The 144,179-nt window shown below is 38.2% G+C and overlaps 1 protein-coding gene and 1 long non-coding RNA gene across 5 annotated transcripts; one reads left to right on the top strand and one right to left on the bottom strand.

Moving 5' to 3' along the window:
• Positions 1-5,681: 5,681 nt before the first annotated feature.
• On the bottom strand, positions 5,682-121,190 carry LOC110345744 (uncharacterized). 4 transcript variants are annotated; one of them, XR_015447998.1, is made up of 6 exons: positions 120,615-121,190; positions 97,486-97,620; positions 95,745-95,935; positions 16,532-17,503; positions 6,978-7,069; positions 5,682-6,344 (listed from the first exon to the last, which is right to left on the bottom strand). It is a non-coding gene; the product is annotated as an uncharacterized LOC110345744 (long non-coding RNA). The 4 variants fall into 4 exon arrangements; XR_015447995.1 differs by lacking the exons at positions 5,682-6,344; positions 6,978-7,069; positions 16,532-17,503 and adding exons at positions 80,275-89,394; positions 92,223-92,277; XR_015447997.1 differs by lacking the exons at positions 5,682-6,344; positions 6,978-7,069; positions 16,532-17,503 and adding exons at positions 80,275-89,394; positions 92,223-92,277 and having other exon boundaries at positions 97,486-98,279.
• On the top strand, positions 46,029-49,369 carry LOC101710902 (UDP-N-acetylglucosamine--peptide N-acetylglucosaminyltransferase 110 kDa subunit). The gene has a single exon (XM_004864860.4). It carries the CDS (start codon positions 46,164-46,166, stop codon positions 49,302-49,304), a length of 3,141 nt encoding a protein of 1,046 aa, XP_004864917.1. The 5' UTR covers positions 46,029-46,163; the 3' UTR covers positions 49,305-49,369.
• Positions 121,191-144,179: the final 22,989 nt, after the last annotated feature.

Below are 144,179 nucleotides of genomic sequence, written 5' to 3' on the forward strand. Positions count from 1 at the left end.
GCAAAGCCAGACACAAGATTTGAGCAGGCTGCTTGTGTAGAGAAGGTCTCTAGAAAGTGAGAGATGAAAAGGGAAGCCCTTTTCTTCCCCATGAGATCCGCTGTGGAAGCTGGAGCTCAGGCTTGCTTGAGACTCTGAGAGACATGTAGGGTTTACCTCAGGTTCATCTCTTCTAAAGACAGGAGGTGGAAATGTTAGCCATCATTCCCCATCACTTCTTGGCTGAAGTTACTGCCTAGGGAAATCACCCCCTCCACAATTCCACACTGTGAGAGTGGGAGAGCTCTTATGGCACTGAGTGAATCTTGAGGTGAAGACAGGTTCTTAGAAGGAATGCTAGTGGTGTGCATGGAAGCTGCCCATGCTAGGGGCACACTGGATTCTCAGACCCTTGGCCATAGATGTCTTGACAGCAGCCATGCCCACCAGGGACTACCTTCCCTGTCCCATATCTTCTCACACTCCTACTGCATGTATTCTCTGGTTCTCACACCTTTCCCAAGACCAGGAAGTGTAAATGGTATGAGAACAAGTAGCTATGATGCCCAGATCACCAACAATGTGAGAAAGTCATTGCTTACCTTAGTGGCGAGGCATCCTGGCTCCAGAGACCTAGCCTGCCCCAGAGCAGAGGTTTGCACTAAAGCAATTGAACATTCTGATTTCTCCCCTATAGAAGCCTTAAAGGTGAACCTTAGTAAATGACAGGAGTCTGGGTCTACATCTCCATGAGCCAAAGCTTTGGGAAGAGAACTGGCCCTTTTATTTGCAAACAGTTAAAGACCATATAATATAACTATTTCTCCTATTACAAGTTCTCAACTTATTCATTTGAAGTTTTCACATTTAAGGGAAATTTTCAAATGAATGGCAATTCAAATTCACATGTAAATACAATAGGCTAATGCTATCATAGCAGGTATGTTACTCCAGCCATTACTGAACCCTCTACCAGAGTCTTCATGTGTGTTATCTCAAAACTTTATAATGAAGGTAAAACTGTAGAGACCGTAGAACAATCTGTGGTTACCATGGATTGAGGTTACCATGGATTGAGTGGAGGATGAACAGGTGAAGCCTGAGGTAGGTTTAGGGCAGTGAAACTCTCCTGTACAATACTATACTGGTAGATAAATGATACTATAGATTTGTCCAGATCTATAGAACTGTAAAACACAAAAGCGAACCCTTAATATAAACTTCAATTTTCAACTGGTTTTCAGTCAATAACAATGATCAATACAGGTCCATCTATTGCAATAATTGTGCCACATTCGTGGGAAATGTTAACAATAGAGAAAGCCGTGGGGCGGGGTGGGGGGAGAAGGCTGTACAGGAGCTGCACTTTCTGTTGAATTTTTTCTATAAACCTAAACCTGCTCTTAAAAGTAAACTCTTTAATTAAAAAAATCTTTGTAACAAATGTTTGCAGGTGGTCGAAATGGCTTCTTTGTTGCAGATGAGGAAAGAAAGAGTCTGACAGGCTATGAAGTTCCCGAGACCCACAGGCTTCTAACAGCTGGCAGAGAAGGAGTCCTGGCTTGTGCGGTTGTGAAGCTCATATGCCCCACATTATGTCCTCACTTCCTTCTTCACCATCTCCTGCCTCCCGCCCAGCCCACTGCTTCCCTCCTCAGTGGCAAGTTTCCCTCGCTCTTCATGTTCTCTGCAACTTTGATGTGGCCTGTCCCCTTGGGTCACCCTGCCAGCACTCCGGAGGCTTTCTCACGACCCTGTGAGGTGTCATCAATCCCCAGCCCCTGTTCCACCGAGGAATCTCAGGACTGTGATGTATGGATCAATCTAACTGCTCCTGCTCTTTGAAAAGCCAAGTCCAGTGGCAGCCCTGGGAATCTGGCTCATTCACTTGCCCTTTTGCTAATTTACAATTTAGCTGACACAACTCTGCTCCTGTTTTGTTTGTCTCCAATGAATGTCAATTGATACAGAGGACAAGGCATTTGGGAGCCAAATTAACTAAATCATTGTATGAATTAGTTAGACTGCACTGAAAAACAGCGACCCTTCCTTTTTCCTTAAAAACATTCCACCAACTGTCCACCCCTCCCACTCCTATCCCAGCACCCCTCCCATCTTGTGTGTCTTCTCTCCATCCTATACCTCACAATAATTTACTCTGGATGGAGTAACAGAGGTAGAAGGATAATGCTCTAAATATATAAATAATAATGAGAACCTTTAATAAAATCAGACATAAGTTATGCATGCAGACATAAGTTACAATGGATTTTAAAGGTTTTGATCTAGAACCCGGGTGGTGTTACATTTAGACTAATAACTGTAACCATGATTTATGTGTTTGCAACCAAAATGGTTTCAGTGCCTCGATATATGTCCAAAGTAAAATTTATAGTCTGCTACAGAATGTATAAATAATGAACGGCCGTATGTCATCACATATTTTAAAATGTGACCCCATTTGCAGCAGCAATGGGGGAAAATGAATTAAAATCTTTAGTTCATTGGGAATCAACTTATTTGAGAGCACTTTAAGGAATGTGCACAAATGCAAACACTGATTTAATATATTTTTCCCCAAGTGAAAGAAAAATGACTATTGTAAAAATGATGAACATTCTGAGGGTACCTCAGGAGTCCTCAAATTAAACAGTGGCAGCAGGGAGAAAAGAAGAATTGGCTGAGATGAGAAAGGAAATATCCCCGGCAGTTATTTTTCTGGCTCTTTTGTGACCTCAAATTATTACGAGGACTTGTAATGGAATCAAAATAAGTAAAATGGGTTGATGATGGCTTTCCACCTTACAACTTCCCATCCAGGTCAGAAAAGGAGGTGGAGGTTGTGCTGCTGATAGAAGTTGAAACCTACTCACTAATTCTGAGTCCCCAGCAAGTTTGTCACCACCCTAAGGTTTAGCTTCTTCCTCGGAAAATGAGATGACTAAAGTCCACTAGACAGGGTAGATGAAGGGGATTCATAAAACAGTAATAATGTGAATGAAAACAGCTAGTATGTGCCTGGTCCAAGAAGATGATGCTTACTAAATGCTAGTTTTAGTCTCTTCTTTGTAGATCCCCCAGTGGATTTTTAAAAATTTATTTTTATTTTTTATTAGTACATGTTTGGAGTAGTACAAAATGATTACATTCATTGGGGAGTTGGTACATGCACAGGACACATTTAATTCTTTTGTCCACTTTACCCTCTTCCTGTCCCTCCCTCCATCCCCTAGTGGATTTTAAGAAAGTACAAACCATATCTTATTCATATTTCTGGGGATGACACCTCGAGAAGGAATTCAGTCCATCTTCATTGAGTTAATTAATGAATAAATGAATGTGATTCCATGACCCTAATAGCTATTAGGAAGACTGAATGTTGAAAACTTTACAAGTCAAGAATGTGTTGTGTGGTTAAGATTGCTGGGAGAATAAAACAGTCCTTCATTAATGAATTTGCAGAAAATTGTTGACTCTGAGAGACTTTGGCTTGACTCTAAGACAATGTAGACAATGTTAGCCTTTCATCCAGGACAACTAAAATCATTTTAAAAAGTTACTCTCCACCTCTACGGACTGTCAAATAATATACTAATAAGAATGTAATCTTTCTTCCTAATTCAAAGTTATGAAGAATACATGTAGTTAATGTGATATAATTCAGTATTGTTTGTTGTGAAGAGTCTAGAGCTGGGTTTGATGTTTTTATTTCTTCTCTTGATTTTAATGGTTTCTGCTACTTCCCCAAATTTAACTTCTACTTTCTGCTGCTGTCAGATATTACCTTTAATTAGTCTTCCAAACTGCTTGAAGAACTGGACATCTGGTACCCTAGTACTTTAGGTATCTATCACTGCACAGGAAAACTCTTTCAAATTCATTGTTTCAAAATAATTTGCTAATATCTCTCCTGATTCTACACATTGTCTAGGAGAGATAGCTCTCACTTGGAATGTTTCCTATAGTTCTAATCGTGTGGGAGCTAGGGCCAGAGTTATTGGAAGGCTCAGCTGGGCTAAACATTGATAATAGCACATCACCTGGCTGTCATCTGTTGCTTCCTGTCAACTGGGTGGTCAGCTGGGGCTATGGACAGGAGCTCCGACACACGGCTTCTGTGTGCCTGAGGCATCTCACAGCTGGGTTCTGAGGAAGACAAGGCCAATGGGAAGCATCTCCAAAGACACAGGTAGAATATCTATCATCACATATGCCCTGCTTTACTGTTCAAAACATGGAAGGGTCAACACAAAGTTGAAGTAACAAGGGACATGGCTCATTGGGGAGCCATCTATGGAGCCTAACTCCCACAGGGGTTGTTAAAATTGGGTCTAGAATATTGAATAGGAATTTATTAAGATCACCAGGAAGAAAAATTTCTGATTTTCAATACTTAGATTTAGGGATTGTCTTTTACCACCACCACCACCACTAGATTCTTTTCTTCCACTACTTACCTGCTAACTATTTTACTATAAGGTTTCCATTAACATGATGTTTCAGTAAGTGGGGCTAGGAAGTATTTTGAAATGAATTGACTCAGCTAAATAAATCTTATGAAGCCCCAGTCTTAAGGCTGTTTTTACTGCATCAGTGTGGCTATATATCTCATGTGCTGGTTATTCCTTTAGTTTCTTTCCATGATAGGAATTAAATTTTTCTGACTCACAGCATGCCTTTTGCTATCAAGTTTGGGATAGAGATTGTGTCTATTTTACAGTCAAGGATTTCAAGCAGATAAATAAGTCCTTCTTTTAGGAACTTTTTAAAGTGTTATCCCTATTGGAACAAATATCAATTCAGTGTAGTAAAATATACTCTATGTCTTATTCTGTAGGTCAAGAATGAATGAAAAGAACCCAGTGTGTTAGTTACTTTTCTCTCATGGCTGAGACCAAATACCCAACACCTGGTCCTGGAATGTTGCTCAGCTGCACAGTGCCTAACTAACAAGCACAAGGTCCTGAGTTCAATCCTTTGGTGCAAAAAACAAAAACAAAGACAAAAAAACCAACACCCAAATTTAGGGGTTTATTTGGCTTACAATGTGTAGAAGTTTCAGTCCATAATTAGCTGGCTCCAAGATAGGGATGGCAAACAGGAATTGCAGAGGAGAAATAACATAGGGCACACAAGGTAGCAAAGGCAACAAGGGACCTTAACAGTGTCTTTCTGCTTCTTTTATCTTATTCAGACTACCAGGGATTAGGGTGACGCTAAACCACTAACTCACATGTAATGGTTTAGTAATCACACACCCTTAATCCTAGCATCACACATTCCAGGTTTAGCTACCTTCCAAAAAGACTGCATGAGGGGTTTGGAGGGCATCTAAAGGCAAGCCACAACACCGAAACATCATCTGTGCCCCTCAAATGTATGTCCTATAGTTTATTTAACTCCCTATTTTTAAATCATTGATTACTCCTACTCTTGTATATTTACACCTTCTTGTCCATCCAAAATCACTTCTTCAGCATGGATTTATCTTATGCATTTCCATCTTTGCTTTATCCACATAACAGTCAACAACCACGGAAGTTTACTTTGCTTTGCCTTTTTCTGTATACATTTTCCATACATAATGAATAAATTCATAGTGGGAAATTAGTACATATACATATTGAATCCTTTTTATATCCCTTCTCTTCCCTCCCTCCCATCTTCCCCTATCCCCAAATAACCCTTCCCATATCCACAAAATCTACTTCTCTGTTTCCTATGTCTATCTTTTATTTTGCTCTTTATATTATTTATACTTTGGGGTTTGCATATAAGAGAAACCACCTGATATTTAACCTTCTCTGTATGATTGATTTCACTTAGCATTACAGTCCCAGAGTGAATTCATTTTCCTACAAAAGAATACTACTCAGTCACAAAGAAGGATAAAGCATGGAGTTTGACACTTCTGTTTCCTTCACCAAATAGGTTGTAGTTTTGTTTTTGTTTTTTAGTACCAGGGACCAAACTCAGAACCTTGTGCTAGCAAGACAGGCAGTGGAACCACTGAGCTAAATCCCTGGCCCCATCAAATGGGTTTTTATCTTGCTTTAGTATCATGCAACCTGGTCCATATACTCTGACTCTTCCACTTGATTGACACAATTTGTCCGGAGGCAGGACTCCCTCTAGCTTCTTGACTCCCTCCCTTTAGCATTGTCTTTAGTGGAAGTCAGATTGTGTTAGCTTTCCATCACCATAGCAAAATACCTGAGATCATTAACTTACAATGATAAAAGGTTTATTTGAGATCCTAGTTTCAGAGGTTCCAGTTCATGATAAGGCAGGCCCATGAGTTTAGGCTTCTGCTGCACATGTCAGGTGGCTGCGTCAGGAAGTGCATGGCTGAACAAATGGTTCACCTCATGGTTGGGAAGCGAAAAACAGAGAGGTAAGAAATGAAACCCACAACCCTCTCCATGGCCATGCCCCCAGTGACTTAAGACCTTCCTACTAGGCCCCATGTAAAGTTTCCACTACCTCCCAGCAGCCTCAACCTGGGAGCCAAGTATTCAACACAGGGGCCTTTTGGGGATGTTCAACATCTAAACTGTCACACAGGTTTACATAGACTTGAGTCCTCCCCAAACATCAACACAGAGCTGAACTGACTGATGCAGTGAAGAAAACTTATGCTTTGTTGTATTAGGCAAGATTCTCCCATTCTCTGAGCTTTCACTTCTTATTTCACGAAATGAGAAGAATAAATCTTCTCTCAAAAAGTCATAAGGAGGCAAAAAAATGCACACCCAGCTCTAAATTCAGTGACCAAAATATTATAAGTGTCTGATACTCCTCCCTTCCACAAAAAAATCAATCTATTATATAGAACACTGTAGGTGCCTCCAGTCTGCTTGACCAGGTGGGCACCGGTACTAGTCCAAGTCTAGGTAGGGATGTTTCCTCAGTCTGAGTGATCAGAAGGGAGGTTATAAAAAGGAGATAGTTACAAGTCAGGGTCATTTAAGGCAAAGCTACAAAGGACAGTGCATTACCACTGAAGTAGGATCCAGGAAGAGTAGAAAGGCAAGGAACGCCTGGTGATATCTCTGGCCTTCAGCAAAGAGTCACAGCCAGTCTTGGTTACCTGCGGGGGAGGGAACCAGAACATCAGCTACACTGCTATACTCTTCCCACTCTGTCAGTTAGGTTGATACTTCCTATCAGATGAACCCAATCAGAAGACCAAAGGCCAGGGGAACCTGTGGTCCACACAGGTCATCCTTCCAGCCCACTGAACAGGAGAAAGAAGGTAGCAAATGGATGTTGACATGTGAACGAAAGATATCAAGCAAAGCTCTGTTTTTCTTAAAAGCCAGTTGCTTCAATTGCCTTGAACTCACCCAATCACCAGGCATGGATCATATGAAGTTTGAAACTTTGAGCCCATAAAGATGGTAGGCTTCTTTCCTGTTTGTTCTCAAACTGAAGTCCACAGTGTCTTGAGAATTTGAGAATATGTTGTTGAGATCTCAGAATTCTACATAATTTTACAAAATTGTACAAAACATTCTACAAAATTCTAAAAAAGGTGCTTCTCATTTCTAAGGAAATAAATCAAAAACATACAGTGATTCACTTTATTACAAAGTACTGGCACACAATTTCTGGGCCTCTTTATTTGTGTGTGTGTGCATGTGCGAGTGTGTGTGTGTGTGTGTGTGTGTGTTTCTACTTGAGATTGATCCAAATTATATTTCCATATATTGTAGGGAAGAAGGTTTTGTAGTGAATGGAAAGAAGTGAGTGTGGTCCTAGCAAATTCAGAGTAAGGACAAGGTACAAATGCCCTGCACCAGAATTTTCAACATCATAGTCTCTTATGAGTGGATGTGTTTCATCAGTAATGTCTGTTTCTGCTATCTTTGCAATGGTTAGCAAGCAATGTTTAGAAGTTTCCTTTCATTGATTCCAGCAATAATAGAACTATATGTCTATTTAACTTAGATTTCAAAAAGCCAGAGTGTTAACCTCATCATCAAGTGCACAAGTCAGCTTTATGGAAAACCAAGTAGACCCTTATAAGTTGGTCTCACTTGATGGCTGAATTTTAGTTATATATTAAAGGCTCATGACCCAGTCAGTCTACATGGGGAATTAAAGACTTGGGTGATGTTAATGTTGATCTCTGCTATATAATTACCAAGGAGTAGGAATTTTCTCCATTATCACCATTGAAGACAAAACATGAAGAGAGATTAAATGTAGAGCTACGCCTGAGGCTACAGTTTTCCACTATTAAAGCTCATAATAGCAATTTATTTTTCAAGTATCTCACTTCAAATTAATGTAGCTAATTTGGATTTTGTTGATATCAGAGCTTCTGTGATTCAATTTGTGAAATTGCCTTGATTTTTTTTCAGTTGTGTAAGATCAACAAGCATGAGAGTTTATGCCCACGTTAGTGGTCACATACATTTATCTGGAGTTATAAAAATAGTGAGCCAATACTAAGGCTTTCTTTCACTCATTGCCTTGCCTCTTAAAAAAAAAAAAGGTACCTGCAAAATAGTTGGAGGAACTGCTGTCAGTTCATTCTTTCTCTTTGGGGCTGGTTTTGGCAATGATCTTCAAAAGTATCACCATGCTATCAGGTTCCTGCTGCCAGGAAGACAGAATCAATCATTGACAGGGCCCCTAGATATGAAAAAGGGAAAAATAGCCCCAGCTCTACCACCCCCTGCTTTCAGTTCCAGAGTCCCCTTCACAGTGACAAAAGTTCACTTTCATCCTTTCAGAAGGTGACAGGCTGCACTGCTTCCCACCTGGGGAGATGTAAAAATAAAGAAAACTCAGCTTGTTCTGGAGAAGAGCTGTCAGCCATAGGGACCCCTTTCCTTTAGCAAGCTGCCCAGCATCATTGGGAAGTTAGCTCAAGTGTCAGAGAAAACACTATAGATTTTTTAGTCTGTTTTGTAAACTAGTCAATAAGCCTTGCTTTTCCTAGCTTTTTTTCTTCTAGCTCATTTCTCTGCAGCTCCTCCCATCTTCCTTCTCTCACTTCTTGTTTCTGTGTATCTTTCCCTCCTTCTCTCTTGCGCCTTCTCTCCCTTCTCTGTCTCTGTTGTCTCTGTCTCTCTCTCTCATCTTTTTTTCTCTTTATTCTTTCTCCATTGGCATGCAGTTACAGTAACTTCTCCTTAATTAAACTGAACTAATGTCAGAACCATAATAATTTATACATAATTCTTTTTTAAGATAAATCATGATGGGTTTCCATTTAACAACATTAGCTTTGCACCCATGTTTATAGCAGCACAGTTTGTAATAGCTAAAGCTTGGAAACAGCCCAAGTGCCTCTCAACTGGAAACTGGATAAAGAAGATGTGGTGTTTTTATAAAATGAAGTACTACTCAGCCGTAAAGAATGAGAAACTACAGACATTTATAGCTGAATGGATGCATATTGAGGCCATACTCTTAAGTGAAATAAATAGGACACACATGTGTAAATACCTAATAGTTTCTCTAGTGTGAGAAACTGAAAGTGTAAATAAGAATTAAAATGATTAAAATGAATAAGTGATAACTTGAAATAGGAAGAAAAGGCCCAAAGAGGTAGGGGTGGTGGGAGGGGAAGGGGAAAGGAAAGAAGGGAAAGGAAAATTATGAGAAAAGGAAAAAATGGAAATAGTCTATGTAAATAGGGAAGGGTAGAGGGGGTGAAGGGCACAGAGAGAATGGGGAAAAAATGAGAACCAAGATACATCATGTACAGGTGCAAGCACCCAGTGATAAATGCATATTATATATCTAAAATGTACCAATAAAATAATTTAAGGGAAAAAAAGTGGAAAAGATGTTGAAGTGTTAGAATATACTCCTTGCTAGTCATGCCTGTGGGCTTCCTGGTTGCTTTTGATACAGGAGAACTTTGCAGTCTCTTCTTGTTTAAATGAGTGCAAAAAGAAGCCATTAGCAGATCTCACCACCATGTGTAGAGCAACCTCGTCAAACCTGAGTTGTGAATTATACTTAAGTAGAGCTCAATTTTGGCCAGATGCTGTTCTGAGTGCTTCTCATACAGTCATTCCCTGAATTCCCACAGTAACTTTAATGAAGTAGATTGTCTTACTAGCGCCATTTTCTAGATGGGGAAATTGAGGCGCTGAGAAATAACACTTCCGCCACTCTGCTCTCGGGGAAGGCCTGTGCTAGATCATCGCAAATACTTGACCATCAGCTTCTTAACTTCCTCCAGAAGTAATTCCACCGGCCGGAAACCATGTCACAAAGATGATGACTGGGTGTGGCAGCCACATACCCAGCGGGCCTGGTCTGTGCTCTCTCTGCGAGTAGAGAACACTGCCCTTGCTTTCTCCCAAGAACAAACTAGCCAAGAACACCACTTCATCTTACAGACTTGCTCAACGTTTCGATTATTAGATTTTTCTTTCTACTTTTTCCCTCAAGCCCTTATCCCCCAATGGATTACCATGTAGCTGTTGGTATGGATTAAATTTTACCACAGAAACAGCAAAACAACCTGTGTGGTTTAAAATAACCACACATCCATGTCAGATGTCCATCAAGATCACTGGGGAGTCTGCTCTTCCCAGGGATTCAGGGACCCACCCTAGGGAATGGAGGCTCCACCTCAACACATCCTCCTGCAATTGCTGTGGTAGGGAGAAAGAGGCACAGAATGGTCTCCTCCTCCTCCTCCTACTTCTCCTCCTCCTCCTCTTCCTCCTCCTCTTCTTTTTCATCTTATTCATTTTAAATGTTTAATTCAGTGGTATAAATCTATTTACATTATTTTGCAACTAGCTGTGTGATTCTTAAAGACTAAAAGTATTGCTAATAATTTCTCTTTCCCACGTTTCAGGTTCAAAGGAAATAATCTGAGTTGAAAATATGTAACTTTCACAAGCTAAAGATTCAGAAAAAAGTGTCAAGGTCTTATAGCTCTGTGCATTTCTTCTTTGATCATCTAATGCAGTTTACCATCAGTGACTTGTGAACAAAGAAAAGCTAAGTGTGAATCATTCTATTCACATTTACTTTTTAGTATGTATTTATGTTAATTGACAATATGTATATAACAGGAAAATCGCTACTTAGAATTTCAACTACTTTCTAAAGAGAAAAGTTGATCAGGAAAGGAAAACTCCTTTTAATCCAAGATGCCTCAATCCAATTTGGTATTAAGATTTGCAGCAAAGAAGCAATGTGCTGAATTCATTTCCTCCTTCTCTCACACCCTCATTCCCTTCTTCCCATCCTGTCTTCTGCATTCACTCTGCCTTCCTTCCTTTCCAATCACAAATATGGGTTGAGCTTTTAGTGTGTTAGAATATTAGTTCTTAGATGTGCTGGTAATAAAATGATGAGGCAGACCAACAAGAGTCTCAGAAAAGAATCTCCATTATTTCTGGGGGATGGAAACTAAATTAATAAGTTAAAGCAGAGAAATCTCTGATTGAAGGGAGAGAATAAAATAAGACAGTGTGACAGAGTGACCAACATCTGCACTGGATTCAGTGCCAAAAGTGTTTTCTTGAGAATGTTTCATTTGTGCAGAGAATTTGATGAAAAAAGAACCCACCAAGAGGAGCATCTTAACCAATGGCTGGTAAAGTGGCACCGGTGAGGTTGTCTTTAACACACAACACAAAACAACAGAAAGACCTGACTATCTGGAGAGAGGAAAATGAGGCAAGATGTTGGTGTACCAAGGAAATCTTTACTCTTACATTTTGAAAATACTATTTACTGTAAGAGCTGAAGCTGAGTACACTGGAATCCCTCTCTGAAGTTCTCTGGAGTCAACAATATACCCCTGAGAAGATTAGAATAATTTTGAAAGATTTCCTATTTTCTTTAGTGGACTTTGTCACTAAATAAAGGATGACAGTTGGTGTATCCTATGCACTGCAGACCAGAGGTTGTTGTGTTGCAGGATAAGTCTGGAGGAAGTTAATCTTGGTCTAATAATTGCTGTGAGCTTTGTGGTATGAGTCCAAATTGGAGCCTCAATTCAGCAAATGCAGCTTACTTACTTGGAGTGACAGCGCCCTGGAATAGACAGACACTATCATGCAGTTTTACTGTAAGCCATCATTGTGTTTAAAAATGTGTCCCTGTTAAAATGTCTTTTAAAGTTAAATTTTACTACAATATTTTCCTACTATTACAAAAGATATATTTTACATATCTCAAAGCAGAAAATAATAAGTTCAACATGTCCCATCCATTCAGAGATAAACAGAGTCAATCTATTTGCACATATTTTCTCCAATATATTCTGTGTGACTTTCTTCCTCAAAATTAGACTCTACAGTACTTTATTAATTCATTCTTATAATCACTCAACAAATATTTACCAGGCTCCTATTGTGAGTCATATGCCTGGGAAACAGGCTTGAACAAAACAGATATCCTTGAGGCCATGACAGAAATTTAGTAAGGGAGACATATTTTTTAAAAATCCAGAAGACTTCCAGTTTTAAATTAGCAAAAATATCTGCCTCATTTTCTTTCAGGTATCATTCTGAAACAGCACAAAGAGGAATTTAAATGCATACTCCATTTATGAAGAAACTAGCAAAAATCTATACCTCATAGCGCTTACACACACACACAGAGGCATGTGGATCATATTGTAAGAAGCTATCTGTAAATGAGGGAGGTGGGGAGCAGTAATTCTGTAGTCAATGATCTTTGTTCTGTGATTTTTTTTTTAAATGAAGCAATTAGCAAAGCTGATTCTGGAGTGAAATAAAGTCTAAGCAAACTAACTACTAACTACCAGTAATTGTTGTCCCAGGGTATGAAGCAAACAAACCAAAACCTCTCCAGAAAAGTGCTAGACTCAGATGATTTTAATGCAGTGTTTGACCAAATGTAAAAGGACTAGATAGCTCCTGTAGTATTTAACCTCAGCTAGAGCTTAGGGGAAATGAAAAAAAAAATGCTTTAAAATTCTTGCTAAAAACTGACCATGACATTGATAGCAGATCCTCCCAAAGACAGCAAAGGCTCAGCTCATTTGGATCAAATATAATCCAGAAATCACTTGTAAATTCCAATACCATTATTTTGGCAAGTTTTAACTTATTTTATTCCTTCATCTCATCTGAATGGCACTTCCAAAGGAAGACCCAACATATAAAGGTAGTGAATGTACCTGCTTATTCAGTATACCATAGCATAGCATAGTGTTTTGAATAAAACACTTACAATATTATAATTACATGCAAACAGTAACAATAATCCCCAACATCATTTGATGTCCAGGCAATGTTCAAATTTCCTTAATCATGCTATGAATGGGTTTTGTAGTATATTTTCTGACTATATATATATATATATATATATATATATATATATACACAAAGATATAAACAATTTAAAGAGCAAAATAAAAATGAGATGATAGAGAACAGGGACGAAGATTTTATGGAGATGGGAAGGGAATCTAAGGGTGACGTAAGATGGGAGGGATAGGAAGGAAAAAGAAGTAAAAGGACCAAGATATAATATGTATATGTACCAATACCCCATGATGAATGTTTATTATGTATTAGAAATATGTACTGTAATAATAAAAATTTTGAAATAGAATAAATCTGCTTTAAAAATCTAATAATCATTAAATTTTAATATCATGAATGTATTTCCATATCAATAATTATTAGTAATCACCATTCTAATGAGAGATAGCATTTGATGCATAATGAAACATAAAGGATGTCAATAGTTGTCACTTTTTACTTCAAAGAGAATCAAACTGAGCTGTTTAGTAGTAAATGATTTTACACCTTGAATCGTTAGGTCCTGTTTGTAAAAGTGTGAATGATAGACTAAAGTGTGTGCATATGCTAAAAGTACATTTTGCCAAACTCTCATCTCTGAATTTTTAAAATCAACTTTCTCCTAAGGCAGCTGTGCACAGAAGTATCCATTTGCCTGAAGGAGCTGGAATTTCTATCAGTGTTTTAAAAATCTACTCGAAGAGTAAAATAGTACATTTCACTTTTGCTTAACGAGACTGACTTCTCTAATATGTGCCTATTGTCCATGTGCATTTCTTCTTTTCTTTACTAATTTGTTTTTCCCTACCAGTGTTTTATTCTTAGAATTGCCATTTTGGATGCTACATTGATTATAAGTAATCTAGTTGGGAAATAAAATCAAGATACTCAAATTGAAGAAGAATGTGCTTAGAAGAGTGAGCCTTTTGTGGACAGATAAGTGAAGATTTTAGAGAAATTAGTTCCCTCTCACAACAAGTATTCAAGGAGAGACCTCAGTCCTTTGGTGGAGCTGCATAGGACAGATTCCAGACAAAATGTGAGGCCTGACATGACGGTGCATGCCTGATAATCCCAGAACTTGGGAGACTAAGGCAGGAGGATTTCTGTGAGTTTAAGGCCAGCCTGGACTGCACAGTGGATTCAAGGCCAGCCTGAATGAAAATGAGACCATGTCTCAAAAAATCACAGAGAGAAAAAGTGTGTGTGTGAGAGAGAGAGAGAGAGAAGAGAGAGAGAGAATGAACAACATGTGAGAATGTGGAATGAGTCTATGTTAAGGCTTCCTGAAACCTTGAGACTTTCTGATTAAAGTAAAGAAAGAAGGCTCTTAAGAGATCAAATATACAATTTCTCAAAACTCTGAAAGTTATAGAAAAATTTTTGTTCTACAAAGGATAGTTTCTTACTGTTTCTGGGTAAAGTCTTACCTGGGTTTCAAACTAATGAGATGGTTAAAAATCAGGTTTCTCATGAAAAAGTAATTTATTTTGTTAACAACGAAGATTATTAAATGTAAGAGAAGTGAGTGAGAGACAAAGGGTAAAGTGAGAGAAATATGTGTACAGAGAGACCAGAAGAGGGAAAAACAAAGAGACAGAGAAGAGAAAGATGGTTCATCAGCTTAAGTATTAGATTGAGCCTCTGCATATGAAGTTGAATTTAATGTTTTTTGGTTAAACTTCATTTTACCTTTCCATTATTTTTTCCAGTGTAGTATTTCCTTGATTCTAAAGATGATTTGCATGCTGTGAGTGTCAGGAATTTTTCTTGTCAGCTGAGAACCATTGTTAAAGTCCATGGTAGGATATCAAATGAGAATGACATCATAGACTTGAACTAAAAATTTCTCAGGGTTCACTTTGTGTAGAATTCAGAAAGTCAACCAGAGAATTGCAGACATTCAGCTTTTCCTCACAAGCAGTCCCTTTACCAAACAGAACATCTTTCCTGTCTAACTTGTTGAGACCAGAATCCATCACCCTGTTTCTCAATGTTGTCGCTGAATTTGTGATTGAAACATTTTTCAATGTTGAATTAAAATAAAAGTAAAGATACCTTGAACATGTAAGACTGCACTGCTCTAAACTGCTCACATGTGGTGTGTGAGTGAGAAGGTTTCTATTCTGGAATCTAGATTTCCAGTGGCTACATTCCCAGGCCTTAATCCCACTTCACAGAGTACCCGATGTATGTGACCAGTTGGAGTCATCATTTCCAGTCTACTAGTCTGAGGAAGGATTTGGGTAATTCCTTCAAATGTGCATGCTACAAATCTAATAAAAATTGACCATATTCCTGCTGAAGAAAAACAACCAATTATAATGTACAGTTCAGCTAACCGTAAAGGCAAAAGGGATTCACAAAGATAAATATGCCATATTTGGGATAGCTCCTATTCTAGGACAATAGATTAAAAATATTTTATAGGTTGTATATTGTATAAGATGCTTCTAAACAAAGTCATATGAAGATTTTATTCCCCAAGAACCATCAAAATGCTATTCTTAGGCAAAAAAACAATCCTCAAGTGAACTTTTAAAAAATTATATAATGAAGCCTCTATTGGTATTCATACGAGCACGTATTTGACATTGTCACAGATCAGTCCCTTTCTAAATTCCCATATAGAAATAAAGGTCACCAAAAGAATAATAAGGAGACAGGTTTCCAAATCCACTCCTCTTCCAGCTAGCTGCCTAGGAACTGTTCTACTGGGTGATAAAATTCAGAGTTTTATCCTTGTCTAGGACCTCCTCTTCTATTCGAAAGAAACTTCAGCTGAACCACTCAGTGCTTTCCCATGCATGCAGAAATTCAATTCCAGGTTTGTATTTGAGTAAGGAAGATGAAGTGGCAATTGTGAACTTTTCTAGCATGCATGAGTAATAGATGGGACTACAGATTGTGAGGTAGGTAGAAGTATCTCAATTTGCAATATCCAAAAAGCAGACCCTAAAAATAAAATCTAAATGCAGGGAGTTTAGTTAGGAGTTAAAGAAAATACCTGGCATTGAGTGGAGAATTAAGGCATGCAAATGAAGTGAGGCAAAAACGTGCGTGTGGCCAAGTCAGTTATCCTGATGGGCTGCCATCAGTTGATTAATTTTCCAGGAGCTGTTGTGGCAGCCAGTGTTGGACAAACACTTCCAGGATACCAAACGTGGGGGACGAGGTGGTGTGTATTCAAATACCAACTTCCTTCCACTATTGTTTGAAGGATCCCTGGGAGGAATCTTAATTCCCCAGGTCTTCCAGCCCCCCCCCACAGCGGTAAAAGAAGACATTGGCACCTGCACAGAGCTGCTTGGGTCCTGAAGTGTGTGTGGGGCTGGCATTTAGACCCCTGCTCAGATTTCACCGCAACAGAGATGAGGGGACCGGCAGAGCATCCACCATGTCAGTTCAGAAAGTCAGTGTTCACCTTTCCCCCTAAGAGAAAACTTAACTTGCAGTTTGACTTTCATTATTATTTCACCTCCTGGACCTCAGTTTGCTCATTCTGAATGGGTCTGTGAGAGCTGGATGAAGAGGTATTGAAACAAAGCCATGCAAGTTCTCAGGTTCGTGCACACCAAACATTTGTTTCTTGAGGCTCATGTGTAGTTCTGCATCCCACATCCAGCAATTTTTTCAGTAACTCACATCTTCAACTAATGAAAAACTTTGAAGATTCTTTTTCAAATTCTTGATTGGGCTCTGGAGACTCGTCGACATCTCTCCTTGGATTAACACTTCTGATGCATTCTGCGGCCTTGTGAAATTGCTACTGAAAGCATAAAGATGAACATCAAACTATTTTTCCACATAGCCTGATGTTTTTAGATACAATCACCATATTAATCATGTTTCCATTTGTAAAGGAAGAACTTTTGGTGTGAGAAGATAAACTCGAAATGGAAATATATTATCTCAAAGCTTGGCTGTCTTGCACTTTGTTATTATAATGTTACCATTTGCTAGAATGGTTATCTGTCTTACAACTCATCTGCAAAAGTGGTGACAAACAAAGTTGAAACATCAGAATAAGTGGAACATGGGGCTGACAAATCTACTTTGCACTTGAGATAGCCCCAGCCAGGGATGACAACTGAATCTTTGACAATGCGGCATGTCGACTGATCCATTTTCACTGTGTCCTGTGAGTGCTCCAGCTACTATTTGCACCAGTTGAGCAGGATCTTGACTGTATTCATAACCTGGCTTTTATCAGACTAAGTTAAATCTTTCAGAATTACTTGTTCTTCGGGTAACCTCTTACATGTCTACCAAAGGAAAAAGAAAAAAAAATGTGACTTATTTTCAAAACAGATACTTGTACCATGTGTGTTACTATTAGCCCAATGGGTATCTGTTATAACAGACATAGTATATATTCATCAACACAGGTGGATCTTAGCTTCTATAACATTGAGACTGACACATACTGAATTATATTCTTTTGCCATTTGCTACATGGGTGATGTCAACCTCAGTGTCTTATCCCCTGGTATGTGGCTGAGAAAGGGAGTATAGAATCTGATGTTTTGACAGTGAGTCGACATTCATTGCTGTATCTATAATTGTGGCAACATAAATGTTCACTTAGTTTGGGCAATTTGTCACTTTTTCTTATCTGTAAATCTATCACTTAAAGTGGTCCCTAGAAATTGGTCAATCCAAGCATGTGAGAGAATGATTGATGGGAAAGAGCAGAGGTCATTGTGGGTGGACATTAATCAGAAAGGGAAGCTTGGAGTTGATGGCCACCACTTGAACACTGGACACCACCAAATAGCAAGAGAAGCAAGAGACTTATATGACTACATAGGGTATGTGTTTGCAAAAACAGGCTTTCCTTCTTTTGTCTAATTCATTCTTCAGTGCCTTTAAAACTGATAACCAGGTATATTTTCTTGATTACAAATGTAGAACAAAAGTGTCATCCTCATTAGCAACAATACCAAATGAGAGCTTGTGTGTGCAACCTTTAAAATGCTGAGGCAGGGGAGCCAGTAAAGACTGAAAGGAGTGACAGCTGAGTCCCTTGGAGGTTCTGTAGGTGGAGACCAGCTCCAGGCAGAAGGGATGGCTCCTTCCATTGCAACAGGAGAAAAGGAGGAAAGGGTGAATAAAGTTTAAGTCTCGACACTCTGTTTTCTCTGTGAAATAGGATTGGAAGGAACATTCCATTGCCTCTCCTTAGAGTTTTCACAAAGGAGGAGACTTCTATGATGTCCCCATTCTATTGCATGGAAGAAGAGGCCTAACAGATCAATGAAAGATGACATCCCCATAACCACTGAATGCTTCTTGATTGGGTGGAGCAAAAATATTTAACACCTGAGCATAGGTGGCCTCTGACTCCCCACTCTCTCTCCTATTTCCCAATATAACTTTCCTAGAAATGTATCTAATAACTCTTTCCAAATTTGATTGTTCTTTTCTCTAAATTGAGAATGGACAAAAATTAAAAAAGAAGTAATAAATGTTTGCCTTCAAAATGTACCAAAGGAGTCAAAGTCTTCTTCTGAAAGTCCAGGGCAAGGCCAACGGCCAAGTATTTGAGGAAAGGGAAGCACTTTTAAACTGCACTGCAGAGAGTGGAAAAGAGAAATGTGGTGATAGTTTCCAAAGACCCCTGCCCAGCTTGGGACCTGGACTATGTTGTTGCCTCTATTTGAGTTCCTGTCCTCTCCTGGCCTTGTTCTTAGCCCTGGAAATACAGTGATGCATAAACAGTCTCTGACCTCAAGGAGTTTAATACTTAATAGGTGTGTAAGCTGGAAAGTGGAAATCTATGTATACTTTAACTCCTGCTAAGAAGGAACAGGCAGTCAGCATTGTGCGATAAGTCCCAGGAGACATGAGAGTAGGAGGAGAGAGATTCAATTCAGGTCAGAGAAGTCTTCCTATGGCAGGTGACATTTGAGCTGATAACAGCTGTCGGAAAGGGTACTGGGGAAGAAGATGCAGACAGAAGGGAACCAGAGTAGGAATCCCAGAGAAAGGAGAACATACGGCTGTCTTAGGAGGGAAAGGGCAGTTAGTGTCTCACTGTAGCTAAAACACCTTCCTTTTCCATTTTTTCAGATGAGACAACTAGAGCCAAGAAGTTCAAATGATTTACTCAGAGTCCCAGAGTTAATAACACATAGAACCTAAGCCTTAGAACTTCTTACAACTTGATGCTCTTTCCACAGCACCACCTACCTCCCTGCTTCCCCACAGAGTCCCATAAGATAAAGACCCATATGGTTGATCCTTGTTCAGCTATTCTTCCTGTCTCCTTCCAAAGATGAGTTTGAGGATGGAAGAAAAGAGAAATGAAGCCTCCCAACTTGGGGCAAAGGAGCCATATGTCTTCTAACTCCTGGCACAATGGGGAGTCTCTTTAATGACTTTCCTAATTCCACCCACCCCACCCCCCCGCCCTTGCATCACAATGTTGGCTGCACATATGGTGCCTCTCCCTTCCCGAGGAATTGCTTTTACTGATATCGTTTCCTGTCACAACCTTAATATTCTTTTAATGTACTGCTGTTGCTTGCTGCAGAGCTAATCTGTTATCCCTTGTTATAGAGGCCTCATTCCAAATGCCAGAGCAGAGAATCATCCTTCTGAGCTAGGAGCAACACTTTCTTTGCTTTTTAATTTTAATCTTTGTCTTTCAAAGGATACACATAGATTCTAGGATAAAAAATTTTGAGTTTGTGTAAGGTGTGACTATATTAGTTACTTTGTGCTGCTAGTAATAACTTACCATAGGTTTTAATGGCAAGAATCAATTATATTCTTTTTAAAAATAACTCCAAATAATGAAAAGTCAAATCAGATATTGAAATACCAGTAAACCTGGATCAAAACCTTGGCACTATCACCAAGGATAAATATTGGTTCCATCTCAATATTGTACCTTCCATAGTGTCTGTTCAGTTCTTACCTTGGGGCCATGTTGGTTATAAAATGGTTGTCAGCAGTAATCACAGTTATCAGTTTTCTAGTGTGATAAGCATGCAAGGAAGGAAACATCCCTACTCACAGTTCCCAGTAAATATCTTAGTCTCATTGGCTTTAAGTGTACTATGTGCCCATATATATCTCGTGACCATGGATAGAAGAGGGGCTGATTGACTTAATGCCAACCAATCTAAACCTCAGGCTCAAAACATTAGGCACCACAGCGGAAAAGGAGAAATGGCCAGTGAAAAGGCCCCCAGTGCATCAGAATGGGCTTTAGGGAGTTCTTATGATAAGGACTTAAAGACTCCCAACTGCCTGCATTTAACTACTAGTCCCATTGCTCAGTGAATGAATTACAGAACACTGCTCAACATTTGTTTCTGTGCATCATTTTCCTCATTTTAGAAAGGAGATAAGAACAAGATATTTCCCTACACTAAAGGGTGAATTCTTATCATGGTATTTACAGCCTTTACAAAGGGTAAGCCAAGTGCTAAGGGGCGTTTACTTCACCTAGGGCAGTGGTGGCAAACCTATGGCATGTGTGCTGCAGCGAGTTGTGCGTATCATTGAAAGCTCTAAAAGGTTCACCATCACTGATCTAAGGTGGCCATTTAACCTCAACTTTACAGTTATATGAAGCAGTGCATTCATTTAAACCCTTTGATCTTCCCTGTTTTAAGCCCTCCAATAACAACACAAGGCGGGTAGAGATGCAGTTCTCATATCCATTACCCATTTTACAAAAGAGAGAACCAAGGCTCAGGGTTGTTCAGTAACTCACTTGAGTGGACCATACAGATCAGTTGACTAAGTTGTTCTTCTGGGATACAGCCATTCCCAGTATGGCAAAGGCATAATGGAGTCCTGGAGATAGATAGATAGATAGATAGATAGATAGATAGATAGATAGATAGATATCACATGGGACCACTTAAATTTACATTGATTATAAAATTAGACCTTCAGTTTCTCACCCATACTATCCACATTTTAAGGACTCAAATGTGGTTAGGAGATACCATATCAATCAGTGAAGATATAAAATACCATTTCTACTGTCATCAAAACTTCTAGGAAGTAGCACTGCTCTCAACCAGCACATACATTAAATATCTGGTGTTATGGCAGCTCTTCACAGTTCAGAGGCAGGAAGTGATGAGGTTAAAGTTCTTTGCTTACTTTTCTTCACTGCCCTGACTAGGTTAAAATGCAGCTATATAAAAGTAGTCATAGTATTTCTTAAAACTGAGAGAGTGAACAACATATGTAGTGTGAGAATATATTTATAGTCATATATCTAATACAGGTTTAGTTTTAAAGATATATGTATGTAAGAAACCCAATTCAATAGCAAGGAAACAAATAGCTTGATTTTTTAAAATGGACCCAAATAGACATTTCTCAAAAGAAGATAAACACATAGCCAACAGATGTGTGGGACAATGTTCAACCCCAGTCAACATCAGGGAATTGAAAATTAAATCCACAATGAGATGTCCTACCCTACCTGTCAGAATAGCTATTATGAAAAATAGGAAAGATAAGAAGCACTGGTGAGGATGTGAAGAAAGGGAATCTTTGCACACTGTTGGTAGAAATGTAATTTAGTACAATTGTTAAGGAAAATACTATGGAATTTTATAAAAAAATAAAAATAGAACTACTATATGAGCCAACAACCCTGATGGATATATAACCAATGAAAATAAAATTAGTATGCCAAGAGATTCCTGCACTCTCATTATTCACAATAGCTGATATATGGAATTAACTCAAGTGTTTATTAAAGATGAATGGATGCAGTAAATGTGGTATATATACAAAAAGGAATGATATTCAACATTTAAAAAGAAGGAAATTTTGTCATTTACAACAACATGAATGAACCCAGAGGTCACTGTGTTAAGTGCAATAAACCAGGCACAGAAAGACAAATGTGACACAATTTCTCTTACATGTGGAATGTAAAAAGTTTGAAGCCATAGAATCATAGAGTATAACTGTGGTTAACTGAGAAGTAGAGAGAAGATTGGACAGATGTTGGTCAAAGTACACAAAAGTCTAGCTAGACAAGGGAAGTTCAGAAGATCAATTGTACAGCATAGGGTCTACAGTTAGTTACAATATATTATATGCTTGAAAATTACTAAGGGAATAGTATTTAAGTGCTCTTGCTACACTCATATACACACAGAGATAAATATATGATACTTACATTAAATAGTTACACATATATTTGTTTAGTGATTCCTCAATTGGCATTAAAACCCATTGTGTTGTGTACCATAAATACATGCAACTTTACTTGTCAATTAAAAATAAATTAGTAAATAAAAAACAAGAACAGAACCTGTGTTGTGGTGAGCCATATAGGATTGTAAATAGCAGTAGGACGCACATGAGAATACATCACAGAATAAAACTGCAGCATATGGCAACCAGAAAAATTTTGTTTTAATCAAAGATAAAAAACACTGCTGACTACCCAGAATTCTATGTATACCTATCAGATAGGTACCATTTTATTGAGTATTTAAATGAAATATTAAAAAATCAATCCACCAAATTCAGGGGCTCCACATCCAAGAATTCAACCAACCACAGGCTAAAAATACTTGGGAAAAAATTGCATATTTACTGAACATGAACAGACATTGTTGTTGTCATTATTCCATGGACAACACATTCACCAACTATATAGCATTTTATCATGTTAAACATTATAAATAATCTAGAGATGATTTAAGGTACAGAGGAGATTGTTCACAGATTACACTCAAATAATGCACCTTTTACTACAAGGGACCTGAGCGTCCTCACATATTGATACCCATGGAAGGTCCCAGAACCAATTCTCCTTGGATACTGAAGGACATCTGTAAATAAGGGAATTTAGCTGCTACAGTTTTCTTTAGGCCTCACTTTAGGAGCATTTTATATTCTTTCCCCTCTACCACCTCTATCTTCTTTTATAGTCTCTAAAAGATCACTCTTCTCTGAAGCAGAGAACATCCAGAGACGAGAAATGGGGAGCTAGAGAAGCTTGGCAATTTTAGCATACACACTGAAACCTACAAAGAACTTGGCATCCTACTTTGGAGAGACTTGGAACCTTCTCTCCATTTCCATGCCAGACCATGTTTTTATAATTAGCCTCTTCAAAAAGGACGCCATCCTCAAAGCATGTCATGATGTGGGGACACACTGCACACAAAGAGGCTCTGTGGCAAAGGAAATGTAATGGCACATCTCCTGTTTACTCTCCCTGTCCTTTCTCTTTGGCTTTGTCACAATGCTTCACAATGTTTTAGATGTGCTGTGTGTGTGTACGCTATTGTATGGGTAAGTGGAAGTGCCATTGAGCAAAAGAAACATTTCCTCATTTCAGTCTATTCTATGGTCAGCAAGACCATCACTAGATGACAGGTCCTCCACCTCCGTTTCCCCAAAGTGAGATCTGGCTTTCTCTCTGGTCATCGCTTGCCTGTGTGCAGCTGGTGGCTCTGGCTGAGGATGAGCTCTATGTTGCTCCCTCTCTGCAGGAGCTGTTTTTCTTAGCTGACCTTTGACCTCATCATTGGAAGTTCTCCTCCCCATTTGGAAGGATTTTCCTCCATCCATTTTTCATGAAGACTTTATGTGTCTCTGATCACCCTTTAGAAAAAGGAATGAGGCAAATGAATTCTTCATGTGCCTCTCCTCTGCCTGTGTGGGATATATTTTAGAGCATCTGGCGGGCATAGCAAGGCTTTAATGCCTTTCTACATCAGGAGAAAAAGATGTGTGGATCTGAAAGAAATGTCATGCCAATGGTGTGCTTCCTCCTGAGTATGTATGAAGGGTATTGCTCTTTACGTAACTCTTGTTTAAAAGAGAAAGTCTTCAGGGATAAAACAAAAGTAAAAGCAAAATAAACCTAACAAGCAAAAATAAGTCTTAAAATGTATACACAGTAGATAGATGGGTTTTTCTGACTCTTCAATTAGAATTAAGAAAAAACATTGTACAGAGCTAGATCCCAAGTATAAATGTGAGGTTACCTACCTCTACCCATAATTTAAAAGTGATTTTTGATATGGGTACTGAGAACACAGAATTAAGAAAGAACATAATCTTCAACAAATTATGTTAAGAAAATTAGATTGCTACATGCACAATCAGAACAGATGACTATAGAACAATAAATTGAACCTTTATCTCACACTCTACACACACAAACACACACACACTCAAATCAACACAAAAGACTTAACTGTAAAATCTGAAAGTGTAATGCTATTAGAAGAAAACATGGGGGAAACGCCATGATATTTGTCTGTGCAACTATTTCTTTGAATATGACTTAGAAGTACAGACAAAAAAAAATGCAAAGACAGACACTGGGATTGTATTTTAGTAAGTTCTAGAAGCTCTATGTCCAAAATGCCTCCAGTCTGGTGACTTACCTGAATGTCCCTCCCTACACTCTAGTCCAACCAATAACCCTCTCTCATTTAGACTATTGCCTATTCACCAATCCACCCCATCTCACTTCTACTATTGTTCTTGCTCTCTCATTTCCTTTGTCCTATGGCATCAAGAGCTTCCCTGAGCATTACCCTTCTGTTCAGATTAATCACTGTGTCCCTGGATCCAACCCTGATGTTTTGACCCCGTTTGCCTCTCAGACCTCATGTCAAATAGCTCTATCTAATTGCTCACTGTAATTCATTTACATCTGTCTTACATTTATCCACAAAGGCGGATTCTTTTCTTCTGCATAAAATGAATTTCCTCAGATCTTTCCATGCCTGGCATGGGGTCCTCCAGCTCTCAACCAAAACATGGCCATCTTAAAATTTTTTTCTCTTTTTCTGATCCCATGACGGAGATCTCTAGAGTCACACTCCACTTCTTCCAGCATTACCTTGCCTTATTTGTTTGCTACTGGAGACTCATCACAATTGGGGCTATTTTGTTTATTTATTGGCTTTATGGTTTTCTTCTGTCTCACCTCTCAGGACAGCAGCCCCATCACAATTGTAATCTAGTCTCCTTGTTACCTTTGTCTCCTGAGGGTCTTCCCAGGACCATGTATAGAAGGAGCTCAGCAAATGCTTTTTTTAATGAATAGATGAATGCATGAATGGTGTTTTAGCCTTTTTTTTTAAAGAATGCATTACATCAATCACTAACCCACAGGAAGGGAGACAATGCAGAAGGCTCTGAAGAAAGATCTTATTCCATTTTTGGACATCTTCAATGTGTATTAACAAACGAAGGGCACTGGGAAACACTAGCACAGAATTCTCAGATGTTGGCACAGCAGGCATTTGAGACCAGATTATTCTTTATTGTGAAGCTGTCCTGTGTATTGCAGAATGTCTAGAAATGTCCCTGGGCTCTACTTACTTTATGTCTATAGCAGTCTCCACAGTTGTGACAACTACAAATGTCTGTAGGTATCATCAGATGCTCCCTGGGTATGTGGAGGGGGACTTACTACCAGTTGAGAAACATAGCCTTAGGACTTCTGCCCTTTTGCCATGAACCCCTGAAATCTGCCATGTCACACAAACTCCTCCACATCTGACTCCCACTCCTCCCTAGCAGCCAATCCTTTATCTCTCTTTAAAGTTGGGGCAGGGGGCAAAGAGTGATTCTGCCACTAGCAGAGTAACTTTGAGATTCTCCTAAAAACCAGTCCTCATGTCTCTCTCATGTAGTTACACACCACACCCCCCATTCTACTTCACTGAGCACTTTTTCTCCACTCTCTTCTGGGCTGTAACTGATTCAGTATGCATTATTAACCACTCTAAAAATACTGATCTCATAATCTGGAAAACTCCCTTGATTAAAGGGTAATATTTTATATGATCTCCTTCCAAACACCATCTCAAAAGAGTAGGGACGTATTTCTTAGAGTAGATAAGGATTTTCTAGTTTTCTAAAATATTAAAAGAAACAGTCAACTTGTCAGCCCATTTTTGGATTACTGTATGCTAGTTATGATGTATTCACATAAAAACTCATTGGTATTTGGGATGGTGCATTAGTCTGAAAAGTTAGGGACCCAAAACACTAAAAATGGGAGGTTCTCACTCACTCACAGGCTCTTCACCACAGACCTCTGCTACTATTTGCCTAAGACCATTGGCAGAATGTGCAGCCAAAGAGTGTGTCCCTGTCATTGATGCAAATGTGCAGGAGGTGATTGAATCCCACTGAAGAAGGAACTCTGCTCCTCAGCCTGCTTATACAAGGCAAAATCCATAAGCAGCAGGCGAGAAACAACCTGCTCTGTCACTTCCAAGAACAAGTAGATTAGGTGCTGCTAAGGGAAGGGTAAGAGGAAACACTGCCTCATGGAGTTTTCATGGAAAACTGTCATAGATATTGCGCCTATGTGCATCATAAACAGAGGCCCACCTCTGGAAGGGAGTTAAGAAAATTCTGCGCAAGGGTGACCACAAATACATGGTTGAGTGGTTGCTCTATGATGGAGGGGAAGAACATTTGTAAACCTCAACAACTGAGTTCTAGATACACAGGCACTACTTAAGACTGAGTGAAATGTCTCCTGAGCACCCTTACCAAGAGCCTTGCACAGAATTAAACAACCATAGTCTATAGCTGGTAATGGAGCAAGAACACGTACTAAAACTAGACCCATGGCGAACAGGGACAGTTGAAAGTTAAATGTTGAGCGTGAACAGAAACAAAATGTCTGCAAGAATCTCCCCATCCTGTCTACCCTAAGCATAGGCAGTGGCAGCTGCTGATGGGAACTTTAAAGCTGTTGGTCCACTAAAGGAAATAGCATAAGCAACAAAAGTCCAACTTAAATTTAATTCCTGACTAGACTGGCTCAATCCTCCACCAATAGCCTGTGAAAGAATAGGGATAATGTATCTATTTCTACATGTAACTATAACTTACTTTAGTCTCTACTCTTCTATACACAATGTCTCGCACTTAATAAGAATTATGAAACTCAAAGAAAATGTGAAGAAACAATCTCTGGTCAAGAGTTAAAACCACCAATAGAATCAGATTCAGAGATGATTCAAATGTTGGTTCTCTAAAACAGAGATTTAAAAATAACTGAGTTTATTATATTAAGTTATTAAGTAGAAAATTTGGACAAAGAGCACAAGCAGCTGGACAGCACACCAGAAAGATAAAAATATAAGGAAGAATCAAAAAGAACATTAGAAATTGAAAAATCATCTTAGGGATAAAGAATTTCTTCCACATGCTCAGTGGTAGAATCAAGGGAGCTGATAAAATAACCTGAAGATAGACCAAAATAAATTACACAAACTCATACTGAGCATGAAGAAATAAAGAGCTGGAAACAAGTGAATGTTTGCAAGAGGTGTTGCATAGGAACCAAATATAATAACATTCGCACATGGAATCTGCACAAAAATTGAGCCATAATTAAAGGAAAGAGTAAGCAAAGTCATTAAAACAACTCAAAATACATTAAGGGTGATAAGTCTAAGCTTCTGTCTTTACTATACTTCTTACCAGAAATGTTAGATGTCCCTTGCACACGTGTATAACAGCAGAAAGTAGTTAATTAGACCGATAGTTGTAACCTGTCAGACAGACTTAGATCAAAGCTCAGATTCACCATTTACTGTACATCCATGGATAAGGAGCTTAATTCCACCTCTTATTTTTTTGAATCTACAAAATAGGGATAAAGAAAACCCTTTCCATATTGTCTGGCACATAATAAAAATCAAATAAATATTGGCTATTTTCATTTTTGTTACCAGAATTTTATTCTGTCATTTAAGCAAATATACAAGTGAATGATAACATTAGACTATACTATATGAAACAAAGAGAAAACATCTTGTGGTTGTTCAGAAAACATATTTTAGGGTCAGACTGTTTGCCTCAATTTTCTTTGTATGTAAAAATGACAATAATAATAGTATATACTTCTGTCAATATTCGCAACATACATAGAATAGAGTCAGGCACTATATTTTTAATTAATCAGTAAGCACTTGGACAATAAAATCTATGGAAGCTAAAATTCAATATTAAATTCAGGATACTAAGAAGGTGGTTTGTTTATTACATGTTTAATTCATGAAAAGAGCTAATAATTATTATAAACTACCTCAATAGAGTGACTGAAAACATCATAAAAATTTGTTGAGCTTTCCTCTCTTATTAGTCAGATTTTACTGTTCAAATGTTGAGATTAATGTGGTTAAAATTAATATTGAAGAAGACCTGGAATGAAGTAATAGAAGGATTATGAAAGTGATGATCTGCTTTTGCCCTAGTGCTTGACACCCCACATATATGTGGAAGATAACATAAGCCACATCTCTGACCACTAGTGTCAAAGAAAGTACAGAAAAATTACATTTTTTCAAGAGTATTCTTTTTTTTCCGAATCTGTCTTTTTTGCCTCAACTGGTGATGACTGTGAGTGTCATTACAGTATTGCATCTGGATGAAGAAGACATTCCCTTTACACTTTAATTATAGAGCTGCTGACAACCAGCGCCTCCCTCTTTTGCCATTGAATCTGTTACCCAGCTCTGCTTAGAATAAGGGAATTTCACAGTTTCAGGGAACAAATCTATTTATTTATAGCCGAGTGACCTTCTGCTCATCAGTGTTATGGACCCTTGATGCCTCCCAGGAATTTAAGGTTCTCTGAATGTCTGGCTAGCATTTACAATGGAATTTATAATCCTGGGAATTGGTGCGGTACTATAAGAGGGGGTCATATTTGAACATATTTTGTGCTGGGACCTAATTTTGCTCAGATACAGGCTATGTGCAGACAGCAGTCTCTGCCCAGTATTCCACTGTGTTCCCTCCTTCTAGCTCATTTCTCTCACATTGTTTGTTTCCTGTGAATACAATAGCTTGAAAGAAAGTCTGCTCTGGGTGCAGTGAAAGAGCTCAAGATGTGATAAAAAGCAAACCTAGGGTTGTACATTTTCTGTATCACAGCAGGTAACTGCCTTAACCTCTCTTCATCTTAGTTTCCTAAACTGACACATGCAGAGATTAATATTTGTCTAATGGGCATGGTTGCTGCAGGGAAAATCAAATATATAATACTAATCATTGAAATGAACCTGGTTTTCCTGATATGCTGGCAGCATTTGAAAACTTTGCCTTCTTTATTTTACTTAATCCTCACAACAATCTTTGGAGATATTTCCTGCTACTACTACTACTACTATTATTATTATTATTATTATTATTATTATTATGTATAACAGATAGAAAAGCAGACAACCAAAGTAGTTAAGTGACTCTCTGCTCACTGATGAATTCAAATACAAATAGTCTGATTGTGGATACTAGGCTCTGAAACACTCTTTACTGCCTCTCTTGCAATGGGCAAGCAGAAAATGTTAATCCATAAAATTTTCTAAAAATGAAATTACTGTCATTATTTCTATAGCTAGTTCTCTAGTGGATAATCCACATGGAAGTGCTCTGCATTCCTAAAATATACAACTCATAGGGAAATGACTTCAGAAATAATACCCCAGGGCTTAACATCACATATTTTTAACCATTAGCCTTGCTAAAAAGACACTGACCAATTCTGAAACAGCACAGTGAAAATAATAAATATTTTACAACAAAAATTGGGCCTGACAATGATCTGAATATAGGATCTAGGCTTGACTGGAGATTCATGGGATAGGGTTAGATGTCCTAACAAAATCAATTTCCTTAGAAACTCGTTCCTGAAATGCAACAAATTAAACAGATGGAGGGAAAGAGTGGAACTGTGTCCCTTTCTTCCTTGACACTATCTTTCTCTAGTTTCAAAACTGCTTTTAGGAGGCTTGTGAAAGGAGAGCAAGAAGATCCACTTTTGGATAGCTTAAAGGCCCTGCTTCTTTTCTATCAAAGAGACCATAAGAGAGAAAAGATTTCCCAGAGCCTCCATTGAACAGACTTTCTTCCTGCCCTCCAACCTGAAGTCCCCATATGCCTTATCAATAATAATGAATGTGTTCACAGAAATGAAATACAGGAGCAAAAACATACAAATAAAAATAGTATGTTGATGGAGATAATGAATTTAGCAAAGAGAATTATTTAATGCCAATGGTAGAAAGAATTTGGAGGTCATGTGAGTCAGCCTTCACAGAGAAGAAATTGGTTTGTTCTAGGACATACAGATACTTAGAGCCACAACTTCTTGTTCTTGAATACTAGGGGACAAGAAATTTCTCAGAGCTCGTTGACTGCCTCAGTGATTCAGTAGTACAGACTTCCAGCAAATCCCTAGTATGGTTCACATCCTGCTCTGGTGGCTGGCATTCCCATGATAAATCATATGTATGTCTTGTTCTTCAAAAACTCACTGTAGGGATAGGGAAAAGGGGATAAAAAATAAATAAATTGTCTATGATGAATATATTGTATCAGAAGTGGAGCAAAGGGTGGCAACCTCATGAGCTGTAGCTATGCTGGGTTGGATAGAAACCTTCAGACACACCCACAATCATACCTCCCTCTTCGACTCCCTATAGAGAGATGAGAGTACACGGGGCTATCCTTGAGGCTCTCATAAGTTAGCACGGAAGATGAGACACCATAGAGATCTGCAAGTGAGAAAAAGACACTTGCCAGCAGAAAGGTTCAAACAGGGAGCCAAACATTGTAGGGAGGCAGAATGCACCCAGCTGGAAACATCTGAAGGTCTGCCTGGAAGAGGTGGCATTTGATCTGGTTCTGAAAGGCTCTGCAGAACTTCTGAGCATGCACAGAGCCCTGGTGTGCCAGGCATGGGAAAATCCCACAGGAAGCACCCAGTAACACATTCAGTTTGATTTATCCCCGGCTCCTTGGTGCACATGGCATGATTAAGTTCCTAAGCATAAACATATTCCTTTTAAAATCCATCTTCAAAGTAGACCAGAGTTCTGGGCCAACGGGGACTTGACATATCAAAAGAAACTTGCTGACATAAACTGGAGTATGGAGCTTGATCTATTCTAATATATGATTTTAATGTTTCTCATTTTGCAGCCTTGCCAGCCTCCATCTATCATCCACCGTCACATTTAAGTTTCTTAAATTACTGCTTTTTAACTTTTGTCCCTCATTCGGCAAAAAGATATATTCTAAAGATTGGCCTAGACCCCCAGCCCATCCCTGTGATTATATCTTAACATTAATTGCAAGAGGTGGAAAATAGGAATCTTTGCTCCTTTCACCATAAGGTAAGTGTTTTTTTTATTAATTTCTTCTATTGGTACATTTTAGGTACACAACACAATTACATTTCTCATTGGGAATTGTACCTTTACTTAATACACCTTGGTTCTTATTTTTTCCCATTCCTAGCCCTCCCTTCACCCCCTCCACCCTTCCCTATTTACAAAGATTTTATTTCCATTTTTTCTATTTCTCAGCACTTTTCCTCTCCCTTTTTTCCTTTTCCCTGCCCCTCCCACTACCCCTACCCCTTTGGACCTTTTCTTCCTATTTTGCATTATCAATTATTCATTCTAATCATTGGTACATTTTAGGTATACAATAGAATGACATTCATCATTGGAAATTTGCACCTTTTCATAATCTCTCTTGGTTCTTATTTTTCACCCTTGCCCAGCCCTCCCTTCAACCCCTCCAGCCCTCCCTATTTACAAATATTTTGTTCCTATTTTTCCATTTTCTCATATTAATCCCATTCCCTTCTATCCTTTCCCCTAGCCCTCCCACTTCCTTCCCCTTTGCCCCTTTTCTTCCTATTTCACATTACCTGTTATACATTTTAGTCCTTATTTACACTTTCAGTTTCTCACACCAGAGAAACTATTTGTTATTTATACATGTGTGTCCTATTTATTTCACTTAAGAGTATCACCTCAATGTGCATCCACTTAGCTATAAATGTCTCTAATTTCTCACTTTTTATGGCTGAGTAGTACTCCATTTTATTAAAAAAACGCATTTTCTTTATGCAGTCTCCAGTTGATGGGCATTTGGGCTGTTTCCAAGTTTTAGCTATCACAAACTGTGCTGCTGTGAACATGGGTGCACATATATCACTGTGGTATGATTCTTTTAATTCTTTGGGGAAGATCCCCAGCAGTGGAATAGCGGGGTCAAATGGGACTTCCAGTCCCAGTTCTTTGAGGTATCTCCATACTGATTTCCACAGTGGTTGCACCAGTCTACACTTCCACCAGCAGTGGAGCAGGGTTCCTCTTTCCCCACAGCCCCACCAGCATTTGTGATTGGTTGATTTCATGATAGCAGCCATTCTTTCTGGAGTGAGGTGGAATCTCAGCTTTGTTTTCATTTGCATCTCTCGAATGACCAGTGATGTTGAACATTTTTTCATGTATTTATTCGCTATTTTCTACTTCTTTGTCTGAGAAATGTCTGTTCATTTCAGATGTCCATTTTTGGATTGGGTCTTTAAATTTGGGAGGTCTGATCTTTTTAAGTTCTTTATAGATTCGAGATAGTAGACCTTTGTCTGAGGAAGAACAGGTGAAGATTTTTTCCCACATTGTGTGTTGTCTCTTTACTCTGCTGGTGGTTCCTCTTGCTGTGCAGAAGCTTTTTAATAACAAGAGATCCCACTTGTTGATTGTTTGTGCTAGTTCATGGGCAACTGAGGTTTTGTTCATAAAATCTTTTCCTGATGTCTTCAAGAGTTCTACCTAACCTCTGTTCCAACTGGTTCAGAGTTTCTATTTTAATATTTAGATCTTTAATCCATTTTGATTTTAGTTTAGTGCATGGCGAGAGATATAGGTCTAGTTTTAATCTTTGGCAAGTTGAAGCCCAATTTTTCCAGCACCATTTATGAAAGAGGCTATCTTTCCTCCAGTGAGGGTGTTTGGCTCCTTTATCGAAGAAGAGATGGCTGAGTGTATCTGGCATTGTTTCTGCATCTTCTAATCTGTTCCACTGGTCCTCAGGTCTGTTTCCCAGTATCATGCTGTTTTTATTACAGTAGCTTTGTAGTAGAGTTGCAGGTTGGGGATTGTGATACCCCCTGCCATGTCTCTGTTACCTAGAAATGCTTTTGCTATTCTGGGTTTCTTCTTGTTCCAAATGAATTTTTGGATTGTTTTCTCAAGGTCTGTTAAGTATGCTGCTGGGATCTCAATTGGAATTGCATTAAATCTACATGGCAGTTTTGGAAGTATGGCCATTTTCACTATAGTAATCCTTCCTACCCAGGAGCAGGGGATGTCTGTCCATTTTCTGATATCATCTTCAATCTCTCTTTTCAGAGTGCCATAGTTTTCAGAGAAGAGATCTTTGATTTCTTTCCTTAGATTGATTCCTAGGTATTTCAGTTTTGGGGATGCTATTGTGAAAGGAATTATTTGCCCTAATTCTCTCTCAGTGAGTCTGTCATTCATGTAGTGGAAAGCTATTGATTTTTGTGTGTTGACCTTATAACCAGCTATTTGACTGAATTTGGTTATTAAGTCTAGAAGACTTTTGGTGGAGTTCTTGGGGTGTTCTATATAGAGTATCATGTCATCTGCAAATAATGACAATTTGACTTCTTCATTTCCTATCTATTATTCCTTTTATTTCTTTCTCTTGTCTAATTGCCATGGCTAATGTTTCCAGAACTATATTGAACAAGAGTGGTGATAGTGGACATCCTTGTCTTGTCCCTGATTTTAGTGTGAAGGATTTCAGTTTTTGAGAATTTAGTATGATATTGGCTGTTGGTTTTTCATAGATGGCTTCTATCAGTTTGAGGTAGAGACCATCTATTCCAATTTTTTGTAGGGTTTTTATCATAAATGCATGTTGGATTTTGTCAAATGCTTTTTCTGTGTCTATGGAGATAACCATATGGTTTTTGTCCTTGGCTCTATTGATACAGTGTATTACATTGATTGATTTGCATATGTTGAAGCATCCCTGCATCACTGGGATGAATCCCACTTGATCAGGGTGTATGATCTTCTTGATGATCTTCTGCATTCTGTTTGCCATTATCTTATTAAGGATTTTTGCATCTATGTTCATTAGTGAGATTGGCCTATAGTTCTCTTTTTCGGTTGGGTCTTTCTCTGCTTTGGGGATCAAGGTGATGCTTGCTTCCAAGAATGAATTTGGGAGTATTGCTTCCCTTTCAATTTCATTGAAGAGTTTAAGCAGTAGAGGCAGTAGTTCCTCTCTAAATGTCTTGTAGAATTCAGCAGTGAAGCCATCAGGGCCTGGGCTTTTCTTAGTTGATAAGTTTTTAATTACATTTTCAATTTCATTGGTTGATATTGGGTTGTTCAGAAATTTTAGGTCTTCTTCGTTCAACTTTGGTAATTCACATGTATCTAGGAATCTGTCCATTTCTTCTGTATTTTCCATCTTATTGGCGTATAGGTTCTGGAAATAGGTATTGAGGATCCTCTGAATTTCTGCTGTGTCTGTTGTAATCTCACACCTTTCATTCCTAATTTCATGGATTTGGGCCTTTTCTTTCCTTTTTCTGATAAGGTTGGCTAAGGGTTTGTAAATTTTGTTGATTCTTTCGAAGAACCAACTCTTGGCTTCATTGATTTTTTGTATCATTCTCTTAGTCTCCATTGCATTGATTTCTCCTCTGATCTTTATAATTTCCTCCCTTGTATGAGCTCTGGTCTTGTCCTGCTCTTCTTTTTCTAGAAGCTTGAGGTCCAGCTTCAGGTTGTTTAAGTGGCCTCATTCTGTTTTCCTAATATGCGTATTCACTGCTATGAATTTCCCTCGTAAGACCGCTTTCATTGTGGCCCATAGATTCTGATATGTTTACTGTCATTGTCATTTAACTGAAAGAACTGTCTGATTTCTTCTTTAATTTCCTCTGTGACCCATTGGTTATTCAGAAGTGTGTTGTTCAATTTCCACGTGTTTATGAAATTTTTCGAGTTTCTTTTGCTATGGATCTCCAATTTCATTGCACTATGGTCTGATAATATACAGGGGATAACTTCAATTCCTTTGCACTTTCTTAAACATGTTCTATGTGTGAGTATGTGGTCTATTTTGGAGAATGACCCATGTGCAGCTAAGAAGAATGTGTATTCTGATTTCTTGGGTGGAAGACTCTGTAAACATCTGTTAAGTTCATTTGTTCAAGAGTTCGATTGAGTTCTAGTATTTCATTGCTTATTTTTAGTCTAGTTGATCTATCTATTTGTGGCAGTGGGGTGTTGAGGTCCCCCACTACAATTGTATTAGTGCATATATGACTTTTCATGTCCGTTAGTATTTGTTTTATATAGTTGGGCACACTAGTGTTTGGTGCATAGATATTTATGATTGTCATCTCTTCCTCTTGGATTGTTCCCTTTACAAGGATGTAGTGTCCTTCTTTGTCTCTCTTAATCAGTGTTGGTTTGAAGTCTACTTGATCTGCCAAGAGGATAGCTACTCCTGCTTTTTTGGGGGTTCCTGTCGCATGGAGTATTGTTTTCCTCCCTTTAACTTTCAGTCTATGAGTTTCCTTTTGAATTAAGTGTGTTTCTTGTATGCAGCATATTGTTGGATTTTGCTTCTTGACCCATTCTGCCAGTCTATTTCTTTTGATTGGTGAATTGAGACCATTAACATTGATGCTTATAACTGAAACGTATTGACTCGTCATTGCCATGACTTTTTCTTTTTGTTGGGTTCTCGCCCTTTCCATTTAATTTCTTGTCATGCCAGATGGGTTCATTCTGCTTTGCTTCCTGGGGTTGTGATCCTCAATGTTTGTTCCTAGGATATTGTGTAAAATTCTTTGGAGTGCTGGTTTGGTATTCATGAAGTTCCTAAGGTGCTCTTTGTCATGAAAGTATCTTATTTCTCCATCCATTTTGAAAGATAGTTTTGCAGGGTACATCAATCTGGGTTGGAGGCTGTTTTCTTTTAGGGCTTGGAATATGTCATTCCAAGCTCTTCTTGCCTTGATGGTTTGTGTTGAGAAGTCTGCTGTGATTCTGATGGGCTTTCCTTTGTATGTGATCTGTTTCTTTTCTCTAACTGCTTATAGAACTTTGTTCTTCTGTTGAGTTTCTGGAATCTTAACAATTATATGCCTATGTGTAGATTTTTTTTGATCAAGGCTATTTGGAGTCCTATATGCCTCACTTATCTGTATGTCAAGCTCTTTTCCCCTGCTTGGGAAGTTTTCTGCCATTATTTCTGTGAAGAGTTTTTTTATGTCATCTGCACTCTCTCCTCTTTCTTCATTGACTCCAATCAGTCTTATGTTACTCTTCTTTGCATCATCTAGCAGCTACTGGATTGATTTCTCATGTTCCCTTATAATTTTGAAGCAATTTTTCTTTTCCTGGTCATTAATTGTAATCTTATCTTCTATATCTGAAATTCTGTCCTCACATTGGCTCATTCTGCTGTGAAGACTTTCAATGGAGTTTTTCATGTCCTGGAAATCTATTTGCATCTGTTTTATGGATTCCATTTGTTTCCTATGTTGGGATTCCATCATGTTCCTCAGCTCCTCTGTAGATTTATTAATCATGTCTTGCACTAGGACCATAATTTCTCCTGTTATCTGAGAAATTATTTCTGATTTCATTTTTTCCAGATCCCCTTTTGTTGCCAGTTCAGTGGGTCCAGGTGGTTGAGTATCAGAGTGTTCCATCTCATTTCCCTTTGGGGTTACTGTAGGTGATCTGGAAGTCTGGTTTTGAGACTTATTTACGTGTTTTCTCATTTCGACTGCGGGGGTGGGGGCTGTTGGTGCCTGCATGGATTACCTCCTCTGAGCTGGGAGTGGTGGGACTCAGTACCGTGGTCTGGTGGTCTGGTGTCCTCTGCGTCTTTGTAGTGTGGAACCAGGTGGCTGTACATAGGAGCAGGGGGGGTTGTCCAGTGGACGGTTGCAGGGGCGCGGGCTGATTTGGTGTGTTCTGCGGGACTCGTGACCTCTGTAGGTCATGCCCAATGCTTGTGATTTTGATCAGACAAATGCTTTACAAAATTTGAAGGTCATACAAATATAAATGAAATTAAAACTTTAACATTTTAAGTTTAGGTCAATAAACCCATCTTTTCAAACCCTGGTATTTTCAACTTAATGAATAGATAGATGAAGAAATGAATGAAAAGAAAAATAACTTGAAATGCAAGAATATAAATATTCATTTTGTTGGAACAAACTATTGAGGAATACTTGGATTTCCAGCTTCAGGAAAAGAGTCATGTATGTCATTGTTTAGCAACTTGATGGTACATTGGGCAGTTATTTGAAAAGAATATGCAATACCATACTTCTATGTTGTATATGTTGTATGTTGATTGAAACAAAAAATAGAAATTAAAATTGTATACAGTGGATGATTATGATCATCAGAAAATTAACAAAAATAAATTCATTGAACTGGTAACACAACCTGTGCTCAATAAGAGGTTCTTTTTTTAAAATTCTTACATATTTCCATTTTTTGATGATGATACTAATCTCACAATAAAACTGTTCACTGATGCATTTAAAAATCCTCATCTTCATATATAGGAAGGAAAATGAGAATGCTTACCTGATCCTAATGTAGATTATATAATAACCATGAAAAATACAAATCAAGAGATTTGTACCCTCTCATTTGTTCCTGAAATACTTTGCAGACCAGGAAGCAACATAACTCTCAGGATTGCATTGGTCAGTTTATTAATATATTATTTTGTTTCTGTATTTCTGAAACACCAGCTGCTGAGAGCTGAGGGCTATTTACCTATCAGTTCTGACTGGAGTGGAAAGCATCATTGTGCCACTTCCAATAAAGGCTCACTTATTGGAGAAGGCTAAGGAGCTGAAGAAATCATTTACTAGAAGAGCATAGGAAGTCAGAAGACTTCTGTCCACTATTGCTAGATCAGTTTCATTTAAAATCAGGAACACACATAAGCGCGCACGCACACACACACACACACACATAATCAAATGAAAAAAATAAGTAAATATGAAAACCTCCCATGGGGTCCCATTTTGCTTATATTATCACATATCTCCTCAATGAAGTCCAAATTCCTAAGCCTGGTCAAGGTCATTGTGAATGCAGATAAGAAGAGATGGGCCTTTGGAAATAGGATGACTGCACTCCAATCTCAGTTTGGTCAATAGCCAGCTGGTGGAATGTAGACCAGGTGCTTAATCCATCTGAATGAAAAATGCCCTATTTGGGAAATGAGAATACTACTTGGTAAAAAGGAAAATTTGTTTAGATATAGATACATGTTTAGATATAGGATTATCACTTCCCTCCAGTGTGGTTCCTCTCTTTTCCTGTATGTGTCACTCACAAGTGATTTCTGTACATTCTCCCAAAATTCCATAATCTTATGTTCTCATATGTGGTTAGGATTTTAAAGATTGTTGGCTGTGTTGGAAATGAGCCCAACTTTTCCTTCCACTGCCCTATGTTTTGTACACTCCATGTCGCCTTCACTTAGGTGAGACCTTCTGACTTACCTATCAACTTAACCTTTTCTGAGCTCCAGAGTGGATGAAATCTCCATCCCTGGCCATATGCACTCAAAACATGGTGCCATTACACCAGAGAATCTTTCACAGTTTACCATTTCCCATTTGTTGATCATCATTAGTATTTTTTCTTCCACTGGAATGCAAATTAGAAGAGGAAATGGGATGTTTGCTCCAAATTCATTTCATAGCATGTAGTACACTGCCTGGTACAATAGATTCTGAATACACATTTGTAAAATAAATGAAGAAAAATTACAGAATTGTCTGCCTTAATTCATTTGATTGTACTGTCTAGCCTAAGATGCAGGAAGGAATAGTGATCAAAGAAAATAGTGCTGCAATAGGACAGTACAAATGATATCCATCAGTAGAATTAAAAATGAACACAGTTGAATTAAAATACTTGACAAAAATACACTAAAAATTAGGAAGAAGTCAACCACTTAACAGTTTAACTGGAACTCCCCTTGGGCAGTGTGTTTGTTTATGCATTATCTCAAGCATTGCTCAGGCAGGTGTCATTTCAACCAGTTGATTCTCCTGTTGAATAAATTTGACAAAACTATTATTTTTTATATTTCTTGTTATATTATTATCTTATAAAATTAATGGAAAATATGAAATTTTTGACCATCCTGTGTTTAAATAATTGGACAGGTAAGTGGTTAAAGTACTCTAAGTTTTGTACAAGTAGACCCATGCCAGACAAGCGGCACCCATCTTACATGGGAGCAAGCAGACCTTTGCTGCACATGCGTTACCCCCAGACACAAGAATGCGACCTTCTACCAACTCCAAGCTGGGTGTTCATTCTACTTCCTCATGGCGTGGGGCAGTAGAGGTGAAGAATTATTAGCTGACCTAATTGTGGATGAGGACAATTAGCAGAGAAGGCAGCAACCAGATCCCACTACTGGAGACAGTGAGTCCCACAGTGCAACCCTTGCCCTGAAGCCTACTTCCTGAAGAGACCAGAGAGCTGATTATGTTTCCCATCTACCAACAGGAACAAGGACATGCCCTGATGTGGACAGTAGCCATAGTCTGGGGGGAACAGACAGAGGCTTCAGGTGCACCTCAAAATAGGCCCTAAGTCTAGGCATAGAAAATCATGATTGGCTGGATCCCAAGACCGCAAATCTTGGAAAGAAACCACATACTGAATAACACAGGAATATTTTCTTTGACACAATCTCTTTGATTTTTTAATTTTGTTTCAATTTTACATTTTCCTTCATTGAGTTTTTTGAGGAGGCTTTTTCTCCCCCTTTCATTTTTTAGTTTCTTTCTTTTTCTCTTTTTTCCCTTTCAACTTTTTTCTCTCCTTTCTTACCTTCTTTTATTTTCTGATTTTGTTCTCTGTTTACCTTTTTTCTTCTTTTTCTTGTCTGTTCTTTCCTTTGACTATTGCAAAACACTATTAATTTCCTTTTACTCCTCACTACCACTCTTTATCTTACTTTTCTCTACTCTTCATTGATTTCTCAAATTTTCCTTTTTTTCATTGCCTGGCACCTTACTCCTCTACCCTTGTTAGTATAACTACTAAGCTTTATGACTCCCTAGATAGCTAGACAGCTCTATGCTATTGCTATTGAGTACTGTTCTTTTGTTAGTAAAGGTAAATGTGTTCCATTTGGTACATATTTACTGTAGGTCAATATCTGGTTTCTCTTAGGTTTATACCATAATTATAGATCTCCTTTCTATGGTTAAGTATGGTACTTTATTGGTCCTTAGGGTTTGTCAATATTAAGTTTGTACCTACTGCAATAATTGATACTGCTAGCCAAGATGACACACAGTTGCTATTAATTGGTTTTCATGGGATGACAATATCTGGATTGCTTTGGGATCATTAACAATGCTGTGAACTATTCCTAGAAAACTGAGTAATGGGCCAAATATGCCTCAACCTCCATCTCAAATAAATGGTGGTGGTTGGAATCTGGGACAGGAGCAAAGGTCAATAGCCACACCCAGAAGACATCATTGAAAAGTAGGGAGGGAAAGGGGATGGAAATAAGAATTAAGATATATTATGTATATGTACTAATTCCACTCAAGGGATGTAAACATTAGGTACTACAAATATGTACTAGTAAAGAAAATAACCTCAACAAAGTAAAATTTTTATCTTTATTAGTACACGCTTGCAGTGCATAATGATCACATTCACTATGGGATGTTGGTACATGTGCACAACACATCTGAATCTGTTTTACATTCTCTTCCCCTCTTCTCTATTCTCCGTCCCTCCACCTTTTGGGTTCTTTCCCATTTGCAAAAGATATCAGTACTAAGTTAAAAATAGAAATAAACTTTAGATTTCATTAAGGATGTCTGAAAAAATTTTGCAGTAATCACTAAAAAAATTGAAATAGAGGATGTAACTCATAAGTTGGTAAAAGGGGGAAAAATGAGGATAGGGTAACTGGGAAGCTCAGATAGTCACCAAAGAATAAGAGAAATGTTAAGGCAAGAAACAGAGGAAAAAGAATAAGTAGGTAAAGCTCTGAAGATTGTGTAAATAAATGTGGTTTAGAACTTTTCAGGTAATTTGAACTCATAGAAAGACCTTAAAGAAGATTTAAATGAAAAGAGAGACATTCTATGTTCCAGGAAGGTTCGATTTTTTTCCTTTTTCTTTTTGTGAGTATATATAATGATTACATTCAGCATGGGGAGTTGATACATGTACCGAACACATTTTAATACTTCTTACTTTCTCTTCTCATTACCTCACTTCCCCAACCCCCTCCCTCCATCTCTTAGCAACCTTCTCATTTGCAAAAGATCTGTCTCCTTGTATTCTGTTATTTATCTTTTACATTGCTCTTTACTTTATTTACATGTTTGTTTTCTTATATAAGAGAAACCATGTGATATTTAAGCTTGTGAATCTGATTTATTTCACAATATTATGACCTTAAGGTGGATCTATTTTCCAACAGATGAATCAAATATATCTTTCTATACTGCAGAGTAGTACTTCATTGTGTATAAATACCACATGATATGATCCCATTTGTTGATTCTGGATTTTACTGTGTAATTGGGGTTCTGCTCAGAAAGTTCCTGCCTATGTCTATGTTTTCAAGACTTCCACCTATTTTATATTCCAGAAGATTAAATGTTTCTGTTTTATATTTAGATAATTGATTCATTTTGATTTTACCATAGTATATGGTGAGAGATTAGAAGATGGCATTGCCCTGATTCTAAAACTAGACAAGGATCGAACTATAAAAGAAAACTACTGGCCAATTTCTTTAATGAACATTGATACAAAAATCCTCAACAGTATTCTGATAAACAGAAATAATCATATTATTGAAAAGATCATACATCATGACCAACTAGGGTTCATTCCATGGATGCAAATATGGCTCAACATATGCAAGTCAATAAGTATAATAATCACATAAATAGAAAAGAGGACAAAAATCTTATGATCATCTCAAAAGATGCAGAAATATCCATTCATGATAAAAACTCTGAAGAAAATCGTTACAGAAAGATCTTACCTCAATCTGATAGAACTCATTTATGTCAAACCTACCATTCACATTATATTAAATGGGGAAAAGCTGAAATCTTTCCCTCTAAAATCAGAAAGAGAACAAGGATGTTCACTATCACTACTCTCGTTTAACATACTACTCAAAACATTAAATAAAAGGGTCATGTATAGGAAGGGAAGAAATCAAATTATCATTATTTTCAGATGATGTGATCCTCTGCACAGAAGACTCAAAAAATTCTACCAAAAGACTCCTAAAACTAATAAATTCAACAAGGAAGGAGGATACAGAATCAACACACAAAAATCAATAACATTCCTAGGCACTGAGAAAGAAATTAGGAAAACAATACCACTCACAGTAGCACCAAGAAATAGTAAATACTTAGAAGTAACCTAACCAAAGAAGTGAAGGACCTCTACAGTGAAAACTACAGTACTCTGAAAAAGGAGATTAAATAGAATATCAGAAAATGGGAAGATATCTTCTGTTTATGGACAGGCGTGACCAGTATTGTCAAAATGACCATACTTCTAAAATTGATATTCCTCACAGAACTGGGGAAAACAATCCTAAAATTCATATGGAGCCACAGGAGACCCATAATAGCAAAAGCAATCCTGGGCAAAAAGAGTAAATTAGGCTCCACCGTGATCTGAAATTTCAAGTTATATTACAAAGCTACTGTGATAAAAACAGCATGGTTCTTGCCAAAAACAGACATGTGGATCAATGGAAGAGAATAGAGAATGCAGAAACAAACTCAGGTACATTCAGGCCTCTGATCTTTGAAAAACAGGCCAAATTTTATACTGGAGGAAAGATAGTATCTTTAATAAGTGGTGCTGGGAAAACTGGCTATACACATGCCAGATTGAATCAGATCCATATGGATTTAATGATGTCAGAAAATGATAGGGCCAGGGATTTAACTCAGTGGCACCACACCTACCTCAGGAGCACAAGGTAGTGAGTTTGATCCACTGTACCAAAAAAAAAAGAGATAATTTTCCCTCAAACTCATCAAAAAATCCAATTATACTGCATTTTCTTTGTAATTTAACATGGTTGTAAAATGTGTATAGAAGAACAAAAGACCAAAAATAGCCAAGTATTTCCCAAAGAAAATAAAAAGGTAGAATACTTGCCAAGCCAAATCAGGCTTATTATAAAAGTATAATGATAAAGAAATGTGGACATGGTAGAGGGATGCATAGATGGATTAGAATGAGTAAGAGAAAAATGGTGTTTGAGAAGGAACACCTACACAGATAGGAAAACTGCATCTGTTCCAGAGGATGGTGTTAGGGTTTATATCTAGATGTCCCTGCAATGCCTCATGCACTTGAGAACATGGGTGAAGTTTTTGGGAGGTGATTGGACCAGGGGGCATGATTTATGGAGTAATAGCTGGATGTGATGCTGGCAGGTAAAGCCTGGTGTGAGGAGGTGGATCACTGGGGGTGTGGCTTGGAAGGGTCTATTTCTCTCCCTCTTCCCTTGCTCTGACTCTCTCTTCTTCCTGTCTGACATACCCTGAGCAGTTCTTCTCTGCTATACTGCTCTGCCATGCCATCCCTCCTTGAAGCCAGATGACCATAGACTAAAGTAGGAGAGATGGGCCAGGGATTTAGCTCAGTGGTTCCTCTGCCTGCTTCGCAAGCACAAGGACCCGAGTTCAATCCCCGGCACCAAAAATAAATAAATAAATAAATAAATAAATAAATAAATAAATAAATAAATAAATAAGTAAAATAGGAGAGAGCAATGTCTGAAGCTGTGAGAGTGCAGCTGGACATGCAGAGGAGACCCACAAAGTTGGAGAAGGCAGGGACATAGAATATCTGAGGAAAGCCACAAAGAGTGAGCAAAGCCAGCCCAAGAGAGAGGCCATGAGTGGCAGTGCCACGGGGGTGAGGACACCCAAGCCCTTTAGAGTTCACAACTCACCACAACTGGCCCCGGGTGCTGGACATGGAGGTACAGGATTTAATGTTTGCCTACTGGGTTTCTGTCTTGCTTTAGTCCCATTTCTTTCTATTCCCCTACCTCTCCCTTTTGGCATGAGAATGTTTACTCTCTGCCATTTATGTTTGAAGTGTTTAATTTTCTTTTCATTTTTACTGGTGCTCATAGCTAGGAGTTTGCCTTCAATCTCAGAGAAGACTTTGGACTTGGACTTTCCAGAAATACTGAAATTGTTAAAACTTTGGCAACATTTAGAGAATGGACTAAATCCATTTTGCATAAAAGAATGTGCCTGAGTCTTTTTAGGAGTATAATATTATGGTTTAAGTCTAGATATTTCCCCAAAACTACATGTGCTCATAAGTGGGGCTTTTGAGAGATGATTGGACTACAGGGGCATGATACTTAGCAGTGGATTAGTCCACTGATGAGTTTATAGCTAAAAGTGATGTTGGGAGAAGAAACCTGGTGGGAGGAGCTGGGTCACTTGAGGCGTGGCCTGGAAGAGTATATTTCCCTCCCACTTCTCTTGATTTCTCCATTTCTTTCCCTCTGCTTCCTGCCTGCCATGCCCTGAGCAGTTATTTTCTGCCATGCCTTATCATCCTACATTGGAGCCAGCTAACCATGATCTGAAGCATGAGCAAATGAACCTGTCCTACTTTAAGATAAGTGTCAAGTATTTTTTCTCAGGAATGAGAAAGTGATGATAGAAGGTAACTATCAGTGAGGAGGAGGGAACCTCTTTAACAAACATGAAAGAGAGAGAGAGAGAACTATACTTTTCAATAGAATTAAATGTTTAAATATGAAAGGACAACTTTTAAAACTTTACAAGTGAAAGTAAAGGAAAACATCTTTATGTCACATGGTAAAAATAGAATTTCTTAAGATATAAAACTCATATCCACAGATTGGTAAATTTGACTCTGTCCTAAGTAAGAAACTTTATTCATCAAAATGAAAATCTGACACACAAAATCTAAAGCAAGCCACAAATTGTAGAAGTGATTAAATCACCTATAGCTACCCAAATGTTGGTAACAGTATACATGAAAAATCTCCCTAAACTCAATGAGACATACCAAACAACCAATAAAAAAAATGGACAAAATTCATGAATATGCTTCCATAGAAGCAAAAGAATAAATGGCAAATAAAATAGGAAAACATGTTCGTCTTTATTGGTAATCAGAAAACCTCAAATTAAAGCCACAAGAAGCATTTATATATGCCAATTTCTTTAAATTACAAAGTTTGAAAGTATAGATAAATATGGATATAGAGAATGGTCAGGGAATACAAATATTTAGGGTGACTTTAGAATGCATTAGTCATTATTTAATATAAAAAATGAATATCTTAAGTACCAACAATTGCAATACTAGGACTATACACTACAGAAATTAAACATTGCTAGTATTATTATTTCCAGAAGGACATTTAAAAAAAATAAAACTGGAAATATCCAACATTTTCAATTATAGGTGAATGGTTAAATAAATCATTGTATATTCATACAACAGAATATCATGTAGAAGTAAAAATGAAGAAAAAATATCTATACATGTCATAGGCACATTTCATTGAATGATTTCAGCAAAAAGTAAAATAAAAACTCATGTTAAAGCCAGGCACTGTGACACAGGACTGTAATCTCAGGACTGAGGATGCTGAGGTGGAAGGGTTGTGAGTTCGAGGCCAGTGTGGGCTACATAGTGAGAGCCTGTCTTTCTCAAAAGGGAAGGGGATCAAGAGACAGATGGAGTAGAAAGAGATGGAAGGAGGAGAAGAAAGAGTGAATTAAGATGTCTTATGTACCTGTACTAACGCCGCATGAGAAATGTAAATAGAACACCTCCGCACGGGTACTTGATTGTAACAGAAAGTAGTTCCGGCCCGTGTTGTTTTGGCCGTGGAGCCATAACCGCCATTTCAAGACTGAGTGAGAGGCTGATGGCCAACCAGAGTTCTTAAGAAGCTTTCTTGTCAGGGCGGCAGTAGGAGTAAACTACCCTCTTCTTGCTCTCCCTCAAGAAGCTCCAGATGGCGTCTTCCGTGGGCAACGTGGCCGACAGCACAGTACCAACGAAACGTATGCTTTACTTCCAAGGGTTAGCTGAGTTGGCACATCGAGAATATCAGGCAGGAGATTTTGAGGCAGCTGAGAGACACTGTATGCAGCTCTGGAGACTAGAGCCAGACAATACTGGTGTGCTTTTATTACTTTCATCTATGCACTTCCAGTGTCAAAGGCTGGACAGATCTGTTCACTTTAGCACCCTGGCAATTAAACAGAATCCCCTTCTGGCTGAAGCCTATTTGAATTTGGGGAATGTATACAAGGAAAGAGGGCAGTTGCAGGAAGCAGTTGAACATTATCGACATGCATTACGTCTCAAACCTGATTTCATTGATGGTTATATGAACCTGGCAGCCGCATTGAGGGCAGCAGGTGACATGGAAGGAGCAGTACAAGCTTGTGTCTCTGCTCTTCAGTACAATCCTGATTTGTACTGTGTTTGCAGTGACCTGGGGAACCTGCTCAAAGCCGTGGGTCGCTTGGAAGAAGCCAAGGCATGTTATTTGAAAGCAATTGAGGTACAACCAAACTTCGCAGTAGCTTGGAATAATCTCGGCTGTGTTTTCAATGCACAAGGGGAGATTTGGCTTGCAATTCATCACTTTGAAAAGGCTGTCACCCTTGACCCAAATTTTTTGGATGCTTATATCAATTTAGGAAATGTCTTGAAAGAGGCACGCATTTTTGACAGAGCTGTGGCAGCTTACCTTCGTGTCCTAAGCTTGAGTCCAAATCATGCATTGGTGCAGTGTAACCTGGCTTGTGTATTCTATGAGCAAGGCCTGATAGAGCTGGCAATAGACACCTACAGGCGAGCTATTGAACTGCAACCACATTTCCCTGATGCTTACTGCAACCTAGCCAATGCTCTCAAAGAGAAAGGCAGTGTTGCTGAAGCAGAAGATTGTTACAATACAGCTCTCCAACTGTGTCCCACCCATGCTGACTCTCTCAATAATCTAGCCAATCTCAAACGAGAACAGGGAAATATCGAAGAGGCAGTTCGTTTGTACCGTAAAGCATTAGAAGGCTTCCCAGACTTTGCTGCTGCACATTCCAATTTAGCAAGTGTACTACAACAGCAGGGCAAACTGCAGGAAACTTTGATGCATTATAAGGAAGCTATTCGAATCAGTCCTACCTTTGCTGATGCCTATTCTAACATGGGAAACATTCTAAAGGAGATGCAGGATGTTCAGGGAGCCTTGCAGTGTTATACTCGTGCCATTCAGATTAATCCGACATTTGCAGATGCCCACAGCAATCTGGCCTCCATTCACATGGATTCAGGGAATATTCCAGAAGCAATAGCTTCTTACCGCACAGCTCTGAAACTTAAGCCTGATTTTCCTGATGCTTATTGTAACTTGGCTCATTGCCTACAGATTGTCTGTGATTGGACAGACTATGATGAGCGAATGAAGAAGTTGGTCAGTATTGTGGCTGACCAGTTAGACAAGAATAGATTACCCTCGGTGCATCCTCATCATAGTATGCTATATCCTCTTTCTCATGGCTTCAGGAAGGCTATTGCTGAGCGGCATGGGAACCTTTGTTTGGATAAAATTAATGTCCTTCATAAACCACCATATGAACATCCAAAAGACTTGAAGCTCAGTGATGGTCGACTACGTGTAGGATATGTGAGTTCTGACTTTGGGAATCATCCTACTTCTCACCTTATGCAGTCTATTCCAGGCATGCACAATTCTGATAAATTTGAGGTATTCTGTTATGCCCTGAGTCCAGATGATGGTACAAATTTCCGAGTGAAAGTGATGGCAGAAGCCAATCATTTCATTGATCTTTCTCAAATTCCATGTAATGGAAAAGCAGCTGACTGCATCCATCAGGATGGAATTCATATCCTTGTGAATATGAATGGTTATACGAAAGGTGCTCGAAATGAGCTCTTCGCTCTCAGGCCAGCTCCTATTCAGGCAATGTGGCTGGGATACCCTGGGACTAGCGGTGTGCTTTTTATGGATTATATCATCACTGATCAGGAAGCTTCACCAGCTGAAGTTGCTGAGCAGTATTCTGAGAAACTGGCTTATATGCCCTACACTTTCTTTATTGGTGATCATGCTAATATGTTCCCTCACTTGAAGAAAAAAGCAGTCATTGATTTTAAGTCCAATGGCCACATTTATGACAATTGGATAGTTCTGAATGGCATCGATCTCAAAGCATTTCTTGATAGTCTACCAGATGTGAAAATTGTTAAGATGAAATGTCCTGATGAAGGAGACAAAGCAGATAGCAGTAACACAGCTCTTAATATGCCTGTCATTCCCATGAATACTATTGCAGAAGCAGTTATTGAAATGATTAACAGAGGACAGATTCAGATAACAATTAATGGATTCAGTATTAGTAATGGACTGGCCACTACACAGATCAACAACAAGGCTGCCACTGGAGAGGAGGTTCCTCATACCATTATTGTAACCACCCGTTCTCAGTATGGTTTACCAGATGATGCCATTGTGTACTGTAACTTTAATCAATTGTATAAAATTGACCCATCGACTTTGCAGATGTGGGCAAATATTCTGAAACGTGTTCCCAATAGTGTGCTCTGGCTGTTGCGTTTTCCAGCTGTGGGAGAGCCCAATATTCAACAGTATGCACAAAACATGGGCCTGCCTCAGAACCGTATCATTTTTTCCCCTGTTGCTCCTAAAGAGGAGCATGTCAGGAGAGGCCAGCTGGCTGATGTCTGCCTGGACACTCTGCTCTGTAATGGGCACACTACAGGGATGGATGTCCTCTGGGCAGGGACACCGATGGTGACTATGCCAGGAGAGACCCTTGCTTCTCGAGTTGCAACTTCTCAGCTCACTTGCTTAGGTTGTCTTGAGCTTATTGCAAAAAATAGACAAGAATATGAAGACATAGCTGTGAAACTGGGAACTGATTTAGAATACCTAAAGAAAATACGTGGCAAAGTCTGGAAGCAGAGAATATCTAGCCCTCTGTTCAACACCAAACAATACACAATGGAACTAGAGCGGCTCTATCTGCAGATGTGGGAGCATTATGCAGCTGGCAACAAACCTGACCACATGATTAAGCCTGTTGAAGTCACTCAGTCAGCCTAATAAAGACTCTATATAGGAGAATTACCCCTATACCTGAGCCTCAATCTTCTGGGGGAAAGGGAACTAGATAACATACTTTTTACTTATCTGTACAGTACCATGTTGCAGATGGGTGATATATAATGATAATAGAATAGCACAGCCAGACTTGCTTCCTGCACAGTAGGGAGAAACACAAGAGATGGGAAAATGCTGTTCCACAAGAATCGCCAGATTTTGCATCAACCAAGTCTGGAAGGTCTGATCTCCCTTGGTCTTCCATGGGATGGTTATTGTGGAGGGGAGATACAGATTGTTCAGCCCTTTTGTGATTCCATGGATTGATTGAGTCTTCTGAATTAGTTTTTTTTTTCTTTATATTTTTGGTTTTGGAGCTTCTAAAAATATTTGATTTCAGGCATTTTTATCATGTGAAGTATTTTTGATTCTCTTGAGATAAGGTTTTAAACTAAAATGTTGCTCCCTGTTTTAGTTTCTAAACTCTGACAGATTAAGGAGGACTTTGCTGGTATAGTCTTTTTATAGGTTTTATAAACCACTTGAGCCTGTATCAGTCATTTTAGTGTCTGACCTGATATTTGGAGCTATCTATGCATTTTTGGTTTAAATGATGACTCAAGATTTTTCCTGGTCTTATTTCCTATTACCTTCTCTCTTCCACCTCACTCCCTTTAAAAATTCTCCTGTAACTAAGCTAACAAAATCATGCCTGATTCAAAACAACCCAGAGTATTTCTCTTAAACACATCATCTGGTGCCAAATGAAAATTTTTAGGAGTAATTTACTAATTATGAAGGGCACAGTTGTGGTACTGTCATTGATGAATATAGTTGTTTTTTTGGTTTTGTTTTTTTGGTTTTTCTGCTTAATTTTGACGTATTTCACCAGTGTTTTATCCTTGACTGCTTCCACAAATGATAGTGTGATAAGATTTTTACCTTCCTTTCTAAAGTTTTTTTTTTTTTAGAGTGAGTCCTGTTCTTCTTATTTCTTTCAGCAGAAATGAAATCCCAGGTAAGTATAAGTATTCAAATATTTGATCAGTAAGTTTCAGTTATCTTCACTACATTAAATAACATTCATTGAAAAATGTGTTATAGGTAAAATTACTGAAGGACCATCTATGTATAAAACTAATTATTTTCCAGACTATGTTAGGGTATTATATAATAACTGCCTTCTGGACTTGGTTTTGAAATCTGTATGGATTCAGCCTCATTTGTAGCCAACTGCACTATTACTTGGTATGGAGTACAAATTAGGCTTTTTAGCAGCTAGAGTTTTTGGTATCAAAAACCATAGGAATAAAGTTATCAAACTTCATAAAGGGTCAGAGTCTTGAGGCTTAAGCCAACATATGAAAATATGTTTGTCTTGCTGTACTACACTTATGATATCAAGTCACAGATAATTTTTTGTCTGCTAGCAGTGTTCTAGATACATAATGTCTTTCCAAAGCTCTGAGGCAGTGCACCTATTCTGTAGTTACAGCTGTTGCCTGAATGTATCCTGGCTGACAAATTATTGAATAATAAGAACTTGAATTTCTGAAAGATTATTACTGCTAACCAAAATCTGAGTAAGGAGTCTTAAATGTAATTCTGCTTCAGAATTACATGTCAATGAACTGTGTAGCTTTCAACAATGTAAATCAAGAAACATCAGTTAAGGGATTTCTCAGTTTATTTTTTATCTGATTGAAATATCAGTTAAGATTGCTAGCAAGGTTGCTGATAAACTGATGTGAAGTTCACTGAGCTGCTCAATGTGAAATGGATACTATATTTCCAATGCCCTCAAGGCTGTAGCCTTACAGCTGTTTTACATAGCACATCATTCCTCCTATAGGGATGAACTTTTCTGGGAAGAAAAGTAGCTGCTCTGGTTAAAGCTTCGCTTATTGTAACGGGCTTTTATTACCAGGTAATATGTCTTTGGAAGACTTAATTCTGAATAGAGATATAGACATTACTGGAAACTAATTTTTTTCCTATTATATTCTGCTTTATCAAAAAAGTAAGACATTTAAATTGTGCTACAGGAATTCAGATGTTGTCTTGCAATCTTTAAATAATAAATGAATAATTTCCCCTTAAAAAAAGAAATGCAAATATCATGTACTACAAACAGGTACTAATAAAGAAAATGATCTTAAAACAAACAATAAACCCCAGGAAATACTAAACAAATATATTCAGTATTGTTTTATTTACACAAGGCTCCCAAATATGAGAAATAAATGATACATGCAATAAGCAGTCCTAATAAAATTTTAGCAAAAAGCTAAGGCATAATAATTACAAAATTCAGGAGGTGATTATCTTTAGGCTAAATGTAGGAGAACACATTAAAAGTAGGATATACAAGGAAGGTTTCAAAATTATTGATATTATTTCCTTTTTGTTGATTGGTACACTGTTATACATTATATTATTGTTCTATAATTTATAAATCAAGGATATATTTCCTTTATTCATAAAATATTATCATTTTTAAATGGTGAAAGGACTAGTTAGATAATTCTGTTGCTGTCTTACCATATTCATTTTCTGATTAACTGCATTACTGACAAGTATTAGAACTTTGAAATCAAGTCAATTGTTTCAGTCCTGGGTTTCTGAGACCACTGAGCTCCATGAATGGGTAACTGGACCAATACCCTTGGTGTTTAGATATATTTTATTTGCTTTTAAATCTACTTCCATCAAGAAATTTGCATGAATTGAAATCCCTCGAAACCACATTAGTTATAAAAATGGGCCACCAATCATCACTTTGAACAAAAATCATTATGAATCTCTGTCTTTTCCTCAACTGCCTTCTGAACATGAAGCAGACTTTTCCCACTCAACCGATGAAAGTTGAGGGATTGGATCATCTTGCAGTCATCAGATCTTTGCTCTACAGAAATTGACAGCTTTCCTGACAGAATGCTTAATATCTAACCTGTTCTGTCCCTCTGATGAATCAGATTAGTTATTTTGTGGAACTAACAGTTAGGTTTCTTATAGTCGCCACTTGTTTGATAGTAAAAATGCTCTCAGGTTTGAGATGGGGTGGATGTGTTACATTTTATCAGTGAGAGAAAATTTCCCTGTTGGCCACTTGGGTTGATCTTTCAGAATGTTGCCTGGAGGATGACTGGATGGTCTTGAAATATTATGGAGCCACTGAGATGAAATGTTAACACTTCCTGCATAAGTGAGAATCTGGAGATAAACCTTAGATCTCTCCACTCATTCTTTTTTTTTTCATTAAGTTTGTTGGTACATTTTAGGTATACAATACAGTTACATTCATCATTGGGATCTTGTACCTTTACATAATGCATCTTGGTTCTTATTTTTTCCCCATTCTCCTGCCCTCCCTTCACCCCCTCCACCCTTCCTTATTTACGAAGACTTTGTTTCCATTTTTTCCCTTTTCTTGTATTTTTTCTTTTCCCTTCTTTTCTTTCCCCTACCCCTCTGACTTCCCCTACTCGTTTAGACCCTTTCTTCCTACTTCACAATATCAATTATACATTTTGATCCTTATTTACACTTTTAGTTTTTCACACCAGAGTAACTATTTGGTATTTACACATGTATCTCCTATTTATTTCACTTGTGAGTATGGCCTCAATTTGCATCCACTTAGCTATAAATGTCTCTAGTTTTTCATTCTTTAAGGCCGAGTAGTACTCCATTTTATAGAAAAACCACATCTTCTTTATCCAGTCTCCAGTTGATGGGCACTTGGGCTGTTTCCAAGTTTTAGCTATTACAAACTGTACCTTTATAAACATGGGTGAGGATATGTCACTGTGGTATGATTCTTTTAATTCTTTGGGGAAGATGCCAAGCAGAGGAATAGCTGGGTCAAATGGGACTTCTAATCCTAGTTGTTTGAGGTATCTCCATATTGATTTCCACAGTGGTTGCATCAGTTTGCACTCCCACCAACAATGAAGAAGGGTTCCTTTCTCCCCACAGCCCCGCCAGCATTTTTTATTGGTTGATTTATTGATAGCAACCATTCTTACTGGGGTGAGGTGGAATCTCAGCATTGTTTTCATCTGCATCTCTTGAGTGACCAGTGAAGGTGAATATTATTTTCATATGTTTATTTGCTCCTTTTACTTCTTTGTCTGACAAATGTCTGTTCATTTCAGATGCCCATTTTTTAATTGGATCTTTATATTTGGGGGGGTCTGATTTTTTTGAGTTCTTTATGTATCTAGATAGTAGACCTTTGTCTGAGGAACAGCTGGCAAAAATTTTTTCCCACATTGTAGGTTGTCTCTTAGCTCTGTTGATGGTTTCTCTTGCAATGCAGAAGCTTTTTAATAAGACAAGATCCCAATTGGTGATTCTTTGTGCTAGTTCCTGTGCTACTGAGGATTTGTTCATAAAGTCTTTTCCTATGCCAATGTCTTCAAGAGTTCTACCTAACTTATCTTCCAGCAAGTTTAGTGTTTTTGCTTTAATATTTAGATCTTTAATCCACTTTGATTTTAGTTTAGTGCATGGCGAAATATAGGGGTCTAGATTTAATCTTTGTGAAAATGAAATCCAGTTTTTCCAACAGCATTTATTAAATAGGCTATCTTTCCTCCAATGAGGGTGGTTGGCTCCTTTGTCAAAGATGAGGTAGCTGAGTATGTCTGGAGTTGTTTCTGCATTTTCTATTTTGTTCCACTGGTCCCTGGGTCTGTTTCTTTGCTGGTACCATGCTGGTTTTTTCACAGTAACTTTTAGTATAGTTTCAAGTTGGGGATTGTGATACCCCTGCCATGTCTCTTGTCGCCTAGAATTGCTTTTGCTATTCTAGGTATCTTCTGGTTCCAAATGAATTTTTGGATTGTTTTCTCTATATCTGCAAAATATACTTTGGGATTTCAGTCAGTATTGCATTGAACCTGTATAGCAGCTTTGGAAGTATGGCCATTTTCACTATATTGGTTCTTCCTACCCAGGAGGAAGGGATGTCTCTCTATTTTCTTATATCCTCTTGAATCTTTTTTTCCAGAGTGTTGTAGTTCTCAATGTAGAGGTCTTTTCCTTCCTTCATTAGATTGATTCCTAGATATTTTATTTTTTGGGTGCTATTGTGAAAGGGATTGATTCCCTAATTTCTCTCTCAGTGAGACTATTACTGGTGCACAAGAAGGCTATTGATTTTTGAGTGTTTATCTTCTATCCAGCTACTCTACTGTATCTGTCAATTAAGTGTAGAAGTTTTTTGGTGGAGTTTTTGGGTCTTCAATGTAGACTACCTTACCATCGGCAAATAACGACAGTTTAACTTCTTCCTTTCCTATCTTTATTCCTTTTATTTCTTTCTTTTGTCTAATTGCATGACTAATGTTTACAAAACTATATTGAACAGGAGTAGTGATAGTGGACATCTTTGTCTTGTTCCTGATTTTAGCGTGAAGGTTTTCAGTTTTTGACCATTTAGTATGATGTTGGCTGTTGGTTTTTCATAAATGGCCTTTATCAAGTTGAGATAAAGACCTTCTATTCCACTTTTCTGCAGAGCTTCTATCATGAATGGGTGTTGAATTTTATTGAATGCCTTTTCTGCCTCTATTGAGGTGATCATATGGTTTTTGTCCTTGACTCTTTTAATATAGTGCATAACATTTATTGATTTGCATATGTTGAACCATCCTTGCATCCCTGGGATAAATCCAACTTGGTCAGGGTGTATGATCTTCTTGATGACCCTCTGTATTCTGTTTGCCAGTATCTTATTGAGGATTTTTGCATCTATGTTCATTAGGGAGATTGACCTGTAGTTCTCTTTTTGGGTTGGGTCTTTCCCTGGTTTTGGAATGAAAGTAACACTTGCTTCCACCAATGAATTTGGAAGTATTGCTTCCCTTTCAATTTCATTGAAAAGTTTAAAGAGTAATGGCAATAGTTCTTCTCTGAATGTCTTGTAGAATTCACCAGTGAAGTCATCAGGACTGGGCTTGTCTTTGTTGGTAAATTTTTAGTTATGTTTTCAATTTCACTGATTGCAATTGGGGTGTTTAGAATTTTTATATCTTCTTCATTCAACTTTGGTAATTCATATGTATGTAGAAATCTGTCCATTTCTTCTGTGTTTTCCGTTTTATTAGAGTGCAAGTTCTCAAAGTAGGTATTGATGATCCTGTGGATTTCTGCGGGGTCTGTTGTAACTTCACCTTTTTCCTTCCTAGTTGTATGGATTTGACCCTTTTCTTTCCTTTTTTTGATAAAGTTGGCTAAGGGTTTATCAATTTTATTTATTCTTTCAAAAAACCAACTCTTTGATTGGTTGATCTTTTGTATTGTTCTCTTAGTCTCCATTGCATTGATTTCTCCTCTGATCTTTATAATTTCCTCCCTTGTACAAGCTTTAGGTTTGTCTTGTGCTCCTTCTTCTAGGAGGTTAAGATTCAGCATTAGGTTGTTTATTTGAGCTCATTCTGTTTTCCTAGTGTGGGGATTCACTGCTATGAATGTCCCTTGTAGAACTGATTTCCTTGTGTCCCATAGATTCCTGTATGTTATACTGGCATTATCATTTAATTGAAAAACTGTCTAATTTCTTCTGTGACTCATTGGTTGTTCAGAAGAGTGTTATTCAATTTCCGTGTGTTTGTGAAGTTCTTGTGGTTTCTTATGCTATTGATCTCCCGTTTAATTGCACTATGGTCTGATAATATACATGGGATAATTCCAATTCCTTTGCATTTACTTAAACATGTTCTACGAACTAGTATGTGGTCTATTTTAGAGAATGACCAGTGTGCAGCTGAAAAGAATATATATTCTGATTTTGTGGGGGGGAAGACTCTGTAGACATCTATTAAGTCCATTTGTTCAAAAGCTTGTTTCAGTTCTAGTATTTCATTGTGGGTTTTTTGTCTATATTATCTGTCTATTTATGGCAGTAGGCTATTGAGGTCCCTCACTACAATTGTATTAGTGCTTATTTGGTTTTTCATTTCCTTTAATATTTGTTTTGTATAGTTGGGGGCATTAGTATTTGGTGCATATATATTTATGATTGTCATCTCTTCCACTTGGATGGTTCCCTTTACAAGGATGTAGTGACCTTCTTTGTCTCACTTAATTAGTTTTGGTTTGAAATTTCCTTCATCTGTAAATAAGATAGTTACTCCTGCTTTTTTCCAGGTTCCTGTCACATGGAAAACTATTTTCCATCCTTTTACTTTCAGTCTATGAGTTTCTTTTTGAACTAGGTCCTTTTCTTGTATATAGCATATTGTTGGATTTTGTTTCTTATTTATTTATTTTTTAAATTTTCTTTTATTGGTACATTTTAGGTATACAATATAATGACATACATCATTGGAAATTTGCACCTTTACATAATCTGTTTTCATTCTTACTTTTCTCCCTTCCTCTGCCTTCCCTTCAACCCCTCCATCCCTCCCTATTTACAAAGGCTTTGTTCCCATATTTTCATTTTCTCTTATTAATTCCATTCCTTTCTTTCCTTTCCCCTACCCCTTCCACTTCCCCTTACCTTTTGTCCCTTTTCTTCCTACTTTACATTATCTATTATAGCTTTTAGTCCTTATTTACACTTTCAGTTTCTCACACTAGAGAAACTATTTGGTATTTACACATGTATTTCCTGTTTATTTCACTTAAGAGTATCACCTCAATGTCCATCCATTTAGCTAAAAGTGTCTCTAATTTCTCATTTTTTATGGCTGAGTAATACTCCATTTTATTAAAAAACACATTTTCTTTATCCAGTCACCAGTTGATGGGCATTTGGGCTGCTTCCAAGTTTTAGCTATTACAAATTGTGCTGCTGTGAACATGGGTGAACATATATCACTGTGGTATGATTCTTTTAATTCTTTGGGGAAGATACTCATCAGGGGAATAGCTGGATCAAATGGGACTTCCAGTCCTAGTTCTTTGAGGTATCTCCATACTGATTTCCACAGTAGTTGCACCAGTTTACACTCCCACCAGTAGTGGACCAGGGTTCCTCTTTCACCACAGTCCTGCCAGCATTTGTTATTGGTTGATTTCATGATAGCAGCCATTCTTTTGGAGTGAGGTGGAATCTCAGCATTGTTTTCATTTGCATTTCTCAAATGACCAGTGATGTTGAACATTTTTTTATATGTTTATTTTCTATTTCTATTTCTTTGTCCTTAATAAGATACTGGCAAGTAGAATACAGAAGATCATCAAGAAGATCATACACCCTGACCAAATGGGATTCATCCCAGGGATGCAGGAATGGTTTCATGTACCCAAATCAATCAGTGTAATACACTATATCAATAAAGCCAAGGACAAAACCCATATGATTGTCTCCATAGATGGAGAAAAAGCATTTGACAAAATCCAACATTCATTTATGACAAAAACCCTACAAAAAATTGGAATAGTTGGTCTCTACCTCAATCTGATAAAAGCCATCTATGAAAAACCAACAGCCAATATCATACCAAATGGTCAAAAACTGAAATCCTTCACACTGTCATTCTGTTCACCATCTCTGTAGTTATCCGGGAAATTATTTCTGTTTTGCATTTTTCTAGAGCCTCTTACATCTGTTATGTTACTTCCTGTGCTATCAGTTCAGGGTGTCCAGGTGGTTGATTATCAGATTTTTCCACCTTGTTTTCCCCTGAGTTTGCCTTTGGTGAGCTGGAAGTCTGGGACTGTGCCTTGCTTAAATGTCTTCTCATTTCTATTTTTGCTGCTGGTACTGTCCTTGGTTTAGTTCCTGGGTTAATACTTCTATATTGCTTATTATAGGCATCTTTGTTGCTTGTATTTAGAACCCTTATGGAGTTATTGCTTCTCAGAGGTGTCTTCCAGATATAGCTGGTCTTAGGGTTTTGACTCTCTAATGACTCTGGGGAATCTCATTTTCATTATACCAGGAGGATAACTGATTAGATCAATCACAACACCTTAGCCCAAGTGATACAATCAGCAATAACAATAGTATAAAGCTTAGAAAATGACAATTTGTGGTAGTTATTAATCTATCACCTTTAACCATGTGAATTAAATCAAAATTGAGGACCAGCCCAAAATCTGTTTATAGTGAATGAACTCTTCAATATAGCAACTTTACCTTTCAGGTTACATACTTGAATAAGTTGGGGAGGGAGGAATAGATAGGTAGAAGGATAAGGAAAGGTTAGAAGTGAGATCACACAAACTCTAGGGAACTGGTGAAGACAAGAGGAAAAGGCAAAATGAAAGAACAAAGACAAGAACAGAACAACCTATCAGCAATAGGGAAGCTAGAAACTATATTCATATTTCTTTGAAACTAATGATAATTGAAACTTCTAGGGTGCCATACCACTGCCCCCAGCTCTGAGGAGCAAATCTGCCCCCAGTGCAGAGGAGGTGAACATTCTTGGCCACCGTACCACCATCCCCAGTGCCAAGGAGGTGCAGGTGCCAGTAGCACAAATTCCCCACCCCCACTGAAATGAGAAGACAAACATCTCAAAACCAGACTCTCAGATCAACTAAAACAACCCCAAAGGAAAATGAGATGGAACAACATGATGCTCAATCACAGGGACAACCCTGAATAGGCAATGAAAGGGGATCTGAAAAAATAACATCAGAAACAATTTCTCAGATGCTAGCAGAGACTGTGCTCATAGAACAAGACATGATTAATAAATTTAGAGAGGACACAGATAAAAAATAGAGGAGCTGAGGAACGTGATGGATTCCCAACATAGGAAACAAATGGAATCCATAAAGAGATGCAAACAGATTTCCAGGAGATTAAAAACTACATTGAAAGTTTATGCAGCAAAATGTACCAATGTGAGGACAGAATTTCAGATATAGAAGATAAGATTGCAATTAGTGACCAGGAAAAGAAAAATTTCTTTAAAATAGTAAGGGACCACAAGAAATCAATACAGCAGCTGTTGGACAGTGCAAAGAAGAATAACATAAGACTGACCAGAGTCAATGAAGAAACAGGAGAGAGTGCAGACAACATAAAAAAAACTGTTCACAGAAGTGATGGCAGAAAACTTCCCAAGCAGGGGAAAAGAACTTGACATACAGATAAGTGAGGCATATAGAACTCCAGCTAGCCTTGATCAAAAAAACTCTACACATAGGCATATAATAGTTAAGATTCCAGAAACCCAACAGAAGAACAAAATTCTACAAGCAGTTAGAGAAAAGAAACAAATCACATACAAAGGGAAGCCCATCAGAATCACAGCAGACTTCTCAACGCAAACCGTCAAGGCAAAAAGAGCTTAGAGTGATGTATTTCAAGCCCTAAAGGAAAACAGCCTCCAACCCAGATTGATGTACCCTGTAAAAGTGTCTTTCAAAATTGATGGAGAAATAAGATACTTTCATAACAAAGAGCACCTTAGGAACTTCTCGAATACCAAACCAGCATTCCAAAAAATTTCAGACAATATCCTAGGAAAAGACAATGAGGATCACAACCCCAGGAAGCCAAGCAGAATGAATCCATCAGGCATGACAAGAAATTAAATGCAAAGAGGGAGAATTCAACAAAAAGAAAACATCATGACAATGATAAGTCAATATGTATCAGTTATAACCATCAATGTTAATGGTCTCAATTCAGCAATCAAAAGAAATAGACTGGAAGAATGGGTCAAGAAGCAAGATTCAACAATATGCTGCCTACAAGAAACACAATTCAAAAAGAAATGCATAGACTGAAAGTTAAAGGTTGGAAAAAAATACTCCATGCAACAGGAAACCCCCAAAAAGTCAGGACAGCTATCTTATTTACAGACAAAGTAAATTTCAAACCAACACTGAATAAGAGAGACAAACAAGGACACTATATCCTTGAAAAGGGAACAATCGAAGAGGAAAAGATGACAATCGTAAACATATATGCATCAAACACTAGTGTGTCAAATTATATAAAACACATACTAACAGACATGAAAAATGAAATAAACACTAATACAATAGTAGTGGGGGACCTCAATACCCCACTGTCACAGATAGATAAACTAGACAAAAAATAAGCAACAAAATACTAGAACTTATTGAAACTCTTGAACATATGAATGTAACATGTTTACAGTGTTCCACCCTTCAAAATCAGAATACACATTCTTTTCAGCTACACACAGGTCATTATCCAAAATAGACCACATAGTTGCTCATAAAAAATGTTTAAGTAAGTCCAAAGGAATTGAAGTTATCCCCTATATATTATCAGACCATAGTGCAATGGAATTTGAAATCAATAGTAAAAGAAACCACAAGAATGTCACAAACACATGGAAATTGAACAACACACTTTTGAATACCCAGTGGGTCACAGAGGAAATTAAAGAAGAAATCAGACAGTTCCTTCAATTAAATGACAATGACAATACAGCATACTGGAATCTATGGGACACAATGAAAGCAATCTTAGGAGGGAAATTCATAGCAGTATATACTCACATTAGGAAAACAGAGCGAGCCCAATTAAACAACCTGATGCTGAACCCCAAACTTCTAGAAAAATAAGAGCAGGACAAACTCAAAGATCATACAAGGGAGGAAATTATAAAGATCAGAGCAGAAATCAATGCATTGGGTGCTAAGAGAAGGATACAAAACTATCAATGAAGCCAAGAGTTGGTTCTTCAAAAGTATAAACAAAATTAACAAAATCTTAGCCAACCTTATGAGAAAAAGGAAAGAGGGTTGGGGATTTAGCTCAGTGGTTTTGCCACCTGCTGCACAAGCACAAGGATCCAAGTTTGATCCCCGGTACAAAAAAAAAAAAAAAGAAAAGGCCCAAATTCATACAATTAGGCATGAAAAGGATAAAATTACAATGGACCTAGCAGAAATTCAGAGGATCATCCATACCTACTTCTTGAACCTATACGCCAATAAGATGGCAAACACACAAGAAATGGACAGATTCCTAGATATGTATGAATTACCAAAGTTCAATGAAGAAGACCTAAAAATTCTAAATAACCCAATATCATACAATGAAATTGAAAATGTAATTAAAAACTTACCAATTAAGAAAAGCTCAAGTCCTGATGACTTCCCTGCTGAATTCTACAAGACATTTAGAGAGGAACTACTGCCACTAATGTTTAAACTTTTCAATGAAATTGAAAGGGAAGCAATACTCCCAAATTCATTCCTGGAAGCAAGCATCACCTTGATCCCCAAAGCAGAGAAAGACCTAACTGAAAAGGAGAACTATAGACCAATCTCACTAATGAACATGGATGCAAAAATCCTTAATAAGATCCTGGCAAATGGAATGCAGAAGATCATCAAGAAGATCATACACCCTGACCAAGTGGGATTCATCCCTGGGATGCAGGGATGGTTCCACATATGCAAATCAATCAATGTAATACGCTATATCAATAGAGCCAAGGACAAAAACCATATGATCTCAATAGATGTAGAAAAAGCATTTGACAAAATCCAACATGCATTTATGATAAAAAAAAAAAAACCCTACAGAAAATTGGAATAGTTGGTCTCTACCTCAATCTGATAGAAAGCCATCTATGTAAAAACAACAGTCACTATCATACTAAATGGTCAAAAACTGAAATCCTTCACACTAAAATCAGGAATGAGACAAGGATGTCCACTATTACCACTCCTGTTCAATATAGTTTTGGAAATATTAGCCACAGCAATTAGACAAGAGGAAGAAATAAAAGGAAAAAAAGATAGGAAACAAAGAAGTCAAATTGTCATTATTTTCAGATGACATGATACTCTATATAGAAGACCCTAAGAACTCCACCAAAGTCTTCTAGACTTAATAACCAAATTCAGTATAGTAGCTGGATACTACTAAGGTCAACACACAAAAATCAATAGCTTTCCTCTACATGAACAACAGACTCGCTGAGAGAGAAATAGGGCAAACAATCCTTTCACAATAGCATCCAAAAAACTGAAATACCTAGGAATCAACCTAACAAAAGAAATCAAAGACCTCTTCTCTGAAAACTATAGCATTCTGAAAAGAGAGATTGAAGTGGATATCAGTAAATGGAAAGACATCCCCTGCTCCTGGGTAGGAAGAATCAACATAGTGAAAATGACCATACTTCCAAAACTGCTATATAGATTCAATACAATTCCTATTGAAATCCCAGCAGCATACTTAATGGACCTTGAGAAAATAATCCAAAAATTCATTTGGAATAAGAAGAGACCTAGAATAGCAAAAGCAATTCTAGGCAACAGAGACATGGCAGGGAGTATCTCAATCCCAAACTTGAAACTATACTACAAAGCTACTGTGATAAAAACAGCATGCTACTGGCAAAGAAACAGACCTGAGGACCAGTAGAACAGATTAGAAGATGCAGAACATCTCCAGACACACTCAGCCACTTCATCTTTGATAAAGAGCCAAACACCCTCACTGGAGGAAAGATAGCCTGTTTAATAAATGCTGCTGGAAAAATTGGGTTTCAACTTGCCAAAAATTAAAACTAAACCTATATCTCTCACCATGCACTAAACTAAAATCGAAATGGATTAAAGATCTAAATATTAAAACAGAAACACTGAACTCGCTGGAACAGAGGTTAGGTAGAACTCTCGAAGACATTGGTGTAGGAAAAGATTTTATGAACAAAACCTCAGTTGCCCATGAACTAACACAAACAATCAACAAGTGGGATCTCTTCTTATTAAAAAGCTTCTGCACAGCAAGAGAAACCACCAACAGAGTGAAGAGACAACCCACAGTGTGGGAAAAAATTTTCACCAGCTGTCCCTCAGACAAAGGTCTACTATCTAGAATCTATAAAGAACTTAAAAAAAGGAGACCTCCCCAATTTAAAGACCCAATCCAAAATTGGGCATCTGAAAGGAACAGACATTTCTCAGACAAAGAAGTAGAAATAGCAAATAAACATATGAAAAAATGTTCCACATCACTGGTAATCTGAGAGATGAAAATGAAAACAAAGCTGAGATTCCACCTCACTCCAGAAAGAATGGCTGCTATTATGAAATCAACAAATCACAAATGCTGGCAGGGCTGTGGGGAAAGAGGAACACTGTTCCATTGCTGGTGGGAGTGTAGACTGGTGCAACCACTTTGGATATCAGTATGGAGATACCTCAAAGAACTAGGACTGGGTTCCATTTGACTCAGCTATTTCCCTGCTAGGTATCTTCCCCAAAGAATTAAAAGAATCATATCACAGTGATATATTTTCACCCATGTTCATAGCAGCACAATTTGTAATAGCTAAAACTTGAAAGAAGCCCAATGTCCCATCAACTAGAGACTAGATAAAGACAATGTAGTTTTCTTTTAAACAAAATGGAGTACTACTCAGCCCCCCAAAATGAGAAATTAGAGACATCTTTTGCTAAATGGATGCACATTGAGGCAATACTCTTACGTTAAATAAATAGGACACACATGTGTAAATACCAAGTAGTTTCTCTAGTGTGAGAAACAAAGTGTAATTAAGGACTAAAAGGTATAATAGATAATGTGAAATAGGAAGAAAAGGGGGGGAAGGGGAAGTGGGAAGGGTGGGGAGAGGAAAGAAGGTAATGGAATTAATATGAGAAAATGAAAAAATGGAAACAAAGTCTTTGTAGATAGGGAGGAGTGAAGAGCTTGAAGGAAGGGAATCGGGGAAAAAAAAAGAACCATGATATATCATGTAAAGGTACAAATTCCCACTGATGAATGTCATCATATTGTATACCAATATACCAATAAACTTAATGAATAAAAATATTTTTGAAAGTGGCTAATAATTCTATAAAACTTATCAAAATTTTTTTCTGAGATTAGATGAGATTAGTCCTGTAAGGCATTTAAGGGCTTCATTTGGCATCTAAACAAAGTTCAATAAATGTTGGAGTTTTTGCCATGTTTACTTATTTTCTGCATGTTGGCTGCAGAGGTGCAGAAAAAAGAAGGCTCTCAAGTCAGCCTGTCAAAATACTCCAGGAGGAGGCCTGTTGCACTATACCTTCTGTGTTCAGCCCTCTTTGACAAGAAGTTCAAGGAGTCACATTTTTTAACCCCAAGTCTGAGTTTTAATAGAAGGCTTCTATGTTCCCTCCATACTAACACAGGAGACTCTGAAATGAGAAGGCCTGGACTCACCCAAAAGTGCTGATGGAAAAGTTCAACCTTCTCTGGCACCCTGCCAACACAACCAGCACTCCTGGAAATATTTTATCTCTGAAAATAAAAATCAATTTAGTGGACTCAGAGATAATGTAGTATTCACGGACATGCCATTTTTCTTCCAACGCAATTTCCCCTGATTCTGCTAAAGGGTTCAGTTGTCAGGGGCAAGGTAGTGGAAGCATTTTTTTCCCTGAGATAAAATATGAATTGGTTCTCACTCCATCAGTTCAGTGCTAATATATCACTAGCCATCAAGGTCAGGCATGGCTTCAGCTCACTTACCCCCAAGGTGATAGAATGGTTAACAGCACAGGATTTTGATTACAAAGGTTCAACTTCTCGCTACATCCTTGTCTTAATAACATGATATATGGCAACACGCTTCATCTCTTGATGCTTCTAATTTCTCATCTGTAAAATGGGGATAATATAACTCATGTCACATTGTCTTTGCTCAATTCGATGTGCTCATAATCTTCAAAGGTTTGTGTGTGTGTGTGTGTGTGTGTGTCTAGTATTTTAAAACTATAGTGTGTTGTTACTTTTAAGATTTCAGTAGTGATTTTGAGAAATTAGCTAAGATCTGAGGTTTTGCATGTACTCTGTGATTGGGGTGCAGATAGTTGTTGCAGTTCCCATTGATAATTGAGGAAAGAATAGCAGAAATGGTAAACCGCTCTGAAACCAGGCTTCTAGGGTCTTTTTCTCTGACGACGAGAAGAAAATCCCTACATTTCACATATAGAGTTGGAGTGGAAAAAAAAAAATTACCAGCTAGACCAGACTCAGGAAATCTGATTGCAATCCTAGTTCTCATAATAACGAGTTATATAACCCTAGGCAAATAATTCTCATTTTTTCTGAGCCTGTTTCCTTGGTGATGAAGTATATCTAGTTTAGGGTAGATGTTAAGGTCAAATCTTGCTTGACTCTGTGTTGGAAATTCTCATATTTAAGGAATCAATGTTGATTTTATAGAACAGTCTAACAGATTCCTCTCCATGCTGTGATTTGAGTGGATGCTGATAGAGATGTGTTCTATTATTGACCTGTTATTTAATAATCAGTCTCAAGTATAAGTGCCTGCAGTCATCCATCTGTTGTAGAGACTCATCCTCTCTCCACTTCCTCTGTTCTGTGTGCACTGAGAGCTAAAAGACTTTTTGTCTTTTATCTGTCCAGTTGAGCCAATAGAAGGAACTCCTAGGAGAGCAGATGAGGAGAGGAGAGAGATACCACAGTGGTTATCCCCAGATTTCCTGCTGTGTTATGGGTTAGCATGTTTGTTATGACTTTGTGCTCCTTTGTACAACTGAGCTCTTCTGTCCACAGCTATGGCTTCAGCCAGACAACTTAGGCTTTGGCTAGTGCTTTCTTCACTTGCCCTCAGTGGGGTGATCTAGAGGTGATAAAGGCCTTCTCACTGTTCCCTGGTTCAGCTTACTTCTATGTCATATCACTTCCCATGGTCATAAAGGAGCCCATTCATTAATCTCTCCTTAGTCACGTTTTGAATGCATCTGTCTTTATGCAACTGTCCCACTCCATACCACTATTTAATGCATGCCTGCAAAGTATACAGCTTTTAAAATTATTCTCTGCCTTCTAATGAAATTGCCAGATCTGAGTTACACTAATATACTAGTCACGAGAATCAAAGTGGACAGAAGTATGCAATTTTCTCTTTGGTGAAACACTCTCTCCCACTTTTTAATTAAATTTTACATGATTGAGCATCTATTATTTATCAATGATTACATAAAATGCTGAAACATGTATTTTTTAAAAATTAGGATAAAACCAAGGTCTTAGTCTCCTAAATATTTACTATTTCCAATGTTCTTTCTTTTACAGAGCTGAGTTACTTATGAGTATTATTTTTGTTCAGTCTTTAGCACTTCTTACAGTGTATATCCATTAACAAATTCTTTTTGTCTTCTTTGATCTCAGAATACATTTATTTCATTTTGATTTTTGAAGAACATTTTTTGAAAATTCTGATTTTTGGGGGGTATTGCTAGAATTGAACCCAGAGTCTTTGCACTGAGCTGTATCTCCAGTCTTTTTTTTTTTTCTTTGTAAATTTGAGAAAAGGTCTCAGTAAGTCACTAAGTTGTCCAGACTGGGCTCCAACTTGACGCTCTCCTGCCCCTCAACCTCGCAGAGCACTGGGATTAGAGGTGTGCGGCACAGCAAGTAGCTCACTCCACTATGTTTCAACCTTCATTGCTTCTGATATGAAATCAGAATGGGAGGGAGGAAAGCAGTGGAAGACAGAAAAATAATTAAGTTGTACACGCATCAATTCCTCATGGTGAATGTAATCGACATTGCAAAAAAAGTACTACTAAAAAATTTTAAAAATACCTTCCCTGTGTGTAATATTTTTCCCTTTGGGTACTTTTAATATTCTTTATCTTTGGTTTTCATAAAATTTGTTATAGATCTCTGGTGGGACTTCTTTGTTTTCATTTCTAATAAACATTTTTATTTATATCTTTGAACATAGTTGGAGTAGCTGCTTTAAAATAATTTTCTTGTATTTCTAGTACACTGATCTTCTCCAGGTTGGAAATTGGAGATTCACTGTCTTTTTTCTTTTTGTACTGGGGATTGAACTCAGGACCTTGCACTTGTGAGGCAGGTGGCAGCACCACTGAGCTAAATACTTGGTTGTCTTTATTTTTTCTAAAACTCAGCCACATTTTTATTTTTTTTGTTGTTTTGATAAATGCTTTTAGGTTATATTAAAGTTATTGTGAATACTTGTTTACCAAGTGTCTAAATTTTATTACATTCCTCCAAAGCTTGTCAATTTCTTTCTTTCTTTTTTTTCTCAGAAAATTAACATGGCTGTTGAACTCAGATTGCAAACTTTACCTCATGGGAGGTATTACCAGCCTCAGCTCATTTACTTTATTCTTAGAGTGGTTGTTGGTAGCTGCCTTGTGCAAGAGTGGTCCAGTGTCCTACTAGAGATGCAGGTTGAGTTTATGTGCAGAATTCAGTTCTTCTCTCCTGTTCTCTCTTTTTCAGAAACTCTCTCCCTTTTTGTAGCGGTGGTTGCTCCAAACTCTATTTTCTAATTTGTTAGAGAAGAAATACTAGAGGGTTTTCTATTTGACTTTTAGCCATATTGGGATGACTGCCATCAGCTAGGAGATTCGAAAATATGGGAAACTTACCAAGCGTAATACCTTTCTTTCAAATGATGACTCCTGTCAAGTAGCTGCCTGCTATTTTTGTTCCTAAGTGTTTTTATTTTCTCCAGATTTTATTGTTGCTGTTTGTGGCAGCATCAGGACAGTAAAATGGTTCTTAATCATACCAGAAGACAAATTGAGGTACATATCCATTTAAACTATTTTTATGACCAGCATGTTTATAGATGTTAACAGGTAATAGATTCAACAAACATCCAAACCCAAAGTACCTTTGTTTGACAAGAGTGTAAGTCCTGGAAAGTGTGCATAAAATTTAATCACTTATATAATTGGGAACCTCACTGTCAACAAAAAGCCTCCAAGATTTTTTTAATTAATGCATGCTAATATTACATGATGATGCAGTTTAATTTTGGAAGTTGGTACATGGATTTAACATATGTCAATTTTAGTCCTGTTATCCCATCCTTTCCCTTTTCTTCCCCCTCTTATTTGTCCCCCATCCGCTTTCCAATCTGGTTCTTTGCTTGCTGTCCTCTCTCCTTTATTTTCATTTGTTGTTTATTAATTTATGTATTTTGGGGGGTTCTCATATAAGAGAAATCATGTGATATTTAACTTTCTAATTCTAGCTGATCATGGTGGCATAGAGGAAGCAGCTAATCACAGATAGCTTTGAGATAGGCACCAAGATCACTCAGTACCTGGTCAGCACCTGGCTATATGAGGTGGTAGAGATGTCCCCAGGTTTAAAGGAGATCAAGTCAGATCTCAATATCTCCACTCTTTTTAGGACTTATTTGTCTTTCAGTATGACTCATAACTGTCCTGGCACATTGATGCTGCCACAGAAATGACTGTAAACATTTGATAAAACCATAACTGCCTGAAGACAATTGAGAACAAAAATAGTAGCAGATACCTGAAGAGAATCATTATTTTAATGAAGGAATATTCATTCAAAGAAATACCTTCACTGGAACACATTTTACAGCTTTCATATTTTATTTTTAAAACAACAATAACTAAAATCAAGTGTGATGGTGCTACTTCAGTGGTAATATGGATGAGAGCATGCCACGCATCTTATGTAGAAAGTAGTACTGTGTTCCTCATATCACAATGATGAAATTAAAGCACATAGATGCAAAGTATGTAATGATAAAATTCAAAACTCATTGGTGGGTCTGGGATTCAAACCTAGGTTCCTACAAAAAAATGGAATCTTACTTTTACTTGTATTCTATAATGATAGCAATTCACACTAAAATGTTATTTGCCAGAATTTTAATGCAAGAAGAACTAGTAAACTTCTATACAAGAAATATACATTGGCTTTTGAACTTAGGAGAGTAACTGAATGCACCACTACTTTTCAGATATTTTGACATGGACCAAACCATAAACCGCTGTGTCCATGAAACAGTAAACAGAAGTTGATTGGCAGAAGTAAATTTGGTTCCCAGGAAGGAGGAAGAAGTTGCTGTTGAAAGCCTATAAGACCTTTTCATGGACCTCATAAGAAATTCCATTATTCCAGAATTCTAACATGATTGAAAACCCAGGGCATCAGTCACTTTCAGAAGCTAATCATATTCTTAACAGCCAGAATAGTGTGACTTTGGCTCAAGACAGGTCAAACTTGTTTCTTTCCCCTCTTGCTGGGGGTCAGGGTGGGGCAGGGGATGGGATTTAACTAGATTGAAAACAGCTATGAATCTGAAAGGCACTTGAATAAAACTTTGTTACCAATCCAACATATGTTTCTTCATTAGAAAGGAAATTTTCAGTATCTGTACATTTTGTCTCACCCAGTAAGAAGATATACTCAGATCTTTTTCTTTAGCATTGTTTCATGTAAAAATTATCTCGCCATGCACACAGGGCATTTGTTGAATCTAATTGAGCTTGTTGCTTGGAAAGGCCAAGCTAGCACATCTAAGGGAAGCTGTCCAAGGCCAAGGTTCTGAAATAAAGAGAAGGTATTAAGACTTCTTTAAAAAATTTTATTTTATTGGAACATTTCAGGTATACAATATAATGACATTCATCATTGGAAATTTGCACCTTTACATAATTTCTCTTGGTTCTTGTTTTTCCCCCTTCCCCTGCCCTCCCTTCAACCCCTCCATCCCTCCCTATTTACAAAGACTTTGTTTCCATTTTTTCATTTTCTCATATTAATTCCATTCCCTTCTTTCCTTTCCCCTGTCTCTCTTAATTCCCCTTCCCCTCTGCCCCTTTTCTTCCTATTTCACATGACCTATTATACCTTTTAGTCCTTATTTACACTTGGTATTAAGACTCCTACAAGCATGGATATGGTTGCAGTTTCACACACTGGGTAACTTCACAAACAACTTATATTGTTATTTATATTTTGAGAAATAAATTATCCAGTAGACATTTCAAGCCATGTATTGAATCATTTCATTTCATGTGATGACTTTCACATCCAATGCTACTTTAGCATACTAAGATAATTCTAGAAAATAGGGACCTAACGATGTATTTCCTGGTTTTGGATCTAGATGTTGAAGCAATTACTTGTCTACAAGTTCACATGTAAAATAATAGATGAAAATAATTTATGTGTACTGCATATAGCTTTTTCCCATTTCTTTCATGGTGATGATATGAGATTTTCATCCCTCCCTCACTAGCTTGTTCCTTAGTTTCATTTAAACCTGGGTTTCTCAAGCTTCTGACCTCTATATCATCCTAAGATATTGTTTATAGCACTGTGCCATGTACTATGGATACAGTAGTAAAATCCTCCATGAGGTTTATCTTCTAGTACAGAGATAAATATTTTACAAATATTTCTGCAAATAAATGTGTAAATGTAGACCTACCTATGGAATGTTTCCTCTCTTAATGACTTAAAGTTGTAAGTTATAACTTATGCAATTACATATGTGTATTGCATATATAAATAAAAGTTATCAAGTTACAAACTAGTTTGGAAATGTGTATCACATGTAACTCAGTGAGTCCTTTCTTCAGATAAGATTTTATTCACACACAAAGCAAGTACTGTAAGAAGATATAGTTGCACATTACAGCCAGTTTTCTCTACATCTTGTAAGGGAATGTCATATGTAACAAATCTTAATTATGTTCAGTGCTGAACTGAATCCCAAATATTTTGGATAAACAAAATGAGGGAGATGCAGACATAACATCTTACAGTAACATGCACTTTTTCCTTGAATGCTGTTTCATGCATTCTAAAGTACATGCCTCTAGACTTTGTTTTGGTTTAAAGATATACTTTTGACTCTAACTTTGTTTTTAGGTGCAATTTGAGTTAAAGACGGCTATGAATCTTTTCACGATGATGAAGACTTGTCCAGGAAGAATTCTTCCAAAGAATGCCACTTCTCTCCTTTTCTTTTCTATTTTTTTTTTTTTTTTGGTACCAGGGATTGAACTCGGGTCCTTGTGCTTGCAAGGCAGGCAATGGAACCACTGACCTAAATCCCTGGCCCTCCTCTCCTTTTCTATACAGTATTGACCATTATCAAATATTCTCTCTTATCTGACCAGTAAAATTTTCATTAGATTACATTCAACCTCCAGTAATCTACTGCTTATTTCCTACTTTTTTATTATTTAATTCACATACATTATTCTTAGCCATTACAAATTATTTGGATATATTGATTTGGACTACAACTCAAAATAATTTTCCCATTAAAATCAATGGAACTATTTTCTTTTAAATTCTCTTAGTGATAAGATTTCTGTAATTAAAGTTATTAAGCAAGAAGTAGGTGTACATGCAATGTAGTTTTTGAGGCCATATAACATGATAATTGCCTTTTCTGGGTCTAAGTAATAAAAGGAGAGTCCCTTGGACAAGTACCATTTCATTTAGCTTGAACAATGTTTGACATGCAAAAGAGTGATGACTAGAGAGACAGAGAATGGAATGTGCCCCAGACTTTCCCTGAGGGAGGGCATGAACTGCCTAAGAAATTTTAATATACAATGCAGATAGCAAGTGACCAATTGGCACAACAGGAGGCCTGTTGACTGCATCAGAGAGCAGTGAAAAGATAAGGAGGGGCTTCTTCACACAGCAAAAGATTGTGGTCATATTTATCTCTTCAAAAGCCACTCAGCTATTCTGTTCACAATGGTTTAGAAGTGAGAAGCAGGGAATTATGAGGGAGAGTAGCTGGACTTCAAACTAGGTGATAGTAAAAAATAGATGAGATTGAAAGATATATTTCAATGTTTCATCAATGCAAATTTTTGATTAATTAGATATGAAGATAGGAATAAATGGAAATATTTATACTTACTTTCCCTAGAGTTTGATGCTTACCTTGAGAATCCAGACCTATTCTGGATTTGATAAGATTAAATTTTTATTACAGACTAGAGTACTATCCAAACTGCTTTGCATATGTTCTATCATATAAGTTTTCACTGCCTATCTCTGGGTCTTACTAAAATTTCTGTTGCATAGATAAGTTAAACAACTTGAATGAGGTCTTTTGCTTATAATCAGTGTTAAGTTAATTCTTAAAAGAGCTGGGTGCAACTTCAAAATGATTTTCAACTTACACAGAGTTCCAAATACTCTGTTTTCGCCATGACAAACTCAGCTGCAGAAAAAATAGAGGAATGTGCAAATATGCAAGACACTTTATCTTTATGACAGATACCAAAGGAATGTATTGATGACAATGGAGTAGAAACATTTGTCCATAACAAATTCTTTTTTTGTGTGTTAACCAAGACTTTCACATATCTGCATGTTCTGACAAAATGCCATCCTTAAGTTTCTTGTATAAAGAAATATTTTTCATGGCAGAACTATAACACACTTGAGGGTTAACAGAGCCATTAGCTGGATGGAACAAGTATAAAGTAAGACCAGTCTAGGTGAAACAAGAATGCATGGAAACCCACATACAGATCTAGCTACCATACACCAAAACACAATTTGTGAATGGCACATCCATTCCTACGTAGCTTCTCTTTTGAATTATCAATGTCAGAATCTTTCTTTTATTATTGAATTCTCCAAGACATGATCTCAAGTGATTTATATCATGTTATAGGAAATATTTCTTTATCAGGTTAGATATTACAACATTGCAAGGTGTGTCAGGTAATAGTTGAATGGTAGAAAAAGAAGAAAAAGTCTTAGGAGTCTGAGGAGTGTGAGGTATGAAGCCTGACAAACCTATCTTAAACTCAGTTCCACCACAAATGTATTGGGTAATATTTTAAAGATAGATCTCAGATGAACATCAAGTTGGCTGTCTAAATTATGTACATGGATCCAGTAGCCTGATTCATATTATATGTGATAGGTATAAAGAACCTGATGTATAAAAGTTCTTAATAGGGACAGATATTATCATTATAAATAGCTTTCCTTTTTACTATGTTAGGGTTTATATCTAGATGTCCACCTAAAGCCTCATGCACTCACAGGTGGGGCTTTTAGGGGGTGATTAGATCATGGGTGGGTGATACTCAGTGGATGAGTTCACTGATGGGTTTATAGCTAAATGGGACTTGGGAAGTGAAGCCTGATTGGAGGAGGTGGGTCACACTGGAGGTGTGACCTGGAAGGGTGCATCTCCATTCCTCCTCCTTTGATCTCTCTCCACTTCCTGTTGTCTTGCTAGGAGAAGCTTCTCCTATGCCATGTTCCTCTGCTGTGACAGTCTGCCTTGGAATCTGCTGACTATGGATTGGAACCTCTATAAACTGTGACCCAAAACAAACCTTTCTTCCTTTAAGTTGTGTGTGTTGGGTATTGTGCCTCACCAATGAGAAAATTAACAAAGACAACATATCATTGCTTGGTGACAGTGATGTGAGATAGATCCTTTTCCTCTATGCATTAATATAAATCACATTGTTTAGTGACAGTACAATAGTAGCTGTCAGTTTTTTCCAAATAATCTATAGATTTATCATAGTCACAATTAAAATCATAGCAAGATTTTTGAAAGATACTGACAAAATTATTCTAAAATTTATATGGAAATATAAGGAACTGGAAAGAGCCTACACAAATTTAAAAAAATAGAACAACACTGAGAATTTACATAGTTTTAAGACTTACTATAAAACTGCAATAATAAAGAAAGAATACTACTGTTATAGTCTTGACAGATTTATCAATTCCATTGATTTTTCCTTTTGCTTAAAATGACTATTAATATTTTTGTATTTTTTATTTCATTAACTTTTGCTCTTATCTTTTCTATTTCCTTCCTTCATTATTTACTTCCTTCTAGTTACTGGGTTAAATTTGTTTTTTTTCTAATTCATTTGTTTTTTAAGATTAAAGTTTAGATAATTGATTTGAAACCACTCCTTTTTTTCTAGCATTTTTAGTATTTAATGCTATAAATTTTCCTCAAGAGCCTCTTTTTGATACATTTTATAAATTTTGATATGTTATGCTTCATTTTTATTTTGTTCAAAATTGTTTCTTATTTTCCTTGATAATTCCTATCTGATCTATGAATTACTTAAAATGTTGTTTAACTTCCAAATATTTGACCAATTCCTGATTACTTTCCTTTATTGCTTTTTAGTATAACTTTTTCCTAGAAAGAAAACATATTATTACTCAAATTATTTTAATTTTGTAAAGATTTGTTTTATTACACAGATAAGATCTCTTCATAGTAAATGTTCTCTGTGAAATTGAGAAGAATGTATATTCCATTTTTGTTCAATGGAATGCTCTATAAATGTAAATTGGATCAACTTTGACAGTGTTTTATGTTCTTACTGCTTTTCTATGTGTTCTAATGTTTTCTGTGAAAAAAAGTAATAGAGACTCCAAATATGATTTTGCACTTGTCTGTTTCTCTTTTCAGTTCTATCAGCTTTTGCTTTGTGCATTGTGAGTTGTAATTGTCAGGCCAAGCATTACATCACAGCAAGGTGTGACCAGTTATATTCTAATCTTATGAAAGTATTCCTAAATGACATTTTCGCTGGGTATAGAATTTGGGGTTGACAGTTCTTTTAAAAATGTTTTTACACTGTCTTCTGGTCTTCATGGCTTCAGAGCAGAAATCTGGGAGTTATTTAATATAATGTGTCTTTTTTGTTTTTGCTTTTAAAATTTTATTAATTTGAGTTTTTCAGTAGATATTTCCCTTTTTAATTGTCACATAATAATTTTAGATATTTATGGAATACATGGTGATAATTCAATACATGTAGAATGTATCCTCAAATCAGCTTAATTAAATCTTCATCTTATCATTTCTTCATGTTTGGTGACTTTGAACACCTTTCTTTTTCTGAGCTTGGTTTACTTTGGATTATTCTATTTGATGCATCTTTTACATTCTTGAAGTTCTAAATGCATGTTTTTCATCTATTTGGGAAGCTTTCAGCAGCTGTACTCTCCATTTTTTTTTTTATAAATTTCTTTCTCCTCTTCTCCTAGGTTTCTAAAAGCACAGATGTTAGACCTTTTTATATTGTCCTACCAGACTCTAAAGACTCTCTTAGTTTATATTTTCAATTTTGTTTTTGTTGTTCAGACTGTATAATTTTTACTAGTCTACCTTCAAGTTTAAATATTCTTTCCTTTATCACCATGATTCTGATTATTGATCAGATCACACTCAGCAATTCTTTAACTATTTTGCTGTTATAGTTCTTATAATATTTTCATTCAGTTGCCTTTAGAATATTTGTTCCCTATTGAGTATTTCTATCTTCCCATTCACTTAATGATTAGTAATCCCTGTTTTATGGAGCATGCCTTCAATAACCACTTTCAAGTCCACCTAGTCTCCAAAAATGTGAGTCATCTTGGAATTGGTGTCTATAAATTGCCTTGTTCCTTGAAAGTGATTGAGATTGCACTGATTATTTTTATATCTGATAAATTTGAATTCTTTTCTCATCATTTTGAATATTAGACTATGAGAATCTGGATCCTGTACAATCCTCTGAAGAGTGTTCATATTTTTTTATTAGACAATGTTAGGTTTGGACTGTGGATTGTGACCTGCTTTCTGTGGGCTGGCTCTAATGTCAGGGTTTTGGAAGGTTTGATCAGCTGGAGGTATCTTTTGATCCTCCCCTCAGATGAATCACCTAAAGGCCAATGCGGATCCTCAATAACTTCATTCTCAGAGCCTCCTCTGTTCTCTCGAGTCAATTCTAACATGTGTAACTTTGAAGTGAGACCAGGATCTAGTGCAGTTATAGGATTTAGTGTAGTCTTTTTCCAATTTCTGCCTCTTTGTAATTTTACCTATACTCACTGGCTCACAAGGACTCCATTTTCTGGTTCTTTGAATATAAAACCTGGGTTTTAGATTTCCTAATTGGCATACATTTCCTGAAGCTAGGTTCCCCTAGGGTTCAAAACAGTGATTAAAAAATGAGAAAGACGGAGAGAGAGAGAGAGAGAGAGAGAGAGAGAGAACACAACAGGAATACTTATCCCTCTTCCTTTTCAGTTTCTCTGGTCAGAGAAAAGGATTTTATCTTGGACTTTAAGTGTCTGTAGGGCTTCCACCACCACCCACTGCTCAAGATTACATGTTCCAAATCACCACTTGTGCTGAGACCAGGGAAAATATGGAGAAAAACACTATATAGGGGTTCCTCCCATCTCTGCTATCTTCAGAGGTCCTCTTTTCTATCACCTAGAAAGAAAGAGAGAATTTCTCCCAGAGATTTTTCTGTCCACTTACATTAAGCAGTCCTGAGATTTAAGGTGCTCTCAAACATAAGCCTGAAATACAGGAAAAAAGAATCATAACATTCTTTACCCTATTGATTATAGTTTTAATTTTCATCTCCTCTTTTCCTGATGTCATTAATTTTCTGGAGTTATCAGATAATTTCACTATATATTCTATTTGGGGATTTTTAGTTGTAACCAATGGGGAGAGTGGAGCATTTCTACTCCATCTTAGTTGGACCCAGAAGTCCTCAATTCTTTTTTTTTAAAACGTGAGCAAACAGTCTGTGGTGTCTCTAATGGAAATTAGATGAATAGAAATCAGGGGTTGATAGTTTACCATATTTTCCCCATTGGGCAAGCATCATTTACTAATTCGCACTACTTCAACAGTGATTTACTATCCATAATATTATCAAATGACTAACCTCTGAAAAGTACTGAGAGATTTATCAAGCACCTGCTCAGATTCAGTGTTGTTAATCTGGTCTATCAGGAGATTCATACAGAAATTGTCCTCTCGATCTGGGTAAGTAGGGAGACTGGCTTTATTCCCTACCAGTACCTCTAGAATGTCCTTCTGCATTCCTTGGGGTTCTTTCTTCTACATTTGAATTTTGTATACCATGTGTATTTCACCTTGGAGTAGGGTGGCCATGTAATTTATTTACTAAAGTGGGGCACTTTTGCTCATAAAGAAGAATGTTAACTAGGTGGAATGCTGGGGAAACAGATGTAAACTTGAACTGGTTTGGGGACAACCAGAGCATATGGCCAGCCTTCAATAAGTGTTTATCTCCCATTATTCTGTTGTTAGCTTGAGAATTTACCCACTGGAAGACATTTCTACTTGATTAAAAAGGCCAAATTAGGGCAGGAAGTCACTTCTAACAGTGTGTCACTTTTGGAGTCGATCAGCTGGAGGTCAAATAAGAAAGAGAGGAAGGTAACATTAAAAGAGAGATAATTTTATCTTTATTTTCTTCTCAGCAGCTAGGTCTAGAAATGTGTAGCTCTTCCTCAAATATATTTTGAAGAAGAAAATATTTACTTTGATTCTTTACCCAGAATGTTCCCTTTCTCATAATAAAACTTTTCACACAGACTAGTCTTCTAATTATTACCAGTCATATATATATATGAATAAATATACATGGTAATAATATATAAATATATGTATATATGTATTTACCTAAATCATTGGGAGATGATAGAATTAAATCAATGCTTTAAATTGAAACCAAGAAAATATATTCTGACTTTCTTTAAAAAACTTACCTTAGAGCCCGCACCCCGGCAACAATCCACTGGACACCCCCCCCCCCCCCCCGCCGCCACGCTCCTCTGTACAGCCACCTGGTTCCACACTACAAAGACACAGAGGACACCGGACCACCAGACCACTGTACTGAGTCCCACTGCTCCCGGCACAGAGATAGGGGCTTCTGAGTCGCCATCCCACTGCTCCTGGTCCAGAGTAAGGGGGTTCCTGGTCACTATCCCTCCTGCTGCTCCCAGCCCAGAGGAAAGGGCTTTTGGGCCACCATCCCTACCACTGCTCCCGGCCCCTGTCCCACCTCTCCCAGCTCAGAGGAGGTAATCCGTGCAGGTGCCAACAGCGCCCCCCCCCAGTCAAAATGAGAAAATACGTCAATAAGTCTCAAAACCGGACTTCCAGATCACCTACAGCAACCCCAAAGGGAAATGAGATGGAACACTCTGATACTCAACCACCTGGACCCACTGAACTGGCAACAAAAGGGGATCTGGAAAAAATGAAATCAGAAATAATTTCTCAGATAACAGGAGAAATTGTGCTCCTAGTGAAAGACATGATTAATAAATCTAGAGAGGAGCTGAGGAACATGATGGATCTATAGCAAAAGAAACTCGAAAAAAAAAACACGTGGAAATTGAACAACACACTTCTGAATAACCAATGGGTCACAGAGGAAATTAAAGAAGACAGTTCCTTCAGTTAAATGACAATGACAATACAACATATCAGAATCTATGGGCCACAATGAAAGCAGTCTTATGAGGGAAATTCATAGCAGTGAATATGCATTTTAGGAAAACAGAATGAGGCCACTTAAAAAACCTGATGCTGAACCTCAAGGTTCTAGAAAAAGAAGAGCAGGACAAGACCAGAGCTCATACAAGGGAGGAAATTATAAAGATCAGAGGAGAAATCAATGCAATGGAGACTAAGAGAATGATACAAAAAATCAAGGAAGCCAAGAGTTGGTTCTTCGAAAGAATCAACAAAATTTACAAACCCTTAGCCAACCTTATCAGAAAAAGGAAAGAAAAGGCCCAAATCCATGAAATTAGGAATGAAAAGGGTGAAATTACAACAGACACAGCAGAAATTCAGAGGATCCTCAATACCTATTTCCAGAACCTATACGCCAATAAGATGGACAACACAGAAGAAATGGACAGATTCCTAGATACATATGAATTATCAAAGTTGAACAAAGAAGACTTAAAATTTCTGAACAACCCAATATCAACCAGTGAAATTGAAAATGTAATTAAAAACTTATCAACTAAGAAAAGCCCGGGCCCTGATGGCTTCACTGCTGAATTCTACAAGACATTTAGAGAGGAACTGCTGCCACTACTGTTTAAACTCTTCAATGAAATTGAAAGGGAAGCAATACTCTCAAATTCATTCCTGGAAGCAAGCATCACCTTGATCCCCAAAGCAGAGAATGACCCAACTGAAAAGGAGAACTATAGGCCAATCTCACTAATGAACATAGATGCAAAAATCCTTAATAAGATAATGGCAAACAGAATGCAGAAGATCATCAAGAAGATCAAACACTCTGATCAAGTGGGATATATCCCAGGGATGCAGGGATGGTTCAATATACGAAAATCAATCAATGTAATACACTATATCAATAGAGCCAAGGACAAAAAGCATATGATTATCTCCATAGATAGAGAAAAAGCATCTGACAAAATCCAACATGCATTTATGATAAAAACCCTACAAAAAATTGGAATAGATGGTCTCTACCTCAAACTGATAGAAGCCATCTATGAAAAACCAACAGCCAATATCATACTAAATGGTCAAAAACTGAAATCCTTCACACTAAAATCAGGAATGAGACAAGGATGTCCACTATCACCACTCTTGTTCAATATAGTTCTGGAAACATTAGCCACAGCAATTAGACAAGAGAAAGAAATAAAAGGAATAAAGATAGGAAATGAAGAAGTCAAACTGTCATTATTTGCAGATGACATGATACTCTATATAGAATACCCCAAGAACTCCACCAAAAGTCTTCTAGACTTAATAACCAAATTCAGTCAAGTAGCTGGTTATAAGGTCAACACACAAAAATCAATAGCTTTCCACTACATGAATGACAGACTCACTGAGAGAGAATTAGGGCAAATAATTCCTTTCACAATAGCATCCCAAAAACTGAAATACCTAGGAATCAATCTAAGGAAAGAAATCAAAGATCTCTTCTCTGAAAACTACGGCACTCTGAAAAGAGAGATTGAAGATGATATCAGAAAATGGATAGACATCCCCTGCTCCTGGGTAGGAAGGATTAATATAGTGAAAATGGCCATACTTCCAAAACTGCTATATATATTTAATGCAATTCCAACTGAGATCACAGGAGCATACTTCATGGACCTTGAGAAATCAATCCAAAAATTCATTTGGAACAAGAAGAGACCCAGAATAGCAAAAGCAATTCTAGGTAACAGAGACATGGCAGGGGGTATCACAATCCCCAACCTGCAACTCTACTACAAAGCTACTGTGATAAAAACAGCATGGTACTGGCAAAGAAACAGACCTGAGGACCAGTGGAACAGATTAGAAGATGCAGAAACAATGCCAGACACACTCAGCCATCTCATCTTCGACAAAGGAGCCAAACACCCTCACTGGAGGAAAGATAGCCTCTTTAATAAATAGTGCTGGAAAAAATGGGCTTCAACTTGCCAAAGATTAAAACTAGACCTATATCTCTCACCATGCACTAAACTAAAATCAAAATGGATTAAAGATCTAAATATTAAAAATAGAAACTCTGAACCAGTTGGAACAGAGGTTAGGTAGAACTCCTGAAGACATCGGTGTAGGAAAAGATTTTATGAACAAAACCTCAGTTGCCCATGAACTAGCACAAACAATCAACAAGTGGGATCTCTTATTATTAAAAAGCTTCTGCACAGCAACAGAAACCACCAGCAGTGTGAAGAGACAACCCACAATGTGAGAAAAAATCTTCACCTGCTGTTCCTCAGACAAAGGTTTACTATCTCGAATCTATAAAGAACTTAAAAAGATCAGAGCTCCCAAATTTAAAGACCCAATCAAAAAATGGGCATCTGAAATGAACAGACATTTCTCAGACAAAGAAATAGAAATAGCAAATAAATACATGAAAAAATGTTCAACATCACTGGTCATTTGAGAGATGCAAATGAAAACAAAGCTGAGATTCCACCTCACTCCAGAAAGAATGGCTGCTATCATGAAATCAATCAATAACAAATGCTGGCGGGACTGTGGGGAAAGAGGAACCCTACTCCATTGCTGGTGGGAATGTATACTGGTGCAACCACTGTGGAAATCAGTATGAAGATACCTCAAAGAACTGGGACTGGAAGTCCCATTTGACCCCGCTATTCCCCTGCTAGGTATCTTCCCCAAAGAATTAAAAGAATCATACCACAGTGATATATGTGCACCCATGTTCATAGCAGCACAGTTTGTGATAGCTAAAACTTGGAAACAGCCCAAATGCCCATCAAACTGGAGACTGCATAAAGAAAATGTGGTTTTTTAATAAAATGGAGTACTACTCAGCCATAAAAAATGAGAAATTAGAGACATTTATAGCTAAATGGATGCACATTGAGGCGATACTCTTAAGTGAAATAAATAGGACACACATGTATAAATAACAAATAGTTTCTCTGGTGTGAGAAACTCAAAGTGTAAATAAGGGTAAAACGTATAATAGGTAATGTGAAATAGGAAGAAAAGGGGCAAAGGGGAAGGAAGTGGGAGGGCTAGGGGAAAGGATAGAAGGGAATGGGATTAATATGAGAAAATGGAAAAATAGGAAAAAAATATTTGTAAATAGGGAGGAATAGAAGGGTTGAAGGGAGGGCTGGGCAAGGGTGAAAAATAAGAACCAAGAGAGATTATGTAAAGGTGCAAATTTCCAATGATGAATGTCATTATATTGTATGCCTAAAATGTACCAATGATTAGAATGAATAATCGATAATGTAAAATAGGAAGAAAAGGTCCAAAGGGGTAGGGGTAGTGGGAGGGGCAGGGGAAAGGAAAGAAGGGAAAGAAAAAATGATAAGAAATAGAAAAAATGGAAAAACACAAGCATTGTTCTAAAAGTTAAGAAATCTCATTCCTACACTAGCTTTTAGTAGCTAGATGGCATGGACATAGGGGACATTAATATACTCATCTCTGAAATGGGAATAAGGGGCAGGGGATTTAGCTCAATGGTTCCACTGCCTGCCCCGCAAGCCCAAGGACCTGAGTTAGATCCCCAGTACCAAAAAGAAATAAGTAAGTAAGTAAATAAATAAATAAATAAATAAATAAAATGGGAATAAGACTGCTCCCGGCTACAGTATTGACGGGTAAATGAATCAATGCCTAGGCACGTGTTCTTATCAGGCAAAGGTGAATGTAAGTAAAACTTGTTACATAAAGACTTTGTCCATTGGTGCATTAAACTACAAATTCTCCAAGATTTAATATATAAAGGGTGTATTTATGAATGGTGATTAAAGGTAATATAAATAAAAAATTATCAGAAAAAAAATTTTTTTAAAAAGGCTTTGTCCAAAAGTCAAATCATCTTCATTCTTATGGGGCTGTGCTAAATATTCCCAGAGGAATACAGTTTAAAAAGTTGATTCTGTCTGAACAGATACTATATTAATACTAATAAATGGGAATTCTAGATTGCTGGAATGGGGTAATTATTTTAATTGTATGTTTTGCCATCTGGACGACAGTCCTGGTTGTTTAAACAAGCTTTCAATTAGTATTTCCAGGAAGTGCCAAGAAAATTGTTCTCAGAGTGTTAAATTTCTTTCCCTTCTATCATAGTAATTTCCCTTTGCTTTAGTTTTTAATTTTAGGTTTTATAAAACTTGTAACTCTGGCAGAGTGAGTACAGGAACAATGACAGTGAAGACAATGCCTTAAGGATGAATGTGGCTCTGCTACTCGGGTCAAAAAGAGTTTGACTTTTTAGTGTTTCAGTTTCTTTGTGTGTCAAAATAGAAAGGACACCTACTGCATGAGATGATAGTGAGGATTCAGCATGACAAGATGCATAAAATTGTTGGCACACTGCGTGGCACATAGAAGTTCTATGCCAATTACTTCTTACTATCAACAGCAAAAAACACCATTCTGAAGATGGCACAGATATTTGAAATGCCATGGCTAATCGTATCCTGCCAACCTCTACAAGTTGCAGTCCATTCATTCTGTTTTAGAGAGGGGAAAATGGAGGTTCCAGCAGGTTAAGTAATGGTCTCCATGTTACTCATTGATAAGTGTCTCCACACAGGAATCACTTGATTCCAAGTTTCCTTTCTTCCCTTATTGAACTCTGGCATTCCCCAGTGTAAATCATTCATGTTAGAGATCTTCCTGAGACACTTAAAGAAAAATTATGTGAAATAGATAAAAAATAACCCACAATAACATCATTCGTGCTGGGCACCTAGGAGGCATTACTTAATCTTCCAAACTATCAAAGAGGTTTAGTGTTGCTCTTCCCATTTGCAAGTCAGCCACAATTCCACACAAAAAAGATATCACATCCAGAAGTTTTTGACTCCAACCCTGTCTCCTTTGTTACAAGTGCTTAAAGTAAATCAAGAGTGAGGGTCACAGATGAAGGATGTCATCCTGGAATACAAACATGCATTTCTCTCTTAGCCTTGCTTTCCTTCAGGCATGATAGGCAGCATTCACTGGTAGCATCTGGCGAAAAGCAGGAATCAACTTGTGAGATGTGGGCAATAAAGATATTTCAAGATGCTTGCAAAGGCTTATCTGTAAGGATAGATCTGAGTCAGAAATGCAAAGCTGAAACCTCTCTGCACACTGGGGAGGGGAAGATGGAAGCACTGGATCATTGTCTCTCTCTTGATATTGAGTGATTTGCAATCTGAAAGTGAAGTTGGCCTGGAAAGGGAGAGTGAGAGAGATAACAAGGGAAAAAATATTCAATTTGAAGTTGCCTTCAAGGAAAAATGTCACCCAGAAAATGATTTTATCAGGTTTGAAATGCAAATGCAATAAAATCCCTGACATATTTGGATTGGTAAAATAATATATTTCAGGATTGCATGAAAAGAGGATTTCAGTGCAGGGGAAGTTGTATGGCTAGCTATAGTTAGGGTATAAAAACCAGCATCTCAGGAAACAAAGAAAATCACTGACCCTATGCAATCACTATGTAGAGGTAAGATATTGAGACTTAGCCAAACTTCTTCTACAAGATAATCAGGCTTAGACGACCTTTCCTGTATCCCCACTTTGTATTCTGGGGAGACAAGTGCAAAGGAAGACCTCAGAACAACATGGTCAACATTTCTTTTTATCCTCCTGCAGTAGACAGTATTTAGGTGTTGATTGTCCTACATCACTCTGTCCTGCTGACTCGCTGTCATCCTCAGGGGTGGGCTTGTATGGTCTCATGGTTGAATTGACCCTGCTAAGCACCTCTGCTCCATAAAGCTGGCTGTATGAAACCTCTCCCCATAAAAGCCAGTAAGAGTCCAGCCTTGATATTTCAAACAAAGGGTCACCTCTTTTTGTAATATGCCTTTGAAGCCAGGGTGTATGTCACTCTAAGTTCAACATAATGGCTGATTTCTTAAGCACATATGGAAGAACATGGGAGCTGGGGCTGAGGTTCTTCTCTGGACATTGAGCTGTGTGATAATATCCATAGAGCATGTCATAATTACAAACAAACCAAAGTAAAATATCCTTAATGTACTAGCAAACTAGTAGGGAGATGGCAGGAATGGGGAAGATGAGGTGTTTAGTCTGAGATGTCTGAAAAAACAGTATTATATCCTCCGTTCTGCACAGCATTCTTTAAGAGAGAAGCTGAAAATGTGAAATTGTTCAGCAAATAAGAAGAGTGAGAAGAACCAAAACTCACCACTGTTACCACCATGAAAAAAATAATTTAAGGGCATGAGATTTCTTTTTTTGATAAAAGAGACTTTTAGGCATATGATCGTCTTCTTTAATATCACAACCTCAGCTTACTGAAGAGGAGATAAATGAAATTCTGTGTTTGCTGCGAGGACCTGTGAAGAGAAGCTTACAGGAGATGAGATTGGGAGCCATATGTGAATAACGTTCAACTGTTAACAAGCTACGTTTCCCAAATTGTAGTAATTTTTGTACTGCCTTAGATGCTATGTTTTACTTCTCAAGGAATCCACAATGTGCACTAATAATGTAGTTTCTTAATCTCAACATAGTTTCTCAACTCTGAACCTTATCTATCAGCTATCAACTTTATTTAAATGGGCTTTCTTGTTAGATATAAATAAATACATTATTAAATATACCTTACATTATTAACTTAACTGGGAAAATGTCATGCATCACACATAGTAGTAAAGAGTAAGATTAAATAAAACACTGCTATGGAGCTGCCCTTGCCCGCTATTGTGTGCCTAAGATCTCAGATCCCAGGGCTCCACCCTCTTGTCCAAAAGGAAGATTAGAAAACGTTAGAGAGGTATTAAAATTAGTAAGGGTTGAGACTTTCTATTGATGCCTGGAGATTGGAAGAAGAGCCAAGAAAGAGATAACTTTCATTCATTGAGAATTAATGTCATTTAATGGTTCATGGTCACCATGTAGAATCCCCATAGAGGTGCATCCTATACTGACTAGGGTGGCCAAAAAGAGGCCACATAGGAGGCAAGGAGCTTTCTAGAGAGACTAGAGTCAGCAGGCAGCAGGGATGTTGTAGAGAAAGTCAACTGGCTTCCAGGTAGCCAGAGCCCATCTGTCCCCAGGGCAGAGACAGTTCTATGACTTACTGAATTGGGATTCCTCTTAGGAACCTGGACCTGCCTCCACCCTGTACCCCAGCTGAGCCTCTTGTGTCCCTGCATGCTCACTATGCACCACAATTAAAGCTTTTTGTTTTCTTAGGCAAATGTGAGGAGGGCCATTTGTGGTGTGGTGGCTGGCCAGCAGGCATACTCATCTGGCTGTGAGGCCTTCACGGCAGTGTCATTGTGGATCTTATAAAACTTGCCTTGTTCCATTTTCCTAGCTATGCAGTGATGATTTCCTACTGATTGAGTGGGAGCTCCTGCCACTGTGTGCCTACTCCAGTGGAGAGGAGGAGCCCTGTGTGCCAGTACCAGAGGGATGGGTGCCACTGAGAAGGGATCACTGGCTTTCCTATTCCTCCTGCACAAAGTAAGGCTAGGTTAGGGCCAGGTGACTTTCTCATGGAGAAGATGGAGGCCACGTGTCACATGGAGGGAATAGTGTGAGTCCTGGAGCCAGCTTTGGAGTCAGCCCTGCCATATATTGTTCTCCATACCTGGTTGACTCCATGATACAATCTCTTTAAGCGCCCTTCCTTTTTTTGCAGTACTGGGGATTGATCTCAGGGCCTTCCCACTGAGCTACAGTCCCATCCCTTGTTTTACTTTTTATTTTGAGACAAGGTCTCACTAAATATCTGAGTTGCCCAGGGTGGGCTCAATCCTCCTGTCTCAGCCTCCCATAGTGCTAGGATTACAGACATGGGCCATCACACCTGGCTACCCCAAATTCTTTAGGAATAAAAGAGTTTAATAAAATAACTGCTCAAAAAACCCTTACTGGGAAATTTTTGAGATAACTCAAAATAAAAATTTCTGTTTAGTTCTTTTCCTTTCACAATATACAGGTGCTGCAAGACACAACTTCGTGTGATCAAGAATTCACCACAGGGCCGGGGATTTAGTTCAGCAGTGCCACCACCTGCCTCGCAAGCACAAGGTCCTGAGTTTGATCCCCAGTACAAAAAAAAAAAAGAAGAATTCACCATAATCTTGCCTCATGGTTAATTTACCTGTGTATGATCATTGCCAAGGAAGATGTGGGTGGTAATTATGGGAGGATGCTTTGGGTAGATTCTAGGGTAACTATGACCAAAGGCAAAACCAGTCCTGTTTGCTAAATGGCTGTAGCACACATTTATTTATTTATTTAGCAAATATTTGTATTGGGCAACTATATATTACTGGGAACCCCTTAAACATCACCAGAAACCTCTGAAATAGGCTCCAGTCTCCTGTGTACAATGCAGGCCTGAGGGAGAAAAAACCTAAAAGACAGAACTGAGAGAGACAGAAAGTGGGGCAGCAGGATGACCAATGTCGGTACAACTGACAAAGTTGTACCTGGCCAGTCCAAGCCACTGATTTTTATTGGTAAACAATTGATGTAAAGGCAAACTACGTGTAAGAGAGGAACTACAGGTGAGGATATGCAGTCATGTAGTTTCTATGGAAATTAGTGTAAGCAAGACTTGTAAAAGATAAGACAAAGTACTCTCTAATTAGGAACAGAATAGCCATAATATTTGGTTGCAATTAGAACATTGTCCTTCTAGTAAGAAGGTTTTAATTCTGGGTATAGAATTTGCGTAGGAGTTACTCTGAGCTGCCATGTAGGCTTCAGTCAGACTCACTTCCATAAACAAGTCAGTTGTTGAGTTAACTCTTCACACCGTGCACTGCTTACAGCCTGCTTTGGGCATAATCAATATTGCCATCTCCCACATTATATGGCAGATATGGTAATAAACCCAGAAGACTCATTGGCAAAAAAGATGAATGCCACCCTTTTGCTTATAGAAACTGTAAACTACTTGAATGGAGGACACTCAGGATGACTTAGCAAAAACATGCCAACATGAGTATTAGGAAGAAAAGTGACAAACACAATGGGATTCTATGACAGAGAGATCAAACAAATCATCTGATTGAGGAAATAATTTTAGGAGTGGGTTTTAACCCAACCCCTAAATCATGAGTTAAGTCAGCTAAGTTATGAGTGGTGAAAGTGCAGAATTTTGCCAGATTGAAGGAATAACAAAAAGTTCAGCAGGTCTAGGAAGCTCTCCAAGAGTAAATAAATACTCATTTGCTAATTAATACATCATTTCAAGCAACTATTTAATATCACCATCTCACAAAACAAAGGATATTTCATAACAAAAAATAAGGAGACACGACCAGATAGATAAATATTAGTCACTTACAGTGAATAAATTTACTATTATGAAACAAACCTGCTTTGTTTTGCTTGCACCTAAAAATGGATTGGTGAATTGGGAACTAGAAGTTCCCGAGAGAGATGAGGCAAGAGTCAAGTCATTCTTATTAAGTAAAGCCTTTGCTCACCAATCAATAGCTTATTTTCTGCCATCACTCTGATCCAGAGGATCGAGGAATAAGAAAGACTTATTCTTTGCTCATTCATTCATTCAACAATGTTTGTTGAACTCTTACTATATCCCAGGCATTCCACACACTTGCATGAGCACAAAGCAGACACAATGCTAGCTCCAGTGGATCTCAAAGTGAAGGAGATATGATAATCTGGTATTCATATTACACATAGAACTATGGCATCGTAAGTGTCACAAAAGGTAATTCAGTGAGGCTACACAACACTTATTAAGGGATCTGATGAAGTCCAAAAGATCAAAGGCAGGGCAATGGAAGAAGAAACTTCTCTTGCCTGGATGAAAGATGAGTCTTGGCAGCTTCCTCCTGGTTCTTTTCGCTTGTGCCTCCCTGGTTCACATCTGATTTTCAGAGAGGAAGAAAATCTCTTTCCGTGTTCCTTAAGTGGTATTTAAGGAGAGACGATCCCCAGAAAATAAACCCAAAATAAAATCCAAGATCCAAGAAGGAACACTTCAAATAAAAGGAAAAATATTTCATTTACTTATCTCAGCCCACTGGCAATGCCATACTTCTAACAGCAGCCGATGGTTCCTCCCACCTGTTGAGTCAAGATTAACTTTTTTATAGAGATGAGGAAGGGAAAGGAGGGTGAGGGTAAAGCCCTGGACAGACAACTCAACGATTAACCAGCTCACCCAGCATTCACTCACCTAACAATTCTTGGACAAATTTATCCTTTATTCCAAATTTTCAACAAATTTCAAATCATTGATGTCAATAAAATGAGCAAGTAGAGTAGGTCCAGAGTTGAAAAACCATTTTATTTATTTTACATTACTAGTAAGCAATGTGTGGTCCTTGATGAATTGTAGTCACATAAGTAACATCATTCATTCATTCGTTCAACTAATCAACAAGTACTTAGTCTGTATCGAGTAAGTGTGACAGACTTTTTAAAGATGTGTTTGAAGTAAAATGTTGGCCTATATGATTTCACAGAAAATGTGAAATACAGGTTTTCAGTAGTTTGACATGCCTGTCTTTAGTTTCATTTGCATTTAATAGGCTTGTGAATTGATGGACTTTTTTCATCTATGCACTAGTCTTTGCACCATTTTTTTCATTTTCTCTGCAAATGTTTCTACTACTCCATTCTCCATCTCCTCTTCTTTTAGAGCTCCACTTACATGTATATCAGTTGGTTTAATATTGCCCCATATGCAAATTCTTGATTCAATATTACCCTCTGGCTCCTTCCACTCTATTTCTTTCTCTTTCATTCTCTTTTATTCTTTATTTCCCACTAGCTGCTGCTCTGGGGCCAGTGGAGCTCTGACCCAAGGTGAAGAGCTGTCAGGTTGGGGCAGGCTCATTCTGACTGGGGCTCCACAGAGTCCCAGTCACTATCCCAGACCACAGGGCTGAGGCTGAGTGTGACTGATTCTCTTTCCAATCTATGGCAGGTTGGCTCCTTCTTCTTTGCCATGGATAAAAGAAGCCAAAAATTTTCTCTTTCTTAAAAATAGCTCATTCCTTGGGCAGGAGATTTAGCTCAGTGGTTTGGCGGCCTGCTGTGCAAGCACAAGGACCCGAGTTCGATCCCTGGTACCAAAAACAAAACAAAAAAAGAGTATGAAAAATAGCTCATTCCTTTGTGGAGTTTGGTTTATTTAAGTTTCTTTTCATTCATAGATCTTGATTCTCTCTCTCTCTCTCTCCCTCTCTCTCTCCCTCTCCTTCTCTCTCTCCCTCTCTCTCTCTCTCTGCCCCCCCTTTAAATAAAGCTGAACTCAACATGTTGTTCGCCTCAATGTCATTTTTCTATTGGCCCTCCTAAGAAGAAATAACTTTCTGTGCATATGGTTCATCTTTTCCATACTTTGACTAACCGCCAAAACATACGCAGCATTAACTGAGATAAATTGTGTCATACTATCCATATTACTCTGAAATGAACTCTAGTCACCTAAGATTCTGTTTTTTAGATCTATGGATGTCAGTGCAAATAGATTCAGTTCTTTGACTTCATCTCCTGTGAATTTGCCACTATGTATTTATCTGTTTTCCCTCCTAGTGGACATACAGCATATTCTTTTTTGAGGATATAAACATTGAAAGAAAGAAAAAGAGTGAAGTTCAGTAATTTGAGCACCTGTTTTGCCTCAGACATCATTCTGGGGCAACGGACGTAGTGAAAGCTATAACACATTCAGTCTAATGAGAGAGACACAGAGGTAAACAGTAATGAAATTTAAATTTCAGGAAGATTAATCCTGCAATATGTAGGGCATTGAGGAAAAGAAACAATTGGAACAGAAGAAACAAAGTAAGAGTGGTGTCAAGTGATTTGCAGAGGTTCAAATGAGACAGGGTGAAACCCCAAATTAAAACATAGCAGTGAATATGTGAGAAATAATATGGGTGTGGCACCCACATGATCTATTCCAGGGGGATGGCAGAGGTGGGCATGAGCCACACTTGATTTTCCTCCCGAGGCTTTGCTTGTCCACCACACCAAATCATACACCACCAAGGGAGACAAAGGCTCACTTTGTGGGGAGACCAGATGTTTGGATTAAAACAGTATCAAACCCACCGTGTTTGCTCTTAGGAGGCCTAGTCCAGTGAGAGAGGTAAGGGATTGGATTTTTCAATGTGGAGTAAAAGAGTACTGACTAGATGCTGGTGTGCTGCATCTAAGATTAAATAGACACAAAGAGTGAGAAGTTGAGCTGGTCAGTGGGGGCAAAGGATATTCCTAGGATGGCATTGTTGCAGCTGAGACTGAAGAAGAAAGAGGAAGCCAACAAAAGGAAAACAAATGTGTCCTGTCACATTGTAGGGAGAATAAAAATTTTGCAGGAGCTTATGCTAGGACAAATGAAGATTACTATGTAATGAATACCATGTGCCAGGCACAATTCCAGGTATATTTTTTCCTTACAATAACCCATAAGTTAGATAGTGGTACTGTTATTATCCCCACTTCCTGGAGAAATAAAGCGAAGCATACAGAGGCCATGCCCAAGATCACACAGAAAGCAGCAGAGTGAGGACCTAAGCCTTGGTAGGGACAATGACCCAGGGGCTATGTTCTCCTCACTGTGCTAAGTCAACACTGGCCTTGGTCACATGCAGTTTAACACAAGCACAGGCATCGACCTGGATTCCAGCTCAGAGTTTTCTGGTGACAGTGTCAGGCGGGAAGAGCCACAGAGAGAGAAAATGAGACAGCAGAGGCACCGTGGAGGGAAAGCCACAGTGCCTGGAAAGCCCTCAGAAGCTGAGCAGGGTAGTAAGTATAGTAAAGGAAGAAAGCAGGGAGGACAAAATGAAAGCATTACTGCAGGCTAGTGTGACTGTATTGGGCTGTATGCGAGGCTCCTGTTGACAAATCCATTATTGTTCTCAGTCTCAACCCTTTCTCTCATTTTCTGGTCTTCGTGTGCAACTGTTTTCTGGGCATTTTCTATCTGGTGTCCCTGCTTTCAAAGCAGGTATCACATACATGGCAGGTTCCTTCCTACTTCTCTTCTCGCTCCCCACATGCTGGATGAACACCCACCACTTACTACCCATGTGTTTGTCACACTGGAGCAGGGAGGAAGTTTGGGGTCTGTATCTACAAACCCAGATCACTTGTGATTCCTGTCTCAAAGACCTTGCAATTCCGTGTAAATATCATGTGCCTTGAACTACTTTTTAATACCAAAGAACCCTTGAGAAGTCCCTGTGTGATGTCAGAGATGTTAAAGAGGTGGAAGAAGAGTTTTTGTTTGTTTTCTCACACAGTGCTCGATTTGGAGGAGAGCTCAGAAGTTATTTTGTTCCTCTCTTTGTGTTTCACAACCTTTTAATCTCAAAATTTCTGAACATATATCTAGCCACATCTGAAAAATCAGTATATCTCTGGTAGTATAAAATGTATAATCACTATGATTGAGGAAATATGTTAATGATAATAGATAAAACTTATGCAGTACTTACTATTGTTTAATGCTTTCTCTAAGTGTTTGGCAAATAGAAACTCATTTTATCTTTGCAGTCAAGGGGGGGCCACTACTGTTGTGCTACTTTATAGATGAGGGAGTTGATGCAGAGGTAGGCTATGCAGTCTGTCCAAATCCACATGGTCAGAAAGTGGTATAACTACTATAAAATATTCCTCTTACTTATAAATAATAAAATTATTGCACACATGAATGTGTTTTCTTTATTTTTTCAAAATATTTTTAAAAAATCATCCGCATGTTTGAAAAAGTTTTGACCTTTAAGAAGAGTCTCGCCCAAATTTCAATCAATCTAATTTTACATATGTGCAAACTTAGAAGTGAACTGTGAGACATAATAAGATATAGATGAGTACAGAAAATGTTGATAATATAGGATCTGAGTCTGAGACAGACTTAAATTTCAGTCCAGTCACTTACTAGTTCTGTAGGCTGGTACATCTGGCTTATTTGACCTCAGACTCCATTTCTTGATCTGTAAGTTGGGAATGACAGAATTCATAAGCATAAGTGCAGAAAGCAGCAAAACTGATAGAAAGAAGCCAAGGAGAATATGTGATAAATATTGAAGTGGGTAGGAAATTGTTTTTTAAAAAATCAGAGATCCATGGATAATATTCAACTGCCTTTGCCCACAGGTGAACAGAAGTGTGCGATTGCACCTCACAGGTTCTGAAGGCTGGGATCCAAGCCAGGGTGTAGATTCACCCTACTGCTAGTTGAAAAATAAACTAACAAAATGGAAAATTAATTTAAGAGATTGTGGAGAGAGAGAGATAAAAGAAGAGATACAGAAAGAGAGAGGAACATATGAGAGAGAAATGGAAGCATTATCTCAGCTCCTGCAGTAAATGAAGACTGGACCATAGGAGCCAGGTCCAACTGTATGAGACAGTATGGCAGCCTCACACACATCCCATCTCCTGCTCAATTTGTTGTTTAACTTCATCTTAGTTGCTACAGGGTGTGATCGTAAATGTAGCGAAATGTCTAAATTTTAAAAAATTATTACAGTAAAAGGTACATTGTCATTAATCCCCTCAGAATACCCATCCTGGCTTCAAACATACTTATCCCATGGCTCTTGCCACTTTCTGAAGCAGTACTGGAAGTCTTCTTTCATGACTGTTTTCATTGACTGCTTCGATGTCTTCATTTGATTAAAAATGTTTGCATTCTATAATCATTCTGACTTTGGAGAAAAGCCAGAAGTTGTAAGGTGCCAGATCTAGTGAATAACATGAATGAAGACATATCATATGTTCTTGGTACTCAGCAGAAGCATTTACTGCATTTTTAAATCATATGTACCTTGTAAAGACACTCAAAAAAGGCATCCAGAAGTACTTCAGAAAGTGGCAAGACCAACATGATAAGTATGTTTAAAGTGATAGGGAATATTTTTAGGATTCATGACAATATGTCTTTTACTGTAATACATTTTTTAAAAGAAAAAACTAAACATTCACTATATTTTTGATCATCTCTTGTATCCTATCACCAACAATCTAGAATCTGAACTGATTTAATGCCATCTTTTTCAAAAATATTTATAGGCAGGTTTTTGCAAAATATTTTTTAGTGTATGCTCAGATACCTCCCCCTAAATCTCATTGCAAGGCCAGAGGTAGCCTGAAGTTGACTTGTGGTGACAGATTTCATGACTAAAAGTTAAAGCTCGGGAGTGCAAAGGAGAGGCCACTGATCTGGCAGTCAAGTTAGCTGAGCTCTAGCTCCTCATCTGCCTCTGACTTAGGTGTCACTGGGGCCATAAGAGGTGGCACAGCCCTGTGGGCCTCCCTTCACTTCCTTCCATCTTTCACTTGAGGATAGAGAAATAAAGACGTAGATTGCCAAAGTCCAGACTGAAGTCAAGTGGTATGATTTAAAAATGTGGCTCTTCCATGTAAGATGTGAGTGACTTTTGACTGAAAAATATCATCCCATCTTTCAGATTCATCATCTATAAATTTGGAATGAAAATACTGTAGTAATTAATGCAAAGTATCATGATAGCTAGTGTACAGGAAACCTCAGTACTTGATGGCTAATATTATTACCATAGTAGTATTTGAGGGATCAGTAAATAATTGAGACTTAACAGCTATTACATGTGTAGTCCAGCCAGTGTGTGTATGTACATGTGTGTGCATGCATTGTGCATGTGTGTTTGTGTGTGTGTGTGTAAAAGAGAGAGAGAGGTGGCAGTTGTGTCCACTGGATCTACAATGCACAAAGTGAAACTCATCTCCCACACTGTGACAGAGTGATACCTGATTGATCAGGTTTTCCTTTCTTTTCTTTCCCCTTTGTGCTTTCTTATGGTTGTCCTATTCCTTCTTTCCTCCTTGTTTTTGACAATTTGGAAAATAGGTTCAGTGTACTCAGTATTTCTCTAAAAATATATTAAATATCAACACCATACACTTACCTTTTCCCTTGAGCCTTAATAGTTAATGTGGCTTCTACAATATCTTTCCCTGGAAACACCACACACATTAATTTGTCACAGGGAATTCAGGCTGAATTCTTGTTAAATATTTGTCTGTGTCCTCCATGCTTCCCACCAAATCCCCAAATCACCTTCCAGCATTTTCTGGAGAAAAATATTGGTAACAAATCTTGTAGGAGCTAGTGGAGTGTTGAGTCGAATGCATACATTTTCTGAGCATTGGTCATTGGAATTGCAGAAGCAATCAGTAGCTAAGTCTGGGAGTAGAAACACACTTTATTTACCTGGGAAAATTAAAATAGGTATAACCAAAAGTCATCGTACTTCGTTTGCCCCAGATCTCACACTACAAGCCAGATCAGTTGTGCCTGGGCTCTCTGTGACAAGGGTGAATTATAAACAAAGGACTGTGTTTGTTCCTTGTTCCTCTCCTGTTTCTTTATGCCTTGCTGCACTCCCAGGTGCCCATGATGGAGATGTGATCGCAGCGGCACAGAAGGAAATATTTCAAGACCTGCCAAAACCCTTGGCTCAGAACTTGCTTTTCTAAGCAACCTGTCTGAGCATGGTGACTGCAGTGAATTATTGAGACCTTAGAGGGTTCACCGAGAGGAGTGTGTCGTGGGGAAGGTGGGGCTGAAGGCTTCAGCTGGAATCCCATCTCCTTCCCCCCTGCACACACCAGCTGGGCTGCAGGCTTGGTGCATCCTCTGGGAGCCATCTCCTGGGCCTGTGCAGGAAGGGTAGAATGGCACAGGGCAGGCAGGGGGTAGCTAGGATTTGGGGCATCACATTTGTCTTTGACAGTGAGAAGCAAGACATTAACAGATCATTATCCACATACATCTGGCTTCAAATCTCAGGAGCAAGGTTTAATAATTAAAACATATGAGGTCCATTTTTAAATATCAATATAGACACACCTTCCTGCCCATATGGAAACAATCATAGTGACTACCTGCTCCTTGTACAGTCCGTGTGTGTGTGTGTGTGTGTGTATGGTTAGTCCCCACAACAATCCTATGAGGTAGGAGCTATCTTTGTCTCAGACACAGGGAAACTGAACTGAATCAGGGAATATCAAAATTTGCATAAAATCACATATGTAGAAAAAGTAAAGCCAGGATTCAAACTAGTGAGCAGGTTCCTACACCTGCTCCGTGCACTGTGCTCCTGCTCCTCGCACTGTGCTCCACCACCTCAGGCTGATAATGATGATGAAGGTGAAGGAGGCCATGAGGATGAAGGTCAAGGAGGCCATGATGGCCAAGGTGATGATGCAGGTGAAGGAGACGATAATGATCATGGTGATAATAATTACCTGTGCCAAGTGCTCTGTCTGCTTTATTTCATTTTTTTCTACTTAAAAATCCTACAAGCTCCTGATTTTATGCCCATTTTTCAGTGGTGTGAATGAGGGGAAGAGTGGTGAAGTGATCTGCACAGGGTCACGCAGGTAAAAAGAGAAAACAAAGAGAAGCAAGACTCACGTTTCAGTCTGTTGAACTTCAAGATCTGTGCTGAGTAAAACTAAGTGCATCTTCTTCCGGGGAATGGTCCATTTTGAGGAGATTTAAAGATCCACGCTTCACAAATCCTCCAGTCGCCAAATACCACCAAAGTAACACTCACTATTCCTTGTGAATGCAATAAAGCACGGCTGAGGAAAAACAAATTACTTCTGCAGAAAAAGAGTAAATCTATAAATACAAAACTAAAATTTCCACATGAAGCTCTCTTCTTTCTAAGAATCACCATTTGTTTAAATCCTGGCTAATTTTCCTCACTTCCATCCCAAGCACTAGCAGTGGGGTTTTCTGTGGGGATCATTTCTTTCACAAAGTAACATGTCTCAGTCTCTTCCTGAGAGTCCTGAGTACAGGATGGCAGGGTGGGAACACAGGGAGGTGGAGGCCCTGGAGGATGCTTACTGTCTCTCTAGCCAGGCACTCATTGCTGTAACCTGTGTTTCCAGAAAGGATCTACTGTGACACCCCACATGATTCCAGGTTACCCGTAAATAGAAAAATCACAAATTTTGAATTTGCACACAATAAGAAAGATAACATTGGTTCTTATTTAGTAGGAAAAAAATACAGTCAACTCCCAGCCTAAAATCCCCCTACCCACGATGGATTAAATAAGCTTCCTTATTTAAAAATTTTTTTGTTACTGTGTGTTTGCAGTACATGATGATTATATTTGTCTTGGGAAATTGGTATATGTACTTATTATATCTTAATCATTTTTACTTCCCCTTCTCCTTCCCAACCTTTCATCTCTCTGCCATCTTCCGCAAAGTCTCCCTGTATCCATTTCCCTTTTCCATCTCCACAAAGTCTACCTCGCTGGATCCTATTAACTATCTTTTATTTGCTCCTTAAATTATTTATATTTTGAGTTTCTCATATAAGAGCACCATATGATATTTAACCTTCTGTGTCTTATTTATTTCACTTGACATTATGGTCTCAAGGTACATCCATTTTCCTACAAATAACTCAAATGTATCTTTCTTTATGCCTGCGTAGTACTCTATTGTGTATAAATATCACATTTTCTTTATCCACTCATCTGTTGATGGGCTTATAGGCCATTCCCAATATTTAGCTATCATGAGTTGTGCTGCTATAAACATGGGTATGCACGTATCAATGTAATGTAGGGTCTTTAACTTGATCAGAAAGATACCCAGAAGAGCACTCTGGGTTCTTGTGGCTCCTGATATCTCACCTCTGGCCCTTTGTGTTTGCTGGTCCCTTTCCCTGGAGTATTTTGTCTTCACATGCTCACACAGCTGGCTTCTTGTCCTCATTCAATTTCTGCCAATATTTCATTTCCTCCTATATGCCCTCTCTGACATACCCAGACACTGTCTACTATTTCACCCTGTTTTGTGTCTGTCATGGAGCTCAGTGCTGAGTTTAATTTATGTATATGTGTGCTTGCTAATTATATCAATTTCATTCTTAACAAGGAAGCTCCTCACCTATCTTATTCATTGCTAGAAAGACAATACGTAGCATAGAAATGGCAGACAGAAGATGCCCAACAGCGCTTATTTAATGAATAAAGGTATTTATTGAATAAATAAATGCATGAGACATGTTTCTTCCTATTGCTGACGTATAGGTCATTACAGATTTTGCAGAGCACACATTGGCAATGTTCTATTGACAACCATCAGGTTGTTGTTGAGATGATTTTTTATATTAATATTCAGCCCCTTACCTCTCCACATTACTGGAGACAGCAGCAGGGGCTGTGGTATGTGGCATAGATATCCTTCCCCTCCTTTCTCTCCTGATGGTTCTGAACTTTCTCCTTCATCAGGTACTCCTCTCTTGTGCTTTGATCTTGACTTCACTGGTGACAAAAACTCTCATAAGAGTTCTGTGGTTTGGATCATTTATTTATTTTTTTTAACTGTATATCTTTTTCTTGGTACATTTTAGGTATACAATATAATGACATTCATCATTGGAAATTTGCACCGTTACCTACTCTCTCTTGGTTCTTTTTTCCCCGCCCCCCTTCCCCTGCTGGATCATTTAAATTTGGTAAATTTCTTCAACAGTTTGCTTATGATAATCTTCTAACATGTACTTCTCCAAACAATTTCTACTTGTTTCCCAAAACTGTTAGTTTTCTTTTCATTCTCTTCTGAATGGCAGCTTGCCAGGACTTGCTAATTGCCCCTGGCCAAGTCTCCATGGAAGGAAGTGGACAGAAACAATTCATGCCTAAATATTATTATTTGAGCAGTGAACCACACTTCTGGAATGGAAAACACAACATTGTAAGAAGATACCTAGCAACCCCTCTTACAGTCCCTAGGCTTAATTAAATGGCAACAGGGTACTTCCGTGTGGAGGTGGCCCAGCGGGAGTGGAGGGGATTCACTTCAGGATACAAGTGGTGCAGGTGAGAAAGCAGGCAAGAAGTGGACTGGTCCACCAGGCATCTGTCCTCCAGTGTAGTGGTTTTGCATTATTCAGTGAACATTTGCATGTTTCCTTGCTTTCCTTGGAGAATTCAAGATAAACAATGGGACTCGATTTAGATACTTCATCTCAAAAAGGTGATCATTTCAGAATGCAGAAAACATCCCATCCTGTGAACAGAATGGGTGGGAGAACACTCTCTGCCCCTTTCGAATACCCCGAGTCACAGCCCCACTGCTCTGCAGGGCACACTGAGAACTCAGCCCCCATGGACTAGCTCTTCTCTCCTCATTTGTATCAGGCGTGTTTTAAACGTAAGATCATGCTTTCCAGGTTTCTGTCAGCTCCATTCAGCATTTCAGCCAAAGGTGGGCACAGCACAATTGCCCTAGAAATTTCTTGGCGCCTTCTCCAGTAAGTCTGGCACAAGGCAGAGAATCTGGAAGACAGGAATTCAAATCTCCACAGTTCTGCTTGCTAGCTGTGCCACCGTAAGTAACTTACTTTACATGTTAGGTCTTCTTTCTTTTTACTTGTAAAATAGGGAATCCAGTTTCCATTCTAATGATTTTTTTTAGTAGAGGTTGGATATGTCAAGTGTCAATCACATAGGAGTCCCTTTGTAAACATTTAGGCCACTTTTTTTGAGTTCTCACCCACTGGTGGGGCCTAGGTGAGAGGCACAGGGAAGAGTCTCTCTGCCAGCCACCCCCAAATGGTCCCTCCCCTGTGGGTTGCTGCAGCAGAGGGTGGCATTCCCCCAAGCCTTCCATCACAGCCATCTGTGCAGCCAACTGTTCTCTGACTCGGAGCTTCCTGCTCACAACCCTGCTAAGCAGGTGGGGCCGACGCCTGCCTCCTCTCTGCTTCGCATGCGGAATCTGATTGTGTTTGACAGGCTGCTTGGGATGGAGAAAAAATGATGTATTGGATTAAAAGCTCTTTGTTTAGATTTTATTAGCCAAAGAGGCTGCTGCATAATTAATTGGAGAATCAGCTGTAATCGCTCATGGAAGCAGAGGCTCCGCCCCCTGATACACAGCCCAGCTTGTGTGCAGAGTGATGGAGAGGTAGAAAGTAGGTGTATTCTTAATTACTAGTGTAACACTGAGGAAGAAATGGGCACAGATGAGGAATGAAGAGGACCATGGTCTTAATCAATTTGGGTGGTAATAACAAAACATCAGATGGAGTGGCTTAAAAAGCAGACTTTAATTTCTCTCGCTTGGGAGGCTGAGCATTCCACAATCAAAGTGCCAACTGATTTGTTTCCTGATAGGGGCTCGCTTCCTGGCTGGCCACCAGCTTCCTTCCCCTGTGTCTTCACGTGGTTAAAGAGGCAGGTCTTGCCTCCTCTTCCTGTTTCTGTAAGGATACGAATCCCACTGAGGAAGTCTGTATCCAATCACCTTCCAACCATATGTCCCACCTATAAACATCATCACAACAATAATAAAACATCATAATTTTCATGAGGCTTTTTCTCAAAACCAGATAATCCTATGAAAAGATGCAATCTTTAGAAACAATGCCAGGTATGGTGGCACAAGTCTATAATCCCAACACTCTGGGAGGCTGGAGCAGGAAGATTGTAAGATTGTAAGTTTGAGTTCATCCTGGGCAAATTAGTGACTAAGGAGACCTTGTCTTAAAATAAAGTCTAAAAAGGACTAGGCGTGTAGCTTATTGCAAAGGCCCAGAGTTCAATCTCCAGTATCACAAAAAATGGAAATGAAAGGAAGAGAGCAAGGGAAGGAAGGAATGAAATAAGGAAGAAAGGGAGGGAGGAAGAAAGGAAGAAAGGAAGGAAGGAGGGAGGGAGGAAACAGACATAGGCACCAAAGATTCAGGAGCATACTCAAGGCCACACTGCTGCCAAGTGAGGCACATAGCAGTAGAAAAAGATCATCCTATCAGGGCTGGAGCTCTTACTCAGAATTTTATATCTAATGAAAATCTTATGTCATGTGAAATGCATATGTCCTGATTTATTTCCTTTATAAGCAAATGTTTTCTCTCAATATTACAATAAATATTAATTTCAAAATCTGTGTATCTTTCCATTGAACAAATGTATCACAATTTCCTGAATTGTCCTCTTAATATTCAATGTGACAATAATGAATCAGTTTCTATGAGACCGGGACTTCCAAAAAAATCACATGTGCATTTTCCTCCAGGAGTTTTTATAAATTTTCCAAGGATATCCATAACTCCCACACACAAAATACACATATAATAGATGATATCTGAGTTTCTTTATTCTTTAAGATTAATTTTTATTTACATATTCAATAACTGCCGACTGTAATCAAAGTAGCACATAAGACATGGTCTTCACCCTCAAGGGGCCTCAAGGATGTGCTCACACAAAGCGAGGCTGGCCTTTTCCAGTTCTGTGATGTGATGAGCTGCTAGACTACTTTATTAAATGGCTCATGTTAGGCTTCTAAGATAGCCTGTTAGTATTATGAAATAATAGAACCCTGGAAACTTCAGAAATCTCCTAGTCCCTTCCTCCTATTTCGAGTCAGTTTGTCCAGAGAAAGTGTCCTGTAGGAAGAAAAATAGCAACTCCATAGCCACAGAAGAAGGTCTCAGTGCACCACTCTGTACTTTATTCGTGAGGCAACTCGAATAGCCTTGTCCCTTTCACCATCATCCTGTCAGAAATGCACGTATAAGCGAAGACATTTAAAAGGCTTTTTATTCACTCATTTTTCTCAATCATAATCTTAGTTTAAACTTTTAGAAGAACTTTTCTCAAAAAGATAAAAGTGGGTTTTTTTTTACACACTGAAAAGAAGTCAAAGCTGCCTCCTATGTGGCTGAACTGAATCGCCACAGCTTCCTTCCTAAGTTCTCTCTCCAGCTTATTTCCCTGATGGCTGAGATGCTGGCTTCTGACAGCTGTCCTTCCTCAGCCCACAGTGGAAATGCAGCGATCATGTGTGGAATAAATGAATAAATCCCAGATTTTCCTTGGGCTGATGCCACCTATTGTGTCCAGCTACTATCTCCCTCGGGCCAACACTTATATTAGCATAGCTATGTCTCCTTTCTGTTGGATTGTGTTTGCAGGCATCCCTTTTCCACATTTTTCATTTCCAATACCAATTTATCTTCATATGTGAAGAATAGTTTTTACAAGCAGAATCTCTTATCTATCTATCTACCTACTACCTGTTTGTATCTATTCACTTCTGACCACCGCAGTCATTTAGTCACACTAATTTACTTCCTTACATTTATACAATTTATGACATATTCAGATTTAACTCTGTCGCTTTACTATTTGTTCCATTTGTCCCACTTGTTCTAAATCCACTTTTCTCTCTTTTTCTTGACTTCTACATATTGGACTATTTTTGTTCTGGTATGTGTCCTCTATTAATATGATTATGCATATCTTCACTACTCTTTTAACAATTTCTCTAGAGGTTACAGAGCACAAAATTGATTATGGTCGAGTATGAGTTACAATTCCCTTCCTAATGTTAGAACTTTAACTCCATCCACTCCTCCTGCCTTTTGTTATATCTGCATCATATATTTTAATTCCACATATATTTTAATTACTAAGACAATATTGTCTTTCTACATAACAGATATACATTTTATACCTATATATCAAGTATTTTCAAATTTTTATTCCTTCACATTTCTTCCTGTATGTTCATGCTTCCAACTAGGATTATTTCTCTTGAGCCTAAAGAAAGCATATGTATATCATTAGTATAGATCTGCGACAAGCTGTTTCAGTTTTGTTTTTCTGGAAATGGTTTTATTTTACCTTCACCTATAAATTGAACTTTTGCTGTGCCTCTGGAGTTCCAGGCTGGAAGTTGTTTTTTTCAGTAGGTACATTCCGGAGTCCACCTTTTCCTTAGAATTGGTTTTCACATTTATTATTACTTCTCTAAAGATAATAAAGTTTATTTCTCTGTTTGCCTTTAAGATTCCTGTCTTTGGTTTTCAACAGTTTTACCATAATGCAAGCTAGAGTGGTTGACTCTGTATTCATAGTGCTCGTTGAAGCTGTGGGTCAATGACTTTCACCTCTTCGGAGAAGTTCTTACAGTATTTTTCTTCAAATTTTGCTTCTATCTCAATCTGTCTCTTAACCAGTTCTGACACCTTAGACACATGTTTTCTAGATCAAAATACCATAACCTGTAGATCAATTTTCTGCCCTTTAAAAAGCAAACCAAGAAAACCACCCTTTTGTCCTAAAGCTTCTGTCTGATGCATTCTATTAACTCATCCTCTCCTTCATGAATACCCTCTTCATAGATGACTGATTTTTTATTGATTTGCTACAATGTTAATTTCATTTCTTCTAATTTAGTTTCTCTATATTCAGTTATCCTATCAAGTTCCCTATTTTGTCTGTTATTTTTTAATACCTTAATCAGAATTATTTTCCATCCAGTACCAAAACTGGTTGCTGGTTCTCTCTCTATTGTCTATTTTCCTGCTGGCCTCATGTCTTGGTACACCTGGTCCTTGCTAAATGAGTGTCATAAATGTATATTTGAAAATAAAGTACCTTAGTGGCCCTCCACACTGTTAGTATTTTTTCTGTTGTTTCTTCAGCTTCTAGTAGGAAGTTCAAGTAGGAGCAGATTGTTTTCATGTGAAAGAATTAAGATGACTCAAAGTATGCTTTAGTCTTGTAAGAACACTGCTATTTCCATTTAGCACCCCTGCTAAAATGTGGTCCTCAACTTGCTGAACTAAAGGCCTCCATGTTTACTAAAATTCTGTGATGAATTCTGAGTCCTGTCCTGTCTCCTACACCTCAGGTGAGATTCCCAGCCTCCCTTGCAGCACCTACCCGCCTCATGTTTCCACTTCCAATCTGGTCCCCCACCTATAAATTGATAGGTGGCTCCACTCTCTCATTTCCCTTCTTTCTGGCATTTTGGCCAACTGAGTCCTAGATGTACTAACAATTCTACATTCTACATTTGCTGTTCTCCTTGGCCTTCACAACACCATGTGATGGACAAAATTCCCACTGATTTCTCATTCTTAGCTGATGCTTTCTGCTCAGATTGTTAGGAATAGGGACCATTGCATCACAGTAGACTTCCATTCTCTCCAAGACCTTGTTGCCTCTCAAGATTTAGCTGCTTTCCTAATCACCAAATGAATTTTATAGTAATATAATATACACAGGGTTGCTCCTGGGGGTGTTGATCTCATATGAATATGACTGTCAGAATGAGATGTTTGGATCTACATTTCAAGCCAAGAAATTTATTAGAATCTGAATTTCTGAAGCAAACAGAGTTGTAATATTTTCAGACTGAGCCCCAAAAGACAAAAGATAATGTTGTTTTAGATCTATGGCTTCACTTGGCAACCTCTTTGATGAACCCCCATTTTGTTTCAGCAATAGAGATACAGAGAAAGCCCGTGGTTTCCAAGAACACTGTCTGCTCCCCTGGCAGCTCTGCACCACATTTTTTCCTCTTCAGAGAGAACGGCTGGTCCCATATGCTCTCCCAGATGGGAAGCTCTGTCCAGGGCCTCTTTCCAAAAGCAAGTACAATTTCCCATATTGGTAGTTTGGGATTTCTTTCCTTCAAGCTTCACTGTAGGTCATTTAAGGTGAAGCTTGCTAGCAGTTTTGAAGTCTGTGTTTTGGAATGCAAAGGGTTGAAGTAGAATGGGATCCCAGAATACAGGGTAAATTCCTTCCAACTGACATCAGTTTCTTCATGTTCCAGATGCAAGCACCTGTCCAAGCTATCACTTCTAATACATTTTTGAAATGTTCCACTCCCTCATATCTGTAGTCAACATGAGGTCCCTTGTCCAGGTTCTGAACTTGCCATGCCTTCTGTTTCTGACACATTAAGCTCTTCACTGTCTGCATATTGTTCTCTCCTTCACTCAGTCTCTCCACCTGCTACAGTTTGACTATGTCCCCCCACAAATAGAGACATTGCAACGGCATTGCTGATGTGATAAGATAAAGGAGTAGAACCCTTAAGAGGTGAATGGCCACTAGAGCTCCTCCCTCATGGAAGAAATTAAAGGCTTTTAAAAAGAGACGTCACACAGGTTTGGTTCTCCTGCCCTCCACCTTCTGCCAGGTGAGAACAAAACATTTGTTCCCTCTGGAGGATGCAGCAGCCAAGTGCCATCTTGGAAACAGAGAACAGTCTTCACTACACAAATGAACCTGCCGGTACCTTGAGTTTGGACTTCCTAGTCTCTAATACTGTGAGAAAATAAACTTCTATTCTTTACATATTTCCAAGTGTGCAGCATTTTGCTATAGCAGCACAAACACACTAAGAGATTAACTCAAATTCATCGCTCAAAGTCAAACCAGCTTCTATGAAATATTTCTAAAATATAGTCATGTTGGTCTTTCTAATGAAAATGTTTTGAAATAATACAGAGTTCTCTTTTATTTCTGTGAGTGTGAACTCCCTGAAGACTGTCTATAGAATGATTTGGCCAGATAGACCATTTAAAAATACAAATACCCAGTACCCTGGGAATTCAATTCCTCTAACTTACCTTCAGAGTCACTGGTCAAGTATTGTATGGTTGTTTTACAAAACTGTTCACCATAGAGATTGGATTGGGAGACCTAAATAAGTATTAATTATATTTATTAATTACATAAGTATACGGATTCCAGCAAAAATACCACATGACTTTTTAAAAAAAGTATAAACACAAGTACTTTTATGGGTCAAGTGCCAATGTGTCTTTTTAGGTAAAAAGTAAAATTAAAAAACAAGTTGTAGAAGCATACAGATAGAAAATCTCATCCTTTATATGTAAAAAAATATGATAAGAAATATATCATGTGCATTTTCATGTTTACGATATCTCTTTTCCCATTAAATGTGATTTCCATGAAGGTAAAGATTTTGTTTTATTCCTCATTCTATTGATACCATCTAGACACAATGTGCTTAATGAATATTTGTTGTTTAATGTATCAGGGACAAGATCCTGGCTGACAGAGCATCTAGATGGAGAGAGAAGTGATTTTCATTGGTCCAGAGCTCGGAAGCAACTACCAGCCTGGTTCACCATCTCCCTACCATGCGCTCTGACCTCTGGCCATCTAGTCTCTTCATTCTGTACTGAAAAGACCAGAGAGACACATCTTTTCTTCTGACTGTTCTGCCTGGTGACCTTCCAGATCTTCCCATACATTCTGGCTTATCCAGCTTTCATCTCTGACTCTATCCACTGGGTAGCAAACACGCTTTCTCCTTCCTTTGGATTTCTCTACCCCTTTTCTTTAACACCTCTCAGGTTACCGAGGCTAACCCATAACCTCTCCCAAAGAGCTGCAGTGTGCCCCTGAGAGGAAGCCAACTCTTACTCATCTCCACAGAGGGAGCCAGGATGGTATCTTGCAAACGGTAGGTGCCAAGCAATGTTCCAGACTGAGTAAGTTTCAGAATAGCCAAAAAATGGAAATAGCCTAATGTTCATCAACTGATGAATGGGTAAATAAAGTGCAGCACATCCATGTGATGAAAAGTTATAGCAATAACAAGAAACGAGATTTCAATACAGTGTAGATGAACCTTGAAAACGTGATGCTCAGTACTACCAATCACAAACAATCGTGCAGAGTATAGTTTCATTTATAGGAAAGGTCCAGAATAGGGAAATCCATAGAAATGAGAATAGATTGGTGGGTTCCTAAGGCCGGAAAGGACCAAGGCATGGGAAGATAAGGCGGGTAGGGTGTAGTTTCCAGGAAACGAAAATATTCTAACATTGATTATGGTGATGAAGCTAAAAATCTGTAAATAGCCCAAAAACTATAAATTTTGAATGGGTGCAGTGTTTGATTTATGAATTACATCTCAGTAAATCTGTTTCCAAAAGTGAAAATAAAAAGAATGAGTGATTGAAAGAATGAATCATGAATCAAGTTTATACAGGTGAACAGATATCTATATACATATATTAATAAGTCCTTTTTTCCTACACATGGCAAGACAATTTCTCCTAATTTATTGACTTATTTATACAGAAAATATCAATGAGTCTAGCATGCACCTCCACCAGGTTCAGCTCTGGGGGCACAGACATGAGCAAAGCTGAATTATTCTCTACCACCATAGACCTAAATGCTTAGAGTAGTAGCCTAATAATCAAGAAACCTTCATAGCCCCCCCTCAAAAAAACCCACTACTATTATTATCATTTTAACTACGTTAAAAGTTACAAAGGAAAAGCACCTGAAGCCCAGCAAGAGTATAAGAATATTGTTTGTTCAATCCAGGCAAGGCCCTTGGGCTCAGGAAATTTTTATGCTCCTACCTGCCCTGTGTCTGAGCATTTTTGTAGTATCATGCCCTGGCCTCACCTGCTCACAGACTGAGCTTTTCTCGGAAGAGCATGCCAACAAGGCAGTGTGCCTGAAGTTCCCTGCCTGTCGCTGTGAGGTTGGGCTGCTCTGCCCGGGGCAGTGAGGAATGCCCAGGGAAGTGACCTGGACACTCCACTTTGATCCCAGCTTCTCCACTCCTTTCCTCACCCCGCAATCTAGATAGATGGTTTAATTACTCCTGTCCTTAGGATATTTGCAGAGGCCTTCCGAGATGCTTTTCCTTTCCTTGTGTGCTGGGCCGCCGATGTTGGCTGATGTAACTCAGCAGAAAACTGCACCAGATTTTGGAAACTAAACCTCCAACTTGACTGCCACTGCAGGTACTGACTGAGGGGAGCCCACCTGGCCTCCTTTCTCAGAGTCCATGATTCACAGCTGCAGAGTTGGGGAGCTGTGAGCAGGCCAGGCGTGGGTGGAAACTGTCACTTCCCTGTGTCTGCAGATAGATTCTAAATCTCCACAGGAGCATACAGGACCCTTTGAATCAGGAACCATTTGCACCCCTGTCCAGCTACATCCCTCACTCACTGCCGCCTCTTCAGCATCCACATTTATTAAGTCCTCACCATGTACTGTATATTGCACTTCTCCCTGTGTGTGACTTCTCTCATCCCATCCCCTCAACAATGCTCTGAGGCTAGAATGTTCTTATCTTCCTTTTACAGAGGAAAGGGGGAGGGAAAGAAAAAGAAAAAGCAGAGGGGAAGATAACTTTTCCAAGTCTTCCAGCTAATAAGTGGTAATACCCAGATTTCAACCCAGGCCTTCCGACTGTGATTTTAATCACCTCTCTATTTCGCATGAGCAATACCAAATTACTTGCAGTTCCCCCAATGTGCAATTTTCTCCTGCCTTTGGGCAGGAAAGGATCTGTTGTGTGTGTGTGTGTGTGTGTGTGTGTGTGTGTTTTAAAACTCACATAGTTTTGGAGTCTCTAAGGAAAAAAGAAGACAAAAGTAAAGTACGAATGAAAATGTAGATGTTAATGTGGATATTTATTTCAAATAATAAAGGCTGAAAAAAATCACAAAATCCAGAAAAATAACAGCATTTCTATAATTTTCTAATACAGCCAATGGGACATTCCTACTTTTTTTGTGATTGTAATTATCCATTGCTTCTTCATGTGCAGAAAATTGTTGAATTTCATTTTCAAAAAGGAGAATAGAAGAATAAGTCAGCTTTTGGACAAGGGCAGAAGTCGATAGACTATAGCCAGAGGCCAGCTGCTGTTCTTACAAATAAAGCTTTATTGGAATGTTGGATGGCAGACATGTTTGTCTAACCATGGTCAAGACTATTTCCATAAGGAGGCAGAGTTGAGTACTTGAAATACAGTAGGTACTGTCTGCACCTTTTACATGAGCAATTTTCTACACCCTCTATGGTGAAGGTATTTAAAGTAAGGGGACTGTTTAAGTAAGCTGCTAAGCAGGCCAGCTCCATTCCCTGCCTGTACCTGCTTTGCCATCTCCAGGCTAGAGAAGTCTGAGCCCTCTGGAACTGTTCCTCTGAGATTTAGCTGAGATGCCCTCGCCCACACCTCGGGCCACTTCACCAGACACCCTCAGTCCTTGGTGAACCCCCTTCATTTATTAAATGAAAAAAAAATTTTCTTCTTAAAGCCTCCCTCCTATTGAGCCACTTTGATTTCATTTTTTATACTTTCTTTGATCAAGATACTCTGGTATCCTGAGGATGGTGCTATGGTTAATCAGGGTTGAATGCTCAATGCTTAAAAGGTACCCACTGAATAAGACACTGCTCTCTGCCTGCCTCACCTCCATTCTCTCATTTTTACTTAGTAGCAGAATATGATCTTATTCAAAATATTCAGAGTGTATTTTGCAGTCTTGTTTACAATTCTGGTAAATGATGTCTAAGTAGAAATATTGCATATGATTTTTAAGTCTGTTACTGAAAGCTGTCATTATAACTTTTCCTTCTTTCTGATTGTTACTATGTAGATGCAATGGCTGGTATCCCAGCAGCCACCTTGGTCTGTGAAGAGAATTTGTATATGGATATTAGTGTTAGAATTAGCAAAGTAGAAACTTAAAAGATATCCTGTGTCCATGATGAGGCTGTGAAACCACCCTAACAGCCCAGAAGTATCTAGTTTTAGACTACTTTTATATTAATGAATAAATTATTGTGAGTCCAAGCCCTTATGAATGAATTTCTATTCCCAGTAGCCAAATGTGTCTTGTGAGTGGAACAGGAGACACAATCTTAAATTATTTAATCAAATAAAGTGAAAGGGTGGGAAATTCTTTGGGATTATTAAATTCAATGAATACTAAAATTTGTCATATGATTTCTCAAATTAATGATAATTGACTTTGTAATTAGGCACTAAGCAGATTGTGTTATAAGAAAATTATCTTTTTTGTCTTTTAGGGGTTGGTATGTTTTATTATAAATATTAACTGATATTAATTGCAAATTAGTGGGTTTCCCTGGGAAATTTCTACACATGCATATATTGTTTTTAATCTCAGCTACCCTCCCTGCTCTCCTCTCTTTCCTTTCTCTCACATCCTCTTCCTGCAATCTCTCTTCCCTTTCCTAGTATGCCTAGGAAGAGAGGTTACCTTAAGACATATTTTTCAAGATGATCTCCTGCATTCTATGTGCCAGTATTCTATTAAGGATTTTTGCATCTATGTTCATTAGTGAGATTGGCCTATAGATCATACACCCTGACCAAGTGGGATTAAACCCAGGGACACAGGGATGGTTCAACATAGGCAAATCAATCAATGTAATGCACTATATCAGTACATCCAAGGACAAAAACCATATGATTATCTCCAGAGATGCAGAAAAAGCATTCGACAAAATCCAGCACACATTTATGATAAAAACCCTACAGAAAATTAGAATAGTTGGTCTCTACCTCAATCTGATAAAAAGCCATCTATGAAAAAGCAATAGCCAATATCATACTAAATGGTCAAAAACTGAAATCCTTCACACTAAAATCAGGAATGAGACAAGGATGTCCACTATCACCACTCTCGTTAAATATAGTTTTGGAAACATTAGTCACAGCAGTTAGACAAGAGAAAGAAATAAAAGGAATAAAGATAGGAAACAAAGAAGTCAAATTGTCATTATTTGCAGATGACATGATACTCTATATAGAAGACCCCAAGAACACCACCAAAAGTCTTCTAGACTTAATAACCAAATTCAGTAAAGTAGCTGGATACAAGGTCAACACACAAAAATCAATAGTTTTCTTCTACATGAACAACAGACTCACCGAGAGAGAAATAGGGCAAACAATTCCTTTCACAATAACATCTAAACAACTGAAATACCTAGGAATCAACCTAATGAAAGAAATCAAAACCTCTTCTCTGAAAACTATAGCACTATGAAAAGAGAGATTGAAGATGATATCAGAAAATGGAAAGACATCCCCTGCTCCTGGGTAGGAAGAATCAGTATAGTGAGAAAGGCCATACTTCCAAAACTGCTATATAGATTCAATGCAATCCCAATTGATATCCCAGCAGCATACTTCATGGACCTTGAGAAAACCATCCAAAAATTCATTTGGAACAAGAAGAGACCCAGAATAGCAAAAGCAATTCTAGGTAACAGAGACATGGCAGGGGATATCACAATCCCCAACTTGAAGGTATACTACAAAGCTACTGTGATAAAAACAGCATGGTACTGGCAAAGAACCAAATCTGAGGACCAATGGAACAGATTAGAAGGTGCAGAAACAACTCCAGACACACTCACCCATCTCATCTTCGATAAAGGAGCCAAACACCCTCACTGGAGGAAAGATAGCCTCTTTAATAAATGCTGCTGGAAAAATTGGGTTTTAACTTGCCAAACTTTAAAACTAGACCTATATCTCTCACCATGCACTAAACTAAAATGTAAATGGATTAAAGATCTAAATATTAAAAGAGAAAAGCTGAGGGTCCGGGGATTTAACTCAGTGGTTCTGCCACCTGCCTCGAAAGCACAAGGTCCCAAGTTCGATCCCCAGTTCTAAAAATAAATAAATACATACATACATAAATAAATAAATAAATGAGAAATGCTGAATCGGCTGGAACAGAGGTTAGGTAGAACTCTTGAAGACATTGGTGTAGGAAAAGGTTTTATGAACAAAATCTCAATTGCCCATGAACTAGCAAAATCAACAAGTGGGATCTCTTCTTATTAAAAAGCTTCTGCACAGCAAGAGAAACTGCCAGCAGTGTGAAGAGACAACCCACAATGTGGGAAAAAATCTTCACCTGCTCTTCCTCAGACAAAAGTCTACCATCTTGAATCTATAAAGAACTTAAAAAAATCAGACCTCTCAAATTTAAAGACCCAATCTGAAAATGGGCATCTGAAATGAACAGACATTTCTCAGAAAAAGAAGTAGAAATAGCAAATAAACATATGAAAAAATGCTCAACATCACTGGTCATTTGAGAGATGCAAATGAAAACAATGCTGAGATTCCACCTCACTCCAGAAAGAATGGCTGCTATCAAGAAATCAACCAATAAGAAATGCTGGGGGGGGTGTGAGGAGAAAGGAACCCTTCTCCATTGTTGGTGGGAGTGTAGACTGGTGCAACCACTGTGAAAATCAGTATGGAGATATCTCAAAAAACTAGGACTGGAAGTCCCATTTGACCCAGCTATTCCCCTGCTGGGGATCTTCCCCAAAGAATTAAATGAATCATACCACAGTGATATATGTGCACTCATGTTCATAGCAGCACAATTTGTAATAGCTAACACTTGGAAGCAGCCCAAATGCCCATAACCTGGAGACTGAATAAAGAAAATGTGTTTTTTTTAATAAAATGGAGTACTACTCAGCCATAAAAAATGAGAAATTAGAGACATTCATAGCTAAATGGATTCACATTGAAGCGATACTCTTAAGTGAAGTAAACAGGACACACATGTAAATACCAAATAGTTTCTCTACTATGAGAAACTGAAAGTGTAAATAAGGGTTAAAATGATTAAAATGAATAACTGATAATTTGAAATAGGGAGAAAAGTCCAAAGCAGTACAGGTGATAGGAGGGGAAAGGGAAAGAAAGAATTATGAGAAGAGAAAAAAAAATGGAAATGAAGTCTATGTGAATAGGGAAGGGGGAGGGGGTGAAGGGCGCACAGGTAATGGAGAAAAAATAAGAACCAAGATACATCATGGACAGTTACAAGCATCCAATGACAAATGTAAACAAATTGTATACCTAAAATGTACCAATAAAAGAACTTAAGAATTTTTTTAAAAATGGGAATTTATCAGTTCTTACAACTAGAAGGCACAGATCCAAGCAAAGTGAGAGTGTTGTTACCTTATGTCTAAATTTTTGTTCCCTGTGCCAATGGCTTCTTCCTCCTGACTGGGAAATGGGAAACCACAGCTTACAGTAGCTAAGGCTTGCAAAACTCTGATTTATAGTCCCAAGGAACGATATTATTTTTCTCTCAATTTCCATGGAGAAGAATCCCAGGGAAGATCTCTTGTTGGCCAGTTGGGATCACATGTCCATCCCTTCTCCAGAAGGACTGTGATGATTGGCTTGTCTGGATCACATACCAGTCATCTGGACAAAGGGAGAGCATTCTACACTCGACAGTCCTCCAGAATCAGACAGAACGCAAAGGTAATCAGATAATGATGCACGAAGCATACCCCAAAAGAATGTGTTATCCAGGCCGAGGATTTAGCTCAGTGGTTCCGGCGCCTGCCTCACAAGAGCAAGGTCCTGAGTTCAATCCCCAGTACCAAAAACAAACAACAACAACAAAAAAAGAATGTGTTACCCAAAGATGCAGAATTAGACAAAAACCATAGAGTTCACTATTTCGAAGTTGTCATTTCCCCAGTAGACTCTGAGGTTTTTGAGCACAGGCACTGGCTCTGATTTTTTACTGTGGCACATGGAAAGTACTATAAAAATGAAGGTGTATGAATGGGTGTTTAAACCTTCATTGATAGAAACTTAATTTTGGTATTTTAGAATAATATGATTAATAGCCAGTTGTAGACCACCTCCTGTACCAGGGTTTTTTCTCATTTAGTCCTCAAAACAATTCTAAACAATTCTGTTTATTGCTGAATAAAGTGGGGCATAGGAGCATCCAATAAATTGTCTATAGTCACAGCAAGAGAGAATAAGATTCAAATTCCACTCTTAACTGAATCCAAACCTTCTATTTTTTATGACAACATACTGCCTCTGAAAGTAATCAAGCAAGTAACCTTGTAGAGATCCATGCATATTTTTTCAAATTATTTGGGGATCATCTACACCAGGAATCTCAAATTTGGTTACCCATGAGAATTGCTCCAAGTGTTCATATTGACTCCTAGGCCCCATTCATGGTCAATTTTATTTAATAAATATAGATCAGAACCTAGGAATATGTATTCTAGATACTATTATAAAATATTTCAAACAAGAAAAGTAAAAAGAAAACAAAATAAATATTCATGTATTTACCACCAAGCTTAAAAATAAAACATGTCATATATAATTAAAGTTCCCACTTACCCTTCTGATAGTACACTTTTCTCCTTTTTAATGCAACAACAGCTTTTTCCCTAAATTTCATATGTACTGATTCCATCTTTGTTTGCTTACTGTTTCTACAAATACGTATGTGCCTATAAAATATATACTATGATTTTGAATATGTTAATACTGCATACATTTCTAACTCTACATACTCTTTCACCATTGTGTTAGTCAGCTTTTCATTGCAGGGAGTAAATACCTATATATAAAACATACAAAGCTTAAAGGAGGAGAGGTATTTTGGCTCATAGTTTTAGAGGTTTCACCCCATGGTAAAATAGCTCCAAGACATAAACATCGTGGCAGGAGAGTGTGGTGGAGTAAAGCTACTCACCTCAAGGCAAAGAAGCAGAGAAACAAGAAAAGAGCCAGGGAGGAAAGAATCAGGGACCAGATATGGTTCCGAAGATCATATCCTATGGTCTACCTGGATATACTCAGAAGTGTGCTTTGCTCATTTCCCAGGCTTCTCTCAAGACAATCAAGTTGACAATGAAAATTAATCATCACCACACTTTTATTTGATCTCTCAGGTATATTTTTGGATACATAGCTATATGGATGAAAGTAGCACCAGTTCCTCATAGTCTATTGTTTGCATTTATCGCAACGTATTTGTCCTGCTTTTTATGGACAAGTGACTTATTTCCAAGTTTTTGCTTTCACCAAGTCATAGTGGTCATGTATGAACGTTAAATATGTCCCCCTATGCATATGTGTGACAGTTTCTCTGGATTATATTCCAAACAGTGTAATTATTGAATCACTGGGGTGTTGAATCTGTCTTTTTTTTATCCCTAAACTGCGTGGGTAATTTTAATGGGCAGCCAAATTAAAGAACAACAGAGTCTGTACCAACTCCAAGATTTTTCATTGCTTCTCAAACTTCAATGTGCTAAGGAATAACCTGAGCATCTTGTTAAAGTAAAGGATCTAATTCAATAACTCTGGGGTGAGGTGTGTGATTCTCAATTTCTAACAAGTCCCTGAGTAATGTCAATCCTGGGATTCTATGAAACACATTTTGCCTATCAAGTTCCAGCTGAATAAAAATGAAAGCTAACTATCCCAACACATTTTCCTAGGTACTAACTATGGACTAAAGGAAGAAGATACAGGGGAAAATAACAAGGCTGAATATACACCACTTTAGGTCTAAAATAGCACCCGGTTCTGTGGTGTACCCCATGATCCTACCTGGTGACAAATTTCATGGTCATTCTATAAGTCACAATTTCTATATCTTATGCTCTGAGAAGGAAAGTTTAAGAGATAGCTTTTTCAAAGTTAAACTCTCTACCCAATGAAAGAATTTCCAACATCAAAACTGGATTGACATTTTCAATTTCACTCATTGTAATTGGGGTGTTTAGAATTTCTATATCTTCTTCATTTAACTTTGGCAATTCATATGTATCTAGGAATCTATCCATTTCTTCTGTGTTTCCCATTTCATTAGAGTACAGGTTCTCAAAGTAGATATTGATGATCCTCTGGATTTCTGCTGGGTCTGTTGTGACTTCACCTTTTTCGTTCTTAAATGCATGGATTTGAGCCTTTTCCTTCCTTGTTTTGATAAGGTTGGCTAGAGGTTTATCAATTTTATTTATTCTTTTGAAATGGATGCATATTGAGGTCATTGAGGCCATGCTTTTAAGTGAAATAAATAGGACACACATGTGTAAATACCGAATAGTTTCTCTAGTGTGAGAAACTGAAAGTATAAATAAGGATTAAAATGATTCAAATGAATAATTGATAATTTGAAATAGAAAAAGGTCCAAAGGTGTACAGGTGGTGGGAAGGGAAGGGGAAAGGGAAGAAGGGAAAGGAAAATTTATGAGAAAAGAAAAAAAAAGGAAACAAAATCTATGTAAATAGGGAAGGGTGGAGGGGGTGAAGGGCACACAGGTAATGGGGAAAAAATAAGAACCAAGATACATCATGTACAGGTACAAGCACCCAATGATAAGTGTAAACGTATTGTATACCAAAAATGTACCAATAAAAGAATTTTTTAAAAAACTGGATTGAACTTCAGCATCTTCCTGGGGAGCAAAACTGGAAGCTTCACCAGGATATTCCTAATAACTCTAGATACTGTGGTAAGGGATCAAGAAGGAAATCTTCATAGTTCACAGATTTGTCTCCTTCTTTAGATGGTATTGAATTACTTGATTTTATACCAAGTTATTCCACCACATATGTGCCAAGGGCAACAGATACAATGCATAGGACTATGAAATGTTGCTGAAAAAGTTACCAGTTAGATTTGGATTAAGCAGTTAAAATTGACTTTTGAGCAGACTGCAGAAGCATCTGTAATAAACTTGACCCTGATATGGCTGCTTTCTTTGCGCAGTCCATTTATAACCTCAAGACGTGTTCCTCGAAGCTAATCCAAGAAGCCACCAGGGAAGAAAATGAGTGGAGGGATCTCACCTGCAGAAAGTGAGAATATATGTTCTTTCTCTGATCAGGAGATATTTCTTGACCCTTCCTTAATCCCTTGGGCTAGAGTCAGTATTTGAGCTCAGCCACCACGCATGAGCCATGTGGCCTTGGGAAAACCAGTTGTTTTACTACACAGTGGTACCTGGATCAGAAAAGCATTCTTTATGAGAAAAGCAGATAAAGATTTGTACAGCCAGAAAAGCAAGTGGATTTCTCAATAACAGACAGCTGATGTGAGTTTATAAAGCTCCTCCCCCAAAGCATATCTGCATGAGCTGCAAAATTCACCTTGTTATAAAATTTGAACTTGTCATAAATGCATGTTAGCTTTTACTGTTCTGGTTGAACTTCATTAACTAAGAAAAATGTAGAACATTATAAGTAGATAATTTAGGTTTATCCATAAGCACTATTTGATAAGAATTCATCATTTTATTTTTTCAAGTGAGCTGGGCGCAAATGCAAAATTTCTTTAAGTACTAGCTCCCAAGTCCCTTTATGTAATAATTATTGACTTCTTGTTTATAAGCAGGTCTGAAAGTAATGTCTCTTTTTAATTAGTTTCCCAATGACTTTCTTTTTCTTTTTTAATTAAACAATGCCACAGACAAACTTTTGAAGCTAAAGACACTTTAATGGATATGATCTGTCTAGCTTTCTTTTCCTGACTGTATTCATTATAGACAAATCAATGAAAATTGATAAACTCTTGATGGAAAAAAGGATGTATTTGTATTCATTACAAAGGATTGGAGATAATAATAAAATGAAATGTTGTTATAGTGAGATATAAACCCAACCTACGGAATTGTTCAATATGAGAATAGCTAGATACATTTCATTACCATGATAGGGGCAGCTCAGAAGCGGAAGCCAATAATTTTAAGTCTTGAGCACAGGGTTATGCTGACTCTACAGTTCAATACGTTAATTGACAATAAATCCTGCTTGCTTCTAAAAGGCACTTGACTAGTCATTTTCAAGATGGTCATGATTTTTTATGATGCGGAACTTTTAATTTACAGGGATGATAAAAATAGATTTACTTTCAGCCACTTGTATTTGATTTAATTACCTAATCAACTATAAATCATCTATTATTGAAAAAGTAATTCAACATAGGTAATATTCAGCTGTCATATTTTTGGGTTACTGCTAGGTAGTTTGGTGAGTGGAAAGAGTCTACAGTAAATCATTTGCACTTTTCTCCAAGTCTGAAAGAAGTCTACAAAGCTGAAATCGGGTTTGGCTCACCTTTGAAAACATTCACTTACCACCCTACTATTTGTTTCTTAACTAGATATATGTTGAAAAAGAGCAATGGTGTCATCATAGTGGATTAAATTGGGACTAGATTAAAGTTTTTAGCATTCTTCCAGTTCTTCTATGCTGTCATATTGACCCTAGTCACAAGTTTGATGTGAATCTAATGTGGTAGCTAAGATTGACTGTGAAAAATAGAGTCTCACCTCAGCAGAACCTGCTGGATTAAATGCCTGATTGATAGATGGTGGTTATTTATGATTAAAGAAAAAAGGCGTGGTTTCCTGGAATAATCAAAGGCTCTCAAACCCCAGGGTCAGAATCCCTGCGAGAAAGTCTTTTTCCTCCCTTGGCCAGACTGCTCCAACACTCACCCTTTCTCTTTGCCTCTCCAGGAAATCAAAGTCTGTGGCTTTTTGGTGACCATATGCTAGTTACTATTCATTTGCCTCTAAAAGACAAGTCTCGTCACTTGACTACTCAAAGCTTTGCTAGGATTTCCCCTTATAATCAGGATAAAGTCTAATATTTAAGACAAAAAAAACTCTTCTTAAGACCTCCCCTATTTGACATTTTGTCAATACTAACCCCATGTTATATATTTGCTCCAACATTCTGAAAGTCTTTCAATTCCTGCAGAATTATAATTTATTGGCTGGCTTGCTGGCTGGCTGAGTAGATGGATGAATAAATGGTTGAAGAAATGAATGGATAAATACACGGAAAGAAGGATAGATGGATGGATAGATGAACAGATGAATGAATAGTTCAAGTAATGAATGAATTCCTTTTCCATATCCCAGAGGTATTTGCTCTCAAAATGTCTCCTTTGGCCTAAGTCATTCTCCACCTGCACCTGATCTATCAGTATGTCTGAATCACAATTACTAACCAAGTACTGAAATGGTTGTACATTTTGATAAAGTTTGACCTTAGTCATGGTTCCAGCCTGTTGGTTTAGCCTTAAAAGGTTCCTGAGATCCTAGAGGTAGACACCATTGTGCCTGATTCATGTTATACTTAATTATCTCCCCCTGACATTGAGACATGGAATTTCCAACTTGTTTATGTTCTTACCCTTCTATTTGCTTTGGAGTAGCCCTTAACACCTTCCCATTAACTAGGGAGGGCTGCAGTTCTAGGCTCAGACAGAGGGTCAAGAGCAGTGATAGATTCTGAGCTGAGTCAGTCAATAGATCTTCAACTTCTAATACAAGATGAAATTCCCCCCATGTTTGGTGATGATCTCTGGGCTTAAGTTTTCCCAAACTTCACATTAGTTTTGCAATAATAAAAATGCATTATGCAAAACAGTTAATTTTTGAAGATGTATAATGGATACAATGGGCTCATTATTCTATTCTATTTGCATGGGCACATAGAATTTATTCTTTTATCTGGTTGAGCTCTATATATTAAAATGAGCAAAGATGTAAAACTCATGATACCTAAAATATATGTGTGTATATTTATGCCTATTACTGAGAAGAAGATATAATAGCCCAATTATTTCAAACAGAAAAATTATCCAAAACACAATTATTTCCATTTCTATATACTGTACCCCAGTTTCTGAGCATAGGCCCATATTTTACAGAATGACATTAATATGGCCCGAGTCATTTTGTGTTCTGCTTTATTCATTTTAGAGTTGATCAAAAACATTTCCATATTGCCATACAGTGCTCATAGTGATAAGTTTTAGTATATCTGCATAATATCCTATCATGCTGATAGAATATCATTTAGTCCATCATTCCCCTATGGATGGACATTTGTATTATTTCTATGCTTTTGTTACTGATGTTGTCACTGGAGATAATGCTGTAAAGACTAATAAAAGATGTTGAATTTAGAAAATCTGATTAAAAATTTTCATCCAATTTTCCCTTCCCCAAAGAGTATTTTATTATCTCACAAATTATGTTCCTAATTTCTATTTTTATTTTTTTTCATGGTTTTCATGCTTTCACCTTTCTATTTTGTAATCACTTCTCTAGCATTAGGCTCAATACATATATATATGTATATATATGTGTGAAAATATATATATGTATATATATATGTGTGTACGTGTGTGTGTATATATATACATATATATATATGTATATATATATGGTTATTTGTACAGTAACATAGATTTGCTATTGATCAACCTGAATCCATAGGCTCCACCCAACCATTGACAGCTACAAGAACATAGAAAGGTGATTATTTCTAGCCTATTGTGTTTCATATGCAAAATGAGAATAACACTGGCCTCGTAGGTTTATTAGAGAGAAAACTTTAAGGAAACTTTCATTGTTATTCTTAATTTGTATTATTTTGTTTGACCAGGTTTTTTTAAAGATTAGGCTCAGGAGAGAAAGACTAGATCTAAAAACTGTAGTAGAGAATTATTTTTGGTTTGGTTTGTCTGCTTGTTTTCTTCTTGCTTTTCCATTTTCAATAACCAAAGAATTGGTCTGCTGGCCACAGACCAATTTTAGGGAGTCCATGGCTAATTAGATTTAATGATTTTTCTCTGAGATATCTTTCCACAATACTACATAAAATTCATAAAAATGAACTTTAAAAGAAGTGTCGATAGTGTATCCAATGAAAGAGTATTCCACATTTTTCATAATTGAAGTGATTCATTGAAATGACCTTGAAGTTTTCACTATGGTGAACAATGTGGTAGTAACTTTCAGTGGAAATATTTTCTTCAAATGAGAATTATTTCCTTAGGATGAATGCTTGCATTTGGAATAACTTTTCAGACTGTTCATACATTTTTAACTTGACTCATTTTGAGGTTATGCTTTTTCTATCTTGCTGTACTAGCTGAGCATCATGGCAGCACTTATAATCCCAGCACTTAGAAGGCTGAGGCAGGGGAACTGAACCACAAATTCAAAACTAGCTTGGGTAACTTAGCAACTTAGCAAGATCCTGTCTCAAAATAAAAAATAAAAATGAAAAGATCTTGGCATATAACTCAGTGCAATAGTCCTGGATTCAGTCCTCAGTGCCGTGTGTGTGTGTGTGTGTGTGTGTGTGTGTGTGTGTGTGTGACCATTATATTTTTATACCTGCTTGATCTTCTTTGGTTCAGAAAGAGAAAAGAAAACTATAAAGAAAGGAACTCAGCTGATTCAGTGAGGCATGAATCCTGCTCTGGGAAACATTTTATGTGTTTATGTTTCTGTTTACATTTTGTCATCTCAGATCATGTCTGTTTATCAGATAACAAAAATATGTTGTGTCCATACTAAAAGAAAATTGTAGCTTCTAGTTTCCTATATATAAGTAAGACTTAGAAATTAACCTGCTAACAGCTTATGACAGAGGAAAAAACGAAAAGCATATTTACTTTACAGAAAACTCATAGATCTGGCTAAAATACATTCAGTCTTGTTCAGATTTAGTCTACTTTTGTCTTACTTTATGCATTTCACAAATGTCAGCCAAACAGTTGATTGTTTAAAATGATATTGTGTTTAAACTTTTTGGCTCATGAAAATATTTGCTTCTGGTTTTGTTATTAAGAAATAGTAATTTTACTTTTTTCTTCTTGTGAAGTTATTCTAAAGTAAAATGTCAAACAGTTTTTGTGGGGTTGTCTAAGCTTAGAATTCTCCCAACATCTGCACTCTCTCTCTCCCTCTCTATCTCCACCTCTCTCTCCACCTCTGTCTTTCCACCTCCCAGTCCCCTCTCTCCTCCCCTCCCAGGCAGATCACCTCTATTCTGTCAAATGTTCACTCACCTTTGCTAATGAGCAGTTACTGCACGTTGGCATCAGTGGAGGCAGGAAGGAGAGAAGGCTGTTGGATCATGGAATGCCCTGGTGTGCTGCAATCGTGCATATGGGATTCTCAAATCCAGCCCTAGAACCGTTTCCTAGTTTCTCCAATAGTTTCCTGGAGCATAGAATGTTTAGAAATAGAGCTCTATTTTAAAACCTCAGATTCACCACTTTTTCTGGCTACATCCTCCCCTCTTGGAATTGATAACGTGTTGACTCTGAGTCATAATGGTAACTTCCTCATGAACATCTGATGTTGTGAAATTAACAAAGATGACAACTCCCCAACAGTTGAAGCCAAGAAATGAATTATAAAAATGTTCTTCAGTCACAATCCCAGAGAGAATCCGGTTATGAATTAGTAACAGATGGGAAAATACTATTCACTTCCAGTTTTACATAAATGTCTATAATGCTTGTTCTGATCATAAGTTTTTATTTCTTCCAGAGCTTCATTATGATTCCAGCAAGATTCACCATTAAAAAAATAATTTTAAAAAACCTTGGGTTGGGTACATGCAACTGCTCTTTCTTTTCTCTCTGCTTGTTCTATAAAAGAGCAAATAATCCAGGTAAAAGAAACACATATCATTTCATTGCTTGCTTTTTACCTTACAAAATAAAATATTAGAAATTATCCTAAGCCAAATAGTCAAGGATATTTATTATCTGTTGATAGATTACAATCTATGAAAAAAGAAGCACGAAATAATAGTCTATCATCTCCTTTCTTCTTATACAAACTTAGAAAGTAAAAATCCTTACTATTTACACCAAACAGTGGAAGAAATTCCATCAACACTGTGCCTTGATACATAAGACGTTGGACATAAAACCTTTGGGTTCCCTTGACAGCCTCCTTTGAGAAAGGACCACTCACTTTTGGATCACTTGGCACCCATACTTCCTGAAACATTTGCCAATCTCCCTAAGTTCCCTGGGGTCAACCCCTGAGCCCCTATCACCTTCATTCCCAATCTTCCTGGCCTGGTTGAGTCCTCCCCATCATTTCTGGTCTTAGACAGAATGCCACACCATGAGGTACAGGAACCAGAGTCCTGAGAGAAGTTCAAGGGCACATGATGTAGCCTTGAGGTACGGAGGAATCTGTTCCTTGTGGCACAAAATTTGACCAAATGAAGCACATAATAAAAGGAGCTGGGAAATACTCTCCTGGTCCCTTCTCCTTTATGGAAACATTTCCTGGGTATAATTCTTTTTACAACACTACCTGAGAAAATCCCATCCATGAACTCACCATGCTTGCTGAGCAGACCTGAGGTGCCTCTTTATTGTCTCTTAGGACATGGTGGCCGCACTGGAATGCAATGCAGAACATTCTCTCAGAGGTTTTCTTGTCTCACCTTCATTTCTCTTTCACCTTCCTTGTCTTGGACATTTAACTCTCAAGTAAAGTATCAGCACTTTAATCCTTGCCTCAAGCTCTGCTTTCCAGATTGGTACCCATCCACTTTGGACTGCATAATTATTAGCATTGCTCATTTTCACTTTTTAAAGTTATAGGATCAATTTCTTGCTAGAAAAGAACTATTTGGGAAAATAAAATGGAATATGGTAAGTTGAAAGTGGCCCTAAAAACATATATCCAGATCCTGATCCCAGTACCTATGAATGTGATCTTATTTAGAGATAGGGTGCTTGCCAACAGCACTAAATTAAGCATCTTGAGACATGATAATGCTGTATGTAGGGTGTCTCCATGATGAGTATCCTGATAAGAAGCAAAACAGAGAGAGAGCAAAGACACAGAGATACACAGAGCAAAGGTCTTACAAAAACAAAGGCAGAGATTGAAGTGTGGCAGCTATAAGCGATTTCAAGGATTAAGTCAGTCACCAGGAGATAAAAGAGAAGCAGAGAACAGATTCTCCCTCAGAGCATCCAAAAGGAGCCAACCCTGTGGATAAAAAAAAAAAAAAAAAGATTTGAGGGAGAAACATTGCTATATATTCCAACCATCCCCTCTCAGATTCATACAGTCATCCCCGCTATGTATCAGTGAGGGATACATCCCCACATTCCCAGTGGATGTCTCAAACTGCACAGTATGAGCCAGGCATCTACCGTGGGTTTGTTTTTTTCCTGTACATAACATGCCTATGTCAAAGTTTAGTTTGTAAATTAGGCACAGTAAGAGATGAATAGTAGCTAACAATAAACTAGAACAATTATAATATAAAGCATAGTAAGAGTTTGTGAATGTCCTCTCTGTTCCAATATCATTTTATGCGGTGCTCACCCTTCTTGTGACGCTGCGCGGTGAGGCCGTGGCTCTGTGATGAGACTGCAGAATGAAGCGAATGATGTAGACACTGTGATGCTGCATCAGGCCACCACTGTGTTTCTGACTGCAGAGGACCATCTGCTCTATTTCTGAGAGGAACAGCATGAGATTTCTTCTCACTACTCAGAACAATAGGCCATTGAAAGCTCCTGGGTTGTTTACTTTTGGGATTGTCCAGCTAGTATTTTCCTCCTCCAGTTAGCTATGTGTAACTGAACCTGGAAAACAAAACGATGGGAAAGGGAGAGATTATTGCATGTCTTGTAAGCAACATGAAGTGATTCCCAGATAAAGGAAGAAGACAAACTCTCTTTGGTCTACAATTTGACAGACCCTTGTATTTTGCTAGCTGCATGGATTCCCCCTTTCCTTAAGACACACATCACTGATGCCTTCCATCTGCTCATGGCCATGCAAGGCAGATTTCCAAATCAGAAGTCATTCTCCAACCTGGTGAACTCCTATTGATCCCTCAGAAACCAGCTGCATTGCCACCTCTTCCAAGTTGTCTTCCTGATTTCCCCAATCATTGCCCACTCCCTCCTCTGTGCACTTTGAGAACCTAATATGCTCTTTTTAAAAGCAACTGTTCACGTGCTGCTGCAATTATCAATTTGGTTTTCTGTCTTTTCCATTAAACCAACATGCATTTTTGTGTTCAATATGGCCCGAGCTTTCTCATAAAATTTAAAATGTGGATCTTTTTTGAAAGGCAAGATTTTTGGTGCAGTGTTTAAGAACAATTTCAAGTTCAGAAATCATATTCCTTGCCTATCTTTTTTTTTTCTAACTAAGCTGCTTACTCGCTATAGCCAATCTTCCTTCCTAAAGGCAACACTTTATTTGTGAAAGTGCTTTTTAAAGAAAGGAGGATGTGGGCATTATTTTAGGGAGACTTTCTAAAGAGCTATAACAAGTCTATTTGAATCTTTTATTTGGTATTAACTAGATATTTTATCATAAGTGAGCAGGGAGTTTCTGGTTCACTAGTCTTTATTGCTTTCTTGAATGCATTTCAACCCTTTCCATAGTTCAAGTCCATATAATCCCCAATCCTTTTTTCCTTCAAATTTTAACTCCTTCTCTATGCTTCTCGTAACTCCTCCTGTTAATGCTTCTCAGAATTCACCATTGACTTGTCATCTTGAATGAGGATACGCTTTGAACTTGTGTAGAATTTTTGCCTTTGAAATAGGACTGTAACAATTTGAGCACTTCGGCTTTTTTTGCCCTTAGCCAAAAATACTTGTTCTAAGCACTTTTCCCCTGGATTCTGAGTGACCTAAAGAAGCCTTGTTCTGCAGCAGTGAGATCTATAATAGGTTTATGTTTGGAGAAGCCCTCATCTCTGATCCAGGCATAATTAAGTAAATGTTCTTGATGTCTTTTCGTAATTCCCATGGAAGGACATGGTAAATATTCGCAGCAATTTCCTAACAGGTCTTCTGGCCTCTTTGCTTGGTCTCCTTCCTTGCACTTGTTCACAGAGAGTCCTGAGCTCCTCCTGTGCCTCATCTCCTCATACACATTTGACACCTTCACCAGGAAGAACTTTTTCACACCTGTCTCTGGATGTCTGGATATTCTGTCCTTTCTGAGGAGAATGACCTTTCTCTTCTGCACCAAGCAAACTTGCCTTTTCAGCATTCACAGGAAAACTTTCCTTCACATGAAGCCCGACTGCTTAGAGCACATTTTTCCTGTTCTGCGATGATCTATTGAGATGTGAGTCTGTTCTTTGTCTTCTCTGCTCTAGAAAGCTCTAATAAATGAGATACACATTTTTCTTCTCCATCAAAGAATAGTAGCTGAGACTTTCCCTTCTGAATTCTGGTTCCTCTCCTGCATGGAGGCAAGATTATGGGAGAACTGATATCCTTGGCATTCCACCAAACACTTTTTTGTAAACATTGTCTTAAATCATTTTGAGCAGAACAACTGGTTGTGAAAGCTGTCCAAGGAAATGTGCACTAAGGAGTGTGGGGCTGGGAAGGGATGGCTCCTAATCACAGAAATTCCTGGGTGAGTGCTCCTGATAAAGCAAAGCTGGCTTTAAGGGTTTTTGAATGTGGAGTCAAAAATATCAGAATAGGGAAAAATATAACTTGGGCTAGAAGCAACAGGAAGGCAAATAGGAAGACAGGATGCTGAACTGAAAAAGAGATGTGGGTAGCCCCAAACCACCTAAAGGTCTAAGCCAAAGTCTACATCTGTTCAGTGATGTAGTACCTCAAGAGCTACAAAGTGATGGGTCAGAAGCCTATCATTTTCTCAATGTTTAATTGGTGCACAGCACGTATTAGATAATTTGGACACATTACCTTATTTAATAAACATATGACACTGCAAAAGATGTATTATTATCCACCTTTTTCAGAAATGGATACAAAGCTCAGAGACATCATCAGAGAATCAAAACTCAAGTTCTATTTCAGTGTGTCAGCCCCCCAGAGACAGACTTTCTTGTCTCCCATGTCACTTTCCTCTTGGGGGGTGGGGCTCAGAGCTCTAGGGGCCTCATTTGGCCATACTTGGTCTCCTATGGGCCCTGGCCCAGTGAGATCAGCTTCTGCCCTTGGGACCAAGAATCCAGGACAAGCATAGCCCATCTCACCAGCTGGACACACCACATGGAGTTCTACACAGCCTGGTCTAGTCCCAAGCTCTCACGAAACTAACTCATTATCAAGGCAGGCAGAAAAGTAGTTAGAAACTTAGCTGTCATCCTGGGAGTTTCCTCAACCTTCTGCATCTCTCAGCCATTTGCTTTTCCCTACAATGGTAGTAACATCCCATTGTACTCACTAACAGAAGACTTCCACCTCCCTTGTGGGCTCAATCTTTGGCTAACCTTTTTGAGCTTCTTCTGTCATGATTACTGGTGTCCTTTATGGCCCCTATTGGAGCTTAGTGCTCATTGTAAGAATCAGCCCAGCCAGAAGGTTCCAGAGGGGATCATTGGAGTTTTATGGAAACTTTTCCATCTGTTAAATAACCTTGAGAACAATGTTTAATCATTGACTTCCTGACAACATCACTTCACCTTCCCAGACAGCCCCTGGAGTAAGAGTGTATTTTCTCTGCCATTATCTATATCCTGAGGATCTAACACCATTGTTGACATAGAGCACTCATTTAATGACAGAATAAATTGCCTTGGAGTTTTTGATTATGTTACTTCATTGTCATTTAAGGATGTCTGAGTGTGAAGCATACATCCAAACTCTACATATTATGTGCCTGCCCCTCTCCTTTCTTCAGTACACACAGAGATGACGCCCACATTTGGCCTCTTTTATAGTCTGAGAAATAGATAGCATGTCCTGAGTGCTAGACCTTAAGTCCTTTATCCTCCACTAAGCTCCTCTTGATTGCTCTGCAAAGCTATTTTTTAAGAACATCATGCCTTAAAAAAAGGAATTGATACAAGTGTAGATTTAAAGACTTTCTCAGACTTTGTATTATTCTATTCACAACACCAGAAGAAAAACTATGTCTTTATCCACCTAGGATTCACTCTAGAATCCGGGAGCAAAGGAAAATTTGACTGTAACCCCAACATTTCCAACCAGAAGTGTCAGAGTTAAGAGAGAGGTAGGTTTATGGAGAATGGTTACAAGCAACAAAAGGAGTCATGAAAGCGGGACAAGGAGTATGTTGGCTTTAAGAAGGCTGCACTGGCCTAGAACAGCAACGTTACTGGAAGTAAGTATCAAAACTGTTGGGCCGGGGATTTAGCCCAGTGGTTCTGTCGCCTGCCTCGCAAACGCAAGGACCCAAGTTCGATCCTCGGTAACAAAAAAAAAAAATGTTGTATGTGAGTCCCACATGGTGAGTAGACACCATGCTGTCTGCTTTACATCAAGTTACATCACTTATTCTTTGCAATGTTTCCATGAATGGAAATCTTATAACCATTTTATAGATGCCCAAAGTGAATCTCGTGTGGTTTTATATAGCTTTGATTTTTTTTTAGATCTTGAGTGTATGACTTGACTTTATTTTCTAAAAACCAGAAGGTTGGGTGGAGATGGTTCAGTTTTGTTGAGAATAATTAGAAGGATGACTTTGTTACTGAGTCTGTCTAATGATCTTGTTATTAGTCCAGGGGCTCATCAGGAGCTCAAAATAAACAAGCCCTAAAACCAGCAGTTCTATATTTGAAGCCTGGCTCAGCCACTTTCAGTATGCTTTTTCTAGCTTGCAAAATGAGAACAATAGTGTTTAGCTCTTGGAAATTTATGAAGAAGTAAGTTAATATTGTAAAATAAATCCTCAATAGATATTGTGCTTTCCTTCTCATGGTGTAATATCAAATGTCCATTGTCTTCCTAGTAAAACAACTCTTCCATAACCTTCTGGATTTTTGGAGATGTTTTTCCATTCCCATCTTATGGAACTGGCCATTCCTATTTGCATTAGGCATAGAAAGAAGCCTAGTGCCACACACATAGTAGGAACTCATGACTGAATGCATTGGTCAGGATCCCCAGGTATTACAGATAAGTACACAGATAGGTATACAGACAGACAAATAAATATTTTAATGAATAAATACTTGCAGTTACGGAGGCTGGCAGGTTTCAAGACCTACAGAATGAATCAACACACTGCAGAATGAGGAGATCCCATGGTGTGGGTTAAGAACCAAAGCCAGCAGGCTTGAGAACCAAGGAGGGCCAATGTTTCAGTCTAGTGTGAAGGAATGGGAAAAAACAACATCTCAGTTCAAAGATATTTAGGCAGGAGAAAATTGAGGTGTGATCAGACTTTGCTCTGTTCAGGCCTTCAAACTAATTAGATGAGGCCCACTCGTTTTATAGAGGACAATTTGCTTTATTCAGTCTCTTGATTTAAAGGTTAACCTCATCCAAAAACACCAGCAGAGGAACTCTCAGAATAAGGTTTTATCAAAGATCTGGGCACCCTGTAAACCAATCAAGTAAAATTAACCACCACACTATATAAGGAAACATCTGCAACAAGGCCCTATCAAGATTTTTATCTGAGAGCAGGTTCATCTTTCCCTACATGTGTGCTTCCTGGGCCATGCTGATGGTTCCTGGCTTCCTCCAGCAGTTTCTTCTAGCAACACTTAGAGTACTGGTGTCAAATAGCTTGTTTTGCTTTCCAGTTACCCACTCAGAATATAGGTTCCTGTGTTCTCCAAGTTCCTCAGCCAACATCACTATACATCCCTTGAGATCCTCCTGAATCTGGCTCTTATCTTTTGTTCTCTACAGAACCTCCAAATTCCATACACTTAATGCTTAATGTTTTCTTTAAAGATAATCAGTGTTGTAAAAATGACACCACTTATTATACATGTGGGAGAAAGGAGAGTGTGGGCATGGCCCAAGGCATTTTCTAAGACTACCCAGTTAAATACAGTGCAGCCAGGATTTGGTGAACCTACATTTCCTTTCCCTGCACTGGGACTTCTCTTTGGGGCACTAGAGAAGCCAGTGTCAGAAGCTGCAGTGATATCCCAAAGAAAGACAGCAAAAAACCAGTGGGAATTAGAATAGAATCAAGGGCTTCCTTCTCCAAGAGGCGGTTGAGTATGAAAAGAGGCATACTATTTTTGTGTTGGTAGTAGTAGTAGTATATTTTCAAAGCAGCCGTCAGATGGGGCTGTCAAATCAAGACAGGCAAAGCTCTGTGGATTTTGAGGCTCTATGAGATCCAGAGTCTCGACAGTCATTATGCCAGGCATGTGCTGGGCTCTCCTAATATTGCCAAGCTACAGAGAGATGAGGCCATGTCCCCCACTCAGCCCCTACATCACTCATTTTATGGAATCAACCACAGTGACAAATAGCCCTGCATTTGGATGGCTGTCCCAGCTCTGGTCACAGCTGAAACTCTGTCACTGTTGACGTATGTGCACTGGGAGAGTTTGAGTGCAATTGGCCATCTGTCTAGGAGGCTGGAGCCATCCTCTGCATTGAAATAAACATCAGAAAAGCCAGCTATGCTCTAGCAGGCACCTGGAGCCTTAGGCTCACAGACAAGGCCTCACCTGCCCCAAAATGGAGCTGAGAAGATCGCTAGTTTTATGGCAGGTGAAGGAGGGGACCCTGTAAGACAGATGTGAGCTCCCAGCCACCACCTCTGAGTGGGCCCAAGAAAAAGGAACTCCCTAAGTGTAAAGGCTGCAAAAGGCAAAAATCATGCCTTTTGGATTCAGGCAAACCTGGGTTGAATCTTCACTCCTCCTCATGTAGGATACGTGACCTTGAACAAGTCGCTTCTCTTATAGACTCAGTTTCTTCAACTGGAAAATAGCAAGAGATTATTCTCTTCATCATTTTGGGAATAAGTGGCAGAGAACTTGCCAGAATGGCACGCTGTGGCAAGGACTGCTTCCTCCCCGTGTTCAGTCACAGCCCATCTGCGCAGCATGGCTTTGGTCATGTGTGGAGGAGAGCATGAGGGCAGAGACTGATAGTGTGGCTCAAACTCATTTTAAGATAGAGGCAGGAAGAGGGGAAAAAATGTGGAATTGCACACCCGAAGGATGTTGACGGAGGCAAATATGAAACAGTCAAGTGAAGACCTCAAATTTTCATTGAAAACGTGACAGGTAATCAGGGAAAACTAAAGAGGACAAAGAACATATAATAATAACTACATCCTCCTTTTTCTCCTCCTCCTCCTCCTCCTCCTCCTGTCCTCTCTTCCTACCAGACCTCCCTCTCTCTTTTGTTTTCTCTCTCTTTCTCTGGAAACCAATGGTGCTAGTTTCTAGTATGTCCTTTGAGAAACAGTGTAACACAAGAGGAACATACTACAACATGAATTTTTACTTTGGTTTTTATCACTTTTTGTATGCTGCTCCCTAAGAAAATATGTCATAACTTACGTATCTGTTCCTCCTTTATCTGGCTTTGCAGTATCCCATATTATTAATGCACCACGATTTATTTTACTAGTTTTCTCTTCCATGACTAAAAGTATTTTGCTACTATAACCGATTCCAGAAAAAGAAAATATTAAGAAGTCATTCTTTGCATATATATGTAGGTAAAACACTGGCTACAAGCATGCTGAATCTTGAGGCGTATGCATGTGTTCTTGCTTTGCTAAACCAATCAGCCCTGCAGCGCAACAAATATAGGTGTCTATTACAAAGCAGCACCCCTACAGCCCACTGAGAGTCTTCATTTTCCCCTTGGACAGACTTAGCCCACATATCTGTGTATATTTTTGCATATATATAGCTGTTGCTGCTGTTGTTTCAGGTGGATCTTTTTTTGGCAAGGTTTATGTTAAGAGAAATGAGCCATGAAACCCGATGTAGAAGGGCCTGCGGGTGAAATGCCACAGGAGTACTGCTTCTATCTCAAGTGCACCCTGACGCAGTACCTGCCAGCAGCCTGCGTTTAGGCAGCTGCCTCATGGAGGAGGCCTCCTGCATTTTCATCTTTGCAAATACTCAGCCAGGGAGCAGCGCTGCCTCTGCTCACTTAGCTCTCTCCCTGAAGAAAGGTCATGATAGGAAGGCGGTGGAAGATGGTACATCAGAGATCCCTTCCACTTACATAGGTAAAGGGCCTATAGCCTGAAACTGCCAGGGGAATAATGCAAAATTTGTCACCCATTGCAGGCATAAGGCCTCACAGAAAACCCACTTGGGCAGAGAACGGAAGTTGCTCCCTGCACACACTGGAATGAAAATGAGATAAACAGTGAGCTCCTTGAAGGTAATTTATCCACCCTTTGCTACTTGCCTTCTCAGATCTGCAGACAACCCTGTGTTTCCCACAAGCAGAGAAGAAAGGCAAGATTGGTTGCAATCCCTTTGATGCCGCCCCGGGTCAACTTTATCAAAATGATAAAATGTTTTGGGTCTTGGCAGCCCCCTGGGCTGACTGCAGGCTGGACTTCCTGAGGTATTAAGGGGTGAAGGAGGTGAGCACATGGAGCTTCCTGGCATGTCCCAGTGGCATCTCTTGTGTCACCGCTGATGGAAGTTTTATCAAGATAAATCTAGTGCTTCTCAGGAAGGATATTAATAAATTATCCAGTAATGAAAAATGTGAGAGGAACCATACTCTTACATCAGGTCTGTGATGATTACTTTGATAGATGCACTAGGAAGATTTCCTCGACAAGGCAGAAATGAGAGACACGACACAGAAACCTTTAAGGGTGACCTCAGAGGAAAACAGAAGTTGCTGAATGATACAGAAGCAGAATGGGAAAAAATGGAGCTCCGAGGCGATGCTTGTCAACTGCCTGATGGATGGTCTCTGTGGATCAGCTGATCAGTGAGTTTGGTGCCAGATGCAGAAACAGGAGAACAGAGAGATGGAGGTGGCTGTGGGGCAAAGACGCACAAGACTTGAGTGTTATTGCACAAGCATGGGGTTTACACTGGCATATCTGTGGAGTAGAAGCCAAGCTCTCTCTGCAAAGTTGCCAGAACATCTTGTGCCTCAGTTTTCTCTTCTGTGAGGGAACAGTAATGGTGATAGTACTTAAATTAAAGATTTGAGGGGATTGCATAAAATAAGAAATTAAAAGCCCTTTGAAGCAGTAATTACTCGAAAAATGGTCTTCTTATCAGTGGAAGAAGTAGGACCTGCTTGAGCAACAGTAAATGTGGTCATGGTTCCAAGAAAAGGCATAATACATAGTTACTACTATTATCTTTTTTTTTTCTGAGATAGGATCTTGCTATGTAGCACAGGCTGGCCATGATCTCTCAGTCCTCCTGCCTTGGCCTCCCAAATGCTGAGATTACAGACATGTATCACCATGCCGGGCTTAAGATGAGGTTGTTATAGACAGGAACCCTAACAGGCTCTTCTCAACATTCCCGACACAACTTAATTGGGTTCCTGCAGCTGTTAGATTCTGGGGATGCTGAGGTTTACCACAGCTTCACCCCATAAGGGGCACAAAGGCTAGTGTGGTAGACAAGGCTGTGCACAAGTGATCAAAAAAGTGTGGTAAGAGCTAACAAAGAGGCAAGCATATGGGAATTTTACAGTGCGGTCTTCAGTCAGACTGAGGGAAAGTGTTCTTGAAGGGGTGATCTTGAAATGGTACGTTGCAAAATAAAAAAGAATCCATGGAGGATGAAAGTGAAATGCTAAAGCTGTTGAAGAGTAAGTAAAAAACAATTCCTGGGAATTGCAAGTGATTTGGGTGCAATTAAAGTATAAGATGAAGTCTGGGACCATTCAGAAGGTCCTGGGGAGGTAAGCTTGGGCCAAATTAATAGAAATCTTTTGTTAGCACTATAATAATGGACTGAGGAATTATTGGCTTTTTAGCATCTTTTTCTCTCCTAGGTTAGCAACTGGTCTTTGATTTATTTTCAGACTTTGCTCCTCCATCCACATTGATTTGTGAGCTGCAGGACCACACAGAAGGCTGGGGGCAAGGCAGGAGGGCAGGTGGAGTCTCGGGGGACACATTTGCCTGCTGGTTCTTTTTGCCTGACCCTTCTGTGAGTACAGAGTGCAGCTCACTGATGGCTGGGGGCACAAGGACTAAGAGACATCTTCAAAAATGTGAAAATATGCGGGTGGGCAGAGAGAGGTCTCCAAGGTCCAAAGAGCTGGAGACTTGATAGTAAAGCAGAGAGAGATCTAAGAAGGCTTGCTGGGACTCAGATCCCAGCCCTGCAGAAGGAATATCTTGATCTTACCTTCAACACATGTAAAACCAAAGCTGAACTGAAGCAGACTGAACCACAACTCACTCAAACTCAGGAAAATAAGGGTTAAAGAAACCAAACCTACTCACCAGTATGATAATCAAGGAAGAAGAAAACCCTTTCCCAGGGTGACTATTATTTAATTCAAATCTATTCTTACTTTATAGACAATTTTGTTAGATATTTTAAAATGGAAAATGTGACTCCTAAATTGGAAAAAAAATGGTTTAAAAACCTTACATGATCCAAGTGTGAATGTTAACCCAAGAGCACTTTACTACCAGTATTTTCAAGCATCTATTGGAAAAATTGAACTATATGCATGGATAGAAGGCAAATTTTAACAGAGAAATTATAATACTACCAAAGAAACAAATGGGAGTGTTACAACTAAATGATATAATATCTTTTAAAGAAGAGTTCATCAAATGAGTTTAATTATAGGCTGGACACAGTAAAAAAGTATCATAAAAATAAGTCAATATAATGATTCAGAATGACTCATCAAGATATAAACAGAAGAAAGAACATCAGAGACCTGTACAAAAATCAAGCAGTGTGATATGCACATAATTGGAGTCCTGTACACAATGAATTAAAAGTAGTGTGGATAAAAATCTGAAGAAGAAATAACAGACAAGAAATATCCAATTTAAAATAAAATGTCAGTTTGCAAATCCAGGAAGCTTAACCAATCAGCATGATAACTACAAATAAAATCACATCTAGACATATTGTAGTCTAATTCCAGAAAACAAAAGACCCTTTGAAGATACTGCATTTAACCAGGAAAAAAAATGACAGTAAGGAATCAAAAAGAGAACTGGCTAATTACTTAATCAGAAATAAGGTAATCCAAAAGACATTGGAATAACTAGCATCTTTGAAGTTATAACATTGCATCAATTAATTAATTAGCATAATTGTCAACCTCAACTTTTCTACACTGTGAAAATGTCTTTGTGAAAGAAAGCAAATTAAGAATATGTAAAATTGATAAAAATTAAGACCATTGTATTCTTTCCTGCATGGTGGCCTACCCTCATGCTGTAAAGTATACTTATTTTCCTACTTTTGCTTGGCCCAAACTCTCTCTGCAAAGCCTGTTTCTTTTTTCATTTTAGTTTTTAGTTTTCATTTTCCTGTTGGATTTTATAGTCTTTTAAATTTAATTTTATTGGTACATTTTAATTGTACATTATGATCACATCCATCATAGAGAATTTATACTTGTACATGATATATCTTGATTCTTCTCTTTTCCCCAATCTCCTTCCCTCCTTTCAACCTTTCTTCCCCTCATTATTTACAAAAGCCTTGTTTCCATTTTTTCTTATATTCTCTTTTCTTTTCCTTTCCTTCCTTTCCCCCGCCCCTTCCCTTTTTTTCCTTTCCATTTGAACATTTTCTTCCTATTTCACAATACCTATTATACATTTTGGTCCTAATTTACCTGTTCTGTTTCTCACACCAGAGAAACAATGTGTGTCTGATTTATTTCACTTAAGAGTACAGTCTCAAGGTGCATCCATTTACCTAGAAATGTCTCACAGTTATCCTTCTTTATAGCAGAGTAGTACTCTATTGCATTTTTTAAAATCTTCTATATCCATTTATCCATTGATGGGTATTTGGGCTGTTTCCAAGATTTAGCTATTACATTGTGCTACTATAAACATGGGTGTGCATATATCACTGAGGTATGATGTTTTTAATTCTTTGGAGAAGATACCCAGCAGAGGAATAGCTGGGTAGAATGGAACCTCTAGTTTTAGTTTTTCTGAGGAATCTCCACACTGATTTCCACAGTGGTTGCACCAGTCTACACTCCCACTAAGAGTGGAGAAGGATTCTTTTTTCCCCATAGCCCCACCAGCATTTGTTATTGGTTGATTTCTTGATAATAGTCATTCTTTCTTGAGTGAGATGGAATCTCAGCATTGTTTTAATTTTCATCTCTTGAATGATCAGTGATGCCATCTTGATCAAAATACCAGTAACATACCTTACAGAATTAGAGGAAACAATTCTAAAATTCATTTGGAATCAGAAGAGATCTAGAATATAAAAAATAATTCTGGGCAACAAAAGCAAGGCTGGGGCACCACAATACCTGACTTGAAATTATACTACAAAGCTACCATGATAAAAACAGCATGATACTGACAAAAAAACAGACTGGAGGATCAATGGAACAGATTAGAAGATACAGAACCAATTCCAAACACACTGAGCCACCTTATCTTTGACAAAGAAGCTAAAACCTTCACTGGAAGAAAGATAGTCTCTTTAATAAATGGTGCTTGAAAAACTGCTTTCATATGCCAAAGATCAAATCTAGACCCATCTCTCACTGTGCACTAAACTAAAATCAAAATGTATTAAAGATCTAAATATTAAAACAGAAATATTAAATCTACTGGAACATAGGATAGGTAGAACTCTGGAAGGCATAGGTGTAGGCAAAAACTTTATGAACTAAACCCTGATCACACAGGAAATAGTATAAAGAATCAACAACTTGGATCTCATGTTATTAAAAAGCTTTTTCACAGCAAAAGAAACCACCAACAGAGTGCAGAGCCTGTTTCTTTCCCTATATTTAATAAAACTTTGCTATTATTTTTTTAAAATATTAAGCAAGATGCACACCTCAAGAAATGATAAAGCCTGAAAGGAATTAACACTGCAGGAAAGCTCGTTCTGTAAGTAGAAATGAAGTGTCTGAAAAGCAAATATGATGGCAAATAAAAGAATCTATTTTTATTATTTTTTATTTTTAATGAACAATTTAACATTCTTTATTTTAAAGTGGTTGACAAAAAACTATTGACTTCATAAAGAAAAAAATTATAATTTATTGAGATAGAAATAATCCATATGAAAACAGTAGCAAGACTAAGGAGAAAAGGGAGTAGTATCATTGGGAACTTCCGATAGTGTTTGTGTAATAGTATAATGGCATTGAAAGGCAGATAATTATGCTAATAATGCATGTTACAAACATGAGAACATCACTGAATTAAAGGGCTGTGGCTAGTCAATAGCAAAGGTAAATGAGATAATTATTTATTAATAAAATAAGTCGTGAAAAGTAACAAAAATATCAGATGAAATATATGGAAAAAATAGCAAAAGCGTAGACTAAAAAACTCACTACTCACAATACATACAAAAGATTTAAAATTCTAATTAAAACATATACATCATCATATTTGAATGGGAATTGAAACTAGGCTATTTAGAAAATACGCACTGTAATATATGATACAGATATGTAGAAAATAAATGAATGAGAAAAGATTTATTAAGGGACCATTTACTAGAAGAAAGCCAGTTTGCTTATATGAATAATAGGCAAAGTAGACTCTGCAGAACTGTAATGCAAAATAAAGAAAGTCAGTGCAAATGCCAAAAGGATAAATTGACCAAGAAGACAGAATAATCTTAAGTACATATACACTTAGCATTGGAAAGTGGGCATGCACATCAGAATAAACCTCCTGTATTATGCTGAGTAAAAGAAGCCATACATAAGAGAGTACACACTTCAGGATTCCATTAGTTTATATGGTTAGAAATCGGGGTGCAGAGTGTTCCTGGGGATGGAGGATTGCCCAGAAAGGGACACAAAGGCACACTGGGATGAGGGTAATGTTCCACATTCTGATTAGGGTAACAATTACCTGGCTGAAAGGTTTTGCCCAAATTCACTTGCACAGTTTAAAGCTATACATTCTATAGTATGTAAATTAGACCTTAAAAATGTAAATTTTAAAAGATGAACCTAGAGGGGAGATCTTGGAAGGCGGGATGGAATATAAGCTCGATGTGATCTCAAAGGTCAGAATGGTGCCATGCCAGCTGTGTGACACCTAGATTTAGATTTCCAGAATTACCCCTTTGGGAGGCTTCCTCTATGTCACAACCTACTTGAAGAGCCACGTAGGAACCTCTGTAGAGAATTAAGTATATCCACACTGTGATCAGCACCCCACCATGTTAGGTGTTTCATTCATTAATAGTATTTGGAACAATTGTAAATTACTTTATCTTTCTGTTTTGTTGTTGTTATTTTTATCTTTTCCTTTAAATAATTTTCATGAGGACAAAAGTGTGTCTGTCTTTCTCAGCACTGTGCTACTGTGCTTCCAACTCCCACAACAGCATCTAAGTGAACACTCAGCACAGTCCTGGGGCAAAGCACTCACTGTCTTAGGCCTTCTAGTGTTGTCCAGAGCATAGTTCTGGGTGCCTAACACACATAGAAAGAGCTCTATTTATAAAGTCTCATCTTATTCTCTCTCTCTTTTCCCTACAGAGGAAAAGATTTGGGATTCAGAGAGCAACAATTCAAAATCTTGACTATATCTTACTATCCAGAAAAGAATCAGACAGGTATACTTCATGCCCCAGTGACAGGCAAGAGACTGTTTCAAATACAGCAGCATCCATGTCTTTGCAAATTGACCTTGAAAAGGAATCACTTCTTATCCTTTGGTTTCTCCATCTGAAAAGTGAGTCAGCTCATCTGGCTCATCTCTAAGGCTGTACTACCTAGGATGACCCTAAGAATCTAGGATACCTGCCCTACATAGGTTCCTGCCCTGAGTTCTCCATTACTATGCAAACTCCAGGTTTGGGAGTGGCCAGCACAGAGGAGTCCTGAGATTAGAGGCAGGAAGTGCAAGAGCACAGCCCTTGTCCCTGGGCCTAGAGACTAGTGTCCTTGGTACTCAAGACAAATCTTTGTTCTTTAAGCTGCCTGATTATTCTCTACTATTAACCTCCTGTCTACTTTCATCTCATTGATGAGTAAACTTTGCTTCTCAGACTGCTGTCTTGGCCTGTTCAATCCCCTGATCTGCCTTTTGCTCAATCTTTCAGGTGGATGGTGTCTATTCTCCCTGAGTCCCAGACTGATGTGTTTTCCTTCTTATCTTTAAAGACTGTGGCAGAGAACATTCCTCACCACAGAGTAAGTGCTCAGTAAAAGCTCAGTCACTACGGCAAACCTTCTGCTTCAAGGATTTGTCCAACTGGTAAAAATTCAATGAAAATCTAAATGTTTAGTTTGTGTGCATCAGGATCATCCACCAAGGCCAGTATACAGGTTTAAGGAGGCCCCTCTACAGAGGAGAGAGGGATCTCAACTGGGGATGGGCAGGCTATTGATGTATTATCACCGAAAAGCATATCAGGATGTATCCTTGGGAGCCATAAGCAGAATTTTTAGGCAGAGCACGAATGTAAGACAAAATGAGGAAGGGATTTGAGCTTGAGGAGTTGAAGGAGCCATAGCTCTGATGGAGAGGATCAGGCTGTCCCATCAACAAAAGGAAAGGACTAAGTTTTAAGGAGTTGCTGGGGTGAGGTAGGGACTGGTTGGTCATTATCTCAGATCTAGCTTTGTAAGGGGGCTCTGGAGAAATCCTTATAGCTTGAAGGAACAACTTAGTCACCATGGGATGATTGCTTCTGTGAGGCAGTCTCATTTTGTGGAAGCTCTGCTGGAATCCCAGTTAGCTGCAGGTTTAGGGCAATGACTGAGACGTCTAGGCACTCACTGGTAGTTTAATGTCCCTGTAAATCTCTTATCTTTTTGTCCTCAGTCTTGAAGAAGGATGAGATAGGTTACTTTAATTTATGGCTAATCAACTTTATATTGCCAGTTTTTAGACAAACAACCTTTAAATGATTAAAATGTCCATATGAAAAGCTGAGCAAGGATCTGACACAAAGTTTTTTCTGTAATAAAGAAAACATATATAAAAGGTCAAGCTTTGTTCTGCTTTTATTGACCCACTGGGCACCTAATAAGCTCAAGAGAAGAGTCATTGTTTTTCAGGAAAAGTCACTTTTTATGTCTCTGTCACATAAAAAAACCACGAATCATTCATCTATTGAGGAACAGGCTGAAGGCCCAGGAATTTTTTTGTCCTCAGTATATTGGTCTCTGACTGCATCAGCACCAGGATAACCTAGCACAGTGAGGGAGGGTGAAGGTGCTAGAGTCTGACCATCACGGCTCACATTGTGACTTTGCCACTTACTGACCGGAACTCTTATTCAAGGTGTCTGTGCCCCTACAGCTCAGTTTCCTCAACCTATGAAATAAAGGTGAAGACCATTATGCTGTCCCACCTGTCTCCTACTGCACTTCTAGAGCTGAATGAGCTGTTCCACCGAAGGTGGTCAGAACATGGACTGACACACTAAGCTTCAATCAATGATGCCTGCTACCATTTTATGATTAGGTCCTTTTACCTTCTCATATGGTAAAATTTCATAGGCTTTACATCCTAGTCAACTTCCACCATGAAAGGGAAAAATAGGAATAATCTAAACTCATCTGACGAAATAAGCTTATTAAAGTCAGAAAGTCATAGGACTTCAAACCAGAACGAAAATTTTGAGCGGAGTTTTTCCAAATGAGTACCATGGACCACCTAGAGAGGACTTACTGAGGTTACCTGTTAAAGTGGAGGATCTCTTGAGCCCTCTAATCCAAATCTGCTAAATTGCATTCTCTGTGAAGGTCCCCAGAATTTATCTGTAGAGGTGGTCAAATTGGTTGATTCTGAGAAACATTTTCAGAAAACCACAATGACCACTGTACCCCTAGTAGTCACAGACAAGGGAAGTTAATAGAGTATTTTGATAGAGCAAAAACTGAGAGGACCGGGTAAAGACTGTTGGTAGGGGTGGGAGAGAGTAGGGGCCACTCTGCAGTCTCTGATACGGAGGACTTGGGGCAGGGGGCTGTGTGTGGCTAAGGCTCTTGCTGCTAAAGTGATAATCATGGGGCCATGTCCTCATTCTTCAATATGTACAAAACACTTATTTGTTGTTATCTCACTGAACCTTCATGGTGCCCCATGAGGTTTTAGTGTTCTAACCACAATGCTGCGCTGGAACCAGCCTGCAATCTCCTAACTTTGCATTCAGCAATGTTACATTGTTAACTTAAAGTCAAACATCATCGAATATTTGCACCACATAAACTGGCAAATATTCTATAACAAATCAGGGCTTTTTCTTGGAGACCCATTCTTTGAACATTAGCAGCACATCACTGAACATAAGCTCCACCATAACAGAGACATCATTTTTTTAATCTTTTATTATCTGTTACCCTGACACTGAGGACAGTGTTTGGCAGGAAATGAGCGTTTAACAAATATTTTAATAGGCAACATTACTACAGCCTGATCATCCCAAATGTGAAAACCAAAAATACTCCAAAATACAAAACTCCAGCCTGATACTCATAAAGTTATGGAATTTGGAATATTTCAGTTGTCAGTTTTGGACTGGAGATGCTCAACAAGTGAAAGCTATGCCATTTCACAATCTAAAAAACCCTAAAATCAGGAACACTTCTGGTCCCCAGCATTTTGGAGAAGTCATATTTCACCTGTATCCTCATTGTACAGATGAGAAAAGCAGAGGCTCAGCAAAGTTCCTACTCCACAAACAGAGAAATATCCTCAGACATTTCAAGCATTCTCTAGAAAGCAGTGGCGAACCTATGGCAGGCTGTTTCTATCTTAGAGAGCTCTAAAAAGTTCACTGTCACTGCTCTAGAAGGACTCAGAGAGAGCATTGCTACCATGGTTACATCATAACTACACATGGTGGCTTGAGGAGCGACAGACCCCAAATGACCACCTTGCTTCACAAGCATCGTTGATGCATTTCCCTCCATGCCTTGTGTTGGACAAAAATCAATTTGCTCTCAACATGCATCCACCTAATTGGGCTTTACTCAAATATCTCAGACTTCAGATTAACAGTGGAAGCAGATTAAAGCCATTCCCAGCCACCAGGAAGGATCAGGATAGCTAGCTGCCTGCCGTGCCTCCCTCCTTGTTCAGTAACCTGAGTCTCACCCCCAATCTGCATTATTCTTCCAGGAGGACAGTTATGATTAAAGAAGCCCTGAGACAGCTGAGGCTCAGTGATAAGGGCTCTTGGTCCAGACACTTCTAAGCTACAAAAAGAAAATAGGTCAACATTTTGCTTCAAGTTAGCTTCTGTATATGTTATTTTTACTAGAGTCTTTGGGGTAGAGACAAAGTAGTCTTGGAATATTGGATTTGTTTTTAATAAAGCAGGTATCTAATTTGATTGATGAGGTTTTTTGAAGGGGAGGGTCAGTCTGATTACATACCATATCAATTAATCCCTCTTCCTGTGAGGCACACCCACCAGTGAACAGGGAAAGAATCAGGTATTTATCAAGCCCTACTGGGTGGAAGGCATAAGACAATGTGACCTATTACTTCTCATTCACATAAAAATCAGTGAACATTGGTGCTGCAAATTCTACTTTATAGTAAGGAAACTACACACGGGGGAGTTCAGCACCTTCCCGAGAAGACAGGACTACAGAGCACTAGAACTATCCAACAACCCAGGCATTCCTAATCCACAGCTCTCAAGATTTCATCTAGTCTTTGCCCCCTTTCAAAGAAATCGTCCAGAATCTCAGGTCAGGGCTTCTCCTGAACAAAATCTGAAGAAAGCAACATTAAATGTTGGTCTTTGCAGTGGTCTTCAACTAGAAGGGTATCGCTTTGCCCCTTCCCCAGCCATGGGATCCCTAACATTATCTATCGACATTTTTTGGTTGTCAAAATGGAATGAGGGCAGGTGCAACTGGCTTCTAGTAGGTAGAAGTCCGGAAGGTCACTAAGCATCATACACTGCACAAGACATCCTCTACAACCCAGAATGATCTAGCCCAAATGTCAGTAGTGTCCAGGTTAATTAACTCTGGTCTACAGAGACCACATGTGCTTTTCCTCCCAGAAATAATTTCCCTAGAGAGAAGACTTAATGTATTATGGTGGGGTTTCAGTCACACACTGAAGAAATACTCAAGCATATCAGAATCTGACTGTGGCCCACATCTATCCCCATCTGTTTTCTGTGCCCAACACCAATTCCCATCTCGTCCACAGTTACTAATTAAAAATTCTTACAAATCTTAGCACTTTATAAAAAAGTTATATAAAATATTCTCTATCAACTTGTTAGAATTGAAAATGCCTAGCTTTGGACTTCTTCAGTTTTATTAAGAGTTAAAACAAAGCAGTCTTAAAAAATCAAAAAGAAAACAAAACTTTCATGTTCTTATTACCGAAGTAATACATACTCATTGCTGAGATTTTAGAAACTAGAAGCAAATAGAAACAAATAAAATTCTATGGCCAACTCATCACCAAGAAGTAACAGCTTATGATATTTTGGAGAATGGACTTCTAGTCTTTTTTTTCTATACAAAAACATGCAAATGAAATTATTCAAATAGGCCCTGCAATAACCAGGAAAGCATGTGCATTCTGGAAAATAATCATAATAAATGATAGCAGCAACAGTAGCAGAAATAAAAGCTAACATTTATGCAGTACAGATTCCATGCCAGATGCTTTTCTAAGCTCTTTACAGTTAGGAACTCATTTAATCCTCCTTACAAGTCTAGGAGATGGGTAACATTATTGTTCCCCTTTTCAAGATAAGAACACAGAGACAATGTAGGCTGTTATCAGAAATGACCTACTTTACCTGCAGTTGCTTAGGAAGTCACCCAAGGCTAGAAGATGATGCAAAACTTCCTCCCTTTCTCCACAGTCCCCTTTCAGTCTACTTCCCACTTCCTGATTCCAAAAACTCTGTGTTTCCTGTGGCTGCTGTAACAAATTATTGCAAACTAAGTGACTTAAACCAATATAAGTTGATTTTCCCAGTCTGGAGGTCTGAAGTCAAAATCAAGGCGTCAGCAGAGCTACATTTTTCAGAGGCTTGGGGTGTGAGGCTTTCCTTGCCTCTTTTACCTTGGCATAGCAGTTGTCAGCACTCCTTGGTTTGTGGCTGCTTCTCTCTCTGCTACACCTTTGACTTGCCTTTTCCTCCAAGGGCTCCTGCAGACCTCCCCTGCATCCATCTTTCTTCCATCTTGCATTTCCCATCTTTTCCCTCCAGCTTTTCGGCTTCCTTCCCACTTCAAGTTCCTGAGTCTGGAAATTGCATTCTCTGTGCCCATACTGCAATCCACACAATCTCTCTTGCCTCTGAGTCTGAAAAATCTTAAAAAGCATGAGTCTTAGAGACAAACCCAAATTTCTTTTGCTAATCTTGATTGCTTCTCATCATGTGAGAGAAAGCCTTGTCCAGAGAGAGCCTGGGGAACAACGGAGAGTGCAAAGGGAAACACAGAAACCTGGCTTTGTTCTCACAATGGCCAGTTATTTCTCTACCAATCAACTCAACTGGCCAACAGAAAAGTTACAAAACAGCTCAACACCTCTTATAGGGATCCTATTGTCCTCAGCTTCCCTTCAGCACTCCTGAGAAGAAACGATTCTTAGGGAAATGAGAAAGTACATCTGGAAAGAACAGAGCCTCATAAAAATTTCTCCTCTCTGCAGCTTTCTAATTCATCTTTCCTCAAACTTCAGAGATCCATGGACCAGGAAGTGCCTTGTTTTTGAAGTCACTGCTATGGGCCCTTTAATTCAGGAAAGCAAAATCAGAACTACATATGAGTCAGTAATTCCTGGATTTTGGGTTTTCATTGACATCGCTGGCAGGGCACATTACTAAAAATCAAAGCAGAAGCTACTGAGAAGACACTGTGGACAGCACAGTGAGTCAGACCTGGAGCTTGCAGCAAATGGAGACATAAATAACTTTGCTCCATGAGATATACACCTTTGAATTTCACTTTATTGCAAAACAGGCCCAATCTCCGTTAAATTTTTCATATGCACACATATATTTTTGTACTTTGAAAATGAGAATATATTCATATTCTTAACTGGTATTAAGTGTACAGTGCTGGAGTTTTCATTTGCATAATAAAATGCTATGCAACAGGAGATGAGGGTTAATCAAAGGGTTTTATCACTCTTTTTAATTATCTTCATTATGCTAAAACAAGATGTAAATTTTAATTTTACCTTGTTAGCTAGCAGATTTCATCAAACTTTGGATATCCTAATCATCTGTCATTTTTAATAGACACAGATGCCAGTGATTTTAGCAAACTAAATGCTCTAAATATTGTAAGCTTTATTAATTTGATTGATATATCATTTAATATAATTAATATTAACATAAAGTCTATGTGAGTACTCCAAACAGAGGCCCCTGTGGACCTTAAATGTGTCCCCTTTATTTTCCTTCCTCATTGTGTTCTTTATCATCCATTCCTCCTTATTCACAAGCCCTTCTTTCTATCTCCTTCTATGCCATCAAATCTTAGGCACAGCTTGCAATTTGCATATGATTCTTTTTCATTGATCCAAGTACTCTCTAAGCTTCTGAAAGGATAGTTAGCTCATGGAAGTGAGAAAGATTTTCAAGGGGTGGACAGTGGACGGTGTCTACATAGGTGTCAGGTTTATCTGTTCCATTCATCATGGAGAAGTCAAGTGAAATCTTGATCCCTGCCTGGACATAGGCAGAGCCTGCAGATTACACTGAAATGAATGCATTGCTGAGGGATACACACCAAAGGTGACTTTTCCAGGATGCCAGAAGATGG

Source organism: Heterocephalus glaber, unplaced genomic scaffold, assembly GCF_053883595.1.
Source record: "Heterocephalus glaber isolate CG9 unplaced genomic scaffold, H.glaber_assembly_v1.0 deba00001781, whole genome shotgun sequence".
NCBI classification, from domain to species: domain Eukaryota; kingdom Metazoa; phylum Chordata; class Mammalia; order Rodentia; family Bathyergidae; genus Heterocephalus; species Heterocephalus glaber.

Bases quoted from the DNA above. Each gene is read 5' to 3' on its own strand.
- LOC101710902 (XM_004864860.4), top strand. From the start codon at position 46,164: ATGGCGTCTTCCGTGGGCAACGTGGCCGACAGCACAGTACCAACGAAA.